At 41.3% G+C, this 134,699-nt stretch overlaps 1 protein-coding gene across 1 annotated transcript; it reads left to right on the top strand.

Annotated features, from left to right (window-relative positions):
• Nucleotides 1-18,756: 18,756 nt before the first annotated feature.
• On the top strand, nucleotides 18,757-84,095 carry LOC117464329 (1-phosphatidylinositol 4,5-bisphosphate phosphodiesterase delta-3-A-like). The gene is made up of 16 exons (XM_034106697.2): nucleotides 18,757-19,110; nucleotides 45,527-45,582; nucleotides 45,668-45,779; nucleotides 51,352-51,580; nucleotides 51,855-51,984; nucleotides 53,392-53,617; nucleotides 54,157-54,358; nucleotides 55,005-55,149; nucleotides 58,760-58,912; nucleotides 60,216-60,344; nucleotides 60,649-60,802; nucleotides 68,116-68,232; nucleotides 69,557-69,735; nucleotides 70,191-70,326; nucleotides 79,365-79,514; nucleotides 82,138-84,095. The coding sequence occupies exons 1-16, from the start codon at nucleotides 19,020-19,022 to the stop codon at nucleotides 82,272-82,274; spliced, it is 2,346 nt and encodes a 781-aa protein (XP_033962588.1). The 5' UTR covers nucleotides 18,757-19,019; the 3' UTR covers nucleotides 82,275-84,095.
• The last annotated feature ends 50,604 nt before the right edge of the window (nucleotides 84,096-134,699 follow it).

The following is a 134,699-nucleotide window of genomic DNA, read 5'->3' as shown; positions in this document are numbered from 1 at the left end:
TCTCACCGGGCGACCTTCGTAAATACCCTATCAGCCTGTCTGACATGCGTCCGTGGTGACCACCTTCCGTGAAAGGACAGCACCCGTAGGCGCGTCCCGCACTAGAAAAGTCGGGTGTAGTGCCACTAAGCATTACATAATAACCAATACTCTCCGCACGCCGTGGCGCGCGGGGTTTAGTTTTATTATGAGACCCATGTTGAGCGGGTGCTTTACGAGGACATTTGTCTGCGTAATCTGCCTCTGCTCGGTGGGCATTATAGATAAAACCCTTCTTTCTAGGAGAGAGAGAACCGCTCTCTCCAGAATATGGGTTGACTCTCTCTGGGCTTGTGAAAACAGATAATGTGTAACTGTTTTGAGACGCCCAGGCAGATGTCGTGAGTATCTCCTGCTGTATGCATCTATCTAAGGATAGAGCCAGCTGAGATGTCACGCTTATGGCTCCAGCCGGCACTGCGCATGCGCGTGCCGGTGCTGCCTTTACAGCTCCAGCCGGCACTGCGCATGGCGGTGGTGCCTTCACAGACCCGTCAATAATCCGCCTTTTGAGAGATACCGTAGCTGCTCTCAAAAGGAGAAAAAAAATGTGCGGGCTGTTTATTGGTTTTATTTTCATCTTTTTGAGCTGCGCCCTCGGCCTGAAGCCTGGATGCGTCAGCGGCAAATGTTTTATGACAGAGGTATCAATCAACGTGTGAGATGTGTTTGTGCGGACTTGAGGATGGTGTTTAGGCATCTCTCGAGGCGGCGGGAACACATTCACGGAGGGAAGAAGGAGGGGCTGTCACGCCGCTCGCTTCTTCTTCCTCAACTGCTGGCCGAAATTCTGGGTTGGCTGAGCCTGAGCTGCAGCCGGAAAATGTCTAGGCCAGCTTGCCCTTGTCTCCAGCCTGGGCTGGGGACTCTGGGTGGGCTGCTGCCTCTGCGTCTTCGGTGTTTTAAACCGAGCAGAGTTCGAGGCAGCCTGGGCAGAGGACTGCTGCTGCGAAAGCAGCGGCTGGACCCTTCGAGGGAGGCAGAGGTGGAGTGCCTCGTCCTCCCTCTTTTTCGTCTCACACCTCCTTTGCATGGAGGCGAGAGCGGAGCCGAAAATTCCCTCGGGAACGATGGGCATATCCAGCACATCCTCCTTTTCCCGGTCTGGGCGAGTGGTGAGGTTGAGCCATCTTGCTCTTTCCTGCACCACCATGATCCCCATTGCCTTGCCCGTGGCCTGGACGGCGCAGCGTTGGACACGGAGACAAATGTCCGTGACCGCTGCCATCTCGTCCAGAGTGGCTGCCCCCGGGTTACCCGACAGGTCCTCGCAGAGCTCCGCTTGGTAGGCGGTTAGCAGCGAGGACACATTCAGGGCCCTGGCGGACAACGCTGCAGCTTTGTAGGACTTTTCAGTCATTGCTGACTGAAAACGGTCCGACTTTGCTGGCAGCGTGGGGTTCCTGCTTGGTGACGGGCCAACCTTTGGTAGAAGGTGAGCCGCTACCAGCGGTTCCATAGGCGGCCTGCAGAGCAGGCCGAGCTTCTCCATTCCGTCGCAGTCTAGGGAGGAGGCACCCTGGATTGGGACCTTGTTGCTGAAGGGCCGGTCTCTCCACGAGACCGACACTTCATCCAACATTTCCGGGAAGACCGGAAGGAGTTACCTCTTTTTGCCCGCTGCTTGGGGAAGGTGTTTCCCCTCGTAGCGGGACCTGGAGGTCTCCTTGGCCATTTCAGGCCACGGGACGTTGAGTCTGACCGCAGCGCGTTTGCACACGGCCTGCAGGTCCATGCTCAGACCGGGCGAAGCTGGTGCGCTATCGCCCGGGAGAGCAGCACTTGCCTCAGGCTTTGCAGCCTGAGCCGGTGACATGAAGGTGTCCTCTTCCTGTTCATCCGATTCGGACAGGAGGAACGCCAAGGCGTCCTTCTCGTAGTCCAGCCCGAGGACATCCTCCACGGGTGAGACCATGGTGAGGTCTAACCGGGAGCCCCAGCTTGGTGGAGCGCGGGAAACCGTTCCTGCGTGTCTTGCCGTCACCGGGTCCCGGCCTGCTAGGGCGCGGGATTCCGGTTCTATATCCATAGCAGATAGTGAGCCCCAGACCGACACGGAGAGGGGTTCACTCTCTGTGGCGGACGCGCCCATGTCTTGACTGCTGGCCAGCGGGTCCATGGACATGGGGGGGTCCTGTTCCGACAGGCTAGCTTGTCTTGCTAACCGTCGGCGGAGGCTCTTAACGGTGAAGCGGACACAATGTCCGCATGAGCCGGGGCTGTCGATCGCGCCTCGGGCGTGTTCCAGCCCGAGGCAGGACGAACAGACCTGTCGAGCCACCGAGTCCCTGACTCCTCTGGTGTGAGGGAGAGGGGCGTCCATCTTGGTCGCCTCGTGGCGTGGAGAGGGCCCGCTCTCGACAGGTTCGACGGGAGAAAAAGGTATTACCACCTTGTCCTTAATCCGGAGAAAAAGGACGGTGTGGGTCTTTTATTCCCAGAGAATACTGACTGGTGTGGCAGTATGCTCCTTTTTAATCCTTTTCCCCTCCGTGGAGAGGAGAAAATAAAAAACTTCCTCGCTACCGTGGTGTCGGTAGAGAGGGAGCGAGCTAGCAACAGGTGTGCTGCTAGCTTAAAAAATCGGACCTACCTTACTTTCCCGGGACGAGAAGGGCGAGGTCGATTTTAAATACTAACAGCGTAGCCGGCGAGCGCCCGTCGACCGAAATGGGTATTTGGGTTCAGTCTGTGGACAGTGAAGCTTGCCCGGCTACTGTGAGATGTGCTCTGAAGCGAGAAGAGGTGTTTGAATGACGCATGCGTTGTGGCGCACGTTACTTATAGGGGGTGATTTCCCCTGACGCTGACGTCAAGATCACCAGCCAATCAGGATTTGCATAATGAGATTGATGCTTCTGTTTGCTCCGCGATGAGGCGCATCCCATAGTGAGACATCGAACGGAGTGTTATAAATGAGAACTGCAATAGATGTTGTATGTTAATGTATGTTGTTTTACAATTATGCGTTTATGCCTATTGTCTGGCCTTGTACATGTGGTCAGGTATATAAGGCTGCTACCGCCTCTCTGTACATCCTGACATCATCCACTTTTACTGCATTTTCTGTATAGTCAAGATAGATCACATGGTGTTTCTCTGGGTTTACAGTTTTGCATGTTAAACCTCTCCAGTATCTTGTTAACATATTTTTCCTGTGACATCTTTACACATCCATCCGACTGTTTGAAATCGATACCCAGAAAATGTTTTAGCCTGCCTAAATCTAAACTAATCTTGCATTTGAATTAAAGGTAGGGTAGGTAATTCACTTCAGAATCGAATCAAGTTGTATTTATATAGCACATTTTTAAACGATTTTTGGTCGAGCCAAAGTGCTGTACATATAATAAAAATACCCTACAGTAAAGACACTTTACAGCAAATACAACAGCACAGTTTGTGCAGAATATCAGTATGAGAAAAAACGACACCCTCTGTCCTTAGACCCTCACATCGTACAAGGAAAAACGTCCGGCGAAAAATGGGAGAGCAACAGAGATTTTTGGGATTTTCATGATCTAGTTAGGTGCTTTTTAAGTCCTGTGGGGGTCACACATTGGATAATATATCGATTTCAAACCATGTCAGTGGCCTGACAATGTCAGCATACATTCTTTTTGAAAGTGTAATACATCATAAGAATCAGTTGATTGTTACTATTAATGATCTGGACATGCAGAAGAGGCTAAAATGATCACAAAACATTGTCAACATTCATTTTCCATGTCTCTCTCCTTTCCATAACCTGCACCCTCTGTTCCATCTTCTTTAGTCTCTCTGTCTTCTTCCTGTTCATTACTCTCTCTGTCCTCGACTCTGTCTCTTTGTTCAATCTCTCCCTCGTTGTTCACTTTTTGCTCCTCCTCACTTGTCGCTCCTGCCAGTGAATTTAAAGCAATTCAGCAGTTTAGTTCATTTCACTTGTTTGTTTGCATTTTTTTTTTTTATTGAAATCTGTTTTGTTTGATTCTCAAAAGAGAACAAAGATGTAAGCAAATTGTGTTTTATACAATTGTATGTTATTATGACATCATAATTTATAGGTTACTTACGTAACCCCACACCTCAGAGTAACATGAAGTGAGATGTCTCACTATGGGATGCGCCTCATCGCGGAGCAAACAGAAGCATCAATCTCATTACGCCAATCCTGATTGGCTGGTGATCTTGACGTCAGCGTCAGGGGAAATCACCCCCTATAAGTAGCTTGCGCCACAACGCATGCGTCATTCAAAATAAGCACCTCTTCTCGCTTCACCATAGCAAGGAGGGCCGTCTGGTGAGACATCTCACTTCATGTTACTCTGAGTACTGGGGTTAAGTAAGTAACCTATAGTTCTCATTCATAACACTCCGTTCGATGTCTCACTATGGGATGTTGTAGGTCCCGTATTGCCAGACGAGCTTATCTCGAAAATCATCGATCAACCAGAATTTAACAGGTAGAGTCCCGACTCAACAAGGTGCCCAGCACTGCTCGGGCCACGCTTGGAGCGGAGACATCTAGCCTGTAAAAGCGGACAAAAGTAAGCGGCGAGGACCTGCTCGCCGCTGCACAGATGTCTTGGATGGAAACACCCTTGAACAAAGCCCAGGATGTAGCCAGGCCCGAGTCCAGTGAGCCCGCAGACCCGAAGTTGCTTGCAAATTCTAACTCGTATAGACCAAAGCAATTGCCTCCACAATCCAGTGGGAGAGCCATTGCTTAGTAACAGGCTTGCCCTTGTGAGGGTTAGCCTAGGACACGAAGAGTTGGTCATTAAGACGAAGCTCCTTTGATCTGTCCATATATGTGTGTAAAGCCCGGACTGGACACAACAGATCCTGCTGCTGCTCCCCGGAGGAAACCAGCGGCGGAGGAAATGTCTCAATGTCAATTGGGGTACACGAACCAACCACCTTTGGTGTAAAGGCAGGGTTGGGCTTCAACAACACTCTCGTTTGCCCTGGGGCGAACTGAGTGGATGAAGGACGTACAGACAGTGCATGAATATCGCTGACCTGCTTGGCGGATGCCAGGGCCAGTAACAGCACTGTCTTGAGTGACAGATGTTTCATGTCAGCTCCCTCCAGGGGTTCAAATGGGGTCATTTTGAGCCCATTTAAAACCACTGCCAGGTCCCATAAGGGCACCAGCGACCTGGAGACAGGGAGGGGCCTGCGAGCTCCCTTCATAAAACGGCAGACCAAAGGATGTTGGCTAGCCGTCTTACCCTCAAAGCCCACATGGCATGCCGCAATAGCAGCTAGGTACACCTTGATCGTGGAGAAAGCTCTGTGTTTATCGATCAAGTCCTGTAGAGATGATAAAATCACCCCGACAGGACATTGAAAAGGTACTTTTCCGACAAAGGTTCATGCGAACTTAGTTCATGATCGCATTCACACCAAGCGGCAAACTCTGGGGAAGAGCCGGGAAGCCAATACGGAAGTGCCACACACTGCAGTTCATATATTGGCCGATAGGCGATGGCTGCAGAAAGGAGCAATTTCCATAGACCCCCATGTTAAAATGCCCAACTTTACAGCAGAAAAAAACATGTTTCTAGCCCTGGCTCCATACATTTTTATTATCGATATAGTTAGATTCCACCTTCATGATAATGGATCTGTGAGTGAATTGTTTTCTAACACGACCCTTTTATTTATATTAGGTCTTAAAGTTTGTGCATAAATTAGGGCGTGGTCACAATGAGTGACGGCTCTGTCAAGTGCCTGCCGCTGTTAGCTTCTTGTCTCTCTGCTACCTGCTCCGTGAAGCTAGCTACAGGGACTCTGCCTGCTCAGCTCATCCAGGGAACACAACTTGAAGCCGGCTGTGGTTGTTTGTTCTTCATGCTTATATATCGGACTATTGTGACTCGTTAAAACAGACGGTGCATAAAGTAAAGTAAAATTCAAGTGCTTTATTTATGTGTTAATGATTTTAATCAGCTACGTCGGTGCTAACGATGCTAATCGTAGCCTCCAAGTTATAATCATAGACTGTATATATAAAGGTTAAAACGAAATAGACAAGTGTTAAGCGTTAAGTGGGATAATACTGTTGATAAAGGTTAATAAAATAAGGTTACATCCTTGTAACTTAGAGATATTTTATTATATAGGTAGAACTGGATGCATCTAAGGTTAATTTAAATTGGCTATGCTCAAGTATGTAGACAAGCTAATGTCGAAGTAGTGTATGTGAAATCAACCTCACAATAAGATGTGTGTATATTACAATTATTAATGTCATATTTCAAGATGATTACTTAGATATTACAATATGGTTTATTGAGCTGGAGTTCATTATCGAGCTTACACCTTAACGTCACAGTCATCTGAAGAACGAACACAAACCTTGTTGTTTTTATTAATTGCATTACCAAATGGGTATCAAATAAACAGTAAGCATTGGTAACACAACTTCCAAAGTTACAGTAAAATAAAAAGGACCCTGACTCGGACAATACACAATCCAACATGTTCAACAGAAGAGAATCAGTTATATTGTTTGTACACATGGTACTTTACATATATATCTGTTTGTTTAAGGTGTCCAGGTGATGCAGACAGGCTGGACCAGAGAGTGAGAGACAGAACTGGACTCCTCACAGCAGTGAACTTCAGCTCAGGTACAAAGACTCTTTTTTCATACTGTACAAAGAATCAAGAAAGATATTGGTTTAAATAAATTAAGTATTGACTTGAATACACTGATATACATTCCATTAAACAATACTAAATACTAGATCACCTACACATCAGTTAAGTTGAGGGTTTATTCCATGCAAAAAGTTAAATTTCGATATTTAGCAATATGACTTTGTCAGCTTTCTAATTTAATGTATTGAAGGCAAAGATATTTAACACAGTGAGAACTGCTACTATTTATCTCTCAATATTGTCTCTCAATAAGTTATTCTTTCAGTGAGACAACAGAGCAAGCTTCTATAGTTGCACTACGTTTTGTAACAGTTAAATATTATTTTGATAATAACATATATTTCAATGTTGATGAACTTCATACTGTTCATTCATAATCTGATTGCTCACTGTTAAAAAACAAAACAAACATTACAATTACAAAATAATTATATCTACAGCCCCTAAACACACAAACACACCGCTTTCATAAATAACACACTTGTTCTGCAATAATAAGTTTTATGTTTCCTGTCATTTTTGTTAGGAAAGGACATGCCTGAAAGACATGACATGTTCTCCTTCTCTGAGGGTCAAGAAGAACATCCAAGAGGAACGTTAAAAGCTGATATTATGAGATTTTTCAGTACAGGACATTCATCGAATGCAGCTATTTCCACATCTACACTCCATCAGCTGATTATTTCTATTTGCCTCACTTTATGAGCTTCACATCACTTGTGCTTTGTACCGCAGAGTTTGCAACGTCACAAATAAATGGGGCCAATCTTCAGTCAGATGTGAATGTGAATGTGTATTCTTACATGTTCAGTAAGAATAATGGACAAAAGGATTGCAAATACAAATACAGTTTATTGAAATGTGAACCAAAAGTTAATCAAATGTTTTAAATAAAAAGCACATATGGACAGAAGGTGTAAACCTATTAAATGTATAAGTAAACACATTTAGTCAAATAACGTGACAGACTAGGCCTGTGCAGTTGGTATCAGCTTTGCCCAGCATGGGCTCCTCCATCAGGCCTGGTCCTCCTCGCTGAGGAAAGACCCTCAGTCCTCTCCAGACCAACAGACTGGACGTCCATCACACGGAGGTTTCTCCCTGAAGTCTCTGCAGCTCTCTGGACACCACGCTGTCTCAATCCTCCACACTGAATATGAGAGGGGGAAAATGAAAATAATAAATGCTTTAGACAATAAGAAACATAAAGTTTACTGTTGAGTTGCTCCGTTTTTTTAGATTGTCAATACTATTACTGTATAACTAATATATCAGGTTAAGAGGCACCTTCAAATAAAGATTGGTCTTTAAATACATTTTGTCTTTTGAATTGTTTGTCTAAAGTCAAGGATCTAGAACTGGTACTTAGTTTTAATGATACAGTCTGGTTATTATGCTGTTTGGAGGAGGCCTCACAGGTAAGAGCACTAACTAGCTACCATCACATGTACCTTAGCTTGACTTAAATGTATTAAACGTATAGTTAAGTGTTATCAAAATATAAATAACTAATGTCATGCAAACATTAATATTTGCTTGATTCCAGTGTTGAATTTAGCACAATTGCATATAAACGTTAAGGGGTTTTAAGATTCTGAAGTATTATGCTAAAAACTCAATAACTTAGATTATTATTTATAGTTTTGCTGAATAGTTTCAAGGCCGCTTACCTTAGAAACGTAAAATGCGACGGCAGTGTGCAGATGGGGAGCATGTTAGCTTAGCTTGGTAGCTTCAGCTAGCTCTGGAACTTCCAGCTCGGTGGCAGCAGGTCCCGCCTCGGCTCCGCCTCTTTGCCCTTATTTGGAGCAGGCTGGAGAAGGCGGGAGTTGAACAGTGACGTCACTGTTGAGCCGTTAGTGGCCGACTCCGCCTACTAAGGGCTTCACGGCAACTCTGCAGAATCCTATGGTTGACGTCACGGACCCTACGTCCATTTATATATACAGTCTATGGTTCACACCAAAAAGAGCCGGTACTAAAAGTAGTTCATGCGAACCTTTTTACCCCCTCGAAAGTCCCTGCTAGAGAGCAGGGACTTTCGAGCAGCTCTTTTTTTGAGAAAAGAGCTATATTTCTGATTGGCTGGGCGGATTGCAAACCACGCCCCGTAAAAGTTTTGTGAAGCCGCCATTTTATTATCCTCGCATTAGCATTATTAGCATTAGCATTAGCCCAGCGCAGAAACGCAGAGAGACTCACTTATGGCAACACAAAATAAAACATGGGAGCGGTGGAGATGAGGAGGTGTCGGCGTTCTCATCTGTCGGCCGGGGACTTTGGGCGGCAGTATACGCCGTGAAGTGGTTTGCGTCCTGCCAGTAAACCCAAAGCAGAAGAAGAAGAAGTGACGTCAGCGGCTTCATTTGCCTAATCCACCCCCAGGGACTTTTTCTGGTGTGAACGCGATCTGTATTTAGTTCATGCGAACTAAAGAGTTCGCATGAACTAAGTTCGCATGAACCTTTGTGGGAAAAGTACCGCAGTGTGAACGCGGCTATAGAGTGGTGCACCTCTGGACAGTAATTCTGTCCCGAGGTACATCACTCCCGGTACCTGTGTCGCTCTCAGAGAGAGGAGACGTCTGCCGCTCCAAGGGATCAGTTTGTGTGCCAGTGTGTGTGACTGGAGACAACGCAACCTCCCTTGGCGGTTCATACACGATATCGTGTTGTCTGTCCTCACGAGGACATGGTGTCCTCTGAGAGAAGGCAGGAAGCGTTTTAGGGTGGGGAACACCGCTAAAAGCTCCGGGTGATTTACGTGCGCCCGCTGGAGGTCTCTGCTCTAGGGACCTCTCACCGGGCGACCTTCGTAAATACCCTATCAGCCTGTCTGACATGCGTCCGTGGTGACCACCTTCCGTGAAAGGACAGCACCCGTAGGCGCGTCCCGCACTAGAAAAGTCGGGTGTAGTGCCACTAAGCATTACATAATAACCAATACTCTCCGCACGCCGTGGCGCGCGGGGTTTAGTTTTATTATGAGACCCATGTTGAGCGGGTGCTTTACGAGGACATTTGTCTGCGTAATCTGCCTCTGCTCGGTGGGCATTATAGATAAAACCCTTCTTTCTAGGAGAGAGAGAACCGCTCTCTCCAGAATATGGGTTGACTCTCTCTGGGCTTGTGAAAACAGATAATGTGTAACTGTTTTGAGACGCCCAGGCAGATGTCGTGAGTATCTCCTGCTGTATGCATCTATCTAAGGATAGAGCCAGCTGAGATGTCACGCTTATGGCTCCAGCCGGCACTGCGCATGCGCGTGCCGGTGCTGCCTTTACAGCTCCAGCCGGCACTGCGCATGGCGGTGGTGCCTTCACAGACCCGTCAATAATCCGCCTTTTGAGAGATACCGTAGCTGCTCTCAAAAGGAGAAAAAAAATGTGCGGGCTGTTTATTGGTTTTATTTTCATCTTTTTGAGCTGCGCCCTCGGCCTGAAGCCTGGATGCGTCAGCGGCAAATGTTTTATGACAGAGGTATCAATCAACGTGTGAGATGTGTTTGTGCGGACTTGAGGATGGTGTTTAGGCATCTCTCGAGGCGGCGGGAACACATTCACGGAGGGAAGAAGGAGGGGCTGTCACGCCGCTCGCTTCTTCTTCCTCAACTGCTGGCCGAAATTCTGGGTTGGCTGAGCCTGAGCTGCAGCCGGAAAATGTCTAGGCCAGCTTGCCCTTGTCTCCAGCCTGGGCTGGGGACTCTGGGTGGGCTGCTGCCTCTGCGTCTTCGGTGTTTTAAACCGAGCAGAGTTCGAGGCAACCTGGGCAGAGGACTGCTGCTGCGAAAGCAGCGGCTGGACCCTTCGAGGGAGGCAGAGGTGGAGTGCCTCGTCCTCCCTCTTTTTCGTCTCACACCTCCTTTGCATGGAGGCGAGAGCGGAGCCGAAAATTCCCTCGGGAACGATGGGCATATCCAGCACATCCTCCTTTTCCCGGTCTGGGCGAGTGGTGAGGTTGAGCCATCTTGCTCTTTCCTGCACCACCATGATCCCCATTGCCTTGCCCGTGGCCTGGACGGCGCAGCGTTGGATACGGAGACAAATGTCCGTGACCGCTGCCATCTCGTCCAGAGTGGCTGCCCCCGGGTTACCCGACAGGTCCTCGCAGAGCTCCGCTTGGTAGGCGGTTAGCAGCGAGGACACATTCAGGGCCCTGGCGGACAACGCTGCAGCTTTGTAGGACTTTTCAGTCATTGCTGACTGAAAACGGTCCGACTTTGCTGGCAGCGTGGGGTTCCTGCTTGGTGACGGGCCCACCTTTGGTAGAAGGTGAGCCGCTACCAGCGGTTCCATAGGCGTCCTGCGGAGCAGGCCGAGCTTCTCCATTCCGTCGCAGTCTAGGGAGGAGGCACCCTGGATTGGGACCTTGTTGCTGAAGGGCCGGTCTCTCCACGAGACCGACACTTCATCCAACATTTCCGGGAAGACCGGAAGGAGTTACCTCTTTTTGCCCGCTGCTTGGGGAAGGTGTTTCCCCTCGTAGCGGGACCTGGAGGTCTCCTTGGCCATTTCAGGCCACGGGACGTTGAGTCTGACCGCAGCGCGTTTGCACACGGCCTGCAGGTCCATGCTCAGACCGGGCGAAGCTGGTGCGCTATCGCCCGGGAGAGCAGCACTTGCCTCAGGCTTTGCAGCCTGAGCCGGTGACATGAAGGTGTCCTCTTCCTGTTCATCCGATTCGGACAGGAGGAACGCCAAGGCGTCCTTCTCGTAGTCCAGCCCGAGGACATCCTCCACGGGTGAGACCATGGTGAGGTCTAACCCGGAGCCCCAGCTTGGTGGAGCGCGGGAAACCGTTCCTGCGTGTCTTGCCGTCACCGGGTCCCGGCCTGCCAGGGCGCGGGATTCCGGTTCTATATCCATAGCAGATAGTGAGCCCCAGACCGACACGGAGAGGGGTTCACTCTCTGTGGCGGACGCGCCCATGTCTTGACTGCTGGCCAGCGGGTCCATGGACATGGGGGGGTCCTGTTCCGACAGGCTAGCTTGTCTTGCTAACCGTCGGCGGAGGCTCTTAACGGTGAAGCGGACACAATGTCCGCATGAGCCGGGGCTGTCGATCGCGCCTCGGGCGTGTTCCAGCCCGAGGCAGGACGAACAGACCTGTCGAGCCACCGAGTCCCTGACTCCTCTGGTGTGAGGGAGAGGGGCGTCCATCTTGGTCGCCTCGTGGCGTGGAGAGGGCCCGCTCTCGACAGGTTCGACGGGAGAAAAAGGTATTACCACCTTGTCCTTAATCCGGAGAAAAAGGACGGTGTGGGTCTTTTATTCCCAGAGAATACTGACTGGTGTGGCAGTATGCTCCTTTTTAATCCTTTTCCCCTCCGTGGAGAGGAGAAAATAAAAAACTTCCTCGCTACCGTGGTGTCGGTAGAGAGGGAGCGAGCTAGCAACAGGTGTGCTGCTAGCTTAAAAAATCGGACCTACCTTACTTTCCCGGGACGAGAAGGGCGAGGTCGATTTTAAATACTAACAGCGTAGCCGGCGAGCGCCCGTCGACCGAAATGGGTATTTGGGTTCAGTCTGTGGACAGTGAAGCTTGCCCGGCTACTGTGAGATGTGCTCTGAAGCGAGAAGAGGTGTTTGAATGACGCATGCGTTGTGGCGCACGCTACTTATAGGGGGTGATTTCCCCTGACGCTGACGTCAAGATCACCAGCCAATCAGGATTTGCATAATGAGATTGATGCTTCTGTTTGCTCCGCGATGAGGCGCATCCCATAGTGAGACATCGAACGGAGTGTTATAAATGAGAACTGCAATAGATGTTGTATGTTAATGTATGTTGTTTTACAATTATGCGTTTATGCCTATTGTCTGGCCTTGTACATGTGGTCAGGTATATAAGGCTGCTACCGCCTCTCTGTACATCCTGACATCATCCACTTTTACTGCATTTTCTGTATAGTCAAGATAGATCACATGGTGTTTCTCTGGGTTTACAGTTTTGCATGTTAAACCTCTCCAGTATCTTGTTAACATATTTTTCCTGTGACATCTTTACACATCCATCCGACTGTTTGAAATCGATACCCAGAAAATGTTTTAGCCTGCCTAAATCTTTCATCTTAAATTTGGCAGAGAGCATCTCTTTCACTTCCTTCATTATTTTGTCATTGCTAGCTGCAATGATCAGATCATCGACCCAGATGATTATTATCACCTTTCCACCTTCGGTCTCTTTGGCATAGACACAGTGGTCTGCAGGGTTCTGTGCAAAATCGCCTTCAGTTAAACAATCGTGCAAAATCCTGTTCCAATTTCTACCGGATTGTTTTAGACCATAAAGAGATTTTTCTAGCTTACACACTAGACCTTCCCCTCTTTCTTCATAACCCTCTGGTTGTTCGATATAGATTTCATAATCTATAGGAGCGTGTAAGTATGCTGTTTTTACATCCATCTGATGCAGTAGTCCTCCTGTGCTGCTTTCTGTAACAACACTCTTACACTCGTCAAGCTGGCCGTGGGGAAACAAGTCTCTCCATAGTCAATCCCCATCCTCTGGCCACACACCTTGCTTTGTACTTGTCCATTCCCTCAATATCACTTTTGATAGAGTAAACCCATTTGCCCTCCACTGTCTTTTTGCCTTTTGGCAGATTTGTCAGGGTAAATGTGTTGTTGTCGTTTAATGATCGGATTTCGTCATACATGGCTTTGACCCACTCTTTTGAGTCAGTTGACGTCATAGCCTCCTTAAATGTCTGTGGAATGCCACATACTGCTCTGCGATTTATCCTGTACGCCTGTTAAAACGTCTGTTACGTACTATGGCTGCTGTTTGGACTGCGTAGTTCCATAACTGTTTTTGGTAGCTGCATAGGCGGCGCATGAGGCTCAGGTTTGGGAAGGCTAAATCACTTTTTTTACCTGACGCTGCCCGCCTCCGGCGTCTATAGAAAATAGATCAACTCAGTGGAGTTTACATCTATCAAGTCATATTACAGGATAAAGGAAATACAGTTTAAACTGCCGTATGCAGAGAAGACGCCGACGTGTCGCACTTGTCATTCATATCACATCATCAATCAGATCATCGATCATATCATAATATATCATATATTTCCTTATCTGAGTCAGCTTCTCGAGCCATATCTGGCCGTGCAACACTTACTATGTCACATACTGTATGCCGAAGTATTATTTTAAGCAACACATTGGGTTGACGAAACACTCAACTCAAAGGTAATAATAAAGTCAGATCCACTCGTGTCTTAGTAGGGCAGTGATATCATAACACTGTTAATATACGCTTTCTAGACCCTCCAGAAAAACGCGATTCTGCGATCGCAGAATTTACCGCATAATCAGCAAAATGGCGCAGATTTTTAAAAGGCCGCATATTTATCAAAACGCCGCATAATCCCCGCATTTTTCCACACAAAGTTGAGAAAAAAAAAGTTAACTCCTCTTGACGTGAAGTGATGATGATGTTGACGCGACGTCATCAGCTCGCGCATCACAGAAGGTAAACAACACCGTAGAGTGAACGTGTAGAGCTCATACGAGAGAGAAAACACCAAGATGAAAAAATCTAATCCATCTCATTTACCGACGAACATCTCTGCTAAAGACCGGGCAAAGCAGTACCCCGATGTCTTGCACGAAAGTGGGGGGAAACTATTATGCACAGCTGGTCAGATAACGAACGAGTAAATGAAAACAGAATGAGGCGGAGAAGTGTGTGTGTGTGTGTGTGTGTGTGTGTGTGTGTGTGTGTGTGTGTGTGTGTGTGTGTGTGTGTGTGTGTGTGTGTGTGTGTGTGTGTGTGTGTGTGTGTGTGTGTGTGTGTGTGTGTGTGTGTGTGTGTGAGAGAGAGAGAGAGAGAGTGTGATTAAAATAGCCCAATTGCTTTTACAATAAATACACATTGAATGTGTTTAATTGAATAGTAAAGGGGTTTAACGTTAGTGGCAGGTTGTGTGTGAGAGAGAATAAATAAATAAGACAGCCCAATATTTATTTTTTCCGCATATTTCGCAACTCCCCGCAATTTCACCGCATAAAATCACATAAAACCCTGCATGTTTGATCGCATAATCAAGGATTTTAGCCCGCATAATCAAGGATTTTTGCCCGCGTTTTTCTGGAGGGTCTAGCTTTCAAACACTCGGTAGTTTATTTATTTTTTAACCAGTTGTTCTATATTCACCTTGCAGGTGCAACTATGTGGCTTGTATCCTGGATTATATGTTTATGTTGGTGCATTCACACCATTGTATATAAATGGATGTAGGGTCCGTGACGTCACCCATAGGATTCTGCAGAGTTGCCGTGAAGCCCTTAGTAGGCGGAGTCGGCCAGTAACGGCTCGACAGTGACGTCAGAGTTCAACTCCCGCCTGCTCCAAATAAGGGCAAAGAGGCGGAGCCGAGGCGGGACCTGCTGCCACTGAGCTGGAAGTTCCAGAGCTAGCTGAAGCGACCAAGCTAAGCTAACATGCTCCCCATCTGCACACTGCCGTCGCATTTTACGTTTCTAAGGTAAGCGGACATGAAACTATTCAGCAAAACTATAAATAATACGTTTTTGAGTTTTTAGCTTAATACTTCAGAATCTTAAAACCCCTTAATGTTTGTATGCAATTGTGCTAAATTCAACACTGGAATCAAGCAAATATTAATATGTTTGCATGACATTAGTTATTTGTATTTTGATATCACTTAACTACACGTTTAATACATTTAAGTCAAGCTAAGGTACATGTGATGGTAGCTAGTTAGTGCTCTTACCTGTGAGGCCTCCTCCAAACAGCATAATAACCAGACTGTGGCTGCGGCCCCACGAGGACGAATTCGGTCGTTTGCGTTACTATTTAGTGTCATATAGACCGTTCGGCCACACGAGGACGACCGAATATGGCACTAAACTACTGAGGAAACGACAACGGGTCCCAAGGTGGATAGAAATGCATACGCCACTCTCTGGGGGGTCAAACAGCTCCGTGTGTGCGCCCTATACGGACATTTTCAGATCACTGATAGTGATTGCGCAATAGCCCCGCCTCTCCCCACCTCTTCTGCTCACCTCCGCTTACCCCGCGCGAGTGCTGAAGTGTTTCGCCACCAACAACAACAACAATGGCGGATCGCAGAGTTGCTATCGTGCTCCGGACGCTATTGACCATGCTACAGTTGTTTGTGCAACATCTACAGCAATAATGATGAGGCAATAGCCCCGCCTCTCCCCACCTCTGCTGCTCACCCCCACGTCAAAGTAAACTGCACCCTGAATTCAGATTATTTATCTTTCTCTCGCGAGTGAAGTCTAATCTGACAGGACGGAGACACGCAGCTCTGCTCACCTGCAGCTCCTCCCTCTGCAGCAAAACACACACTTCAAGTCAGATCATCACCCTTAGCTATTTTAATTACCTCTCAAACTCCCTAAACTAGTTATAAATATGTTTATTTTTATAGTCGGCCGGGTCACTGATTACTGGATGAGCTGCTGCATGAGACAGACACTGGCGCTGTCCGAAGAGAGGGAGGAAAAAGAGAGGCTCCATGTATTTTATCATTATATTATATAGAGTCGTTATTCATTTGTTTTAAAGCTCAATAAATAACAAAGAAGACCTTTGACCGGCACTTTTATAATTTTGTCCGGAAGATTTCAACTTTAATACACGCTGACTGGCGAAAAACTCTGCCCGGTTCCCTCGGCCCCCACCGCGGAGAATAAACAGAAGGGCAACCATGACAACCTTCTTCTTCACTGCTTTTGTGGAGGAAGTTACAGCGCCACCTACAGGCTCCTGCATATGTACTGCAGCTTCTCCAGTGGTTGGAGCTAAACGGAGCGGTCTCGTGTGGGCAGACACTATCCGGATAATTATTGCATGTGGACGGAAGCCGTTTGCGATTGCGTTTGCGTTAATCCTATGCGTTTAGCCGTTTTCTTCCTCGTGGGGCCGCAGCCTGTATCATTAAAACTAAGTACCAGATCTCGATCCTTGACTTTAGACAAACAATTCAAAAGACAACATGTATTTAAAGACCAATCTTTATTTGAATGTGCCTCTTAACCTGATATATTAGTTATACAGTAATAGTATTGACAATCTAAAAAAACTGAGCAACTCAACAGTCAACTTTATGTTTCTTATTGTCTAAAGCATTTATTATTTTCATTTCCCCCCTCTCATATTCAGTGTGGACGGATTGAGACAGCATGGTGTCCAGAGAGCAGCAGAGACTTCAGGGAGAAACCTCCGTGTGATGGACGTCCAGTCTGTTGGTTTGGAGAGGACTGAGGGTCTTTCCTCAGCGAGGAAGACCAGGCCTGATGGAGGAGCCCATGCTGGGCAAAGATGATACCAACTGCACAGGCCTAGTCTGTCACTTTATTTGACTAAATGTGTTTACTTATATACTTTAATAGGTTTACACCTTCTGTCCATATGTGCTTTTTATTTAAAACATTTGATTAACTTTTGGTTCACATTTCAATAAATTGTATTTGTATTTGCAATCCTTTCGTCCATTATTCTTACTGAAAATGTTAGATTACACATTCACATCCGACTGAAGATTGGCCCCATTTATTTGTGATGTTGCAAACTCTGCGGTACAAGGCACAAGTGATGTGAAGCTCATAAAGTGAGGCAAATAGAAATAATCAGCTGATGAAGTGTAGGTGCATTCGATCAGCTGACTGTTTTTACAATAAAAGTAGTTTCTTAGTGTACTGGTCTTAAAATCTCATAACATCAGCTTTTAATGTTCCTCTTGGATGTTCTTCTTGACCCTCAGAGAAGGAGAACATGTTGTGTCTTTCAGGCATGTCCTTTCCTAACAAAAATGACAGGAAATATAAAACATATTATTGCAGAACAAGTGTGTTATTTATGAAAGCAGTGTGTTTGTATGTTTAGGGGCTGTAGATATCATTATTTTGTAATTGTAATGTTTTTTTTTTCTTTCAACAGTGAGCTACAAAGACAATCAGAGAATGAACAGTATGAAGTTCATCAACATTGAAATATATGTTATTATCAAAATAATATTGAACTGTTATCAAAACGCAATGCAACTGTAGAAGCTTGCTCTGTTGTCTCACTGAAAGAATAACTTTTACCACGTTTTTACAGACAATATTGAGAGATAAATAGTAGCAGTTCTCACTATGTGTTAAATATCTTTGCCTTCAATACATTACATTAGAAAGCTGACAAAATCATAGTGCTTTTTGACATCTAAATGTAACTTTTTGCATGGAAAAAACCCTCAACTTAACTGATGTGTAGGTGATCTAGTATTTAGTATTGTTTAATGGAATGTATATCAGTGTATTCAAGTCAATACTTCATTCATTTAAACCAATATCTTTCTTGATTCTTTGTACAGTATGAAAAAAAGAGTCTTTGTACCTGTGCTGAAGTTCACTGCTGTGAGGATCATGATATGCCACACCTGTGAGGTGGGATGGATTATCTCGGCAAAGGAGAAGTGCTCACCATCACAGATTTTTTCAGATTTGTGAACAATATTTGAGAGAAATGGTTATTTTGTGTAAATAGAAAATGTTTTAGATCTTTGAGTTCATCTCATGAAAAATGGGAGCAAAAACAAAAGTGTTGCATTTATATTTTTGTTCAGTGTAATTTGCAAAAGTTAGATTCAAATTATTTATAAAAAGATTATCTAGTTATTGTTGTGCTTTAGTTTTGAAGGCGAACCTTTAAGACTTCCGGCGTTGTCATGATGTGTCTATGGTAGCTTGACACGAAGTTAAACGGATTACAGACGGAGGAGAGACACTCGATCGTGTGTCCAAAGTGAAACAGCCTTCCACTCTCAGTCCACTAATCTCTCAATTTAACCAAATGACAGTTTAACTCGTGCCCTGACTGGTAACTGAAACTCTTTATTCCAGATGCTTCCTGCTGAAGCATTCTGGCTGGTGCGCCACATCAGGACTCTGCCGTCCTCCCTGAGGTGTCCAGGGACTCAGTGGGTGCATCTCACTCTGTGGGTGCAACCGAGAATGTACACCCGCAATCCAAACTTTACATGGCATTCACGACTTTTATTTTGAAAGTCCGCCCAGGAAGCCCCGTCTGTTGTAGTTCTTCACGCCTGTGTGAATCTTACAGCTCTGTGTTTATAAATCCATCTGAGTGACATCAGCAGGGAGAAGGTTTGGCCAGACTCCCCTTTCTCTGCAGGATAAAAGCACGAGGAGCAGCCTGGAGGCTCTATTCTCCTCCTGCAGGAGCTCCATGCTGCTCGGCCTCTAACTGTCCATCTCCTGCCCGAGGAACAGCGCCGGATCCGGACAAAGGCTGAAGGAAGGGAAGGAGGCTGAGCGGCTCTCCTGCGTTATGTTGGGCAACAGAAAGAAGCCAGCTTCGGGGGGGAGGAACGGGGCCGGGACGTCCGAGGCTAAGGCCATCGACCCGCTGAGAAACCTGGGTGAGTTCCGCTGTAAACTGAATGTGTTCATTCGTTGGGACACAGTTATACCGATATATGGTGAGGGACCTCATCATCTCGGACATCCGACCTACCAATACCTGCCGTTATCTTCACCCCTCACACTGGGATGAGCAGGGAATATTTGAAATAAACTTTGAGATTAAAGCATCATAATATTATTATTAATAATGATAATGATAATAATAAAATATTAATAATGCATTACAAAATAAAAATCATAATAGGAAACGCTATTTAAAGAGCCTGTGACACGAGTTTCCCCCATCATCCAAACCCATCAATTTGAGTAAATATTGTCCCCTTGAAAACCGTTACTCAACTGATTTTGGATATTTGTACTTTGATAAGCATTAATCTGCCCTTCAATGTTGACCATTTTCTGGATCTTCTCGGGGATTCTTCAAGTCCCGCCAAATGATGTGTGACGTCATTGCGGGCACAGCGCTCCAGCTGCACCGTTCAGGATCCCAGTTTCTGCATGTAAACCTGATGTAAATGCACGACGGCGCACACAGCAGCAAGCTATGACAGCGATGACAGTTTAATTTTGAACGTGTCTGAGAGCTCATATGAGGCTGAAGGATCGGTTTATGTTGTATCTGTTAGAAGTTTAGGAATGAGGTGCGTCAATATGGGCGATCATACGGTCATGTAGCCAGTGGTGGAATGGGACTAAAAATCATCCCGGGACTCTCGACCGGCCCACTTCGGTACCGCTAGTAAATTGTCAACGGGGGGAGTGGGGATGTCAGGGGCGGCGGGTGCTGTAGATAGTAAATGTAAATATGTAAATATTTGTGTCACTGCATCCTGGTAAAATACAAATATAATGTATAATGTCTGTGTCTTTGACATTAGCGCTGCTAGCCACCTGTGCTCTGTACTACGAAGCCAGTTCAACATACCCTGGATATGTTTGAGTAACAAACTAACTAACAACAACAAACTAACAAACGAGATCTCGCTAAGCGGTCCTACGACGCTGGTTATCAACTCGGTAAATCAAGCCAGGGTTTCTCTCTCCAGCTGAGAGCGCGTTCACGTCTAAGACACGAGTGGATCTGACTTTAATTACATTTGTCTCGAGTGTTTCGTCAACATAATGTGTTGCTTAAAATAATACTTCTGCATACAGTATGTGACACTGTAAGTGTTGCACGGCCAGATACGGCTCGAGAAGCTGACTCAGATAAGAAAATATATGATATGATCGATGGTCTGATTGATGATGTAATATGAATGATAAGTGCGACACAGGGCCGGCCCTCGGCATAGGCAGTATAGGCGAATGCTAAGGGCGCATCAACCCATAGGGGGCGCCGAAAATTGAAAAAAAAAAGAAAGTTAGAAATAAAAAAAAATTATATTTTTTTTATTTCATAACACAATTTCCCGATTTTGGATCAACAAAGTACATCTTTTTATCTTATACTAACAGAACTACGCCTATATTGCGTACAGCACCCATAAACTATGGCACACCCCCCCCCCCAAAATCAAGTTGAACTGCCCCAGTCCCAGTAAAAACCAAAGGTTTATGTGAAATTGTTCTTTTTTTTAAATAATGGTTTTAGTGTGCAATTATAGGTTTTAATTTTGTATTTGTATTCATTTAAAATAAATCAAACTCCCAAAAAACGTACACAGCTTCTGTGTGCTTTTATTAACATTGGAATTTACTGTGTAAGCGGCCGCGAGGGGGAGAGCTTTAGAGAGCTCTCTCCTGAAAGACTGAGAGGCTCTGATAACCTCAGCTCAGTGAGGTAAAGGCACACCTTTATATGATCATTATAGTTATAAGAAAATAAGAGAACAGGTGAAAAACAGGTATAAAATACTGACAGTACAAAACAGTTGTTATTAATAAACAAGAATACAGTTTGAAAGGAGAGTGATTTGTAAAATATCCATAAAGAAAAAGAAAATCTGCTTACAGTTCTGTTTCATATGGGTGTTGAGATAGGTATCCATAGATCTCCTAATGTTGCTCTCAAAGTGCACCAGATTGATGCTTTTAACTTCAATATTAAAAAAAAGGGGGGGGGGGGGGGGGGCGCCAGCTAAAATCTTGCCTAGGGCGGCAAATTGGTCAGGGCCCTGGTGCGACACGTCGGCGTCTTCTCTGCATACGGCAGTTTAAACTGTATTTCCTTTATCTTGTAATATGACTTGAGAGATTTAAACTCCGCACACTGAGTTGATCTCTTTTCTATAGACGCCGGAGGCGGGCAGCGTCAGGTAAAAAAAGTGATTTAGCCTTCTCAAACCTGAGCCTCAGGCGCCGCCTATGCAATAGTATGAAGCTGCAGCGTCGGAGACAGCAGTTACAGAACCGCACACACAGGTCCCGCGTCACGACCGCACACACAGGTCCCGCGTCACGTGACGGAGCACGTGACGGGATCCCGCGTGACGGCGGCACGTGACGGTGAGGGAGCACGTGACGGTCAACGCACGTTCACATGAATGTTTATATATATATTCTGTTAATTTAGTTGAGAATTTCAAAAATATAGTCTTTTATGTCTTTTATATGTATATTAAACAACACTGTTAATTTAGTTTTGGGTATGTTTATAATTCTCGTTTCATTATTATTCAAAAGAAAACAACACTGTTAAACACTGTTCCTTCTACAGTATCATAATTCTCGTTTCATTATTATTCAAAAGAAAACAACACTGTTAAACACTGTTCCTTCTACAGTATCATAATTCTCGTTTCATTATTATTATTAATAAATCAAAGGTGTCTTCGAAGAGGTGCTAGATTACTGAAAAACAACTGTTAGTGTGTTCATGCACCAGCCTGCAAAAGATAAACAAGCAGTTTGACCGAGAGGCATTTCAGTTCAGAATACATTTTTATTTACTTTTATTGCGGGGTCTGCTGTTTCTTCACTGGGGGTGAGGCGGGGTCTGCTGTTCCCTCTCGAGGGAGATAACCTGTCGTGGCACTCTGAATATTGGCTGAAGGGTTCCCTGCAGCAAGCTTCTGGCCTCCAGAGTCCAGAAGGCAAACCTTTGGCCATGCCTTTGAAACAATAAGAACAAGACGTAATCTAAAGTATTGCATAGGCTAAGGCATTGGTGCACAATTGATATGCATTAATAATCTCAACAATAACTGACTAAAACACCTCATGCAATATTACACAACATGTCAAAATGATGACACTGTCTGATAAACGGTAAACAGGCAGTCAGCACAGTAAAGATTATTTACAATGAATTAAAATTGTAATACAATGACTATTAAAGAAGCATTTACACTGAAGACAGAACTTAGGCTACTGCTGATTTAATGTAGTGGACATATTGACATTCTTTTGTCATCCGTCAAAGTTTAATTCATTAGCTGACTATAATTAATCATTAGGGTTGGAAAGTTTACTTTTTAGGTTACAGATGAGTAATTACCCTGTTAAATTGTAATACGTAATGTATCTTGACTATGTAACTATTTGTATTGAAATTCTAATGTTAATTAGGTTATTTTATGTTTTTTGTGAGTCACTTTGGATAAAAGCCTCTGTCAAATAACATAACCATAACATACAGTTTCATTAAACAAATAAACAAAATGGTTAACAGTTGGTTTTGCAGCGAGTCATCATAGGCTAACAGATTACATTTAGCACTTGTTGCTTGTATGGCTGTTCAATACAACAGAATAGTTGTTAACTTAAAAAAAAACATGATTCACATTACTCACACTCTTACTGTAATTAGTGATTCAATTACTCAACTATGACACCTAGTTGGGCTTGCCAAAATCACGCTAGTTTCATTAAACAAATGATCAAATATGCTAACGAAGCTAATGCTTTTGGTAATGCTTTTGCCGAAAGCTATAGCTAACGAATAGTTGTTTTTAGAAACTTTAATACGGTTAGAAGCTATCATAAGCAAACAGATGTGTGTTTGTATTGCCTTAACACATAGTTAATGTTAGCTAATCACACTTCATTTCAAGACACCGGAATTGTTATTAATGTTAAACAAATAAAACTGTAAAAGCACTTCACATTACTCACATTCTCTGCGTTGACGTTCACATTCATGTGAATGTGCTCCGCCACGTGCCGCCGTGACGCGGGACCTGTGTGTGCGGTTCTACAAGTGCGGTCCTGTAACTGCTGTCTCCGACGCTGCAGCTTCATGCTACTCCGCCTATGGGGGATGTGCTAGTGACTTATCCGACCGGCCCATCGGGATTCGTCCCGATGGCCAGTCCGCCACTGCACCCAGCCCACGTAAACTGTCAACGGGGGGAGCCTCGCTGCGGGGAAACGGTGGACCTAGTGTCCCGATCGGAGTGAGAATAATAATAATATTAATAATAATAATAATAATCCGTGCATTTTATCCATTAATTTCCTCAACATTGTGGTAAAAAAACCACACGTTTAATCCATGTTGTTGGTGTACTACAACTACAAAAAGCATCGGTTTGTTTTCTCATCAGGAAATGCAGACCTGCACAAACGATTTTTAATCATCATCCTCACGATCATTTAATGTATCATATGTTCGACGAATTGACATGAAACACTAATAAATGTAGTTTCATCCACTTGAGTTTACAACTACAAAAATAATCGATTTGTTTTTATATCACATCCGACGGGAGGAAATTCAGTAGCTCTCACTACCGATTTTTAATCCTAATGTAATCATCATCTTCACCACGATCATCCATGTTTATGTTCGCCGAATTGACATGATAGCACTGACAAATATGAATATACTGTAGTCAACTTCATTAAAACGTTATTAACGTGCCTAAACTCAGTAATTCACAATTTCTACGCATGACAACACACTTTGTCCGTGTTTGGCTCTCTCGCCGCACAGTGAAGCGTTCCCGCATTGACGTCACTTCCGGCTTCCCCCAAAACTTCAAAATGAGTCGAAGGAATTTCCCCGCGATGTTCGAAATTATTGATATTTAACGGAACGGTATCGCTTTTTCTTTTTTAAACTGACGGTTCGAGATTACTAGTAGCCCAATATTTCATTGCACAACAGTTGTTGGGATGCTGTCACAGGCTCTTTAAATAGCACAACATAACAGATGATTAGAACATTTACGATAAACCTTTAAAAAAAAAGACAATCAAAGGAAATAACGTAAAAAAGCTAAATAAGACAAGTCAAAGCCACCTTTAGAGAGAACGCTATGGTAAGCTTCTGATTTGCAGAACACTGTTGCAGAGTGAGGTGGAGTAGTGTAGTGTGGTTTTGACCTCAGGAAAAACCAAACGGTTAGAGTTTTGGAGTGTTTGCAAACTGAAACATGACACACATCTCATGGGGCTGCTCTGTGATACAAAAACACATTCAATTGTTTTAAAGGGAACCTATCATGCCAAATGCACTCTTGTTGTACGTCTTTTATACATGAATATGTGTCCCCGGTGTGTCAGGGAACTCATCAAGTGTCAGAAAATACAACCCTCTCTTTTTTCCTCTATACCCAAATCTCTAAAAACGGGGCTGCAACGGATCTGATACAGACTGATACAGATTTGAATTATTTTCTACGTCACAAAAGGGGTGCTCCGCTTAGTGGTCAATTCTCCACCTATCAGGGAGGTTGGGCCACGGCCGGCCATTGCCGCTCGAAAGCGCTGGAGACGCTGTAGTACATATGCCAGGCCTGTAAGTGGTGCTGTAGTCAGCCACAAAAGCAGGGAAGAAGACTCCCCTTGCATGGTTGCCCTTTTGTTTATTCTCCGCTGTGGCTCTTTTTCTCCCTCCCAGAGGCAAGCGTTTGCGCCTCCTGCTTTAAAACAAATGAATAAAGACTCTATATAATCATATGTAAGGGATAATGTGCAGCGACGCGGTCATTATATAATAATTTCGGTATGGGTACGTATACCGTTACACCCCTACTGAATATAGTACTCTCAAAACTCATTTCATTTAGTAATGTTTAGGGAGACAAATCAAAACTCAGGTGAACTAAAGTTGATGTAAAGTGGGAGGAAGTGACTGAGAATGAAGAGCTACAAAGTGAAGATGTGGTGGATGGAGGGGTTAAATAAGAACTTTCCACCACGTATTCAGTCTCAAACTGAAAGTCAATGTTAACTGATTGTAACTTTCAACATGACAATTTATTTGAACCCAAACCACAATCCTTTTCAAAAGCTAACCAAGTATGTTTGTTTCAACTAACATAACCATGTGTTTAAAACTGCTAACATTTCACAGCTTGTAAAATGTTGCTCTCCAACAGTTTTACATATGATCCTTCACTCAGCATGAAAACCCTCCATAGTGTGGCCCGTCTGCATGCATGCAGCAGCAGCATCACTGAGTGTAGATGTCAGAGAAAAGCCTGGTAACCCTCACACAGTGTTTACAGTGTACATGTAGTATCGCTCATTAGTTAGAGCTGCCTTGAAGGTTGGAGACCACTCTGGCCAATGTGGACTGTCACAGGGTTGAATCTGGCTTACCTGTGCATCGCTCTGTTCTTTACTGTGGCTTTCATTCCGACACTATAGTCCTGGGTGTTTGCAACTGTGATCAAATACTGCCTCAATCTTGTAATACACGAAGGATGGGTACAGAATCAAATGTTCAAAATAGAAAGGAGAAACACAGCTTTGTAGAGATCAATTTATTATATTGAGCTATACTATACTGTGAAAATAAAGTTCATAGGTGAATTCAATGTTGTTGTAGAATCTTTTGATTGTACTCTTTCCAGAATACTGTTGTCCATTTCATTTTAAACTTGTATGTTAAAGGCTACATTTGAAGGCACATAGCCAGGTAGAACCTGCAACCTGCCCCGAATACTTTAAGTATTTATACTCCAATACTTAATACTTCAGTACTTTTCACTTCACTACATATTTGTTACATGTGAATTTGTAGATTCTTTAAGGTCACTTTAAGGAGGTCAATCTGTTTCTGCGTGACACAAAAACAAACACACACCCACTGAACTTTTCCCACTGCCGCAGCCCTGCTCACCTCACTTATGGCGCGTTTCCACTGCAGCGGGTAGCTCGCTTTAAGCGTGCCGAGCCGTGCGGGGCCTGTTTTTGGTTGCGTTTCCTCTTGGCCTAGTACCGGCTGGCGGGTCCTAATTCACAGTTTTTCTGGCCCCATAAAATCGTGGATCTAGGGTAGGGCTGCAACAAACGACTAATTTGATAATCGATTAATCTATCGATTAATGAAACGATTAATCGACTATTCGGACTATTATGCCTTGCACAATTTCTCAAACGCTCTTATTTATCAACTTTTAGATGTAGCTTGAGGTTGTTTTAGGCATGTGGAAACTAACAATGAAGACAATAAAGATGAATACTTGATTCAAAAATACATATATTATTAAATTAACTAAACACATTTTGAACAAAATTAACATTGCTTTTTATTTAAATTAAATAAATAATATTTCACATCAAAAGAAACAACAGTGTTTTAAAGATTGAATTAAATAATGTGATAACAGAACTGTAAACAGAATAGCTGAAACTTTAACAAAATAAATAACTCAGTTACCTCTCATCATTAATCCATGTTTGTATAATTGAGTTAACTCCGTGTGTTGCTGCTAGCATACAGAACACCTGACGTGGAAACGTTACTCGTGGAGGGGGCTACAGAGCTGCTAGAAAGACAGTGGAACCCGGTGCATTTCTCCGTCTGAATGTGGAGCACTTTTGCTAAATGTTTAGACAAATTGCTCGTGTTACCGCCCTTATATGCTAAACTCTTATTGCACTTTTGGCAACGAGCATTGTCCACATCGAGACGGGTAAAGTTTAACCTCGGAGCGCGTTCTCTCCTCCATCTCCTCCGTGTGTTGCTGCATGTAGCAGCTGCGTGTGTAAACTGCCCCGCCCCCTCGCACACAGACGGGGGAGAGAGATCTCGTCTGACCGAAAATACATCATAGACGCATTTGTTTGTCTTTTTGCATATTAGAAACTAGTTGGCGACACTAAGACTGCGATATAATGTTTTTGTAGCAATAATACATGACATATATTTTTGAAATGTCTCCAGTACCGATACAAAGACCAATAACGTTGGAGCTTAACAGCGCGTAAAACACACGTGATGACGTCACCAACGAATCGACGACTGAATTAGTTGGCAACTAATTTGGTAATCGATTTTAATCGATTAAGTCGATAAATTGTTGCACCCCTATTCTAGGTCCAGGAACAACCAGGCTGAGTCGGGCTGAGTATGCTAAACTAGAGAGAGAATCGCTGGCAAGGGGGCTACAACTACAACAAGATGAACATATTTGACCGTGATTTAATTGTAATACATGTTTCAAAATGATGCCGAAGTAACGACACACTGATACGGGTTAGTAAAAACCATGAATTAATGCTTTGACGAGTCTGCAGACAGACGGCAGGCGAAAAAAACCTTTTCAAATGCGTGTTTTCTAAATGGAGCTTGGCTAAGCTAACGTTATATATGCTCCGACCGTCCACACTCACAACAACGGCCTACAGACATAAATAAAGCAGCGACTGTATTCACCATGACACAGGCAGTCTGTGGTTTGTACTTGTTTAACTTTTGTCTAGTTTCTGAACAGATATGAAGAGCTGTGAGCTCTGAGTGCTAAGAGCTAACGGCTGTGTTGTTTTTCTGGGGCTCTCATTGAAGATGACGTCACGGCTCCGCCTAAACTGTAATGGAAGCGCAGCATTAAAGTGAGCCGGGCCTAATAAGGCCTAACCAAACCGAGCTCAAAAGAGAGTACCAGAATGTGTACTTTATGTTAGTATTTCAAAAAATCAAAAGATTTTTCAGCATGTCAACTCTTTCACTTGTGGGGAAATTGCAGGATTGGCTCCAGGTCGCCCTTTTTATTTACTACAAGACAAATGTGCCTTTTTATTTCATACAGTTCAATTTGGATTGAGACAGGGAAATAATCTAAACCTCACGCGTGGCGTCAAGGGGAGCGTGTATGTAATTGCATTGCAAATACTGACTTGAGCCCCACCACTGTATGGGTTAGCCCTACCATAGATTACCCAACACAAATACTCTGGAGTCGCCACTGCCGACCCGTATTGCGCATGCGCAGATCTAAGATCCAGTAGAAATGATAAAAAGTAAAAGTCTGCTGCTTATTGTTCTACTAGGCCAACATAGAGTCAAAGAGTATATGAGAGTGAGAGTGTGTTAATTAATATATTTGGCAGTTTGGAGTGAGTCTGTAGATTTGTTTGTGTGTGTGTGTTTCATGCATAGGCCTCTCACGATAATTAATTTTGTTGGATACATTTTCCCGGAAATTATTGCGATAAACGATAATATTGTCGGCACCGTTGTATGACCATTTTAGACCACTGACATAATGATAATATATAATAGTAATTCAAGTACATCCTCATGTAAATGGCAATTTATCGAGTTCATTTTTATTTATTGTACGATAAGTCAATTAATTGTTTATCGCGACAGGCACACAATAAAACAGTGGAATTAAACATGTGAATGAAACTGTGTGCCCTTTATAGTCTGTGTCCAATATTGTGTATTTGTATATATTGTATATATATCCTATATATATGCTAAGGTCCCGCTGCTGACACGATAGCAGTCATTTCGTGCGCATGTGTAATTAAACCCATGATATCAAAATCTCACTCCAGCCAGGTGCCCAAATTGGGCAACCTTGGCTAATGTTTAGCAAAATATTAAAAGTGAGGCTATTACAGTAGACCTAACGTTAGTCTAGTATCCTCACTTCTAATATTTTGCTAAACATTTGGAAGATACATGTTAGCTAGCTAATGAGCTTCACATATCAACCTGAAAAACTGCGAGGCTCCACTCGCAGTCCCCCCCTCCTCCCTCCTCCGCAGCACTCCGCTGCGAGACGCTGCACGCACCCCCAACTCTGATGTAACTGATATAATTGGATTTTAAGATCGTGGTGTTTTTGCAACTTCGGCTTTCAACTGACTTAAGGCCCTGACACACCAGGCCGAAATCGGCCATTTTCGTTAGTCGGACGACGAAGCGTGCCCTGTCGCCCAAACACAATTTGGTGTGTCCCGCACAGGGTTGGGAGGGTTACTTTGTAAATGTAATCAGTTACTGATTACTGATTACATGGCTCTGAAAGTAATCCGAATACAGTTACAGTTACGTGCCTTAAAAAAGTAACGTAATCAGATTACTTTTAGATTACTTTTGGATTACTTTCTTTTTCCTGGGTATTTTTTGTTGAACAGGGGACACAAAAAGCAAAAGGAAACTGAACGTGTTTTTACTGTTTTAATGGCGTATCAAGAGCACACTGAAACATCACATCTGAAACGATGTAACAACATAATACACGTTTTGGGGATGCAGCTTGGGATGTGAGGAGTGAGGGACACGGCTTAGAACGGGCGTGTCGCCTTCTGTCCTGCCAGTGTTGGCAGGACATGAATTAAAATGTCGAACTCGGACTTCATTTTAAGGACATTTCGGCCAGGGGTGTAGAGCTATATTTGTTTAAGCACCGGATTGGCAAAACAGGAGAGTGTGCACCAGTCTGCCTTGATCTATGAATTCATGTCTGTGACTCTCACGGTATCTGCTGCCCACAGCTGCTTTATAGAAGGAACACCTCCTTCACTTCATGACCTCTCTGCAGCACCAGGAGGCAGCGGGAGGGTTAACTCCACCTCTGAGAAGACGAGCGTGCTGCGCAGTGCCTTTCACGCACCGCCTTTCACGCACCGCCTTTCACGCACCGCCTTCACTGTGTGTACCTTCAGAAATAATCATTAGTAAGGCTAAAGAGCGACCGCAGGCTGATGTGTTTTAACCACACACACCTATACACACACACACGCGATTTAAACGCAGACTTTTGTTCCTCCATGTTTCGTTGTTATCGTTTCACTGAGCGAGCGGACCCGCGATTTTTTTTCAAACGCTTTTTTGGTCCATCTGCGGCGGCTCTGATGATTCGAATCGGCTGTACCTACTAGTAATTAATATTACATGTTGAGAGGAAATCTTTCCACCAATAGTTCCAATAAGTAATCCAAAATGTATTCACTTCAGGTTTACGAAAGTAACTGTAATCAGATTACTCGTTTTTCAAATGTAACGCGAGCTGAATAGTTACTTGAATTTTGTATTCTGATTACGTAACGCCGTTACATGTATTCCGTTACAACCCGACCCTGGTCCCGCACAACATGTTGAATCGGCCGTGCGTCGGCCACAGGCTGTCGGACAAAAAAATCACTCTGATTTTCACTCAGCACCCGACTCAGCAGTATCTGTGAAGGTGCTTGAAGGCAACGTTACAGAGTACTTTATAAATTCCTTTTTGCAGCTAAAACGAACCTTCTGTTATGAAGTGCACGTACACGTCCCACCGTCCGGGACGTGTTATTTACAATATCGGACAAGTAGATCTTTCAATTGACTTGTCCGGCAGACAAGTGACGTTTTTCGGCCTGATTTATTGACAAATTATTGATACATTCAGTTTACAAAAGGCAGAACTCATTCGCAAATTGTACGTGTCCGCCATTGTTCGTTCAGAAGTGTTAGTTTCGGTTCTGCTTGTCGATTCCTAAGGAAATGCATCTCGCCACTTTCTGTACAGTTAGACGGGGGTGGGGCGGAGCGGGGTGGGAAGTGTAGCACGGTGGCCGGGTTGGGAAGCAAAACTCTGTTCCGAGTAGGAACAAATAACAATTGTCCGGTACCGGGATTAATAAGAGTTGTGAGGACAGGAGGCGAGCAGAGCCCCGCGGACCGCAGCTCTCTCTCTCTCTCTCCGTATCAGCTGATCGCTGCACGGTGCAGCTCAGCGTCTCTCTCTCTCTACACACAGCGGATCCGCTGCCCGTTTAACAGCCTCATCTTTCTCAAACTTTCTTATGTTCTTTCTCTAACACGTAATGAAGGTTATTAAGCGTTTTAGCTCCTATGTTGTTAATATTGACCGCCATTTCCTTTATGAAGTGAAGCAGCCTCCCTGTCTGTCCTCGCGCTGTCCTCACATCCCCGGACCCCCAGACTCGGAGGAGCACAGGGATGTCAGAATTGTTTATGAAGCAGGGTATAGAAAGTACATTATTGAAATGAAAATACTATTTATTTACTTTACTTTACAAACAGTGAGCAGAGCAGCTGCAGCATGTGCACTGCAGGACATGTGTAAGCGTGCAAGCGTCTTTGAGCTGTAGAAAAGCGCTAGGCCTATAGGCTATAAATATAATGTATTATTATTATTAGGTTATGTCCTATGTGTTGGACATGTGTGGTTGGACTCTGTCTCACAGGCAGGCTGCAGTGTAACATCAGAGGAGACTGGGCCAATTGTACATTCTCAAACTGCACCACTTAGAACTAACTAAACAATGCAGAGATTATTTTTATATAATTGTATTCAATAACCGTAAGAAATGAAACAGTATGAAGTGATTTGGAATACAGATTTGACTTAATGTTTTCATAAATACATTTTTCTCCCAGTTTGACTTATGTTGACCCTCTCAAAGAACCGGAATCAAGAACCAAAAATAACCGGAATTAAAAAGCAGAACCGGAATCGTTAAAATCCAAACGATACCCAACCCTATGTGTGATGCAGTCAAATCTTACCACTCACTTAAAATGTAAAATACGATGACGAAGAAGAAGATTCCAGTGGCCCCAATTTTTGTCCATTCTGGACGAGTGAAAAATGTATTCGGACAAGTAAAGTGCCAAACTCACTTGTCCATGGACAAGTACTCTCTAAAAACTTTTTCTCACACTGTGAACAAATCCTATCCCTCAAGGTTCAAAGTTTCTTTTGTCCTACGAACATAGCTACAGTGTAGTTATGCCGATGAAAATCTTAGGTCACAGGCTTCTCCAACAGTGTAACACAATAACACAGCTAAAGAGAAAAATATAGTGTAAGTAAATAGTAAATACAAAAAGAAAAATTGTTTAAAAAAGTGAAATAGTGCAATAAGAGTCTATATGCAAGTTATTGGAATGATATATTAGAGAAATAGAGAAATAATTACTAAGTAGCAGATGAATGTTATGGATGCTGTTTAGTTAGATGTTGTTTCAGCAGTTCAGATGTTTAGCAGTCTTATTGCCTGTGTTATGAAACTGTCTCTGAATCTGGTGGTTTTAGTCCGGATACTGCGGTACTGCCTGACAGAACAGTTTGTGGCTGGGGTGATGGGGGTCTTTTATAATCTATTTATAATATAAGGGATTTCTTCCTGAGCCGCTGGGAGTATAGGTCCTCCATGGAGGGCAGCTCCGTCCTGTTGATGTGCTGTGCAGTTTTCACCACCCTCTGTAAAGCCTTACGATTGAGGGCGGTGCAGCTGCCGTACCAGGCCGTGATGCAGCCAGTCAGGATACTCTCTATGGTGCACCTGTAGAAGTTGCAGAGTATCCTGGAGTCCATATTGAACCTCCTCAGCCTGCGGAGGAAGAAGAGCCGCTAGGTTTGCACGATATTGAAAAAAACTGACATTGCGATTTCCCCCCCCCCCTGCGATATATATTGCGATATGAAAACATACAGGAATCCTCTCCTTTCTTGAACTTTAATGCTATACAATTTAAAAACTATATTTAACCGGATGAAGGATTTTAGTCACGGACATCTGGATCTTAAGTTATCAGAGCACCAAGCTGAGCTAGCTCTGTTAGCAGCACCGAACTGCCCTGGAGAAACACATGAAACTACTTTATTCAGTGTTTTTACCTTTAATCTGCTTTGGAGATTTGATTGTGATGGTGGTTTGCTGTGCATGCAGAGCCTGCATGTCACTCATTCAAGTACCCCTGACATGAGAGCCGTGCAAGTTTTCCTTTTGTAGCAAGCAGCAAAATAATTGTAACATGACGTGTTTGAGTTAATTTGCCTACTTAATATCGCAAGAAATATTTTAAAAAACGTCACGTCCTGCGTGCGCATATCGCGATTATCGTCACGACACGATATATCGTGCAGCCCTAAGAGCCGCTGTCGATGGCGGTAATGTGAAGAGTCCATGTCAGGTCCTCAGTGATGTGGTGTGGACATATATAAAGTACAGATATAAACATTGTTCGGATAAATCCAAAGGGCCTCACACAGCACATTTTAAGCAACTCCTCTCAGGAAACTAGAGATAAGACAAATTCCTAACATTCTGCTCACTACCACTACTCCATGGCCATTGATCAGATTGTTGTTTTTGTTTTCAAACCAATAATGGCAAGCATTTATTATAAACCCTAATGCCTTTATTTTGTTCTGCTAAGCCAAGGTTATTGCAAAAAACACCACAAACATGAGGATATTTTTTTAACACTCATCAAAAAAAGCTAATACATGGATTTAGCTAAAATGCGAACTATTCCATGAAAATAGATGACATTTATGTGTGCAACTTTACGAGTGTGTTTAAAACAATTCAACCTCTATTCTGCTCCAGATAAAAACATTTACCAAAAACTGAAATGTGTTTTGTGTGCTTTTGACAAAAGCACACAAAACACATTTCAGTTTTTTTGTGATTGACCAAAGCTGTTGAAGAGACTTGAAATATATATTTATGATTTAATAATAGTGATACATGAGACTTGTATAGCGCTTTTCAGGAAACTCAAAGACGCTTTGACAGGGAATGAAAAAAACAACCAAAAAACAAAACAAAGAAAAATACAAAAAGAGATAAACAAAACAGAACATGGGGGGGATGGTGGTCAGTGGTTGAATGCAGTGTTGCACAGGTGGGTTTTGAGCAGGGACGTGCACAGACATTTGGAGGGGCTATCTCTAAACTGGAAAAAGGGCCTTTTGAAAATTCTAACATAAACTCATAAAATAAAAACACAACACTGTCATTGCAAGTGACACTCTGTTGACTTTTATGTCCAACTGCTAAATTCGTTATTTGTGGTCCATATCTCAGTAAAATATCTAATGTTAGTAACTATTAAAGAAACAATGGGGACAATTCTGTTTTAATGTAGTTTTACCGTTGTTACTGCTGTGCAGACATAGGCTACTGATAACCATGGGCGGCGCCAGGATGTGTTTGCTGCAGTAGCTTTGCAGTTACTATATGACAGCACGGCGTTGCTAGTTAATTTTCCAAATAAATAAACAAACAATACCAGTGGGCCAAGCACGAGCCTGTTCATATTGTAGCGTTCACCGCTATTCAAGATCACTCAAGCCTTCAATGTCGAAAACGTTCTCTTTATTTTCTGGTATTGACGGCCACAGCCACGCCTTGCAGAACCAATCAATAGTAGGCTATAACACTCATTATGAATTTTCCCCACACTCGAACACAACTCGTCTCGTACTCCCTACACACACACCGGAAAACGCACACGTGGATGTTTAAGAAGTTAAACTTTAAACATCCGTGACTTAAACACTTTATCCAGGATAAAAGCCACAGAGCTGCAGCTGCAAAGTGAATACAGCTGGTAACAGAACAAGTGTTTGAATGCGTACATTAACAGGTTTATGATATCACTGCCCCGTCTAAAACACCATCTGACTTTCATTACATTTGTCTCGAGTGTTTCGTCAACTTAATGTGTTGCTTAAAATAATACTTCTGCATCCAGTCTATGACACTGTGAGTGCTGCACGGCCAGATACGGCTCAGCTGATAAGGAGATATATGATACATTATGATGTGATATGAATGATAATGGGACACATCGACGTCTGCACTCAGTGTACTTATGTTGTGGCAGCTATTTAGTTAAGCTTTCTTAACGCTAATGTTATAATAGCTAGATGGCTCTGAAGATGGAGGTGATATTCTATTAATGTTCACGTTCACACAGTCGGTGATTTTTGCCGGCCGTCTTTCCTGCAACGGCAGCTTTTCTGTATTTCCTTTCTCCTGTAATATGACTTGATCGCTTTAAACTCCGCACACTGAGCTCTGATTGGTCAGCAGGCAGTGTTTTCACTGAGTTGAGCTCTTAGCCTGCAACCTAACTAGGGCTGCAACAAACGACTAATTTGATAATCGATTAATCTATCGATTACTGAAACAACTAATCGATTATTCGGACTATTACTTGCGCAATTTCTCAAATGCTCTTATTTAGCCATCATCTTTTAAATTTAGGTTTGAGATTGTTTTAGGCATGTGGAAATTAACAATGAAGACAAAATAGACAAATACTTGATGAAAAAATACATATTTATTAAACTTTCTGCTGAAATATATAAAAGATAAATAAAAAATCTGTCCGTCAACATTTTTAAACCAAGGACAGCAGCAATATAAAATAAAAACTACAGCAGTTTCCCTTAATCAAATAAATGAACTATCTCAACTTAAAAGGGATGAACACTCTTGCATCAAGGCTAGATTATTCTGGGTTGAAATGGAGGAAAGTCAGCATCTCCACATGATCTCGGGAGAGGCTTGCTCTCTTCTGAGAGCAGATATTCCCCGCCACAGAGAAGATCCGCTCAGACGGGATTGATGTTGCAGGAATGCAAAGGAAAGATCTTGCAAGCTTTGACAATACAGGGTAACGCCCCTTATTTTCCCTCCACCATCTCAGAGGGTCATCTTTTTTGTGAATGGCTGGCTCTGCGAAGTACATCTGAACTTCGCTCCTTGCCATTTGGAGCTTTTGGTCCTCGTGAGATTCATCCTCTTCTTCACTCAGACTGTCTGTGTCAGATTGAAGGAGGTCATCCAGTGCTGATTTGTCCCCTCTGCCTGGAACACTGACTCTCTGCTGATGAACTTGCTCACAGCCTTGCATCTCAGACCCCCTTACCTCTTTGATTGCAAGGACTTCAATTGACCCTTGCACCCGTGTGCCATCTTCAGCTCCCATAAACTTCAGCTTTCTGAATCTTGGGTCAAGGGAAGCTGAAAGAACAATCGGGTTTTCTTTCTCTGCTGAGATGGTGTTCAGACACCCCCATCTTTCGTTTATCCCTTTTTCTGCACTTGCCAAAAATGCTTTTCCTGCGCCCGTCTCAAAACGGGTTTACTCCTGTCCACTTAGGTAAACGGTAGCACATTGAAAAGGCAGCATCCCTTGTGTCAGCTCTTCAAGCAGCACCCATTGATCTGGCTTCAAGTCAAAGTACTGTTTGCCCCTTGGAGTTACCTCAGGATCGGATAGAGTTGCAGTAACTGGCCAGCGCTGTTCCAGGAGTCTCTCTACCATGTAGTATGTACTGTTCTATCTTGTACTGACATCCTGGATCAGTTTATGCTGTGGTGTGTTCATTTGCTGCTGTTTCACCTTCAGTTTTGTATTTGCCAGCTCGCTTCTCCTGAAGTGTTCAACCAAGTGTCTTGCAGCCCCTACAGCTCTGCTGATGCTGGGCTCTTTGAGGGCATTGTTAACTATGAGCTGGAGTGTGTGCCCACTGCAGCGCACAGAGGCCCAGCCGTGTTTTTCCTCCAGCATTCGCATTGCTGCCACAATATTGGACCCATTGTCGTGAACTACTGCTTTTATTTTGGTAGGCAAGATGTCATATTTAGCGATCACCTCCTCCAGCCATGTCATGATGTTCACACCAGAATGCCTCTCCTCAAGAGGCATGGTGGCAAGATTCAACGTCTTCATTTCCCAATCTTCACTGATGAAATGGCAGGACACGCCAAGATATGCCTCTGTTGCACGACTAGTCCAGACATCAGCGGTCAGTGTGAGGGCGCTTTTGACTCCCTTAATGGTCTCCTTTACCTTAGAAGACATCAGATGTGATCTTAGTTAAAAAATGTAAGCGCATACAGTGTATACAGTAAACATCTAACATAGAATCAGTTTAAGATGTTTGGGACACTTTATACTTTAATTTAAATACAATTATGTATCAGTGATTTTATTTCTTATTCATGAAGTCTACTTTTCAATTAATAAATACAAATGAAAATTATATTCTATGGGTCTATGCGTGCCTGTGGGAGTGAGAAAGTGAGTGAATGTGAGTGAGTGATAAACACTTGTTGTACCTTCAGTAAGGTTGCTTCATATTTCTTTTCCATCAGGTGAGTAAAGTGGGTTCTGGATGGAAGGATGTATTCAGGGTTAAACTGGCTGATCATTTCACGAAACCCTTCACCATCAACCATCGACATTGGTCTCATATCCTTGACCAGCATGGTCAGGATTGAGTTTGTTAGCGCAGTGGCTTGTTGGAGAGATACAGGCCTTTTCCTTTGAAGATACTGATCCATGGCAGTGGGACTGGCACAGCTCCTCTTTGGCCTGCATTTGATATAAAAATACATCTTTTATTGTCAGGCAAGAGTAACATTAGTTTCTAAAAACATACATATACAATCAATAACATTTGATTTCACATTAAATTAAGTTGAGCTTTGTTATGCCTATCACTTTAATTAGCAAAAGTCAAATCACGAGATAAAACAAATCCGGAAATCGTTAGTAAGTTAAATCAAAAGCATCCTGTAGATCATTCTCATATGATTGAAGTGTGTCCTTTGCAGGCCACTGTAGCTAGTGCACCAGCACCACCCGGCGACGTAACAACAACTTCTACACATCCCATTTGGACACACATTACATGTTTTCCCAATTATCCGGTGTTCTCTTGTGCACTCGATCAATTACATCTCCAGCTCTATACTGATTGCAACCATACAACGTGTACAAATAGTTAGCCCCCGCTGCCTCCTGCCTGTCATCTCTCCTAACAGCGCTCTTATTATTGTGAGACTGCCGGGGGCGGGGCAGACGCAACATCTTGCAAGAAACAGCATCTCAGGGCTTCTAAATATTTAACAACCTATTAATGATGCATAGTTACCCACTTAACGGGAAGAAACTCCGCTATTGTAAGACGTGCTAACTGCTAATGTAGCGTTAGCTCGGTGCTAATTCAGCACATAACTGGCAAAAGCGATCTTTTCTACTTCAAACTCACTGAACTAGCAGCCAGGAAAGAGCAAGAAGACAACTTCCGTTTACAGAGCCATATATATATATATATATATATATATATAAATACGTCTTACCTGCTGGTTTGTGATCAAAGCTAAAGTTGTGTTCAAGGACATGCAATTTAAACATTGGCTAGCTACTGCTAGCTAGCTAGGTTAGTTGACTTACCGAGTGGAGTCATCTTCCAGAACTCCGACATGCTTTCTTTTTAGATGTTCCATCATTGATGAAGTGCTCCCATGCCAGGCTAGATCGCCTTTGCAAATGTTGCACTTAACAACCTTTTTCACATTGTCAAGTATGAAATGATCCCACACTTTTGAGGTTTTCGATTTAGATGTTGCCATTACGCTTCTTGTTCTCTCTCGGTTTTTTAGCGGGCTATTCCGCGTATCAAACTCCAGTATATTAATATCTACATGTAAGCGCGTAAAACACCGGTGATGACGTTACCGCGTAAAAAAATGTGATTACGTCCGCGCGTAAAACACACGTGATGACGTCACCAACGAATCGACGACCAAATTAGTTGGCAACTAATTTGGTCGTCGATTTTAATCGATTAAGTCGATTAGTTGTTGCAGCCCTAAACCTAACCTGGTCCCGACCAGGTTAGCAGCTAAGCATAAGTTACCATGGAGATCTAGCCTGCTAAAAAGAGAACCAGCTTCGTAGGACCGGAAAGCCGGAGTTTTCCCTGAATTTAGCCGCTAAGCGAAAATCCTGCTTCGTAGTATACCCCCCTGGAAGGGGTGGTCTCTCCCTAAGTCCCACCAACAACATTGCCTAAATAACTTTACAAATGTACTAAAACTGTGCACATCTGATAACTGAAATAACTATACTTGGACACGCTACAATATTATCCTTAATATTTACATTAAAAACATTCCTTTGACACGTATAACATTACTTTGCAAGGTAAGCACAACCAAAATAAGTTTGTAAAAGCAGAATTTGAACACTGTTTCTGTGCTCCTACAATATCTGTGTATAATACCATTACAGCCTACAAGTACGCTATTGCGATCGTTCACTGTTTCAACTGGCATGCTGTGGCATTTAACCTCATCACACACACACACACACACATACACGCACGCACACACGCACGCGCACCAGGGCATGACATTAAGGATTTTGGGAGATGGCCCTGTGGGCCATCTAAGCTAATTTACAGATGGCCCTGAGTCCAATAGAGATGGCCCTGAAAAATGTGCGCGGACGAAATGACTCACGAAAGGTTTGGGGGACCTGCAGGTCTTAGATGCTGTCTGGTGCATTCTCTAGAATTATAAGATGAACCACCACAATATTATATTGTACAATTTCAATTGTATTCTTAATTTCACTTCTTCTTGTTTGTGTTTGCTGATTCAACGACTCAATGGCCCTCTGTCTGTCAGAGGGCCACTGACTGGGGTTGAAGATGGAACATTTTGAAGGGACACTCCCTTTCTGGAGATCTTGGAATCTTTTCTCCAGGTGCTTGATGAGCACATCTGCAAACACATACAAAATGTCAAATTATAATCCCTGTCTCTGGACCACCATAAAAAATCATTTATATCATAACAAATGTGAAATTATATTCCTGTCTCTGGACCACCATAAAAAAAGTATCTATTAAAACATGTTATGCCCATATTTACTTATGAAGAAAATATTTACTTTTGAAGAAAAAATATTGAATATTTACTTTGAAGAAAATATTATTGGGCACATACCTATGACTTTGATTCTCTTTTTTCGGGGGGGGGGGCTGCAGCTCAGTCTTTCTCTTCTTTCCAGGTTGTTCACCTTGCTTTGGTGGACTAAGAAACATTGTAATACACTCTGACTTTAAATTATTTGATCATTATGTATTCAGCATCAGAATCCGTAACAAACTGAAATTCCCGCGAAAATGTGGTTGCATTCGATTCATTGTCTGGGTAGTATTCAGTTGCGCCACTTATGTGACAGACAAGAATAGTCAACTCTAATGTCTAACACTTAATGCGGAGAAAGAGATGTCCTGTATGGGTTGATTGTGCGTTGATCTGTTGGTAATGCCTCAGGGTTCCGGTGGGCATGTAAACAAATGCATAATGCTGCGCTATACTTTGTGGCCTCACCCAGTTGCATAGCGACACTTATTGTTTAGGTGTCTTTTAATAAGCAGGTAGTCATATCATTAGCTAGAACTAGCTGGATCTGATCGATATGGACATAAACGCGAGTGAAGTCTAATCTGACGGAGAGAGAGATCAGCTGCTGCTGACGAGTCGACACGCAGCTCTGCATGATCACCTGCAGCGGTGAGCGGAACAAAACACACACTTCAGGTTAGAATATCACACGTAGCTATTTTAATTACTTCTCAAACTACCTAAACTAGTTATAGATGTGTTTAGTTTTACTGTCGGGTCACTCATTACTGGATCCGCGAGCTGCATGATACTGGCATAATAGATTGCCCGATCGGGCAACCAGCAGGTCATTGCCCGAGCGAAATGCTAGATGGCCCCGGGCCATCGGGCCATCCTTAATGTCGAGCCCTGCGCACACACACGCACGCACGCACACACACACGCACACGCACGCACACACACGCACGCACGCACGCACACACACACACACACACACACACACACACACACACACACACACACACACACACACACACACACACACACACACACAGCAGTGGTGAGGATCTCAGCCTGCCACTGACGTTCAACCAGAAAACATCAGCCGTTAGCTCTTAGCACACAGAGCTCACATCTCTTCATATCTGTTCAGAAACTGGACACAAGTTAAACAAGTACAAACCACAGACTGCCTGTGTCATGGCGAATACAGTCGCTGGTTTATTTATGTCTGTAGGCCGTTGTTGTGAGTGTGGACGGAGTAGGCCTATATACAACGTTAGTTTAGCCTGGTCGACCCGATCTTCATTTAGAAAACAAGCATTTTAAAAGTGTTTTTCTCTGCCGTCTGTCTGCAGACTTGTCAAAGCATTAATTCATGGTTTTTACTAACCGGTATCAGTATGTTGTTACTTCGGCATAATTTAGAAACGTGTATTACAATTTAATCACGGTAAAATATGTTCATTTTGTTGTAGTTGTAGCTCCCGAGCCGTGAGAATGTGTATAAATATAGATACATTTTCATAACAAAACAATGGGGTTGTTAGGACAATTGTTGGAGTTGCTATAACGCCGCCCCTGCTGATAACATAGGGCTTCTATAATTACCTTAAATAAACTCACTAATTAATTAAACCAGTTCAATACGCATTATTCTTATCATTCTTTATGAGCGTAGTAATAGTAAGGTATCTAATTACTTATTTATTTAGAATTCCATAACTTAATAACAGAGATGGTCAAGCTAAAGTGGAGACATGGCAGAAATCCTACAATAAAGCGCGACAGTGAAGTGTTCTCCGTGAGAGGGCGATCAAGAAAAGAGAGCGAGGGTGAGGGAGTTTACGGAGCGGAGTAAAAGACACAGAATGACAGAAGCACAATAACAAGTATATTTAGGTGGTTTTTTTGTAAGTAACCGACGGTGTCAAGAGGAAGTGAAGTCCCCTGGTTTGTCCCCTATACTCTAACGGGCAGGAGCCAGGGCAGGCGTTTGGTGTGATCACCATAGCCATATGAGGTTGGACTCGGAGGGCTTTCCTTTGCTTCCAGCTGTCAGATTGTAAACAAAGTCACGTGGCTGAGGGCAGATGACAGCGCGGACAAGGTGTGTTTCCCGCAGCCTGACGCTACAATACTAATTGTGGGCTTATCATGTTGATTCGGCCACAATATAAAACAAAAAAACTCTGGCTCTCTCCAGAGGGGCAGGTCAGGCAAAAATGGCAAAAGGGCCGTTGCCCGGGCAACATTAGCCCGTACCTGTGCACGTCCCTGGTTTTGAGTGATGTTTTGAATGCTGTGAGGGAGGAAGAATCTCTGATGAATTGGGGTAGTGAGTTCCAGAGGGTGGGTGCAGCAACGGAGAAGGCTCTGCCGCCCCAGGACTTGAGGTTGGTCGGGGTGGGGAGGGACAGGAGGTTGGCAGCAGCAGAGCGGAGGGAGCGAGTGGGAGTGTGTCTGTGGAGGAGGTCAGTCAGGTAGGATGGGGCCAGGTTATGGAGGGCTTTGTACGTCATCAGGAGGATTTTGTACTGAATTCTCTGGGGGATGGGGAGCCAGTGGAGCTTGATGAGGACGGGGTGATGTGTTCACGGATTCGGGTGTGGGTAGACGGGCGGCGGAGTTCTGGATGTATTGAAGTTTGTTGAGGATTTTTGCAGGTGAACCATAGAGGAGGCTGTTGCAATAGTCCAGACGGGAGGTGATCAAGGCGTGGATGAGGGTTTCTGCAGCAGTGGGGGAGAGGGATGGACGTAGACGGGCGATGTTTTTGAGGTGGAAGAGGGCTGTCTTGGTGATCTGTTTGATGTATTTGTTGTAGGAGAGGGTTTGGTCAAATAGGATGCGTAGGTTCCAGATGTGAGGGGAGGTTTGAACTGGGAAGCCGTCTATATTGAGGGTGAAGTTATGGATAGGTGTGGTGAGGTCCAATGATTATTATCTCAGATTTATCGCAGTTGAGTTTGAGGAAGTTGAGTTGGAGGCAGGATTTGATTTCAGTGATGCAGTTTGTCAGGATGGAGAGGGTAGCAGCGGAGATGGACTTGGTGGAGATGAGAAGCTGGATGTCGTCGGCAAATCATATATATCTGCTTATATCTGATTCATACCAATTAACGGGTCAAACTGCGTTTATCACGAGACCTTTAACATCATACAGTATTCACTCCTGCTGAGCTACTCTCTGCAAATCAAATCAAATACAGCCAACATACTAATATTCCCCGCACTATATTGTGCTGCTAGTGAAAAAATAAGGCAAAATCAGTCAAGTTCTGGATGAGGGTTAACATGACCAGGTCAGAGAAGATTTAACAGCAGCTGGATTAAACGGACAAAGAAAACCCGTCTTGATCCTGCTGACGTCTGAGGTATACAAGACATGTTGAAGACAGAGCTCACGATGGAGGAGTTTACCTTTCAGTTGTTATCTTCAAATGTCATACCACCCTGCATCTGCACAAAAGGATCTGCTTCTCCACGAAGAAAACTAGACAATATCAATGATCAAGCCTCTGGAAGGTACCACCGTGTCAGTATGGCTTTATACGCTTTCCTCCGCTCAACAGTATCATCACATTCATACAGTGCTGTAATAGTCAAAGAAAACAACTGTAAAAACCTTCACAGTCAGTTATGGAAGGTTTTAACCAATAATGTGATTATTAGCCTCAGTATTACATTTGACAGGTATTAAATCCATGTTTTTCAACTGCTACCTGAAGTCCCAAATAAGCATTTGTTTTTTTAAAGAAGTAGAAGACATTTATTAGCAATGCACGTAAAATAGATAAGATACTGTTGTGTCTCCTAAAATCTGTTAAGCTAATGTATTTAGTTCAGTCTTGTATCCTGTTTTATTTTGTAGTAACCTTTCCTTCTTGTTCCTTCACCTCACTTCCTCCCTTTGTGTGTTTTCCCTCCACTGTGATTGTCGACCCTGCCCCTTAGCCTGCCTATATATAGACCCTGGGTGTTTCTCAATCATGAGTAAAGCTGCTGCAGAGTAGGGTTGCCAGAAACTGACCATGATCAAAATCGATTATTCGGCAGCCCTGGCGAATAATAATCGATTATTTCTCTGTAACCTCTTTGGCGTGCTTCGCACTCAAATGCGAACGCATTGTTGAGGTTGAGGTGTGATAGACCAACGTCTTTTCGCAGAGCTTGCATTTAACTTCCTTTGGACTTGTATGTTCGAAGTAGTTCCACAAGGAGGAACTCTTTTTACCTGCCGGCTGCCGGGTGGGGGGCGGTGTGTTGCGTGCTGCAGCAGCAGTCTGCTCTGCACGCAGGCTTCCTCCAAGTTTACAGTAAAACAAACTGGTGGTGTGACCAATGGCCATTTACAATTATTAATACTATTACTATTATTAGCATATATAAATTTATATATATATTTTGGTTGAAACTAAGCCAGAAAAAAAAAAAAAAAAACATAAATAATAAAAAAATATATATAAATAATAAAAAAAAAATATATAAATAAAATCGATTTTTAAAAATAATATTCGATTATGGAGACTGTAACGAATAGTCGAATAATCGAATAATCGCTGGCATCCCTACTGCAGAGCCACTATTTCAAGCATACTACGTCATCGAGTGCCGCCGAAGTACTGTTCCAATCTCCAGCATACTTGGAAATCTACCGAGCCCGGCGTACTTCGTGCGGAGAAATTTCAAGGCTGCACATGTGTAGACTCCGCGGTCTTAAAATCCCCACAATGCTTTGCGCACGGACCAATTTCCCCAAATCTGTGGCGGAAAATGTAAGGCAGTGCCTCTCATATGACGCACACCTGCACACTAGCTAGCCTGTTCCACTCTTTGTTTTCCGAATGCCAGGAAGTATTCTTGCCTCGCTTCTGAAGCAAGATGCCCGGCAGACATGTGCTACCAAGTAAGCGTACTCGCGATTGAGAAACACCCCCTGTCTCTCTTGTCTTGTTGCCAGTTCGTTTCGTCCCATGTGCCAGACAGCCAGCGTCAAGTCCATGTCTTTCTGCCAAGAGCTAAGAACCGAGTTTGGAATTTATTTGATCCTTTGCATTTTTTGGAACTACTTCGGTAACCTTTTCCTCGTAAGAGTGTTTTTTGTTGTGCACATAGTGCGTTTTTTTTAGTAAAGACTTTCTTTTGTACTTTGTTTGTCGAGTCGGGCTCTTGGGTTCATACTGGCTTGTCGTGACATATACGTGAACACTCAGTCACTCTGGAGTAAGGCCTTCAGTGATGTCCTATCTACCAAAGAGATTAGCAGTCGTCATTAACAGGATATTCGTACAGAAATCATACACCTTTATATATAACACTGAAATTAACAAATGCATGTATGACAAAATATGTTGTGGCTGAAATACAGCCACATTCAGATGAAAGGCACATCACTCTTTATCTCTGTAAACGCCTACAAACTCTGCTGTAACTCTTCAACTTTGTCTTTCTTTCAGTTTTCATCTTGTCTTCTTTTTCCTTTGCCGAGTCCTCCTGTATTTCCTGATCTCTCTGTCCATACCTTGGCACCCAGCTGCTGCTCTCAGCAGAATGTCAGAATTACAGACCTCCCATATGAACCTCTGTGGTCCTACAGATGTGTATAAATATATTCACTAACTTCTAATTGTGACTCTGCTCTACTCTTCCATGTTCTTTTCATCCTCCCTTCCCTCTCCTCACTTTTCATCCTCCCTTCTCCTCACCCCGCCTTCTATAAGTGCTACTGAGTTATATTCTGGCCATACTTACATCGTTTACACAATAGATCACGTTTCCATGACATCTATCTTCCTGAACCATCCTTTTGGTCTGTTTGCTTTGCAGGAGTGCAGGAAGATGAAGACGTGAAGCGGATGATGCAGGGCTCCAGCATGATAAAGGTAAAGGTTGTTAGAAATGACTAGTTTATTTTGTTGTTAGTTATCAGTCATTGAGATTTAATGGATGTATTTATTAAATGTCAAGGTCCGCTCGCCTCGCTGGCAGAAGCGTCGCACTCTGAAGCTGCTGGAGGACGGGGTCACGATCTGGTGTCAGTCCCATAAGACCACCAGCTGGGCCAAGGAGCAGCAGTCCTGTGAGTGTGTGACTCACTATCAGCTGCATTCACCATCTCAGTCACGGCAACAATAAAGAACCACAAATTAGGAAGGCCTTTAACAGGATACTTTGAAATAGAAGAATTGGACATCCTCATGACAACCACTGATTAATAGGTATAGAAAACATGTATAGAGCATGTATATCTAGGAGGTTTCATATTAGGATTACGCTTTGGTTTTAGCAACTCCACTGAGTGTGTTTCCAGGTGCAGGTGGGGACATTATTGTGTCTCAAGAGGAACTGTGTGAAGGTGATGTGTGTGTGTGTGTGTGTGTGTGTGTGTGTGTGTGTGTGTGTGTGTGTGTGTGTGTGTGTGTGTGTGTGTGTGTGTGTGTGTGTGTGTGTGTGTGTGTGTGTGTGTGTGTGTGTGTGTGTGTGTGTGTGTGTGTGTGTGTGTGTGTGTGTGTGTGTGTGTGTGTGTGTGTGTGTGTGTGTGTGTGTGTGTGTGTGTGTGTGTGTGTGTGTGTGTGTTTGGCCTTTACACCTTCTTTCTTGATTTTTTGGTTTAATGACAACTCAAATGATTAAAGTCATGTTTCCCCTCTTTATCAGTTAACTCTTTCTTTTAAATAACAATATAGTTTAGGCTAAAGTGGACTCGATGTTCATGTCTAGTTTTTATTAGACTCTTCAATATAATCTCCTCTCTGATACATACTCTACCTTCTGAAAACTCTGAAGTAGATTTAGCAGGACTGGTGTGGATATGAGAAATGGAAGCAGCCTCACCCAGTCTGCAGTGGGTGGTCTATTCTAGGACTTGTGGACATATAACGTTTGATAAGGTCTAATAACCATTATATCAGGGTATGGCCTCAGCGTGGACAGAGGTTGAGAGATGTTCAACAAGAGAGTTTCTTTTGAAATAGGCCTGAATAGTTGGAAATATGCAGTATTAAGGAAGTAGAAAATGAAAAATCTTGTATAATTCTTTATAGCCCTAAAATGATCTAACAGACTTGTTTAATAGTCTGGTTTTAGAAGTGAGAAGTGTTTATAATTAAAATTAGAGTCCACTGTGCAGCACTGAGTGTTATTGGTTCCAAACCAGTGTTGGAACCATTTCAACACACAGAAATACAGTCAAAGCTGCTAATTCAGCATTCTTGTACCCTGTAACCATGACTTCCTGTTGACTCGCAGCACAGGAAGAGTGTGTGTGGATACTCCTGTAAACAAAATCCTAACGGCCATCCAACTCAAACACACAATGTTGTAGAAAGACAAATATTTGCAGTTCATACAGTAGACACCTTAAACACAGAGTCTGGATTCTGGAGAAACATTTTTAATATGTTAACTCAACCCACAGCCCCACTGCCTTTCTCAATATCTTCATGGGTTTCCCCCCGCTGGATAAGTGTTGTGTATTAACTGTGTTTGTTCCCCATTAACAGAGTCAGGGGTGTGTATGCACACCAGATTTATTTTCAGCACACACAGAAGGAACAGCTAGAGGACTGTGAGGCGTTTGTCATTTATCAGAACTCCTGACTCCACCTTTAGGCAAGATAAGTCAAAGAAAAGCAAATACATGATTACAGGCAATATATTATTATCTGTTCCGAGTATGCTGCTCAGATCATGATTATAGGCTCCCTATTTCCAGCAGCCGGCCCTGCCGCAGCTCAACCGCTGAGATTATAGGACATTATCTGGTGGTGGAGCCGGGCCTGGTGCTGTGGTTTGGTGCTGTGTAGTTACCACGAGACTCAACCACAGGTTCGCCTCCCAGAGCGGGACGCCCTTTCATTTGAACAAAGCTAGACCTGCTGACTGTGTGTGTGTGTGTGTGTGTGTGTGTGTGTGTGTGTGTGTGTGTGTGTGTGTGTGTGTGTGTGTGTGTGTGTGTGTGTGTGTGTGTGTGTGTGTGTGTGTGTGTGTGTGTGTGTGTGTGTGTGTGTGTGTGTGTGTGTGTGTGTGTGTGTGTGTGTGTGTGTGTGTGTGTGTCTGTCTGTGAGCTGCCCGTGGTGCTAGAAACATACTGCACAAAATAAAGTATCATCATGCTTATACTGTATTTTTCTGTTACTACTATAGTACAGTTTATTTATAAAGCGGTTGACAGCGAGTATCATTTGTGTTTAATATGTGAGTTTGAGTCTGGAAGTGGATGTTGAAAGTCAAGTTGGATGTATTCTTGGCAATTTGACATACAAAAGAGTTGAAATAGAGTCGGAGCAGAGAGAATACGTGGCTATGATTTGTGGTTATGGTCAGGGTGGGGTTTGTCTCAGAGAACACAACAAGGTGGAGGCTCTCAGCCTCTCAGCCTGCCTGGTGTTTCTGTGTCTTCTTCAGAAGCCATAGTTCTGATTGTGTAATAAATGTATTCAAGCATGGAGATGCACTGCACTGTCACTAAAGATAATTTTCTCTCATTGTTGATGCTTCAGGGATGTAAAGGTCCAGTAATGCTTAGAACTACAGTAGGCTTTTATTAGAAGGCACACATGTGTATGCTCTTCCAAACACTCAAAGTTTAAGAGAGTTAACCTTTAAATGTGGGGTTGATGCATTTTCAGACAGACTCTCCTTGTAAACATTTATAGGGTTGCACAACCTCTCCTGGACACAGCTGGCCATGTGTGAATGTATTACAAAAGTGTGAAATCAAGAAGCACCCCCACCCCCACAAACAAGTATTTCCCCCAAACCTGACAATGTGAGGTTAAATCTGACATTCTTATCCACAATTTCTCTCTCTAGCTCTTTTTTTAATTCCTTACATAACTATTCATATCTTTGTACATATGTTCAGAGGTGACTATATAAACTAGGGCTGTCAAACGATTAACATTTTTAATCAGATTAATCACAGCTTAAAAATGAATTAATCATGATTAATCACCATTCGAACTATGTCCAAAATATGCCATTTATTTATGTATATTGTTGTGGGAATGGAAAGATAAATGAAAGAAGGCGGATATATCCATTTAACATACAGTATCTATGTTTATTATAACATTCTTCTGAGTGTCAAAATGAAAGACAACCCACACACCTATCAATCATCACACCGTGGGGTCTTAATTCCTTCGTGTTGATTTCTATCAACGGGGGAGTACTTCAGGAAAGTCAACGGGACGGGACGGGGGCTAGTGGAGTACTTCGTGACCACAGAGTGTGAACATTCTGATCAGCTGTTTGAGCGCAGTTCTCCAGTGAAGGGGGGGAGTCTCCCTCCGCAGCCGGTTGGCGTAGTTTTGGCACAATTCCGTTGTACAGAGTAGACCGACGTTAACAGCAGCCCTGTCTGTGCACACGGAGACCGACTCTGTCGTCCGGTGATCTTACCACCTTCTGGAAAAGCTTCACAAGTAGGCCTACGTCGGTACGCAAATGCGCTTTGTGACACAAGTGACGGTACGCATTTCAGATTACGCACATAACCTGCGTAGCAGTTATGTGGACCCCTGTACTACGGCAAAAGTATTCTCCGTCGGGACTTCCTGCAACAACACCACGCCGTTATCTTGATGCTGATTGGCCAGAAGACATTATCAAAGATGTTCTATTGAGAAGACGATCACTACGTGACAAAAGTTTTCAAAACCGTTTCTGGTCTTCGGTATTTCCAGACAGGTGGCTACTGAAATCAATCTTACTAACTGCTGTCTGTGCAATTCTCGGCGCGAGTTGGCGGACTTTAGTTTGCTTACTTCAACATCATTTTTCATGATGGGGCTAAGCCATTTCTTGGTATGGGTGTAGCCTACCCCAGCCATACCCTGGCGCTGCCACTGGTGGGATGTATGGGGCGGGCCATTCTGCACATGCGTTAAATGCGTTAAATATTTTAACGCAATTAATTCAAAAAATGAATTATCGCCGTAAACGCGATAATTTTGACAGCATTAATATAAATACAAGAATTGTATTTCTAATGCTAACGTTCAGTGCCCATACCGGCGCTAGTGTGCTCTGTACATGGCGATGTTGAAAGTTAAACAGTCAGTGTGTTTGGGGACGTGCTCCCTTTTCTTTTACAGACCTTTAATAGACCTACAATTTTTGCTGTAAACATGATTTTACTTAGTTTTTAAGTTGCTTCACCTTAACCAACGTTTATTTTGGGTTTATTTCCTGAGAATACTCAGGAATTACCACCTCAGACAGGACCTGCTTGTGTCCTTCTACCGCTGCACCGTGGAAAGCATCCTCACCTACTGCATCTGCGTGTGGTTCCTCAGCTGCACAGCCGCAGAGAGGGGTGCGCTCCAAAGGGTCATCAGTGAGTTATTGTTGGAAGGCTATGTTCAACAGATGAGTTTTCAGGGTAGATTTGAAGATGTTCAGAGAAGTGGCGTTAAGGATTTCAGCAGGGAGGGTGTTCCAGAGGCTGGGGGCAGCAACACTGAAGGCACGGCCCCTGAAGGTGCGGAGGCGTGAATGGGGAATGGAGAGCAGGCCGGAGTCTGAGGATCGAAGGGTGCGGGACGGGATGTATGGCTGGACGAGATCTGTGAGTTACTGAGGGGAGAGGGCTTGGAGGGACTTGTAGGTGACGAGGAGGAGTTTGTAGGTGATGCGGGACTTGACCGGGAGCCAGTGGAGGTTGAAGAGAGTGGGGGTGATGTGCTGCCAGTGCTTGGTGCGTGTGAGAACCCTGGTAACTGAGTTCTGGATGTACTGGAGCCTGTCCAGGGTTTTGCTGGGAACCCCGGACAGGAGTCCGTTGCAGTAGTCCAGGCGGGAGGTAATGAAACAATGAATGAGCTTCTCTGCAACAGAGTCGGAGAGTGATGGCTGGAGTCTGGATATGTTTCTGAGGTGGAAGAAGGCTGATTTTGATACTGACTTGATTTGGTTCTGAAATTAAAGGGTTGAATCCAAAACAATGCCAAGGTTGCGGACCTGAGGGGATGGTGAGATGATGGAACCATTGATTTTGTGGAGCAGATTTCTAACCTTCCCAAGCAGTGCCTTGTGGGCCACAACCATGAGCTCAGTTTTATTACTGTTAAGTTTGAGTAGGTTGGTGGTCATCCAGATTTTAATTTCATGGAGGCAGTTGATTAGTGACTGAGGGGGGAGATGGGCAGAGGGTGTTGTGCTGATGTACAGTTGGGTGTCGTCGGCGTAGATGTGGAAACAGAGACCATGGCTGCGGATGATATCACCAATCGGAAGGATGTATATTGTGAATAGAAGGGGACCGAGCATACTTAAGAAACATCGAGCAATACACCACTGAAACAACCAAACACTTGAATATAACTTGGTATTAGCGTGGATAACTTGTTTGTATTTACACTGAACAAAAATATAAATGCACCACTTTTGTTTTTGCTGCCATTTTTCATGAGATGAACTCAAAGATCTAAAACATTTTCTATACACACAAAATAACGATTTCTCTCAAATATTGTTCACAAATCTGGAGAAATGGTTATTTTGTGTAAATAGAAAATATTTTAGTTCTTTGAGTTCATCTCATCAAAAATGGGAGCAAAAACAAAAGTGGTGCATTTATATTTTTGTTCAGTGTACTTATTTTTTCTTCTTCCTCCATCTGTTCATCTCCTCTCACACAACCTCAGTCTCTGTGATGGAGGTGGAGTGTGTTCGAGAGGGTGTCCAGTCAGAGACACTGCGGCAGATGCTGGACTCAGGACAGGAGCAGCGGTGTTTGACGGTGGTCTTCAAGGGTCCCCGCAAAAGTCTGGATCTGCTCTGCCAGAGCGTGGAGGAGGCCCAGCACTGGGCCCGCGGCATGAGGACCCTGCAGGAGAGGGTGGAGAACATGACCCAGAAGGAGAAGCTCAACCAATATCCTTACTGTACTTCCAAATTATAGAATGGTCCACTGTATACAGTATGCAGTCAAAAGTGACAAGAATAATCATATAATCAAGTCTTATTCTTTGGAATAATTATTACATAATTCAGGTTGGAGGCTCACTTCAAACCAAACCATTCCTTTTGTCCTCCTCACTTTTTTGATTGAAGGAAATGTTTTTAGTGTCTATAGTTAGAATGAGTCTGATGGACAAACACTACATGTTGTGCTGCTGCTGCTTCCTTGACCTTGTTGGTTTGTCACCTGGATTCATGCTTACCTGAGTCGGGCCGATCACAACCACGATGATAAGATGAGCTATGAGGAAGTCCAGACACTGCTACAGATGATCAACATCGACCTGAGCGACCAGTATGCCCGCACTCTCTTCCAGGTACAAACTGCACACATACTTAAAGGTCCCATGACATGCTTTTCCGGTTATCACCCGTCCCCTTGTAACACAGAAAATACCTGTCTATGCTGCCCCAGAACGCCTCGTTGGACATTTTCTTTTCCCATTGTTTTCTTCCTGAGTATAGTGACGTAATGATACCCTGGTCCAAATGGACCAATCTGCGGAGCTCCTCACACACACACACTCACTCAGCCTTATCTTTTCTCCGCGGATCTCCACACACACTCACAGCCTGGCTGTGTAGTGTGGCTGTGAGTGTGTGTGTTTGCTCAGGCTGAGTTCCGCGGTGTCTCGCTGTCTCGCAGCAACCAGGAAACGACACCAGTAATACAGCGAACTCACACTGTCCGCTCCTCGAGCCCCAAAGGGCGGAGCAGCAAGCTCCGCAACGTCCCGCCAACACGGCACCCAGACCCCACGCAGCATTCTCATCTGTTTGTCATTTTCTGGTTGCTAACAAACGCCATTGTAACACATAAACACTGATGTCCATCTGCAGGTCACCCTTGAAAAAGATATCTTTTGATCTCAAGGGGCTTTCACCTGGATAAATAAAGGCTACAAACAAACAAACGGTGGTTGACTAATCAGAACAGAGTGGGCGAGCTGACCAATCAGAGCACAGTGGGCTCATAGGGAGGGGGGTGCAGGAGCTCCAACAAGCCGTTTAGGACAGAGAGTGAATACACATACTATACAGAGATGCTGTATGAGAAACCAATGTGATGTTGGAACATTGAACAATGTAAATCTATTCGAGTGGACCTCAACAATGGAATTGTGATCAGTAGAAATGGCCATGTCATGGGACCTTTAAAAATAATGAGCCTACATCCAGGATTTCAATCAGTAATTAAAGATATTTTGCTTATGTTCAGGTTCATATCAGTATTTAGTGTCTCTACTGTGACATGTCTCCATGCTTTAATGTTCAAAAAGCTCTTTATTGTTCTCATTCTGTCTGTGCTGCAGCTCCTCTTTTCACCCTCTGTCTGAAACCAGGGCCCAGTCTGCTCAAGCCCAACCGCTTAGTGCTTTCCTCCCCACCATCACGTGCAATGTGCCAATAGAAGCGCAATTGTTACAGTACATACATGTCACTATGTTGCGGAAGTAAACAAAGGAGTCCAATGGAGGCGTTTCATGTAAGGGGGGGGGGACAGGGATGTTAGCCTTTGCAGAACATTTACATGCACACAGACCTATAGCACGCACTACAGGAGAGGGAAAACCACACTAAGTGCTACAGGGCCCCATTAAGGGACTTTTACATGTATTTGACTTTACTGATGACAGACCTACATTACAGCGTGCAGCTTAGATGGATTAAGTGCGGCTTGAGAACACAGAGTGATCTCTGTGTTTCCTCTGTTTCATTGATAGAAGTGTGACAAGTCAGCGGACGGCCGTCTGGACCACGAGGAGATCGAGGTGTTCTGCAGGGAGTTGTTGCGGAGGCCAGAGCTGGATGCTGTGTTTATCCGATACTCTGCAAACGGCTGCGTACTCTCCACTGTGGACCTGAGGGATTTCCTGAAGGACCAGGGAGAAGACGCTTCAGTCACCCATGCCCAGAGCCTCATCCTCACCTATGAACTTAATGCGTGGGGTACGGTGCTAAGTAACAATCCCCATACCACGCTAACTGCCAAGCACTAGAAGTTAGCTACGACATGTAAAACACAAAGCGTCCAGCAGCTGTTCAGTGTTTCTCAGGAGTTGGTAAAGACTAAAACAAGAGTTAATATTGGACTTAACATGGCTATAAGTCAGGACTCCAAAAAACTTTTGCAAATAAGACGAGGCTTTCGGAGAGCGCAAACCTCCACCTAACGCTCATATCGTCGCGTGATCACAAAAGTATAGCGAAATTTGAAGACAGACACAGGAAAACATTCAGCTGCAAAAGTCTAATGAAGAAACATAATTATTTGCTTATTTAATGAGCCTTTATAGTTTTTACCATGTTTCAACTGAGATTCACAATCCATGGTACTATAACTGCTTGTTCTATACTCACTCTCTAGTTCAAGTAAATGATATGTATTTATGAAGGTTCAGAGGCCACTATACTCGATACCCAGTTTGTTCACTATATAATAATTGCCCTTTTTATTAACTAGTGTTTGTGCCTTTTTCCCAGTACAGCCCAGAAGAACCAGTTCATGACTCCTAATGGTTTCACCATGTACATGCTATCCAAGGAGAACTGTGTGTTTGACCCTGAACATGCCAGAGTTTACCAAGACATGAGTCGGCCTCTGGCTCACTACTTCATCTCCTCCTCCCACAACACCTATCTCACCAAGGACCAGCTGACCGGGGACAGCAGCACAGAGCCATACATCCGGTAAGATCACACACTGTACACACACACACACACACACACACTCTATAGTCCAGGTAAAGCTGATTAATCAGCAGTAAGGCTAGGTAATATTGCACAATACGGCATGGTTTTTGGTTATTCAATAAATAAAAGGTCCATATGAAATCAACACATGCTAAAACGTCTTTGTCTCTACTCCTGTGTGAATGAAATACAAAATAAACAGCTTTTTTCTTTTAATTAAGAATTTTAGTTCAAAATGAACAAAGCAATTTAGTGACAATATACAGAAGAACAAATCAAGCCATGACATGACAATTTGTACTTGTATGAACACACAAGTTCAGAATACTAGTTGTTCTCAGAATAGATCCATGGCTGAAGGACCAGGCCAGGCCCTGATAGGGAGGACCTTTTGAAGCTCTCTTTAGAACAGAGATATTCAAACTGGGAGAAACACATCCCCAGGAGCGCAGCAGAGTTCAGAGGGGGCACAAAGGCAGCAACATGAGATAAATGCTGCACTAAATGTTTAAATATTAAACGGATGCCTATAGGGCCTTGGTGCGTTTTGAAAGGGTTGCATGCTGATTATCTCTGGATGTTGGTGCAATCCAAACAAATTGAAATGAATATAAGGCACAGATTATTTAATATTTTCTCTTAGTGCCCTGAAACATGGCTGCCGCTGTGTGGAGCTGGACTGCTGGGATGGAGATAAAGGAGAGCCAGTCATCTACCATGGACACACTCTCACCTCCAAAGTGCCCTTTGTCGAGGTTATTCAGACCATCAATGACTATGCTTTCAAAGTGAGTACTTTATTGGAATGAATTTACTATCAAGGTACAAAATATACAGGCCTCAAGTTAATACTGTTACGGTGTGTGTGAAGCAGGTAGGACCCAAATGCAGATTAAAGTAAAAATAATTCCTTTATTTCAAGGCTATATATACACAGGCAGAACAGAACACTCACCGAGGACAAGCCAATACACAAGACAACCCGACCAAGAGAGACAGAAAACCCAGAACTTAAATACACCCAGGACTAATCACATAAACACGAGACAGGTGAGGAGGGAGGAGAAAACACATAGGTACCAGGTGAACACAATTGGGTAATCAGAGAGGGAAACCGACAGAAAGCAAACGGGCAGGAAACGGGGGTGAACACTTTACAAAATAAAATAGGAAACCCAAAGATAGAAAAGGACACGAAAAATACCAACACAGACAAATCCTAACAGTACCCCCACCTCAAGGGACGGATCCCAGACGTCCCAAAACAAAAATCCAAAAACTCAAGCAGGGTGGGTGGAGAGGGTCCGGAGGAGGGACGCATCACTAAGCCACCAGGGTGGGAGGAGGGGGTCAGGAGGACGGGACTGAACTGACCGCCCAGGGGCACGGCAGAGGACCAGGAAGGGGTCTCGGGCGGACGGCCCGGGGGCAAGGCAGAGGACCAGGAAGGGGTCTCGGGCGGACGGCCCGGGGGTAAGGCAGAGTCCAAAAAGGGGGATTCGGGCGGACGGCCCGGGGGCAAGGCAGAGGGCCAGGAAGGGGTCTCGGGCGGACGGCCCGGGGGTAAGGCGGAGTCCAAAAAGGGGGACTCGGGCGGATGGCCCGGGGGCAAGACAGAGTCCAAGGTGGGGACCATAGAGGGGCGAAGGCAGTGGCAGGAAGAGTCAGGGGCGTGGACCGCTGCACTCAGGGGGCCGGGCTCGAGGGCGAAGACCAGACAGCTCCGCAGGCCGGGCAGGAAGGCGCTGACGGGACAGTGCCGGAGGCCGGGCAGGACCCGGTGTCGGAGCTGGTGGGACAGGCCTCGGCAGGATCCCCCACGGAAGAGGACCAGGACACGGGATTGGCAGGACCCCCGGCAGGAGAGCAGTCGGCGGGGCCTCCAACAGCACAGGACAAAGGGTTGGCAGGACCCCCGGCAGGAGAGTAGGCGGCGGGACCTCCAACGGGACAGGACACAGGGTTGGCAGGACCCCCGGCAGGAGAGCAGTCGGCGGGACCCCCAACGGGACAGGACATGGAGTTGGCAGGACCCCCGGCAGAAGAGTAGTCTGTGGGACCTCCAACGGCACAGGACCTGGGGTTGGCAGGACCCCCGGCAGAAGAGTAGTCTGCGGGACCTCCAACAGCACTTCAGTAGGGACTTGAGATGGGACTAGAGAAGGGACTAGGAAAGTGACCTGAGGAGGGACTAGGGAAGGGACTACAGAGGGGACTAGAGGAGGGACCAGAGGAGGAACTAGAGAACGAAACTCGAGAGGAGACTCGAGAGGGGAACTAGAGAGGGGACTCGAGGAGGGACTAGAGGAGGGACTAAAGGAGGGACTAAAGGAGGGAACTCGAGAGGGGACTAGAGGAGAGACTAGAGGAGGGCCTAGAGGAGGGCCTCGAGGAGGGAACTCGAGAGGGGACTGGAGAGGGGACTCGAGAGGGAACTGGAGATGGGACTAGAGAAGGGACTTGGGAAGGGACTAGGGAAGGGACTAGAGGAGGGGCTCGGGAAGGGACCAGAGGAGGGACTAGAGAGGGGACTAGAGGGGTGACTAAAGGGGGGACTGGAGAAGGGACTAGGGAAGTGACTAGAGGAGGGACTTGAGAAAGGAATTGAGTAGGGACTATGGCAGCTGGGACCAGGACTGGGGCCGGAACCATGGCTGCTGGGGCCAGAACTGGGGCTGTAACCATGGTTGCTAAGGCCGGAACCATGGCTGTAAAGTCCGGTTCCGGAGCAGGGACCATGGCTGCTGGGACCGGCACTGGAGCCGGAACCATGGCTGCTGGGCAGGGAACTGGAACACGGATCCATGGCTGTGTGGGGTGGTACTGGAGCACGGTACCATGGCTATGTGGGATGGTACTGGGGCACGGAACCATGACTGAACTGGTTCTGGAACCATGGCCCTTTGGGCTCGTGCTGCCAACCTGGCCTTGCGACCCCTTCCTTTAGGAGCCGTTTGGAGGCTCCGTGGACCTCCAAAGGCCAGACGAGTACCAGCGAATGGCTCCTGGACAGTAGCAAACACTGGGTGAGAAGCAGGGGCTGACGCCAGACGGACCACACCGATGCGTGTGGTGTCAAAACAGGAGTTGGGAGACCTGGGTCTGTCAGGACTGGGAAAACAAATTGTGAGGTAATCCAAAAGCCTGGCAGGTAAGAATTTCACCAAACTTTGATTCCTCAGTGTAAGATGGACTGCTTCTGCCAGAGCAGCATCTCGCTGCTGAACCCTGACCGCTCCTATCCATTGATCAGAGCAGGTAGCCAAAGAAAAAGTTAAATCCAATCATTCCTGCTCAAAAGGATCTGCTGGGCCCATACTTGAGGTCGGGTTGTAATGTTACGGTGTGTGTGAAGCAGGTAGGACCCAAATGCAGATTAACATAAAAATAATTCCTTTATTCCAAGGCTATATATACACAGACAGAACAGAACACTCACCGAAGACAAGCCCATACACAAGACAACCCGACCAAGAGAGACAGAAAACCCAGAACTTAAATACACCCAGGACTAATCACATAAACACGAGACAGGTGAGGAGGGAGGAGAAAACACATAGGTACCAGGTGAACACAATTGGGTAATCAGAGAGTGAAACCGACAGAAAGCAAACAGGCAGGAAACGGGGGTGAACACTTTACAAAATAAAATAGGAAACCCAAAGATAGAAAAGGACACAAAAAATACCAACACAGACAAATCCTAACACATACAGAGATATCAGGTACAGATGAGCAGTGGTCGAATTTTGAGGTACTAGTACTTTGAATATTTCCATTTTCTGTTACTTTGTACTTCTACTCCACTACAATTCCGAGGTAAATATTGTACTTTTACTCCACTACTTTTATTTAATACCTTTAGTGTCTTCGCAGGTATGGATTAATGATAAAGAAAAAAGTATATATAATCAACACTTAAATAAGGCTTTGGTTACAACTTGATTAAGTTCACAAGCTACCAGCAGTAAATAAAGTAATCACAGCTGTGATAATCATATATATATATATATATATACACATCAATAATTATAGTCAAAACATAAACTATATATATATTATTCTAAAATAGACCAATCTGCACAGTAACTACTTTTACTTTTGGTATTATACTTTTACTTGAGTAACATTTTGAATACACGACTTTTACTTAAACAGAGTAAAAGTCCTGAGCATTCCTCCACTATGGTACTTTTAGTACTTCTTCATCCTCTGCAGATGAGTATTCAAATGTTCCAAAATGAGTTTAATTATGTTCATATACTTCTAAAAACAAAACAGTATAAGGGGTGTATATTAACAATTTTGCTGACTGTCCTTTAGATATTTTTCCTCCCCTGTTCTCCTAAATGGAAAATGTTCCCCCCTGATGTGTCTCACCCTCCCTCTCTCTCTCAGGCGTCCCCCTACCCCCTGATCCTCTCCCTGGAGAACCACTGCTCCGTGGATCAGCAGTCGGTGATGGCCCGACACCTGAGAACCATCCTGGGGGACAAACTGCTCACCAAGCCCCCCGATGGTTTGGACCCTCACAAGCTGCCTTCTCCAGAGGCAAGGACACGATAATCTTTATTAGCAACACTACATTATAATAAAATGAAAAGTGTCCTTGTAAGAGACAAAGAATATAAGTACATGTACTGGACACTGGAAGAAGTACTCAGATCCTTCACTTAAGTAAAAGTACAAATACTATGGTTTTAAATTCTCCATTACAAGTAAAAGTACAGAAGTATTATCAACTAAATTCACTTCAAGTATCAAAAATACAAGTACTTGTTACGCAGAATACATTTATTCACAGTATTATATTATCCTGTTTTTATACATATAATAGCATTTTAGTATTGTATTGTGTCAATGTGGACGAAATATAGATACACTGTAGATTACTATTACAGTACTGCAATATACCATATCATCATGTATGTGTTATTATGTGTACAAAGTAACTAGTAATGGTGAATGTTAAAATCAATGTAGTGGGGTGAAAAGTATTCATCTCAGAATTGTAGAGTAGAATATAAAGTAGCATTACATAGAATTACTCATGTAAAGTACAAATATGTCGAAAAAGTACAATCCTTGAGTAAATGTACTCAGTTACTTTCCATCACTGATTGCAACCAATAATGATGCAGGCCATAGCGAGTTTGTCAGATGGAGCGTAGCTGTTTAATTTAATAACCAAACTCTCTGACTCTGTCCTGGGAGCGACTGTTAGAATGAACAAACTGTTGAATCTGGAGCCCTCTGGCTCTCTGCGTCCCACTTAAACTGCATTTCAGAATCACAACGTGTAGATTAGTGCGCTCCTCATGCTCTGTGCTTCAGTAATCACACACCCTTGAGCCACTTCATGTGTGTGTCTGTCACTACAGTCCTGTGATATATCATTTGCTCTGAGGATGTTACACTGTGTCTTCTTGTTATCTAACCGCTGTCATAGAGTTACCTTGCTATTTATATACAAGTGGCTGGGAAGCTAATGACAATCTAGCAAAGAGTGTGGGCTGCCAGGCTGATTATGTAAATGTTTAGTAGGTGAGGACACAGGGAAATCCATAATAATGCAGACAGGAAACTAAGAACCAAACTGAGCGAACAATGACAACGAATTTACAGAGAATACTAGGGAAGACAGGCCTAAATACACACACGAAAAATCACCAAAACAGCAGGTGAACAAAACCAGGCACAGGCGGGAAAACACAGGAAGTAAAACATGACCAGACACAAGAAGAGAAGGCATTTCAAAATAAAACAGGAAACCCTAAGACACAAAATCAGGACAATTACAAGTTCAAAAAGTTGTCAATGTATATTGTTTGTAATGTGTTGGTTGTGTGTGCAGGATCTTAAGGGTAAAATCCTGGTGAAGGGGAAGAAGGAGCAGGTGGTGGGGGGGTGCTCATCCAGCTCCTCAGACCTCAGCTGCTCAGACGAGGAGGCCAAACCCAGCAGCAAGAAGGAGGAGAAGAAGGTACGTCTCCAACAGACCAGCACCAAGCTGCAGTGCTCTCACCATGTTATACTGATGTGATGAGTGTGTGTGTGTGTGTGTGTGTGGTGTGTGTGTGTGTGTGTGTGTGTGTGTGTGTGTGTGTGTGTGGTGTGTGTGTGTGTGTGTGTGTGTGTGTGTGTGTGTGTGTGTGTGTGTGTGTGTGTGTGTGTGTGTGTGTGTGTGTGTGTTGTGTGTGTGTGTGTGTGTTGGTGTGTGTGTGTGTGTGTGTGTGTGTGTGTGTGTGTGTGTGTGTGTGTGTGTGTGTGTGTGTGTGTCCTCTCAGCCAGCAGTGTGTAAGCTGAGTCCTGAGCTGTCCGACCTGGTGGTGTACACCTGCAGTGTTCCCTTCAGGAGCTTCGAGCAGGCCGCCAGATGCCCAGCCACCGACATGTCCTCCTTCTCTGAGAGTGAAGCGCTGCGGCACGCAAAGGACTCAGGTATCATGTGAATTCTCTTACTGAGTAGAAGGAAAGGGACGTAGTTTTCTTGCTGCCCATTTAAAGGTCCCATGTCATGCTTTTCTGGTTATTACCCGTCCCCTTGTGTGTTATGAAGGTTTTTATGCATGTAAACGGGCTGCAGAGTCAAAAACCCTCAAAGTACACCCTGTAGCGAGTAAAACTCTAACACAGAAAATACCTGTCTATGCTGCCCCCCAACGCCTCGTTGGAGATTTCTCTTTTTCCATTTGTTACTTCCCGGAACCGCATGACGTCATGCGGTTCCCCGAACCAAAATGGACCAATCCGCGGAGCTCCTCAAACACCAGGATCCCTTGGCGTCACTATTAAATGCAGTGGGGGGACCTTTAGCGTACATTTTCAACTAACAGGGAGTCCCATTGACTTGCATAGAGCTTCCTGGTTGGGATGGCGGAGAAGTGCTCTCCGCAGACCCATTCTCACAGCGTTTATAAACCTTTTTCTTACTCAATATCAAGCCACACTTATTGTTTTTACTTCGGCTGTGAGTGTTTGTGTGCTCAGGATGAGTTTCGCGCTGTCTCGCTAATTCGCCGACCCGGAAACCACACCAGTAAGCCAGCTCACTGAGCAGCGAACATCGTTTTTACACACAATTAAACCATGTAAAAAACTCATCGTTTTGGCAACTATTTACTGTACTTAAGTACCATTTAGAGATACTTGTACTTTACTTGAGTATTTTCCTTTTTTGCTACTTTGTACTTTTACCCCATTACTTTTATTTAATAGCTTTAGTTACTTTACAGATTTGGATTAATGATGTGAAATATAATCAACTCTTAAATCAGACTTTAGTTCCACCTGGAGTAAATTAAAGCTATTAGTAAAAGCTACCCTGCCGTATACAAAGCGATACAAAGTCATTAAAACTAGCTGCACCTTTACCAGCTTTGATAACACTTTAATGATCAATAATTAATTATAAAACATATCATATATATTATTCTGAAATGGACCAATCTGCACGATCACTACTTTTACTTTTGGTACTTTAACTATATTTTGATGATAATACTTTTTGTACTTTTACTTGTAACTAGGGATGGTTATCGTTAGGATTTTATCGATACCGTTACCGCTTATCGATACCGGTATTTTTCGATACTCTTATCGATACTTTTCAATAATTTGGTGCTCAAAATTATAGCCATGATTACAAGATGTGAAGATTAAACAACAGTCATTTTATTGTAATTTATTTTTATTTATTATTTAATGTAACTTTTTCAATGTCATACCAAGCAGGTATGGCATTGAAAAAGTGTGTTTGACAGTGTGTCTCTGGAAGGGGGGAAGTTATAAGGGGCAGTTCATAAATCCATGTAAACATGACCATTGGTCAGTTAAAATGAGACGCTGCGTACGCACCTCCTAAACCGGAAGCTCCATTATAACCATTATAATTACAAAGTTACAGAGACATTGGATTAATACGGTGGCCCTGCAAGTCAAAACAACATTTCGCAAAACACTACAGCATTTCACAAAACGCTACAGCATTTCAGAAAACACCACAGCATTTCACAAAACGCTAAAGCATTTCAGAAAACACCACAGCATTTCACAAAACACTTCAACATTTCAGAAAACACTACAGCATTTCAGAAAACGCTTCAACATTTCAGAAAACACAACGTCATTTCAGAAAACACTACATCATTTCAGAAAACGCTACAGCATTTCAGAAAACACTACAGCATTTCAGAAAACGCTTCAACATTTCAGAAAACACAACGTCATTTCAGAAAACACTACAGCATTTCAGAAAACACTACATCATTTCAGAAAACGCTACAGCATTTCAGAAAACGCTTCAACATTTCAGAAAACGCTACAGAATTGCAAAAAACACTACAGCATTTCAGAAAACGCTTCAACATTTCAGAAAACACAACGTCATTTCAGAAAACACTACAGCGTTTCAGAAAAGGGACATAGAGTGTGGCTGTCAATGGTGAAGTAGAAATTCTGGATGTCTTTGGTACGGAATGGGGGGCCGATGATGATGATGTCTGATTTGGCACTGTTCAGTTGGAGATAGTTTGTTTGCATCCATGCTTTTATTTCTGAGAGACAGTTGGTGAGAGTGGAGTGTGTTGTGGGGGTGATGGTTTTTGTTGAGATATAAAGTTGGATGTCATTGGCGTTGCAGTGAAATTGAAGGTTGTGGCGACGAATTATTTTGTCAAGGGGGAGCATGTAGAGGATGAAGAGGAGGGGGCCAAGCACCGAACCCTGGGGGACGCCTTGGGACAGAAGAGCAGTGGAGGAGGTGCAGTTGTTGATGTTGATAAACTGATGTCTGTCGGTGAGGTAGGATTTCAGCCAGGAGAGTGCAGTGTCGGTGATGTTGAGTGATGATTCGAGGAGGGACAGCAGGATGGTGTGGTTGATGGTGTCAAATGCTGCGGTGAGGTCGAGGAGGATGAGGATGTTCAGGTTGCCGGAGTCAGAGGAGAGGAGGAGGTCGTTTGTGATTTTCAGAAGGGCTGTTTCTGTGCTGTGTTTTGATCGGAAACCGGATTGAAAAGCTCAAAGAGGTAATTGGAGCTGAGGTGGGATTTAAGTTGTGAGGCAACGACACGTTCAAGTATTTTTGACAGAAAGGGGAGATTTGAGATGGGCCGGAAGTTGGACATGATGTTAGGTGTGAGTCCAGGTCTTTTGAGAATGGGTGTAACAGAAGCCAGTTTGAGAGAGGGGGGAACTGATCCAGATCTGAGGGAGGAGTTAATGGTGGTGGCGATGAGTTGGGAGATGGCAGGAAGGCTCTCTTTAACACATCTGGAGGGCATTGGCTCAAGTGTGCAGGTGGACTTAATTCCAGTCATGAAGTCGGACAGTTGCATGGGGGTCACAGGGGAGAAGTGGGTCAGGGGCTGTGAGGTGAAGGGGGGGGGAGCCAGGAAGGGAGGTGGGGGTGCTGATGAGGGTGTCAGATTGCTGTAAATGTTGCTGATTTTGGTTTGGAAAAACGAGAGGAAGGAGTTGCACTGTTCTGTGGTGAAGGACGAGGTGGCGTTGTCACAGGGTTTGAGAAGTTTGCTGATGGTGGAGAACAGACGCTTGGGGTTGCTGGAGCCAGACTGAATGAGTTGTGGGTAGTAATTAGACCGGGCTGCTTTGAGTGCGTTGCTGTACTGCTGGAGATAGTCTTTGTAGATTTGAAGATGGACTGTTAGTGTGGTTTTCTTGTGTTGGCGTTCAAGTTGACGTTTCCTTGATTTCATTTGGCGGAGTTCGGGGTATACCAGGGGGCGGAGTGTATGAAAGAGACATTTTTTGTTTTGTGGGGCCAGTTCATTGAGACAGAAGGAGAGGGTGCTGTTATAATAGTTCACAAGTTCAGATGGGTTTTCAGAAAGTGGGGGGGGGGGAGAAAGACATCTTGCAGGTAATGGAGGCAGTGATTGCTGAAGGTGAGATGGATTTGAGATTTCTGTAGGTGATTGTGCGTTTTTGCTTTTGGGCGGGGATGGGGACGTTGATGTCCATGATGATGGCCAGGTGATCAGAGATGTGGAGATTGAGGCTGGACAGATGATGGATGGTGAGACCAGTGGAGCAGACCAAGTCCACGGCTGTGTGTTGGGAAGTCGATGTGTTGAGAGAAGTTGCAGCAGTGAAGGGTTTCCTTAAATTCAGAGGCACATTTGCAGGTCGGGTTGTCAACATGAATGTTAAAATCACCTAAGAGGAGAACAGATGGGGATATGGCAGAAAGCTGAGTGAGAATGTCAGAGAGGTCGGAGAGAAAGGAGGGGTTTGGCTTCGGGGGACGGTAGATGATGGCTGTGACCAGGGAAGTGGGACCAGAGAGTTTGAAGATCAGGTGTTCAAATGAAGAAACATCAGGGACGGGGATTATGGTAGCTTTTATTTCCTTTCTGATAATTGCAGCTATACCACCACCCTGCCCTTGTGGGCGAGGTTTGTCAATGTATGTGAATCCTGCTGGGGTGATTTGATTTAAAGAAAAATAGTCCAGGGGTTTTGCCATGTTTCGGTCAGATACAGAAAGTCCAGGTTATTGTCTTTAATGAATTCATTCAGAATGTGGCTTTTATTGTGGATGGAGCGTGTGTTGAGCAGGGCTGCTCTGAGGTGACGTTGCATTGGGGGGGGGTTGTGTGGAAGGAGATTGGTCAGATTCACGCGTTGTTTGTTGTGATGGCGTAGTGTGCGCGTGTGACAGGACCGAATGGACGGGATGGAGTGTGGAGACGTGGAATGAAATAAAAACTTACGGCCAGAGCCTCTGTGTGGAGGATGGCGTTTGCGGAGTATTTCATTATCTGCAAGGATGTCCATGCAGTCCGGAGGCAGGCGGTTATTAAAGGAGTGGAGATCTGACAGGGAGTAGAGCGGCGGCATGATCCAGTGAAGTGGCGCTAGCACGGAGCTAGCTAATGCTGGGGACCCGGGCAGCAGAGACCAGGAGCCGGATGACCTTGGAAGAAGGAGCGGTGTGAGTCCAGATCAAATGAGAAGGATAATCCACAGCATATCAGGAGAATAATTCCGGTGGTTTCCGGAGGAGAATCGTATGAGGGGCTGACAGCCTGGTGCAGAGGCCGGGGGACCAGCCTACTAGCTTGTTAGCTAGCTTGATAGCCACCGGCTGTAGGCGGCAGGGATAGACGATGTCAGCGGGGAAGCCGGCTGATCGCAGCGGGATGGGAAGACCCACACAAGCCGCGGAGTTAGGTGGAGTTAGGGTGGAGTTGGGGTGGAGACAGAAATGTTAGCTCAGCAGACTTCAGGGAGCCGTGGAGCATCTAGGTAGCAGCCTGCTAGGTCCGATAATGCTAGCTAGCTAGCGGGCTAGGGACCGGTGAGCAGGAAAGAGCCAGCAGGTAGGAGATGACAACACAAAGTTCTGTGTCGATTCGATATTGAGATGCTGCTATTTTTGCTGATGACTGACGTTTCAAAAGTAGAGAGCCAGACAGGAGAGGTTCTGATCTGGACTAAAGTACAATATTTGGGGCGGAGGAGCGGCGAACAAACAACGCCAGCACCCTCGGCGACCCGGGAAAACCTTAGGAAAACTTAAAAAACTTTAGGGAAACACTTCTTGTTTGTGATTGGACAGAGCCAGCCAGAAAAGCACTGGTTGTTTTTGCTGCCAGTCAAGAAATGACGCTTCGTGATTGGTCAGCACCCGACAGCGCAACATGTCCCAAAACATCAGCCGTTAGCTGTTAGCACACAGAGCTCACAGCTCCTCATATCTGTTCAGAAACTGGACAAAAGTTAAACATGTACAAAACACAGACTGTCGTGGCGAATACAGTCGCTGCTTTATTTCTGTCTGTATGACGTTGTTGTGAGTTTGGACGGAGCAGCTACAGGTTCATTTAGCCTGATCGATCCGATATCCATTCAGAAAACACGCATTAAAAAAAGTTTTTCACCTGCCGTCTTGTCTGTACACTTGTCAAAGCATTAATTCATGGTTCTTACTAACCGGTATCAGTATGTTGTTACTTCGGCATCATTTTGAAACGTGTATTATAATTAAATCACGGTAAAATATGTTCATTTTGTTGTAGTTGGTATAGGCATAGTATTTGCATGGATATAAGCCCCGCCCCCTCTCCAGCGCGTCTTGTTTGAATGACAGGAGTAAACACAGCTGACAGCTGCGGTGAAACTCGAGCGATTAGAGCTATGCGAATATTCAGGGCTTATCACCATGTAAATACTATGGTAGACTACAACAAAATGAACATATTTTACCGTTAATTAATTGTAATACACATTTCAAAATGATGCCGAAGTAACAACATACTGATACCGGTTAGTAAAACCATGAATTAATGCTTTGACAGACAAGTGTGCAGACAAGACGGCAGGCGAAAAACCTTTTAAAATGCGTGTTTTTCTGAATGGAGATCGGATCGATCAGGCTAAACCAGCGTTTCTCAAAGTGGGGCGCAGAGATGTGATAGGTGGGTCGCGAATGGACGCGATCAGGGACAGGTGGGGCTTGAAAAGGACCACCTGTTCAAAGTGGGGAATGACAGAAAACGTTTGAGAACCACTGGGCTAAACTAACCTGTAGCTGCTCTGTCCAAACTCACAACAACATGATACAGACACAGATAAAACAGTGACTGTATTCGCCATAACACTGATAGTCTGTGGTTTGTACATGTTTAACTTTTGTCCAGTTTCTGAACAGAAATGAGGAGCTGTGAGCTCTGTGTGCTAACAGCTAACGGTTGATGTTTTGGGACATGTCTGGTGCTGACCAATCACGAGGCGTCATTTCTTGACTGGCAGCAAAAACAACCAATCACAGCAGTGCTTCTCTGGCAGGCTCTGTCCAATCACAAACAAGAAGTGTTCTCCCTAAAGGGATACCCTTTCCGTAAAAGTTGAAATGTTGAAGTGTTTTGTGAAATGCTGTGGTGTTTTCTGAAATGCTGTAGCGTTTTGTGAAATGCTGTAGTGTTTTGTGAAATGTTGTTTTGACTTGCACTTCCGGGCCACCGTAGATTAACCTTCTGCAGCGTTTTAATGCCCTTGAATACAACTTTTGATCACAAAACAGCAAAGGTAAGACATCATTATCATCATGGCTACGTAAAGTGAAGTTGTTTTCTTGCTCTTTCCTGGCTGCTATAGTTCAGTGAGTTTTGGTCGTACAGTGATGAGACTTATACCAATGGAATCTGTGGAATCTCAGCTTTCATGTGATATGTTGTTTGTGCAGACAAAAGAAAAGATCGCTTTTGCCAGTTATGTGCTAAAGTTAGCCCCGTTAGCCCGTTTCGCTAAGTATTGATTTAGACTTGGTGTTGGACTTCTGTTCCGTGTTGGTAAAAATTGTTGATATCGTCTGTTAGCTGAGTTTCTTCCCGTTAAGCGGGTATGCATCATTAATAGGTTGTTAAATGTTAAGATGCTGTTTCTTGCAAGATGTTGCGTCTCCCCCCGGGAGTCTCACAATAATAAGAGTGCTGTTAGGAGAGATGACGAGTGGCATTCACAGTGGCCAATCAGAGGGGTACTCAAACCGGATACGTCACACGGGATGAGGGTTCCCAACCAACCAGAATTGTTTAAATTAAGGAAGTAGCGTAATTCATATACCGATAGCAGCACCGTTTGTCCAGCGGCTTAACCGATACCGTCCAATCGGCTACCGGTACTGACTAAGTACCGGTTCTCGATACCCATCCCTACTTGTAACAGAGTACTAAATGTGCCTTTCTTTAGTTTATAATTGGACTAATTGGTGCTCTCTTGTCCTCCAGGGATGTACTTTGTGCGTCACAACAGCCACCAGCTCAGCAGGATTTACCCATCAGGCCAGCGCCTCCAGTCCTCCAACTACAACCCTCAGGAGATGTGGAACGCAGGCTGTCAAATTGGTGAGAGCTGATTTAATGTCCCAGGAGAAACAGAGTCAATAAGTCACACAATCTTAGTTCCTACTTTCCTCTCAAATGATTCAAAGCTTTATCATCCTATGCACAGTAGCTACAGTGTACTTCTTGATATTGAAATCTAAAGTCCTCGGCTCCTACAACAATGCCATACAAATATATAAACAGGGTTGGGAGGGTTCATTTAAAAATGTAATCCGTTAAAATAACTAGTGACTTGTCAGAAAAAAGTATCAAAATATATATGTTGATAAGATAAGACATGAGGTGTTTTACTTACGTGTATGTAACAATGTAACCTTATAAAAGAAGAAAACCAAGATATTTCATATTAAAAATGTTGTAACTGTTTAAGAGTTATACATTAATCCAAAGCATAAGCCGCGTTCACACTGCGGTACTTTTCCCACAAAGGTTAATGTGAACTTAGTTCATGATCGCGTTCACACCAAAAAGAGCCGGTACTAAAAGTAGTTCATGCGAACCTTTTTACCCCCTCGAAAGTCCCTGCTAGAGAGCAGGGACTTTCGAGCGGCTCTTTTTTGAGAAAAGAGCTATATTCCTGATTGGCTGGGCGAATTGCAAACCATGCCCCGTAAAACTCCCAAAAAGTTTTGTGAAGCCGCCATTTTATTATCCTCGCATTAGCATTATTAGCATTAGCATTAGCCCAGCGCAGAAACGCAGAGAGACTAACTTATGGCAACACAAAATAAAACATGGGAGCGGTGGAGATGAGGAGGTGTCGGCGTTCTGGCGATTTACTCGGAAGGCTTCAGTAGAAGCTAGTCCCCAACTCCGGGGACTTCCGGCCGGGGACTTTGGGCGGCAGTATACGCCGTGAAGTGGTTTTCGGCCTGCCAGTAAACCCAAAGCAGAAGAAGAAGAAGTGACGTCAGCGGCTTCATTTGCCTAATCCACCCCCAGGGACTTTTTCTGGTGTGAACGCGATCTGTACTTAGTTCATGCGAACTAAAGAGTTCGCATGAACTAAGTTCGCATGAACCTTTGTGGGAAAAGTACCGCAGTGTGAACGCGGCTATAGACATATTTTTGTTTAATAAATCAAGGTATTTAAAAAGAGGAATTAAAGTATCCTGAATATAAACCATAAAGAAAAACTATAATATATCGATCTATATTTAAAACATTGGATACAAACTTTTTTTTGTATTCTGATGATGTAATCCATTACTCCCAAAACCTGTATATATAAATATAAGACAATAAAGTAAAACAGTGAAAGAGACTGTTGCAGATGACCTCAGTCTGATGGTGTGCCGCTAACACATCTGTGTGTGTTCTCCAGTTGCTTTGAATTTTCAGACCCCAGGTGAGCAGATGGACCTGAATCGGGGCCGCTTCCTGCAGAACAGTCAGTGTGGGTACATGTTGAAGCCCCCCTTCATGTGCCAGCCGGACACCAAATTCAACCCGGAGAACGTTGGGGGGGGTCCAGGCCACAGACCTGTGCTGCTCACTTTCCGGGTAGGGCTGCCAAACTGTCATTGGGTTCTGGACAGATAATGATTCTGCCTAGCATAAAACCACAATTATTTTTATAAAATGTCCACAAGGCATAACAAAGGTTTTACGCTACAACTTAAAGAAGTGGATAAAAAATGACAATGTAAAGCAAAGTATAAGCATTTACAAATGAGACAATAGTTTGCACTGATATAAAACACACGATAGAAAACAATGCAATGATACAACTACTGTAATCCCCCGGCATTCATTGCCAGTAAGCCTCATACACACAAGTATTCACCGTTAATGTGATTAAATGCAATGAACTGTATACACATGATTTTTAACATGAGCCATGGAGGGAATAAGAGTGTAGTTGCATTAGTGTTTGAACTGTTGCCAGATAAGCTTTTCTTGCTCTCAGAATAATGATTCTCTAATGAAATGATGCTCTGTTTTTTATTGTTTTTCAGGTCATCTCGGCTCAACAGCTGCCTAAACCAGACTGGGACAAACCCACCTCCATCGTGGACCCTCATGTGTGGGTGGAGGTTCATGGTGTTCCCATCGACATCAACAAGAAGAAAACGCCTCATGTGGACAACAATGGTAAATGCCTACTCTATTGACCCAAGAACTTTTGACCAATTAAAGGCAGTAGCAACCTTTTTGGTAGAATAGATCATACATGTAATGCAATGCTTATGGTAATTATAGATCTTGAAAACTACAACATTGATAGTTGTTTTATGTAACAAAAACACTTTTATTTAAAGCGGACCTAACATGCTATATTTGAATAATACACTGAACAAAAATATAAATGCAACACTTTTGTTTTTGCTCCCATTTTTCATGAGATGAACTCAAAGATCTAAAATATTTTCTATTTACACAAAATAACCATTTCTCTCAAATATTGTTCACAAATCTGAAAAGATCTGTGATAGTGAGCACTTCTCCTTTGCCGAGATAATCCATCCCACCTCACAGGTGTGGCATATCAAGATGCTGATTAGACAGCATGATTATTGCACAGGTGTGCCTTAGGCTGGCCACAATAAAAGGCCACTCTAAAATGTTCAGTTTTATCACACAGCACAATGCCACAGATGTCGCAAGTTTTGAGGGAGCGTGCAATTGGCATGCTGACAGCAGGAATGTCCACCAGAGCTGTTGCCGTGAATTGAATGTTCATTTCTCGACCATAAGCCGTCTCCAAAGGCGTTTCAGAGAATTTGGCAGTACATCCAACCGGCCTCACAACCGCAGACCACGTGTAACCACACCAGCCCAGGACCTCCACATCCAGCATGTTCACCTCCAAGATCGTCTGAGACCAGCCACTCGGACAGCTGCTGCAACAATCGCTTTGCATAACCAAAGACTTTCTGCACAAACTGTCAGAAACCGTCTCAGGGAAGCTCATCTGCATGCTCGTCGTCCTCATCGGGGTCTCCACCTGACTCCGGTTCGTCGTCGTAACCGAATTGAGTGGGCAAATGCTCACATTCAATGGCGTCTGGCGCGTTGGAGAGGTGTTCTCTTCACGGATGAATCCCGGTTTTCACTGTTCAGGGCAGATGGCAGACAGCGTGTGTGGCGTCGTGTGGGTGAGCGGTTTTCTGATGTCAATGTTGTGAATCGAGTGGCCCATGGTGGTGGTGGGGTTATGGTATGGGCAGGCGTATGTTATGGACGACGAACACAGGTGCATTTTATTGATGGCATTGTGAATGCACAGAGATACCGTGACGAGATCCTGAGGCCCATTGTTGTGCCATTCATCCACGACCATCACCTCATGTTGCAGCATGATAATGCACGGCCCCATGTTGCAAGGATCTGTACACAATTCCTGGAGGCTGAAAACATCCCAGTTCTTGCATGGCCAGCATACTCACCGGACATGTCACCCATTGAGCATGTTTGGGATGCTCTGGATCGGCGTATACGACAGCGTGTTCCAGTTCCTGCCAATATCCAGCAACTTGGCACATCCATTGAAGAGGAGTGGACCAACATTCCACAGGCCACAATCAACAACCTGATCAACTCTATGCGAAGGCAATAATCATGCCGTCTAATCAGCAAAATGTAGCGACAGCAGGAAACAAACTAAGTCGCTGAGAGGCTGAGGCCGGGCCTGTTTGCTGTTGTATGACATGCTAAAAAAAGTACTCGCTGAGATCTGAGAATCCGTTTCGTAGTATGGTAGTTTAATTAAACAACTCGGTGATCAGACATATACATTGTTATAATCCAAGCAATTGTAGTCTTGCGGTCAACAAAAAAGTACAACGGCCCCGTGTCACCCTCTCTTCCACACACACTCACACCTCACACGGGTGAACAGGATTATACCCATATGACCCAAGCCAACCAATCAACAGCGATCATGGCTCCTACACACCAGCCTCTAATTATTAGGATAGTATACATAATAATTACTAACAATTCAAATGGGAGACATGTGAAAATTATAACTTAGTAATCAAGTCCATGCAGTTGCAGTTCATGTATGTGTAGTTTCCTTCTTCTTTTCTGTGTACGAGTCACAAGTCAGTCAGGCCAAAAGGTACCACCACCTTGGCTCAGTTAAAGACAATCCTTAGTGTCATTTAAGTCTGTCAGTCGGAAAGAGTCAATACTGTGGAAAAGATGTCACTGATGTTGGATGTTCTTCCGTCTCTTCCTGCCGTTTCTGCATCTTCTCCACGATATTCTCGCTTTGATCGCCCCACTCCTTCAACGAGGAGCTCAGCATGTCCTCGTTGTCTTTGATTTTGAGTCCTTCGGCCTTGTAGAGCACGTTGGTCCACTTCATCCTGTTCTCCATTTCTTTGTTTGCAGCGGGGGCTTTCTGAGCAGCCGTTGAAGGAGAGGGCTTTTGTTGGGATTTGAGATGAGGCTTCTTCTCATCTTTAAAACTTTTCTTTTTACACTTCCTCTTCGCCTCTTGCTGAAAAAACACTCTCTTTGCAAACTTCTTAAACTTGAGATCCTCTCTTGACATTCCAGCTTGTTCCTCCAATCTGCATTCAGGGAAGTCTGCGCTGAACTGCTGTTGCCAAGGTCCATCCAAATTCACAATTGAGATTCTGTTCACAGATACTTCTGGTTTGTCAAAGTCCATTGCATTCCCACTCACTCCTTCTAGTGGTCCATTCACTGTCCAGCCCAGGATTGTCCTGCTTGCATAGGGTCCATCATCCACACTGCATATGACTTCCAATGGTTCCAAGGCCTTAGCCACATTGGTTCCTATCAACAGTCCAATCCCTGCATTTATTTCAGGCAAATTAACATTTTTCAGATGAGGCCATCTCTGTAGGTCCGCTTGTCTAGGAATGTTCCCACTGCTGGCAGGCATGCACTCTTGGGTGTAGCTTTGTGGCCGTACTCATCACTCTGCTCACCCCCTCCCCATCCTCATCCCTCTCCTCCCTGCTCTCCTCCCCCTTCTGCTCCAGTTCCTATTCCCTCAACTCACCTTTCTAACCCCTACCCTGCCCCTGATCCTAAACCTAAGGTCTCGCTTCCCTCACCTAATCCTAATCTCGCCCCAGGCCCTAAACCCAACCTCACCCCAAGCCCTAAACCCAACCTCACTCTCCCTCCTGCCTCATCTCCCTCTGACCCTCACCCTCACCTCCCCCTTCCTCCTCCCCCCATTTCCTCACTCCCCACCTGGCCCAAATACAAACCACCCACTAACCCCCCTTCTAAACTGACTCCTCACCCCTCTTCCTTCCCTACGTCTCTTTCTACTTCCTCAGGCCTCTGTGCGTCGGGGGGGGGGGGAGGGCTGTGGCGGGGGGCCTGGGGGTGCTTCCTCGGCCCCTGCCTCAGCGCACTCTTGGAGGCCGGGTGCGGGTTGAGGTCCATCCGCTCCCTCGGACCGTGCTCGACCGTCTGGGGGCCGATGGGACTGGGTTCTTGACCTGGCCCTCCGTCTCTCCTTCCTCCCCTCCCTCCGTGCCACCCTCCCCACAGAGAGTAGATACCCCGTTAATACAGACACCTACCTCCCCCTCCCATCTCATTTCCATCTCTTCACCTCCCTCTCCACCCTCCATACAGATACACAGTAATGTCGCTCACCCCTGCAGTAACACTATCTCCTCTTTTTCACCTCCAGTTCTGCACAACAACCAGCAGAGGGAGCCAGAGCTGTTTGCTGTGGAGCCCCTGGAAAGCATACTGAGCCCTGAGGTGGATGTAAACATAACATCAGTGATGATCAAAGGCCCACTGAGAGTCAGTTTGACTTCAAGCCTAACATCTGAGACATCCACCTCCCACTCCACAGGGGTCTCTGCAGCGGCACCTGGCTCCCCCACACGCCCGGAACCGTACACACATCCCAGAACCTTTAAGAAACTGCAGGTATGGTCGTTGGAGTTGCTGAAGAGGACCCTTATTGTCGGGGACTCCAATCTCTCCCGCATCCCCCCCTTTACAGACCCCCACCTTCAGATAGATAGCTTTCCGGGTGCTAAATTCCATCACATAACTTCGATTCTCAGTAAACTTCCCCCATGTCACAACACCTCACAAGTTATAATATCAGTAGGACTCAATAATGGACTCTCAGACACTGCACTCTCATCTTCTATTAAATAACTGCACGCCATGTGGAAACACCATTTACATCCCCATCATAAACTTTTCCAACAGTCTGACCATCCACCAGCAGACTGCACTCACCACACTCAACGCCACCATAGCTTCCAAATACAACTTCATACCGGAAATAAACCCACTACTCTTCCATGTCACTTCACGTGACAACATCCACTGGACCCTGCAGACGGCCGAGATGTTACTCAGGTACTGGAAGCAGCATTTAAACTACTGAACGGGGTTCATAATTGCATTACAACTCCCCACCGCTCAAATATAACCAACCTCTCTGCCGTTTTCTCCCCCACGGCCGCACAGCTGGAGCTACTGGAAAAAGGTTTATCATTCATTCCAACACCCAAACTCCCCACCCGACCGGAGATCAGGGCGGACCTCCACGCCTTCCACAGGCGGATTAAGATCATGGACCACTTCCTGGGGAGCCAGGGGCGGGAGCCTGTTCTGTTCACCGGACCGTCCACCTGGGAACCACACACGGCAACATCAACACCTGAAATAACACAACTAATTAATAATAATATACTAGCACTCACACATTGGCGCCCCCTTCCACACAGCACACACAACATTAGCCAGGAACAATTACAAATTATTAAAACATTAGGTAACAGCCAACACATAGTCATCAAACCTGCAGATAAGGGGGGCCAAATAGTCATACAAGATAGGGACAACTATATATTGGAAGCACATAGGCAGTTATTTAACTGCCTATGTGCTTCCAACACTAGACAACACATACTACAGATCACTGACGCACCCACTTCAATTGGAAACACAAACACTAGTTAGGGACATTACAGCAACACTTTACACCGACAAAATCATAAACAAAACACAATACCTGGATGGTCCGGAGGAGCCCAGGCCCCGCCTCTTCTACCTGCTCCCCAAGGTCCCCTCTGTGGTTCCGGTCGGCCGCCCCATCATCAGCGACTGCGGTTCAGAATCCTACAACATAACAGAATACATCGATCATTTTATTAATCCCCTATCAAAACTCCACCCCAGTTATCTCAGAGACACTTATGATTTTGTTAACAAAATAAAAAACCTCACAGTACCCAGCCACACTCTCATTTTCTCCATAGACATAGTCTCACTGTATACCAACATTGAAACCCCACTTGGCCTCACCGCAATTCAGCACTCCTTCAATAAAAACCCAGACCCGACAGCCAAATCATTCAGTTGCTCCACCTCACACTCACCCACAATTACTTCATGTTCAACAATAACCACTACCTCCAGCTGTGTGGTTGTGCGATGGGCCGGAAATATGCGCCAGCCTACGCGGATATCTACCTGTCCCATTGGGAGGAAACGGTCTTCACTAAACTCCCCCTCAAACCCCTTCTGTACTTCCGGTACTTGGATGACATCTTTGGCCTATGGCATCACACAGAACAGGACTTCCTCACCTTCTCAGACATCCTCAACACACATCACCCTAAAATAAAACTCAAACATCAGTTAAATACACACACTGTGGAGTTCCTCGACACTGGGGTCTTTTTCCGCAGCTCCAGCGACCACAGCAAGACACTTGCCACCAGGGTTTTCTTTAAAGACACAGATCGCCACGCACTCCTCCATAAAACCAGCTATCACCCTGGGCACACGTACAGAGGTCTGATTAAGTCTCAGCTGATCCGCTTCCACAGGATATGCACCCTCGCGGAGGATGTGGAGGAGGCTACCAGAATCCTCTTTAGTGCGCTGAGACCCAGGGGCTATTCGAGGCGCTTCCTTAGAAGCATTAAGGCGGAGGTCAGCCGCACCTTCATAGAGAAATACAGAGACATCTCCGCCCGGCCGTCCGGCCCTGCCCTGGTCCCCCTCATCACAACCTACTCAGGGAGCCTGACCAGCCTTTCAGGCAAACTAAAGGCCCATTTTAACCTGTGTGATCTCTTCTCCCCCCATGGTCTCTCCCCTGCAGATGGGTGATTTTAATTCTCTTCTCTGCGGGTGTGTCAGCCTGTTGTAATCCGCCCTCCACGTATTTTAGCACTTATATTTATTTATTAATTATTTATAGATCCTCCTCATCCGGACTTTTTTTATTGGTGTGCTACATTTTTATCGCATGTTTTTAGCACTATCTTATTTATCTCATAAATATTTATGTTTTTAATATTACTTCTTACATGTTTTATAATTTTAAATGTATATATGTGTATGTTTTTATCTGATAATGATCAAAGCCACATGAGGAGGGACGTTTTTATTTGTTTATTTATATTTATTTTAAATTATTTTATTACCTGGAGGCCAGAAAACCACCTGCAGAGAGGAACTCTTCACCTACCTGCTACCCTTTTAAATAAACAGAGCCAAAAAACACCTACCCTTTGGAATCTTTTAGACTTACCCGACCTTGATTTGAGTGGTTTTTGTTTTTCAGTGACATCCAGTTCATTTTATACGATTTTACTAACCCGGTGTGCCTTTATTTTATTATTATTAGTTCATTTTAACACTCCCTTTACTTTTTTAATTAATATTACTGGGGAGATTGTTTTAATTATTTGTATTTTTATCATTGCACTTGTGTTATAACTGCACTTACACTTCTATGCATGGCTTATACTAATAGAACTTGAATCACTTTTAAATTGACCATTTTAGATCCTCCTCTCATTTAGGGTATTTTATAGATTCCATTGGGACAAGCTCCGCACACACACACGTAAATACATCGGCACACACACGCATACACACTCAAACACATACACACACACACACCACCCTCCAGATCCTGGGACGGGGAGATCTGCTTTTTAACATACTCTGCCGCCGTTCCGTGGTCCAGCTCCGTTCTGCACTTTTTAACCATTCTTTTGAAACGGTCTTGTCCTTACGGAGCTTTTATGATGCTTTTAAAAGGGTTTTTATAAGGTTTATCTTTACGGAGGTTTTTAATGTTTTTTTAAACACCTATCTACCGAGAGCCAGTGCACCACGCAGGGCTCCTCCTCCTCTCCTCTTCCCCAACCCAATCCTACCCCTCACACCAGATACTGACTGGTTTTCAGACCCCCCCAATAAAGCAAAAATGCACGTTTCAGAGTGGCCTTTTTTTTGTGGCCAGCCTAAGGCACACCTGTGCAATAATCATGCCGTCTAATCAGCATCTTGATATGCCACACCTGTGAGGTGGGATGGATTATCTCGGCAAAGGAGAAGTGCTCACTATCACAGATTTGTGAACAATATTTGAGAGAAATGGTTATTTTGTGTATTCTAAAAAATGTTTTAGATCTTTGAGTTCATCTCATGAAAAATGGGAGCAAAAACAAAAGTGTTGCGTTTATATTTTTGTTCAGTGTACATAGTAAAAATAAATACATGATATGCAGAAAGCATGAGCAGCAAACAAGCATTTACCACATGGCAGTACAATGTTGCAGCTATGATATATAAAGTGCAAGAGAAGATAAAAGAGCTACATAAAGTGCAAGGAGATAACCCTGTATAAAAGTGCATTTAGCGGTGATTACACGTCTGTTTGTTGCTCAACCATTCTTTAAGTTGTCCTTTATAACTATTGAGAGTGGGACAATCCCGTATCTCAGTTGGGAGGCTATTCCACAATGAGCTGCCTTTAATGGAGAGAAACATTTTGTCCAAATGTTGTCCGTCTACGGTGGACTTCACAGTCTCCTCTGGTTTCTGACCTAGTCCAGTGTGTTTTTTGTGGATGAATGGCCAGTCGATGTAAACATTTTTTTAAAAAAACACATACTTTTAAAAGACTTAAAAAAGTAAGTGGTCCTTCTGTGGTCGGGTCGCGAGGTAGCAGTTCCATCAGAGAGCCCCAAACGTTCCTGTCCCTGGCCACATCAACCAGCTCTGACTGGGGGATTCCAAGGCGCTCCCAGGCCAGCAAAGAAATATAATCCCTCCACTTGGTCCTAGGTTGCTGGACGTGTCTGGAAAACCTCCCTATGGAGGCGCCCAGGTAGCATCCTTACTAGGTGCCCGAACCACCTCAACTGGCTCCTTTCAACGCAAAGGAGCAGCGGTTCTACTCCGAGTACCTCCCGGATGACTGAACTTCTCACGCTATCCCTATGGGAGATGCCAACCACCCTGCGGAAGAATCCCATTATCTCGGCAAAGGAGAAGTGCTCACTATCACAGATTTTTTCAGATTTGTGAACAATATTTGAGAGAAATGGTTATTTTGTGTATATAGACAACGTTTTAGATCTTTGAGTTCATCTCATGAAAAATGGGAGCAAAAACAAAAGTGTTGCATTTATATTTTTGTTCAGTGTAAATTGTAGGGCCATACCTATATAAAACATGTTTGTGAATTTTTTTCTTCAAAATACCGAACAGATCATGTATTTTAGCCATGCCTCATTTCGCTCTATTTGCTGTATTCCAGCCCTGTTTTTGCAAGGGCTGATTCTGTGGCAAATGAGCTGTGGTATCACGCCCCCCCTGCAAAGGAGGGGGGCGTGATAAGATCCGTTGCAGCCCCGTTTTTTTAGAGATTTGGGTATGGAGGAAAAGAGAGAGGGTTGTGTTTTCTGACACTTGGTGAGTTCCCTGACACACCGGGGACACATATTCATGTATAAAAGACGTACAAAAGTGCATTTTGCATGATAGGTCCCCTTTAATTGATAGTGTAAAATAACATCCAGTTTGGAATGGAAATGGATTATTTAAATGATCGATTTCCCTCTTTATCGTCACACATGATATACAGCACTGCACACACTGTGCTATTTACCCTCTGCATTTAGCTCATCCTAGTATCAGGAGCAGAGGGCAGCTTTTATACACAGCACCTTGTGTGTAGTATGGTACATTTTTTGAACATTTCTGGAGATGTCAATAAAGGGGAACTCTAACTTGGTGTACACTGAACGAACTGAAACGCTGACTTTAATTAAATGTACTATGTCAACACATTTCGTATAACTGTATCTTGAAGTTTTTTTGTTGTGGATAGGTCTGTCAGTAAGTGTTCCGGCTTGTTTCAGGTTTTAACCCCCGCTGGGACTGCACCTTCAACTTCACCGTCCACGCTCCTGACCTGGCTCTGGTCCGCTTCCTGGTGGAGGACCATGACTACACCTCCAGCAACGACTTCCTGGGACAATACACCCTGCCTTTCTCCAGTCTGCGTACAGGTGTGTGTGGAGGAGGGGAGTTTGATGGTACCAGTGCAGTATGAGTAATCACCTGCTCTCCTGACCAGTGGTGGGATGTAACATATCCGAATGAGTGTTTTCTCATTCGGCCACTTTATACGCTTTACTCTACTACATTTTGTTGGCAAATGTTTTACTTTTTACTCCACTACATTTATTTTACAGATTAAAGTGGACCTATCATGCTATATTTGAAAAATATATTGTAGGGCCATACCTATATAAAACATAAAAAATACATTACATTACATTGCATTTAGCTGACGCTTTTATCCAAAGCCACTTACAATAAGTGCGTTCGACCAACAAAATACAAACTTGAAGAAAACAGAATCATATAAGTACATCAGGCTTCATAGAGCAAAAACATTTCAAGTGCTACTCAACTGGCTTTCGATAAGCCAGCCCTTTATTAGTATATAAGTGCTTTGTTAATAGTTCTATCGCTCGAAGTGGAGTCGAAAGAGATGAGTTTTCATACCAAAATACCAAACAGATCACCCATTGTAGCCATCCCTCATACTGCTCAAACACCTCTTTTGCAGCCCTGTTAGAGAAACGCAGATTTTGGGTCCTTAGCTTGAAAAAAAAAAAGAAGAGGAGGAGGAGGCGGAGCTAATGCCTGATCAGAATTCTACCGGAGATAAAGTTACATTCGGTTGTGATAAAACGCCATCCTGTTTAAACCACGTCAAGGATTATTTCTGAAACAGTGTGGAGCTCAAATGCTTTTTCTCTTGCAGGTTTATCACAAGGTGAGTTCTTTTTTTATTTCCTGCTTTTTAAACACATGTGCTCTTCAGTACAGGCTAGCTCTGTTAGCTTGCTAATGTAAACACAGACGTCCAAAACACGTCAGGCATTATTTCTGATAGCAACTTTCTGTGGGTCCGCCGCCGCTATGACGTCACAACGGATGGAATCTGTATCCGCTCGTTGTACACCCGTTTTTAAAAGATTTGGGTACGGAGGAAAAGAGAGAGGGTTTTATTTTCTGATGCTGTGAGTTCCCCGACGCACCGGGGACACATATTTATGTATAAAAGACATCGCAATGTGCATTTTGCATGATAGGTCCCCTTTAAGTTACTAATTAGCACATTTAGACTATAAAAACAAAATAGAAATCAACTGATACATTATTATATTTTATTATAGGTTAAGCTAACCAGAAGTATAAAAAATAAGGGCAACATTCAGAATCTGAATCAGAATGGGTTTTATTACCATGTATGTTTACACATACGAGGAATTTGCTTTGGTATAAATGGTGCATACAGAGACCGAAAGAAGAAGAAGAAGAAGAAGAAGAAGAAGAAGAAGAAGAAGAAGAAGAAGAAGAAGAAGAAGAAAAAAATGTGTAACAAATGAAAGATTAAGACAATATTTACACAAAGTATAATTATGTGGGAAACTTGCGTACATTGAAATATCATAAAATTGACAATACTATACTGAACAAAAATATAAACGCAACACTTTTGTTTTTGCTCCCATTTTTCATGAGATGAACTCAAAGATCTAAAACATTTTCTATATACACAAAATAACCATTTCTCTCAAATATTGTTCACAAATCTGAAAAAATGTGTGATAGTGAGCACTTCTCCTTTGCCGAGATAATCCATCCCACCTCACAGGTGTGGCATATCAAGATGCTGATTAGACAGCATGATTATTGCACAGGTATGCCTTAGGCTGGCCACAATAAAAGGCCACTCTGAAACGTGCAGTTTTGCTTTATTGGGGGGGTCTGGGGGGGTCCGAAAACCAGTCAGTATCTGGTGTGAGGGGTAGGATTAGGGGTAGGGGTAGGGTTAGGGTTAGGGTAATGTTGTGAATCGAGTGGCCTGTGTTCGTCGTCCATAACATACGCCTGCCCATACCATAACCCCACCACCACCATGGGCCACTCAATTCACAACATTAACATTAACATTAACATTAACATTCCCTAACCCTACCCTTCACACCAGATACTGACTGGTTTTCGGACCCCCCCAGACCCCCTCAATAAAGCAAAACTGCACGTTTCAGAGTGGCCTTTTATTGTGGCCAGCCTAAGGCACACCTGTGCAATAATCATGCTGTCTAATCAGCATCTTGATATGCCACACCTGTAAGGTGGGATGGATTATCTCAGCAAAAGAGAAGTGCTCACTATCACACATTTTTTCAGATTTGTGAACAATATTTGAGAGAAATGGTTATTTTGTGTATATAGAAAATGTTTTAGATCTTTGAGTTCATCTCATGAAAAATGGGAGCAAAAACAAAAGTGTTGCGTTTATATTTTTGTTCAGTGTATATACTACTGTAAAGTGGAGAGCTGTGCTGATCTACAAAGAGGTAGCGTGGAGAAATATTAAAAAGAACAAGAGAACCAGATATTGTTGAAGTTATGAACAAATGAATGCATCGATAATTATAATAAAATCATTAAAACAAATATCTGATGTTTATATGTGCCTTTCTGCATGACGAGTACTTTTGCTGTTGGTACTTAAAGACTTTTACTTATAGCTTTTCCACTTTTTTATTGCTAAGTAAATAAGCACTCCTTCCCTCCCTGCTCCTGACCTCCTCTCTTTTCTCTCTACAGGGTATCGTCACGTCAGGCTGCGCAAAGTGGACGGTTCCAGCCTCTCGCCCTCCTCCCTCTTCGTCCATCTGAAGGTGACCCCCTGTGAGAGCAGCCCCTCCAAAGCATCAGCCAAGGCTTCAGCCAAGAGACCCTAAACTGGTCTCTGCCATGGATGAAGCAGGAAGCCTGGACACATCTGCCAGGACCCAGACCAAAGAAACGCTGAGGTCCTGACTCTTTTACACTCATGAAAAAAGAGAATTGTGTCTCTTCAAACCCCTTTTCAATGACAACCAGACAGCAGGAGTCTAATCTGCTGCCTCCTGACCAAAGTTTGGTGCTAGATGTTGTCCGTACATACGACTCCGAGCTAACCTCAAACTTGTTAAGTCTCCTGCTTTCTGAAGGAACAACTTCTTTTGAACTTATTGTATCTTATTTAAGTATTTTTTAAATCAAAATAGTCTAGAAATGCCTGCTGTTAGTGACTCAAGAATGACTGAATTATGAAGTAATTTTTTACAAACAGTCCTTGGCTGTGACATGTAGCATGTGTTATATATTCAATGCACCTGTGGAACCCAGGTTATAATCTGCTGTCTACAGGCACTACAGTAACCTGTTCACTGTAAATCTGTATACATTCATCAAGAAGACCCTATCCTAATACAGCTGATACTGGGTTCCAATGTGAAAACGTACCCTATACTGTATGGCAAAATATTTACTGAATCAGGGTTATTTGTTTGAAGATGTTACTGTAGATCTCCATGATGAAGAACAGTTCCTGTAGTAATCCCATCCCAGTACTTTTATAATGTTGTGTTAAAGGGAATACATATTTTTAAGGGATAACGTTTTTGTGATATGTTTGATTCACAGTGACTGTATTTTAGCTCCACAATCTACATCATGTTTTTATCAGTGAATGACCAAACTATATTATTAAGTAGAATATAGAGTTGTTATATTATAGAATCTGCTCGGTTATGCAATAGCGAAATGATGATGTGCACTAGATAAATCTGCTGCCTTATGTTAGCACGTTAGATGATATATATATATATATATATATATGTAGATGCTTCATTGGGGCAAGAGTTGTATTTGTTTACTCTGTGTTTAGCACCGTGCAGGGGCGGGGGATTTCACTGTGACATGAGACTTTATTAATGTAAGAGTTTGAACAGATGTTAGATGTCAACTCATCGACTGTGGAGACAGAGTTGTATACAGTGCTGTATACAACTTAAGGAGGGGTGTTTTGTAGGATTTTGTTTTAGAACATTCATATTTTGTTTACACATGAAAACAAACAACTATGAACATTTTATATTAAGATAATCTCACAGATCATTTAATGAATTGATTGACTTTTTATCAGGACAGGGAGCTAGCCTAATTAAGACATTCTCCAAGCATGTGTGAAATGCTTGCTCTACATGGGGGAAATAATCAAAATATCTTTGTCATCATGAGAAGAATACAAAAAAATAGTTTTGTCAGATGAATCATACCTGCTGAGACATGACATTGTCTTGTGGAAATGGGCTCAAATGTGACGTTTTAGAGCCATTGCCAATTGCCAACACATTTTAAATAACATTTCTCCCTGTGTCCAACCATATTGCAATTACTCACTTGAATCAGGAGCTAACTTTTCCTAAATAAATGTGTTGTTAAGACCATTTTTAACTGTAGCAAAGAAAACACAAACTGTAACTGTACAATTCAAAGTATTGACTTTGTTGTTATTTTATTTATTGGATTTTGAAGTATTATTACTTGCTTTTGTCATGTACCAGCTGTAAATGAACCTGATGTTATTTATCGATACAGGTAATATATTCACAATGATAGAATAGAAATGTAATTCTGGAAATGTTTGAACAAAATGAAGAACCTCACAATGCCACACAGTGTTAGAGTAACTGTGGACCAGCTCTCCACCAAACTGACTTTTTTTACAGGGTAAAAATAAAAGAAGTACAAGTTATATTGCTCCTGCTTGTATTTTTCAGTCAAGTGTATACATGTGTGTGGGATTGGGTAAATGTTGTGTAGAAGGGAAGGAAGTCAATTTACCCATGTTCCATTTATATTAGTATTTTACTCTCAGATCTTTGGGACGTTTTTGATATTTCTTTTGAAAAATTCAGATGTGCATAACAGCATTGCTTACAGGTATTACACAATAAACTCATAAGATCAATACAAATGATAGAAATAAACTAATCAGAAAAAGGCATTTAAATACAAAAATAAAGTAAACAGAAAATAAGATGAAATATATATACCTACGTTTTTTATTTTCAATTATACTAAACACTTTTGTTGCACAGTTATTTTTGCATTAACTCCAGGGCTTTCATAAATTAAATAAACTCATTATAAAAACGTAGTTTTCAGATTTAGAAAACGTAGATTTGTGTATATAACATTTACATAGAATAATAATCTAGTTTAAGAAACTATAATCTTTGCGTTGCAACAGCCTCGACCAGGGGGGCCACACTCACACTCCATTTGATACATGTTGATAAAATGACAGTAAATTCAAAATGTATTGTCATATATAATTTCTACTTCTACTACACTACATCTCAGAGAAAAATATTTCATTTTTTACTGCACTACATTTGTCTGATAGCTAATTACTTTTTCAGATTATACTTTTTAATCTCTCCAGAGAAAATATTTTAGAGAAATGTATCATTTTAATGGAGGTAAAAGTGCTTTTTCTCAGATCTTCTGCAATGGTTTTTGTTTGTCCTTTGTGCATGATTTGATACATTATTTGTTCATGTATTAAAGCATGGGAACATGTAGATCACTTAGATGAAATACAAAACCGAATAAGTAATTTAACTGTTTGGATATGGAATGACTGTAAATGCTACTGAGTAACCATGATCATTTTCTGTTCTGTTCCACATGTGCTGCTGTCTCTACTGCCACTAACTCTGTTTAGACTAAACATGTGATATAATGAAATAAGATCATGTTAACTTCACAGTGACTCTGCGACCTCCATCCTATTCATTTAAACTCCTTCTCTTTAAACTGCTGTAACTGCGGTGGTTGTAAAGTTACTTGGGGGGCTGGGATGGGGCCAATAATTGAATGAGAGGAGAACATTTAATGTGGGAAAAAGGAGAAAAAGACAATCTTCAAGATTCTAAAATGTTTAGTTTAGTATAGCGCATACACAAATATAAATGACATAATTGTTCATTTAGTAACAGAGTTTGTGTCTACATTACTGGAAAAAACCAACATCTACAGCAGGGGTACTCAAATACAAATCTTAAAGGTCCAACAAATGTTTTTCAATGTTTCCTTCAGCCCTGTTTTTACTGATAAACCACTCATGATTTCAACAGGTTTTCACATGAACAATTATACAGAAGACAGCACATTATATATCGACATACATGAAGCTTCTGTATCTTCCGCATGTTGCAACTGACAAATGACATGAACAACTGAAGACACAGTATAGCCATAACATACTTTAAATAACTTTTATTTATAATAATGTATATGTAATATTGTGAGTGAAGTGTGTGCAGTGATGAGTGCAGTGATGAGTGTAAAACATGTAGTGTGGATCAGTATGGCTGTAAATAACAAAAAAAAGGGATTATTCAGTCTTCCTCCTGCTCTGTTTAAAAAAATGCCTTATAAATGGCAAATCTCAGCTTTGTCTTCTTCGACATCGACATCCTTCGCAATGAAGGCAAGAGGACCCGGAGAAATAACTCGTCCTCGTCCTCCTCCACCACCACTGGACGAGGTTGAACAGGAGCGATGGCTGACCTGTCTCACCTGTTTTCCACCCCCACTCGTTAGCTCACTCCCTTTCTCTTCTGCACCCATTAGCTTCTGCCAGTATTTAAACCCGCACCTTACACACACTCTTTTCCAGATTGTACTTTGCCTCATGCTTGTCTTTCCCGCGTTTGATACTAGATTGCCTACCCGGTTCCGACCCTGCCTGTCCTCGATCTGCCTGCTCTGCCTGTTCCCTGATCCTGCCTGTCCCTCGACTATCCTGTCTGGCCTGTTATCCGACCCTGCCTGTATCTACGCTGACCGCCTCGCTTACTCCCTGACTCTCTGCCTGTCCCTGACTCACCTTCGTCCTCCGGTGCGTTAAACTGCTCGGTTGGTATTCCTCAGATCCAGTGGAATCTCCAATAAAATGTATTACCAATTCTCCTTGGTTTCTCGAGTGCTGCATTTGGGTTCAATCAATCAATCAATCAATGTTTATTTATATAGCCCAATATCACAAATGTTACATTTGTCTCAGTGGTCTTCACAGTGTGTACAGAATATCACAGTGTGTACAGAATATCAGTATGACAATACGACACCCTCTGTCCTTAGACCCTCTGTCTAAGGACCCTCACATCGTACAAGGAAAAACTTCCGAAGAAAACCCAGTTTAAAGGGAAAAATGGGAGAAACCTCAGGGAGAGCAACAGAGGAGGGATCCCTCTCCCAGGACGGACAGACGTGCAATAGATGCCGTGTGTAAATTGAAAAGATAATACATTTGCAACATAGGTAGTCAAAATGTTTGGAAATGCATGTGTAGAAGGAAGATGAATCCACGAGGATATCCATCCAGGACCGATGATCCAGGACCACAGCCACGACTCAAGATCCAGCGCTCGCGATCCAGGACACAGGACCGCAGGATCATCCATGACTCCGGATCCCAGCGTATATAGATACCAAAAAGAAAGAAGCTGGGTTAATCGGAACATGAGAGTACACAGCTATAGACAGAGAGAAGGAAGAAGTAAGATGTCCCCCGACAAACTAAGCCTATATCAGCAAAACTAGGGGCTGAATCTAATCAGCCCTAACTATAAGCTTTATCAAAAAGGAAGGTCTTAAGCGCACTCTTAAAAACGGATAGGGTGTCTGCCGCCCGAACACAAACTGGAAGCTGATTCCACAAATGTGGAGCTTGATAAGAAAAGGCTCTGGCTCCCATTGTACTTTTAGAGATTCTAGGAACAACCAACAACCCTGCATTCTTGAAACGCAATGCCCTAGTAGGACAGTAGGGTATAATGAGTTATTTAAGGTAAGATGGCGCCTGCCCATTAAGGGCTTTGTAGGCGAGAAGAAGAATTTTAAATTATATCCTGTGTTCGATAGGGAGCCAGTGTAAGGCAGCCAGAACAGGAGTAATGTGGTCCCTTTTCCTAACTCTGGTTAGTACACGAGCCGCAGCATTTTGAATCAGCTGAAGCGACTTGACTTCTTGGCAACAAGAAACAAGGCTGTTTTGGATATTTGACAGATTTATGCTTAATTCTCTCCAAAAGTCATCTGAATGACAGTTTTGGAGAGAATCAAGCATAAATCTGTCAAATGTTAAAAACAGCCTTGTTTCACTGAAATAGCCTCAAAATCACAAACTGACATTCAGATTACTTATGGAGATAGTTAAGCATAAATGTCATCTGAATGGCAGTTTGTGATTTTGAGGTTATTTCATTGAAACATGGCTGTTTTGGACATTTGACAGATTTATGCTTAATTCTCTCCAAAAAGTCATCTGAATGGCAATTTGTGATGTTGAGGTTATTCCATTGAAACAAGGCTGTTTTGGACATTTATGTGATTTATGCTTAATTCTCTCCAAAAGTCATCTGAATGGCAATTTGTAATTTTGAGGTTATTTAATTGAAACAAGGCTGTTTTGGACATTTGACAGATTTATGCTTAATTCTCTCCAAAAGTCATCTGAATGGCAATTTGTGATTTTGAGGTTATTTCATTGAAACAAGGCTGTTTTGGATATTTGACAGATTTATGCTTAATTCTCTCCAAAAGTCATCTGAATGACAGTTTTGGAGAGAATCAAGCATAAATCTGTCAAATGTTAAAAACAGCCTTGTTTCACTGCAATAGCCTCAAAATCACAAACTGACATTCAGATTACTTATGGAGATAGTTAAGCATAAATGTCATCTGAATGGCAATTTGTGATTTTGAGGTTATTTCATTGAAACAAGGCTGTTTTGGACATTTATGTGATTTATGCTTAATTCTCTCCAAAAGTCATCTGAATGGCAATTTGTGATTTTGAGGTTATTTCATTGAAACAAGGCTGTTTTGGATATTTGACAGATTTATGCTTAATTCTCTCCAAAAGTCATCTGAATGGCAATTTGTAATTTTGAGGTTATTTAATTGAAACAAGGCTGTTTTGGACATTTGACAGATTTATGCTTAATTCTCTCCAAAAGTCATCTGAATGGCAATTTGTGATTTTGAGGTTATTTCATTGAAACAAGGCTGTTTTGGATATTTGACAGATTTATGCTTAATTCTCTCCAAAAGTCATCTGAATGACAGTTTTGGAGAGAATCAAGCATAAATCTGTCAAATGTTAAAAACAGCCTTGTTTCACTGCAATAGCCTCAAAATCACAAACTGACATTCAGATTACTTATGGAGATAGTTAAGCATAAATGTCATCTGAATGGCAATTTGTGATTTTGAGGTTATTTCATTGAAACAAGGCTGTTTTGGACATTTATGTGATTTATGCTTAATTCTCTCCAAAAGTCATCTGAATGGCAATTTGTGATTTTGAGGTTATTTCATTGAAACAAGGCTGTTTTGGATATTTGACAGATTTATGCTTAATTCTCTCCAAAAGTCATCTGAATGGCAATTTGTGATTTTGAGGTTATTTCATTGAAACAAGGCTGTTTTTGATATTTGACAGATTTATGCTTAATTCTCTCCAAAAGTCATCTGAATGGCAATTTGTGATTTTGAGGTTATTTCATTGAAACATGGCTGTTTTGGACATTTGACAGATTTATGCTTAATTCTCTCCAAAAAGTCATCTGAATGGCAATTTGTGATGTTGAGGTTATTCCATTGAAACAAGGCTGTTTTGGACATTTATGTGATTTATGCTTAATTCTCTCCAAAAGTCATCTGAATGGCAATTTGTAATTTTGAGGTTATTTAATTGAAACAAGGCTGTTTTGGACATTTGACAGATTTATGCTTAATTCTCTCCAAAAGTCATCTGAATGGCAATTTGTGATTTTGAGGTTATTTCATTGAAACAAGGCTGTTTTGGATATTTGACAGATTTATGCTTAATTCTCTCCAAAAGTCATCTGAATGACAGTTTTGGAGAGAATCAAGCATAAATCTGTCAAATGTTAAAAACAGCCTTGTTTCACTGCAATAGCCTCAAAATCACAAACTGACATTCAGATTACTTATGGAGATAGTTAAGCTTAAATGTCATCTGAATGGCAATTTGTGATTTTGAGGTTATTTCATTGAAACAAGGCTGTTTTGGACATTTATGTGATTTATGCTTAATTCTCTCCAAAAGTCATCTGAATGGCAATTTGTGATTTTGAGGTTATTTCATTGAAACAAGGCTGTTTTGGATATTTGACAGATTTATGCTTAATTCTCTCCAAAAGTCATCTGAATGGCAATTTGTGATTTTGAGGTTATTTCATTGAAACAAGGCTGTTTTGGATATTTGACAGATTTATGCTTAATTCTCTCCAAAAGTCATCTGAATGACAGTTTTGGAGAGAATCAAGCATAAATCTGTCAAATGTTAAAAACAGCCTTGTTTCACTGAAATAGCCTCAAAATCACAAACTGACATTCAGATTACTTATGGAGATAGTTAAGCATAAATGTCATCTGAATGGCAGTTTGTGATTTTGAGGTTATTTCATTGAAACAAGGCTGTTTTGGACATTTGACAGATGTATGCTTAATTCTCTCCAAAAGTTATCTGAATGACAGTTTGTGATTTTGAGGTTATTTCATTGAAACAAGGCTGTTTTGGATATTTGACAGATTTATGCTTAATTCTCTCCAAAAGTCATCTGAATGGCAATTTGTGATTTTGAGGTTATTTCATTGAAACAAGGCTGTTTTGGATATTTGACAGATTTATGCTTAATTCTCTCCAAAAGTCATCTGAATGACAGTTTTGGAGAGAATCAAGCATAAATCTGTCAAATGTTAAAAACAGCCTTGTTTCACTGAAATAGCCTCACAATCACAAACTGACATTCAGATTACTTATGGAGATAGTTAAGCATAAATGTCATCTGAATGGCAATTTGTGATTTTGAGGTTATTTCATTGAAACAAGGCTGTTTTGGACATTTGACAGATTTATGCTTAATTCTCTCCAAAAGTCATCTGAATGGCAATTTGTGATTTTGAGGTTATTTCATTGAAACAAGGCTGTTTTGGACATCTATGTGATTTATGCTTAATTCTCTCCAAAAGTCATCTGAATGGCAATTTGTGATTTTGAGGTTATTTCATTGAAACAAGGCTGTTTTGGATATTTGACAGATTTATGCTTAATTCTCTCCAAAAGTCATCTGAATGACAGTTTTGGAGAGAATCAAGCATAAATCTGTCAAATGTTAAAAACAGCCTTGTTTCACTGAAATAGCCTCAAAATCACAAACTGACATTCAGATTACTTATGGAGATAGTTAAGCATAAATGTCATCTGAATGGCAGTTTGTGATTTTGAGGTTATTTCATTGAAACAAGGCTGTTTTGGACATTTGACAGATGTATGCTTAATTCTCTCCAAAAGTCATCTGAATGACAGTTTGTGATTTTGAGGTTATTTCATTGAAACAAGGCTGTTTTGGATATTTGACAGATTTATGCTTAATTCTCTCCAAACGTCATCTGAATGGCAATTTGTGATTTTGAGGTTATTTCATTGAAACAAGGCTGTTTTGGATATTTGACAGATTTATGCTTAATTCTCTCCAAAAGTCATCTGAATGACAGTTTTGGAGAGAATCAAGCATAAATCTGTCAAATGTTAAAAACAGCCTTGTTTCACTGAAATAGCCTCACAATCACAAACTGACATTCAGATTACTTATGGAGATAGTTAAGCATAAATGTCATCTGAATGGCAATTTGTGATTTTGAGGTTATTTCATTGAAACAAGGCTGTTTTGGACATTTGACAGATTTATGCTTAATTCTCTCCAAAAGTCATCTGAATGGCAATTTGTGATTTTGAGGTTATTTCATTGAAACAAGGCTGTTTTGGACATTTGACAGATTTATGCTTAATTCTCTCCAAAAGTCATCTGAATGGCAATTTGTGATTTTGAGGTTATTTCATTGAAACAAGGCTGTTTTGGATATTTGACAGATTTATGCTTAATTCTCTCCAAAAGTCATCTGTAATGACAGTTTTGGAGAGAATCAAGCATAAATCTGTCAAATGTTAAAAACAGCCTTGTTTCACTGAAATAGCCTCAAAATCACAAACTGACATTCAGATTACTTATGGAGATAGTTAAGCATAAATGTCATCTGAATGGCAGTTTGTGATTTTGAGGTTATTTCATTGAAACAAGGCTGTTTTGGACATTTGACAGATTTATGCTTAATTCTCTCCAAAAGTCATCTGAATGGCAATTTGTGATTTTGAGGTTATTTCATTGAAACAAGGCTGTTTTGGACATTTGACAGATTTATGCTTAATTCTCTCCAAAAGTCATCTGAATGGCAATTTGTGATTTTGAGGTTATTTCATTGAAACAAGGCTGTTTTGGATATTTGACAGATTTATGCTTAATTCTCTCCAAAAGTCATCTGAATGACAGTTTTGGAGAGAATCAAGCATAAATCTGTCAAATGTTAAAAACAGCCTTGTTTCACTGAAATAGCCTCAAAATCACAAACTGACATTCAGATTACTTATGGAGATAGTTAAGCATAAATGTCATCTGAATGGCAGTTTGTGATTTTGAGGTTATTTCATTGAAACAAGGCTGTTTTGGACATTTGACAGATTTATGCTTAATTCTCTCCAAAAGTCATCTGAATGGCAATTTGTGATTGTGAGGTTATTTCATTGAAACAAGGCTGTTTTGGACATTTGACAGATTTATGCTTAATTCTCTCCAAAAGTCATCTAAATGGCAATTTGTGATTTTGAGGTTATTTCATTGAAACAAGGCTGTTTTGGACATTTGACAGATTTATGCTTAATTCTCTCCAAAAAGTCATCTGAATGGCAATTTGTGATTTTGAGGTTATTTCATTGAAACAAGGCTGTTTTGGACATTTGACAGATTTATGCTTAATTCTCTCCAAAAGTCATCTGAATGACAGTTTTGGAGAGAATCAAGCATAAATCTGTCAAATGTTAAAAACAGCCTTGTTTCACTGAAATAGCCTCAAAATCACAAACTGACATTCAGATTACTTATGGAGATAGTTAAGCATAAATGTCATCTGAATGGCAGTTTGTGATTTTGAGGTTATTTCATTGAAACAAGGCTGTTTTGGACATTATGACAGATTTATGCTTAATTCTCTCCAAAAGTCATCTGAATGGCAATTTGTGATTTTGAGGTTATTTCATTGAAACAAGGCTGTTTTGGACATTTGACAGATTTATGCTTAATTCTCTCCAAAAGTCATCTGAATGGCAATTTGTGATTTTGAGGTTATTTCATTGAAACAAGGCTGTTTTGGACATTTGACAGATTTATGCTTAATTCTCTCCAAAAGTCATCTGAATGACAGTTTTGGAGAGAATCGAGCATAAATCTGTCGACTAAAAAACACCAAATTGTCCTTGTTAATTACACAACATTGATTGGTTTGAATTGTGTACAATGCTTTTGTATTTTCCCCCTTCGATTCGGAGAAACAAATATATTTTCGGAGTTTTTGGACGGCGGAAGACACTACACTACCCAGAATCCTCAGCTATCGTTTGGGACTACACCATGTGCTTAGCTTGACAAACCCCGTGATCAGTCCTCAACCTCTGTGATTGGATGCGCGACGTTTACACAGAGAGTCCAAAAGGACTTTGAAATGGAATGAAACCCATCGACGGCACACTATTCAAAACAGGAATCAAACGTGTCCTACCCCCCTCCCCCCTTAGGTCACAGGCTCCTCCAACAGTGCTACGCAATAAAACAGATGCACAGCAAAAATAGTGAAACAGTGCAATAAGAGTACAAGTGATTGGAATATGATATATTAGATAAATAATTTCTAAGTAGCAGCCAGATGAATGTTATTTCAGGTGTTTAATAGTCTTATGGCCTGTGGGATGAAGCTGTCTCTGTGTCTGGTGGTTTTAGTCCGAATGCTGTGGTACCGCCTGCCAGACTGCAGCAGACAGAACCGTTTGTGGCTGGGGTGATGGTTGTCTTTTATAATCCTGAGGGCTTTCTTTAAGGTTAACCTGGTATTTGTAATCCACTACATTTATTTTAGTTACTTTACAGATTTGGATTAATGATGTGAAATATAAACAACCCTTAAATCAGACTTTAGTTACACCTGAATGAAATTCAGTGAAGGTGATTGTCAAGTGCCAACAATCAGGTGAGATTTTTGATAGTTGGTTGCTTGAGAAGACTAAATATTTATCTGCAGATCCGTTTAAAGCATATTCATTACTCGTTATTCTCTAATAGTTCATTAAAGACTGTATATAATTGCTATTTTGCACATCCCTTTCAAGATTTCAAGATTTTCTAAGGTTTATTGACATATCATATACACAACAGTGTAGTTATGCAATGAATGAACAACTTGGGTCACAGGTTCATCAACAGTGCATTACAAGACATCTATCAATGTGTGTATACTTCCACCATTACACTGTCGTATTCTGCACATTTCTTTAATTAAAGCCTTATTAGTTAGCACATCCTCCTATCAGGCACTAAACTGTTTTACTCTAGATATCATTTGAGTATCTTCTTGATATTTTCTATTCTATATTTATATAATTGACCTTCTACTTTCCCACTATTTTGTATGCACTCTTACTATTTGAATGTTTTCATAAAATATAACACATTCAAAAGTGCGTTACAAAAATGAAAGACATTAAGAAAAAGGCATTTTAAACAGTCATTAAAAAGCAACACAATCTTCCTGCATTGCAATTACTCTAAACGTGTAATAACGTGCTTTAACCAGTAGGTGGTTTGGGTTAAAAGCATAGGTTAAAAGGCTGTCAAGTTTACAGTGTTAACAAAATAAAATATACTGCTGTTTCCGGTTTAGTTTACGACGAATATTATTTTGTTATTGTTTTGATATTTGTAACACAAAAGCGATGGAAAAAAACCCATAGCAACCAAAAAAAGATGGTCTTAACATGACCCAGTCATCTAGTAGTTAATAAAAAACAATAATATCAAAACAAAATATTACTACTAACTTTATTGTGAAATTAAAACAGAACGGTAAAAGAATAGTTTCCGGTGTATTCTGATGCCCGATCTCTGTAGATAAATAAAGAACTAAGACAGATGTGTAATATTTAATGCAGCCAAACCATTTATTACAATGCATTCATGTGATGACTATCAAAGAGTAAAGCAAGCACTGCTGAATAAAGTATGATTTTCTCTTTTACGAAACGTTTTTTTTCATATGGAATGCAGTTGGAGGTCAAACAATCAAAGAACTTGAGGACTGATCACGGGGTTCATGGTGTAGTCCCAAACGATAGCTGAGGATTCTGGGTAGTGTAGTGTCTTCTGCCGTCCAAAAACTCCGAAAAAATATTTGTTTCTCCGAATCGAAGGGGGAAAATACAAAGCATTGCACACAATTCAAACCAATCAATGTTGTGTAATTAACAAGGACAATTTGGTGTTTTTTAGTCGATGAGTAGTGCAGATATCACTGTAAAATCAATCGACAGTAAGGAGAATAGGCTACTTACTTCCGGGTGTAAAATTCTCCGTTATCCAATGGGAATGGACGCTCGTAATACAAGACATGATCATTATCTTTTCAATAACGTTAACTAAAGGGAACAATCTATTTGACACAGCTGAAGCTCTGGCCTTCCTTAAAAACAAACTAATTTAATAAAAATTAACAGTTGCATTACACACAATGCACGTTGTAGAAATGCGTGTGTGCACCACGACAAAGGAGCCTCATTCACTTTACATTGGGGTTGTTTGCGTGGTGCCGACACGCAAATGTAACAATGTTCGTGACTCCACCACGCATTGTGGTGTTAAGGAGTCGTGGTGGAGTCATGCATTCTGGTGAGATCAGGTTGTACAAGGCATATAAACAGAGCGTTGTCATGTACAGAGCCTGAGACCCTTCCGGTCAAACATGAAAAGTAAAAGCCCTTCCGGCCAAACGTGAAATAAAAATGCGTAGATGTCACATCCTGGCTCACAAGCCTGAGACCCTTCCGGTCAAACATGAAAAGTAAAAGCCCTTCCGGCCAAACGTGAAATAAAAATGCGTGGATGTCACATCCTGGCTCACAAGCCTGAGACCCTTCCGGTCAAACATGAAAATTAAAAGCCCTTCCGGCCAAACGTGAAATAAAAATGCGTGGATGTCACATCCTGGCTCACAAGCCTGAGACCCTTCCGGTCAAACATGAAAAGTAAAAGCCCTTCCGGCCAAACGTGAAATAAAAATGCGTGGATGTCACATCCTGGCTCACAAGCCTGAGACCCTTCCGGTCAAACATGAAAATAAAAATGCGTGGATGTCGCGTCCTGGCTCACTCGAGCCGGAGACCCTTCGGTCAGAACACGTGGAACATGACTTGAATAACCATGTAACACGACAGGACCTGTAGTGTAAATGTGCCTGTGATCTTAGATTGATGATGCAATAGAATCCAGATATAAAACATGACAATGATATGTGAGCTGATATGCTAATGACACCACCACCAGTTATATGCGTGATTACCAACGTTTTTATTTAATTTAATTTTTTTTTTTTTTTTATATATAGGCATTTTGTATCTATTTATTTATTAATAAAAATAAAAAATAAAATAAGAATGTGTTTGAGCCCTAAGGGAAGATAGTTCTAAGAGCACGGGATCTGGGTGAGTAGATGAGACGCTGCTAAGCGAGTGATATTAAGGGAGTGGAGGGGTGAATGATCAGAAGAATCTCCCGCCATGTGGTTTCTGAAGCAGGGCGGGGATCTTAGGCCGGCTGCGCCTGGGACATACGGACCTCGGATGAGCATCGTTGCAGGCGTGGAAAGGGTGACTGGGAGGGCGGAAGCCAGGGAATGAGGGGAGGCTACACTGTGAGGGAATGTAGGGGCTTGGACTGGCATTAACCCCGGCGGCGCCATGGCCGGAAGCGCAGCCCTGTGAGTTGATGAAGTGGAGGCTCTGGCTGCTGCCCTTTCCATAGACTGAAGGCGAGCGTCGATTTGTTGCATGGATTTGGCCAGGGATTGCAGGGTGTTGGCCAAGCTGGTATCTATGAGCCCAGGCTGGTTTAAGGTGCTTCCGGGCTGGTCAGCGATGGTGCGAGCCTGGGAGGAAGTTGACTTTTTGGACGGATGAGCTACTGGGGGGGGGCGACTTCCTTGTCCTCTTACCCCCGCGGCCTCGGCCGCGCCGCGATCTGTCGGAGGGGCCGGCTGGAGCTGCTGGCGTGAGCTGGGGGACGGCGCCTGCTACTTGGTCTGAGAGCTCGCGAAGCTGGGAGAGAGTACCTGGGGCTGGGGAAATGCCCTTCTGCTGCAGTTGAAGAGTGAGGAGATCTTCCTCTGCTGAATGCAACCTGATCTCACCAGAATGCGTGACTCCACCACGACTCCTTAACACCACAATGCGTAGTGGAGTCACGAACTTTGTTACATTTGCGTGTCGGCACCACGCAAACAACCCCAATGTAAAGTGAATGAGGCTCCTTTGTCGTGGTGCACACACGCATTTCTACAACGTGCATTGTGTGTAATGCAACTGTTATTTTTATTAAATTAGTTAGTTTTTAAGGAAGGCCAGAGCTTCAGCTGTGTCAAATAGATTGTTCCCTTCAGTTAACGTTATTTAAAAGATAATGATCATGTCCCCTGTATTGTATTACGAGCGTCCATTCCCATTGGATAACGGAGAATTTTACACCCGGAAGTAAGTAGCCTATTCTCCTTACTGTCGATTGATTTTACAGTGATATCTGCACTACTCATCGACTAAAAAACACCAAATTGTCCTTGTTAATTACACAACATTGATTGGTTTGGATTGTGTACAATGCTTTTGTATTTTCCCCCTTCGATTCGGAGAAAAAAAAAATATTTTCGGAGTTTTTGGACGGCAGAAGACACTACACTACCCAGAATCCTCAGCTATCGTTTGGGACTACACCATGTGCTTAGCTTGACAAACCCCGTGATCAATCCTCAACCTCTGTGATTGGATGCGCGACGTTTACACAGAGCGTCCAAAAGGACTTTGAAATGGAATGAAACCCATCGACGGCACACTATTCAAAACAGGAATCGAACGTGTCCTACCCCCTCCCCCCCTTAGGTCACAGGCTCCTCCAACAGTGCTACGCAATAAAACAGATACACAGAAAAAATAGTGAAATAGTGCAATAAGAGTCTATATACAAGTGATTGGAATATGATATATTAGATAAATAATTTCTAAGTAGCAGTAGTTATTTCTAAATGCAGGTGTTTAATAGTCTTCTGGCCTGTGGGATGAAGCTGTCTCTGTGTCTGGTGGTTTTAGTCCGAATGCTGTGGTACCGCCTGCCAGACTGCAGCAGACAGAACCGTTTGTGGCTGGGGTGATGGTGGTCTTTTATAATCCTGAGGGCTTTCTTTAAGGTTAACCTGGTATTTTTAATCCACTACATTTATTTTAGTTACTTTACAGATTTGGATTAATGATGTGAAATATAAACAACCCTTAAATCAGACTTTAGTTACACCTGAATGAAATTCAGTGAAGGTGATTGTCAAGTGCCAACAATCAGGCGAGATATTTGATAGTTGGTGCTTGAGAAGAATAAATATTTATCTGCAGATCCGTTTAAAGCATATTCATTACTCGTTATTCTCTAATAGTTCATTAAAGACTGTATATAATTGCTATTTTGCACATCCCTTTCAAGATTTCAAGATTTTCTAAGGTTTATTGACATATCATATACACAACAGTGTAGTTATGCAATGAATGAACAACTTGGGTCACAGGTTCATCAACAGTGCATTACAAGACATCTATCAATGTGTGTATACTTCCACCATTACACTGTCGTATTCTGCACATTTCTTTAATTAAAGCCTTATTAGTTAGCACATCCTCCTATCAGGCACTAAACTGTTTTACTCTAGATATCATTTGAGTATCTTCTTGATATTTTCTATTCTATATTTATATAATTGACCTTCTACTTTCCCACTATTTTGTATGTACTCTTAATATTTGAATGTTTTCATAAAATATAACACATTCAAAAGTGCGTTACAAAAATGAAAGACATTAAGAAAAAGGCATTTTAAACAGTCATTAAAAAGCAACACAATCTTCCTGCATTGCAATTACTCTAAACGTATAATAACGTGCTTTAACCAGTAGGTGGTTTGGGTTAAAAGCATAGGTTCAAAGGCTGTCAAGTTTACAGTGTTAACAAAATAAAATATACTGCTGTTTCCGGTTTAGTTTACGACGAATATTATTTTGTTATTGTTTTGATATTTGTAACAGAAAAGCGATGGAAAAAACCTATAGCAACCAAAAAAAGATGGTCTTAACATGACCCAGTCGTCTAGTAGTTAATAAAAAACAATAATATCAAAACAAAATATTACTACTAACTTTATTGTGAAATTAAAACAGAACGGTAAAAGAATAGTTTCCGGTGTATTCTGATGCCCGATCTCTGTAGATAAATAAAGAACTAAGACAGATGTGTAATATTTAATGCAGCCAAACCATTTATTACAATGCATTCATGTGATGACTATCAAAGAGTAAAGCAAGCACTGCTGAATAAAGTATGATTTTCTCTTTTACGAAACGTTTTTTTTCATATGGAATGCAGTTGGAGGTCAACCAATCAAAGAACTTGAGGACTGATCACGGGGTTCATGGTGTAGTCCCAAACGATAGCTGAGGATTCTGGGTAGTGTAGTGTCTTCTGCCGTCCAAAAACTCCGAAAAAATATTTGTTTCTCCGAATCGAAGGGGGAAAATACAAAAGCATTGCACACAATTCAAACCGATCAATGTTGTGTAATTAACAAGGACAATTTGGTGTTTTTTAGTCGATGAGTAGTGCAGATATCACTGTAAAATCAATCGACAGTAAGGAGAATAGGCTACTTACTTCCGGGTGTAAAATTCTCCGTTATCCAATGGGAATGGACGCTTGTAATACAAGACATGATCATTATCTTTTAAATAACGTTAACTAAAGGGAACAATCTATTTGACACAGCTGAAGCTCTGGCCTTCCTTAAAAACAAACTAATTTAATAAAATTAACAGTTGCATTACACACAATGCACGTTGTAGAAATGCGTGTGTGCACCACGACAAAGGAGCCTCTTTCACTTTACATTGGGGTTGTTTGCGTGGTGCCGACACGCAAATGTAACAAAGTTCGTGACTCCACCACGCATTGTGGTGTTAAGGAGTCGTGGTGGAGTCACGCATTCTGGTGAGATCAGGTTGTACAAGGCATATAAACAGAGCGTTGTCATGTACAGAGCCTGAGACCCTTCCGGTCAAACATGAAAAGTAAAAGCCCTTCGGGCCAAACGTGAAATAAAAATGCGTGGATGTCACATCCTGGCTCACAAGCCTGAGACCCTTCCGGTCAAACATGAAAAGTAAAAGCCCTTCCGGCCAAACGTGAAATAAAAATGCGTGGATGTCACATCCTGGCTCACAAGCCTGAGACCCTTCCGGTCAAACATGAAAAGTAAAAGCCCTTCCGGCCAAACGTGAAATAAAAATGCGTGGATGTCACATCCTGGCTCACAAGCCTGAGACCCTTCCGGTCAAACATGAAAATAAAAATGCGTGGATGTCGCGTCCTGGCTCACTCGAGCCGGAGACCCTTCGGTCAGAACACGTGGAACATGACTTGAATAACCATGTAACACGACAGGACCTGTAGTGTAAATGTGCCTGTGATCTTAGATTGATGATTACACACGGCATCTATTGCACGTCTGTCTGTCCTGGGAGAGGGATCCCTCCTCTGTTGCTCTCCCTGAGGTTTCTCCCATTTTTCCCTTTAAACTGGGTTTTCTTTGGAAGTTTTTCCTTGTACGATGTGAGGGTCTAAGGACAGAGGGTGTCGTATTGTCATACTGATATTCTGTACACACTGTGAAGACCACTGAGACAAATGTAACATTTGTGATATTGGGCTATATAAATAAACATTGATTGATTGATGATGATGCAATAGAATCCAGATATAAAACATGACAATGATATGTGAGCTGATATGCTAATGACACCACCACCAGTTATATGCGTGATTACCAACGTTTTTATTTAATTTAATTATTATTATTTTTTTTTTATATATATAGGCATTTTGTATCTATTTATTTATTAATAAAAATAAAAAATAAAATAAGAATGTGTTTGAGCCCTAAGGGAAGATAGTTCTAAGAGCACGGGATCTGGGTGAGTAGATGAGACGCTGCTAAGCGAGTGATATTAAGGGAGTGGAGGGGTGAATGATCAGAAGAATCTCCCGCCATGTGGTTTCTGAAGCAGGGCGGGGATCTTAGGCCGGCTGCGCCTGGGACATACGGACCTCGGATGAGCATCGTTGCAGGCGTGGAAAGGGTGACTGGGAGGGCGGAAGCCAGGGAATGAGGGGAGGCTACATTGTGAGGGAATGTAGGGACTTGGACTGGCATTAACCCCGGCGGCGCCATGGCCGGAAGCGCAGTCCTGTGAGTTGATGAAGTGGAGGCTCTGGCTGCTGCCCTTTCCATAGACTGAAGGCGAGCGTCGATTTGTTGCATGGATTTGGCCAGGGATTGCAGGGTGTTGGCCAAGCTGGTATCTATGAGCCCAGGCTGGTTTAAGGTGCTTCCTGGCTGGTCAGCGATGGTGCGAGCCTGGGAGGAAGTTGACTTTTTGGACGGATGAGCTACTGGGGGGGGCGACTTCCTTGTCCTTTTACCCCCGCGGCCTCGGCCGCGCCGCGATCTGTCGGAGGGGCCGGCTGGAGCTGCTGGCGTGAGCTGGGGGACGGCGCCTGCTACTTGGTCTGAGAGCTCGCGAAGCTGGGAGAGAGTACCTGGGGCTGGGGAAATGCCCTTCTGCTGCAGTTGAAGAGTGAGGAGATCTGCCTCTGCTGAATGAGAGCTGCTGCGGGAACCCGCACTGGTGCTCGGGCGCCGGTAGCTTGAGGAGGGGGAAGCTGCCTCGGGCGGAGCGTCAGGGCTGGGATTGAGATCCTCCTGGAAGAGTTCGTCCTCGAAATCGTCCGAATTGGACATCTTTGAGGTTAGTTTTGTCGTACGCGGAGGTTTGTTTGCACTACCGTTGCGCGTTGACACCTGAAAGACAGCTGATAAAAAAGGGGAGAGCATATATAGAGGGATTAACAGGTGCGATAATTAGGCTTGTGAATGGAGGGAAGTGATAGGTTGGCTAAGGAGTGGCGCTCTCTCTCATCTAGTGAAAGGAGCGAGTATTGCCATGACGTGCAATACGGAGTGATGGGTCTTCCTGTCTGAATTTGCGCTGAGCTTCATTTTGTGATTTTGAGGTTATTTCATTGAAACAAGGCTGTTTTGGACCTTTGACAGATTTATGCTTAATTCTCTCCAAAAAGTCATCTGAATGGCAATTTGTGATTTTGAGGTTATTTCATTGAAACAAGGCTGTTTTGGACATTTGACAGATTTATGCTTAATTCTCTCCAAAAGTCATCTGAATGGCAATTTGTGATTTTGAGGTTATTTCATTGAAACAAGGCTGTTTTGGATATTTGACAGATTTATGCTTAATTCTCTCCAAAAGTCATCTGAATGACAGTTTTGGAGAGAATCAAGCATAAATCTGTCAAATGTTAAAAACAGCCTTGTTTCACTGAAATAGCCTCAAAATCACAAACTGACATTCAGATTACTTATGGAGATAGTTAAGCATAAATGTCATCTGAATGGCAGTTTGTGATTTTGAGGTTATTTCATTGAAACAAGGCTGTTTTGGACATTTGACAGATTTATGCTTAATTCTCTCCAAAAGTCATCTGAATGACAGTTTTGGAGAGAATCAAGCATAAATCTGTCAAATGTTAAAAACAGCCTTGTTTCACTGAAATAGCCTCAAAATCACAAACTGACATTCAGATTACTTATGGAGATAGTTAAGCATAAATGTCATCTGAATGGCAGTTTGTGATTTTGAGGTTATTTCATTGAAACAAGGCTGTTTTGGATATTTGACAGATTTATGCTTAATTCTCTCCAAAAGTCATCTGAATGGCAATTTGTGATTTTGAGGTTATTTCATTGAAACAAGGCTGTTTTGGATATTTGACAGATTTATGCTTAATTCTCTCCAAAAGTCATCTGATTGACAGTTTTGGAGAGAATCAAGCATAAATCTGTCAAATGTTAAAAACAGCCTTGTTTCACTGAAATAGCCTCAAAATCACAAACTGACATTCAGATTACTTATGGAGAGAATTAAGCATAAATGTCATCTGAATGGCAATTTGTGATTTTGAGGTTATTTCATTGAAACAAGGCTGTTTTGGACACTTGACAGATTTATGCTTAATTCTCTCCAAAAGTCATCTGAATGGCAATTTGTGATTTTGAGGTTATTTCATTGAAACAAGGCTGTTTTGGACATTTGACAGATTTATGCTTAATTCTCTCCAAAAGTCATCTGAATGGCAATTTGCGATTTTGAGGTTATTTCAGTGAAACAAGGCTGTTTTGGATATTTGACAGATTTATGCTTAATTCTCTCCAAAAGTCATCTGAATGACAGTTTTGGAGAGAATCAAGCATAAATCTGTCAAATGTTAAAAACAGCCTTGTTTCACTGAAATAGCCTCAAAATCACAAACTGACATTCAGATTACTTATGGAGATAATTAAGCATAAATGTCATCTGAATGGCAATTTGTGATTTTGAGGTTATTTCATTGAAACAAGGCTGTTTTGGACATTTGACAGATTTATGCTTAATTCTCTCCAAAAGTCATCTGAATGGCAATTTGTGATTTTGAGGTTATTTCATTGAAACAAGGCTGTTTTGGACATTTGACAGATTTATGCTTAATTCTCTCCAAAAGTCATCTGAATGGCAATTTGTGATTTTGAGGTTATTTCATTGAAACAAGGCTGTTTTGGACATTTGACAGATTTATGCTTAATTCTCTCCAAAAGTCATCTGAATGACAGTTTTGGAGAGAATCAAGCATAAATCTGTCAAATGTTAAAAACAGCCTTGTTTCACTGAAATAGCCTCAAAATCACAAACTGACATTCAGATTACTTATGGAGATAGTTAAGCATAAATGTCATCTGAATGGCAATTTGTGATTTTGAGGTTATTTCATTGAAACAAGGCTGTTTTGGACATTTGACAGATTTATGCTTAATTCTCTCCAAAAGTCATCTGAATGGCAATTTGTGATTTTGAGGTTAATTCATTGAAACAAGGCTGTTTTGGACATTTGACAGATTTATGCTTAATTCTCTCCAAAAGTCATCTGAATGGCAATTTGTGATTTTGAGGTTATTTCATTGAAACAAGGCTGTTTTGGACATTTGACAGATTTAGGCTTAATTCTCTCCAAAAGTCATCTGAATGGCAATTTGCGATTTTGAGGTTATTTCAGTGAAACAAGGCTGTTTTGGACATTTGACAGATTTATGCTTAATTCTCTCCAAAAGTCATCTGAATGGCAATTTGTGATTTTGAAGTTATTTCAGTGAAACTAGACTGTTTTGGACATTGACAGATTTATGCTTAATTCTCTCCAAAAGTCATCTGAATGGCAATTTGTGATTTTGAAGTTATTTCAGTGAAACAAGGCTGTTTTGGACATTGACAGATTTATGCTTAATTCTCTCCAAAAGTCATCTGAAAGAGAATCAAGCATAAATCTGTCAAATGTTAAAAACAGCCTTGTTTCACTGAAATAGCCTCAAAATCACAAACTGACATTCAGATTACTTATGGAGATAGTTAAGCATAAATGTCATCTGAATGGCAGTTTGTGATTTTGAGGCTATTTCAGTGAAACAAGGCTGTTTTGGACATTTGACAGATTTATGCTTAGTTCTCTCCAAAAGTCATCTGAATGGCAATTTGTGATTTTAAGGTTATTTCATTGAAACAAGGCTGTTTTGGACACTTGACAGATTTATGCTTAATTCTCTCCAAAAGTCATCTGAATGGCAATTTGTGATTTTGAGGTTATTTCATTGAAACAAGGCTGTTTTGGACATTTGACAGATTTATGCTTAATTCTCTCCAAAAGTCATCTGAATGACAGTTTTGGAGAGAATCAAGCATAAATCTGTCAAATGTTAAAAACAGCCTTGTTTCACTGAAATAGCCTCAAAATCACAAACTGACATTCAGATTACTTATGGAGAGAATTAAGCATAAATGTCATCTGAATGTCAGTTTGTGATTTTGAGGTTATTTCAGTGAAATAAGGCTGTTTTGGACATTTGACAGATTTATGCTTAATTCTCTCCAAAAGTCATCTAAATGGCAGTTTTGGAGAGAATCAAGCATAAATCTGTCAAATGTTAAAAACAGCCTTGTTTCACTGAAATAGCCTCAAAATCACAAACTGACATTCAGATTACTTATGGAGAGAATTAAGCATAAATGTCATCTGAATGGCAATTTGTGATTTTGAGGTTATTTCATTGAAACAAGGCTGTTTTGGACATTTGACAGATTTATGCTTAATTCTCTCCAAAAGTCATCTGAATGGCAGTTTGTGATTTTGAGGTTATTTCATTGAAACAAGGCTGTTTTGGACATTTGACAGATTTATGCTTAATTCTCTCCAAAAGTCATCTGAATGGCAGTTTTGGGGAGAATCAAGCATAAATCTGTCAAATGTTTAAAACAGCCTTGTTTCACTGAAATAGCCTCAAAATCACAAACTGACATTCAGATTACTTATGGAGAGAATTAAGCATAAATGTCATCTGAATGTCAGTTTGTGATTTTGAGGTTATTTCAGTGAAATAAGGCTGTTTTGGACATTTGACAGATTTATGCTTAATTCTCTCCAAAAGTCATCTGAATGGCAATTTGTGATTTTGAGGTTATTTCATTGAAACAAGGCTGTTTTGGACATTTGACAGATTTATGCTTAATTCTCTCCAAAAGTCATCTGAATGGCAATTTGAGATTTTGAGGTTATTTCAGTGAAACAAGGCTGTTTTGGATATTTGACAGATTTATGCTTAATGGTCAGTGTATGTTTTGGTCATTGGATTTTCTTTTCACAAATGGAAATTCAAAAACAAAAAACGACTGGATATTTGATTTTCGTTTTCAAATTGAAAAACCAAAATTGAAATACAAGGCGTTTTTCTTTATCATGGTCAAAAAGGGATTTACTAAACTTAAAAAACGGGATGATTTTCATTTTCTACTTCTCAAAACAAAAAATAAAATCAATAGAAAACAGAAACAAAAAAATTACCGTTTTTTCATATTCTGCTACAGGAAGTTACCTTACAAAATAAGAGCGCAGACGAAACTCACGGAAGTGATTTCAAAACAAAAACACACATAGGCTATGCTAAAATCACAATTCGAATCACGACAGTATCCTGTTGAAGGAACTGTGATTATTATAAACAAGGGGAATTTAGCGATCACAATGAAAACGGCCAAGACACACTTTGAGCCCAGAAAATGAATGTTATTAAGGGCTAAATATAGGCCTAATAGGCCTATTTCTAAAATGGACAACATTGTTAGGAGATTTCAACTATACAGCAATTCTGCACTGCGGTCAGCTCAGCCGCGGTGACCAGGGGCCTCATTTATAAAGGGATATACGCTCAAAAAATGGCATACGCCAGTTTCTACGCAATGTTTGCGATTTATAAAATACTAACTTGACGGGAAAATGTGCGGTCCTCCACGCAAACTCTAACCCACGCACCATAGACTGTATATATAAAGGTACGCACTAAGCACAAAAACGGGAGGGACGAGAAACTGCGACACCGTTGGCAGAAGGAAGAATGGAGATAAATATGTGGAAATAAAGTGAAACAAAATGTTACCTCTCATTTATCATATATGAAGAATTCATTTTCAAACATTGATTAAAGCCAATCTTAAAATGATTCAACAAACGCCTGTTTGCGATTCCTCAGTGCACACAAAAACATAACTTGGAGAAATAAATAAATACGGTTTATTATTTAAAACCACCTCGAATATGTTGTGTTAATGTTGAAATGTTTTCTCATGAATTATGCGGTAAGCAGGAGGACAGAATTACGTCTAAACTGACGCCGTTTTGCATTTCTATAGGTTGTAGATATGAGCATGGTTTATCATGTTTATTCGTGTGTTATGCCGTTTGCCAAGACTTGATAAGTCGCTCGTAAAACACAGGAGTATGGATGCTAAGAACACCATATGTGGTAAATTGTACAGCTAATATAACACAACACATTGGTTGTATTTCCTTTAACTGGTGTTGCTGCGGGGGGAGGGGGGGGGGGGTTGAGACGCACAGGCTGCAGTGGAGACGCTGCGCACAGCTGATCGACAGCTGGAACACAAACCACCAAATACAAAAACATAATTCAGATCCAGTCGTCATGACTCCACTCCGGAGGGATTCCCCGTTCACTTCTTACAGTTTCTCATCAAGGGGGGGTGTCTCCTGTCCCCGGTACAAACACACTGCCTGAGGAAGGCTATGTGTATTTATTTTGTCATGAACCTTTTTCGGTCCACTTATTTATTTATTTTGGTGACGATCCGACCTCCATGCTGCTACTCTGGTTCAAACTGCATCCACCAAACAATGTGATTTATCTCGACCTCCCCAAAATAACCAAAATCTGACACGGTGTGTGAGATGTCTTTTTTAGCTGTTCTGTCGTCATTTCCTGCAATCTTCTTCATGCAGTCAGTCAGAATGAATGAATGAATGGGCGTTTCTTTGACTATTTATAGGCAAATATGGGCGTTACGTGAAGCCCGCAAAAGCTGCACCGCATTTTGAGTCGATTGTGATTTATAAAGGGAAACCGGCGTAGGAAGTGCTGTACGCACTTTCCTCGCCCGTACGCAATGTTCGGTGAATCGGAAAATGTCGGAAAATGTCTGTACCTATTTTTTGGATTTCTACTACGTAAGCAACCTTCCCACGTGAATCCTACGCACATCGTTATAAATGAGGCCCCAGATGTCCCGCTTTGTGCGGTATTGCACAGCATTTTCACGACTTGTACGTACATTGAGACGATGTCCCGCATATTTAATTTAGATTGGCTAAAACGCTTTTCTAAAATCTGATGACATGAATCAGATGCGGAGAAAGTCCAGCTCAGTTCACTGACGGCCCGCCCTTTATTATTATATGTTTTAAACGGCATCATGTAAGTTGCGCTGACAGGCAACAGAGGTTCACAGTGAGACCATTGTCTCTCTAACTGTGTGTGACCCAACTCAATAACACACATCATATGGAATGCCATGTGATCTTTAATGAATATCAGAAATACGCTGTATTAAACATTCTGCTATAACACTGAATGAAATTGATACTGTTTGACTTTGTATTAGTTAGCCTACTACTTACAATACATTGAAGTAATTTACTTATAATTTACTTTTTGAGAAATCCTCTGTCAAAGTCCCCTGCTGAGAACAAAATCAAGCCACTTCTGCTAAGTTTGATGAGGGAATTATTTTTTGTTGCCATTAGTTCTTCGTGATATTGATCCTGTTGGACTCAGTACTAGTGAAACTATCCCCACAAGTAGGCTACTATGAAGTAGGCTACTTACTGTGTACTTTTCCAGTAATCCTCTGTCAATGTCCCCTCCCGACTACAAGAATACATGTTTTTCTTTTAATAAGCGTTAAAAAACATTTCTTCCTGAGACTTATATTGTTGGACAGAGTATTTTAAGAGGATGGTAGACACGATATCAGCAATACTTCCAGTCAGTACTCCGGCAGCAGCATTTTTACACCTTGGAACTTCTTTAGAGTCTGGCCTGGATAGCTGGTCACAAATATCCTTCAGCACACTGACACACTATGTCACTCTGGTTGCCCTCTTATGATGCTGGTGTCTTTTAATATATAACTATTTCTCAGCCGCTAATTCGTTCCTCGCAGATTCTTCAGTCTCATCAGCCTCATGCTTCCATCAGTCCCAGTCAACGCCTCCAGCACACGTCCAGTGTCTGACTCCATATGATATTGTCCTGCTGCTGTAAGGGTGATGCCCCATGATCACACAGTGTGTGCCAAGGACCTCATATTATGTCTGTCATTAATGTTACATCACCCATTATAACAGTTTTCTTTCCTTTTTTCTCTTCTCTTAACTGAATAGTCCTGTCTTTAAGTATAATACAATGTAAAGTCCTTTTTCTGCACCATTTTAAGGCTTCAAAACAGGCATTTCTACTGTATGTGTTTGGAGAAATGAAACAATCAATGGCCCAGAATTGTACTTTATAAACTATGAATCTTGTGGTGCTTAAAAAAATACACACTGGCTAAGCCGGCCAGGATAAATGCCGTTTTTGGAGCCCTTTTTTGCAATATTTATTAAAATGTCACTAGTTATTTAAACAAACCCCTATCTGAGGATAATACAAGCAACCATAAAACACCCTTTGAGAGCCATTGAAGCCCATGAAGAATGTATCCTTCCGCAAATCTTTTCAACTGCTGTATTAATAAAGCTGCCACGTGTTTTCAAATGTGTGCAGAACATTACAAATATTCCTCATTTGCAGTATTTTATTTTAAAAGTGTTCAGAAAGACTGAATCAAATATGCTATATTTATAGAATATCGATATTGTTCTTAACTTCAATCAAAGTCAATTTAAATAGCGACTTTCCAAGGGGTAAAAATGCTGCTGCCGGACTACTGACTGGAAGTATTGCTGATATCATGTCTACCATCCTCTTAAAATACTCTGTCCAACAATATCAGTCTCATGAAGAAATGTTTTTTTAACGCTGATTCAAAATAGTAGAGAAACCTGTATTCTTGTTCTCAGGAGGGGACATTGACAGAGGATTAGTCAAAAAGTACACAGTACGTACTTCATAGTAGGCTACTTGTGGGAGTAGTTTCACTACTAGCCTACTGAGTCCAACAGGATCGATCTCACGAAGAACTAATGGCAGAAACAATTATAACAAACTCGAGAGACGGCTGAGTTGACCGCAGTGCAGAATCGCTGTAGGCTATAGTTTAAATCTCCTAACAATGTTGTCCATTTTAGACATAGGCCCGCCTATTATATTTCCAGCCCTTAATAACATTCATTTTCTGGGCTCAATATGTGTCTTGGCTGTTTTCGTTGTGAAAACAAATGGACCGTAGATACACGGATTGACCGTCCTCATCTCTCAATTTGTGATTTTGAGGTTATTTCATTGAAACAAGGCTGTTTTGGACATTTGACAGATTTATGCTTAGTTCTCTCCAAAAGTCATCTGAATGGCAATTTGTGATTTTGAGGTTAATTCATTGAAACAAGGCTGTTTTGGACATTTGACAGATTTATGCTTAATTCTCTCCAAAAGTCATCTGAATGGCAATTTGTGATTTTGAGGTTATTTCATTGAAACAAGGCTGTTTTGGACATTTGACAGATTTATGCTTAATTCTCTCCAAAAGTCATCTGAATGGCAATTTGTGATTTTGAGGTTATTTCAGTGAAACAAGGCTGTTTTGGACATTTGACAGATTTATGCTTAATTCTCTCCAAAAGTCATCTGAATGACAGTTTTGGAGAGAATCAAGCATAAATCTGTCAAATGTTAAAAACAGCCTTGTTTCACTGAAATAGCCTCAAAATCACAAACTGACATTCAGATTACTTATGGAGATAGTTAAGCATAAATGTCATCTGAATGGCAGTTTGTGATTTTGAGGCTATTTCAGTGAAACAAGGCTGTTTTGGACATTTGACAGATTTATGCTTAATTCTCTCCAAAAGTCATCTGAATGGCATTTGTGGTTTGAGGTTATTTCATTGAACAAGGCTGTTTTGGACATTTGACAGATTTATGCTTAATTCTCTCTCCAAAAGTCATCTGAATGGCAATTTGTGATTTTGAGGTTATTTCATTGAAACAAGGCTGTTTGGACATTTGACAGATTTATGCTTAGTTCTCTCCAAAAGTCATCTGAATGGCAATTTGTGATTTGAGGTTATTTCATTGAAACAAGGCTGTTTTGGACACTTGACAGATTTATGCTTAATTCTCTCCAAAAGTCATCTGAATGGCAATTTGTGATTTTGAGGTTATTTCATTGAAACAAGGCTGTTTTGGACATTTGACAGATTTATGCTTAATTCTCTCCAAAAGTCATCTGAATGACAGTTTTTGGAGAGAATCAAGCATAAATCTGTCAAATGTTAAAAACAGCCTTGTTTCACTGAAATAGCCTCAAAATCACAAACTGACATTCAGATTACTTATGGAGATAGTTAAGCATAAATGTCATCTGAATGGCAGTTTGTGATTTTGAGGCTATTTCAGTGAAACAAGGCTGTTTTGGACATTTGACAGATTTATGCTTAATTCTCTCCAAAAGTCATCTGAATGGCAATTTGTGATTTTGAGGTTATTTCATTGAAACAAGGCTGTTTTGGACATTTGACAGATTTATGCTTAATTCTCTCCAAAAGTCATCTGAATGGCAATTTGTGATTTTGAGGTTATTTCATTGAAACAAGGCTGTTTTGGACATTTGACAGATTTATGCTTAATTCTCTCCAAAAGTCATCTGAATGACAGTTTTGGAGAGAATCAAGCATAAATCTGTCAAATGTTAAAAACAGCCTTGTTTCACTGAAATAGCCTCAAAATCACAAACTGACATTCAGATTACTTATGGAGATAGTTAAGCATAAATGTCATCTGAATGTCAGTTTGTGATTTTGAGGTTATTTCATTGAAACAAGGCTGTTTTGGACATTTGACAGATTTATGCTTAATTCTCTCCAAAAGTCATCTGAATGGCAATTTGTGATTTTGAGGTTATTTCATTGAAACAAGGCTGTTTTGGATATTTGACAGATTTATGCTTAATTCTCTCCAAAGTCATCTGAATGACAGTTTTGGAGAGAATCAAGCATAAATCTGTCAAATGTTAAAAACAGCCTTGTTTCACTGAAATAGCCTCAAAATCACAAACTGACATTCAGATTACTTATGGAGATAGTTAAGCATAAATGTCATCTGAATGGCAGTTTGTGATTTTGAGGTTATTTCATTGAAACAAGGCTGTTTTGGACATTTGACAGATTTATGCTTAATTCTCTCCAAAAGTCATCTGAATGGCAATTTGTGATTTTGAGGTTATTTCATTGAAACAAGGCTGTTTTGGACATTTGACAGATTTATGCTTAATTCTCTCCAAAAGTCATCTGAATGGCAATTTGTGATTTTGAGGTTATTTCATTGAAACAAGGCTGTTTTGGACATTTGACAGATTTATGCTTAATTCTCTCCAAAAGTCATCTGAATGGCAATTTGTGATTTTGAGGTTATTTCAGTGAAACAAGGCTGTTTTGGATATTTGACAGATTTATGCTTAATTCTCTCCAAAAGTCATCTGAATGACAGTTTTGGAGAGAATCAAGCATAAATCTGTCAAATGTTAAAAACAGCCTTGTTTCACTGAAATAGCCTCAAAATCACAAACTGACATTCAGATTACTTATGGAGATAGTTAAGCATAAATGTCATCTGAATGGCAGTTTGTGATTTTGAGGTTATTTCAGTGAAACAAGGCTGTTTTGGACATTTGACAGATTTATGCTTAATTCTCTCCAAAAGTCATCTGAATGGCAATTTGTGATTTTGAGGTTATTTCATTGAAACAAGGCTGTTTTGGACATTTGACAGATTTATGCTTAGTTCTCTCCAAAAGTCATCTGAATGGCAATTTGTGATTTTGAGGTTATTTCATTGAAACAAGGCTGTTTTGGACACTTGACAGATTTATGCTTAATTCTCTCCAAAAGTCATCTGAATGGCAATTTGTGATTTTGAGGTTATTTCAGTGAAACAAGGCTGTTTTGGACATTTGACAGATTTATGCTTAATTCTCTCCAAAAGTCATCTGAATGGCAATTTGTGATTTTGAGGTTATTTCATTGAAACAAGGCTGTTTTGGACATTTGACAGATTTATGCTTAATTCTCTCCAAAAGTCATCTGAATGACAGTTTTGGAGAGAATCAAGCATAAATCTGTCAAATGTTAAAAACAGCCTTGTTTCACTGAAATAGCCTCAAAATCACAAACTGACATTCAGATTACTTATGGAGATAGTTAAGCATAAATGTCATCTGAATGGCAGTTTGTGATTTTGAGGTTATTTCATTGAAACAAGGCTGTTTTGGACATTTGACAGATTTATGCTTAATTCTCTCCAAAAGTCATCTGAATGGCAATTTGTGATTTTGAGGTTATTTCAGTGAAACAAGGCTGTTTTGGACATTTGACAGATTTATGCTTAATTCTCTCCAAAAGTCATCTGAATGACAGTTTTGGAGAGAATCAAGCATAAATCTGTCAAATGTTAAAAACAGCCTTGTTTCACTGAAATAGCCTCAAAATCACAAACTGACATTCAGATTACTTATGGAGATAGTTAAGCATAAATGTCATCTGAATGGCAGTTTGTGATTTTGAGGTTATTTCAGTGAAACAAGGCTGTTTTGGACATTTGACAGATTTATGCTTAATTCTCTCCAAAAGTCATCTGAATGGCAATTTGTGATTTTGAGGTTATTTCATTGAAACAAGGCTGTTTTGGACATTTGACAGATTTATGCTTAATTCTCTCCAAAAGTCATCTGAATGACAGTTTTGGAGAGAATCAAGCATAAATCTGTCAAATGTTAAAAACAGCCTTGTTTCAATGAAATAACCTCAAAATCACAAATTGCCATTCAGATGACTTTTGGAGAGAATTAAGCATAAATCTGTCAAATGTCCAAAACAGCCTTGTTTCAATGAAATAACCTCAAAATCACAAATTGCCATTCAGATGACTTTTTGGAGAGAATTAAGCATAAATCTGTCAAATGTCCAAAACAGCCTTGTTTCAATGAAATAACCTCAAAATCACAAACTGCCATTCAGATGACATTTATGCTTAACTATCTCCATAAGTAATCTGAATGTCAGTTTGTGATTTTGAGGCTATTTCAGTGAAACAAGGCTGTTTTTAACATTTGACAGATTTATGCTTGATTCTCTCCAAAACTGTCATTCAGATGACTTTTGGAGAGAATTAAGCATAAATCTGTCAAATATCCAAAACAGCCTTGTTTCAATGAAATAACCTCAAAATCACAAATTGCCATTCAGATGACTTTTTGGAGAGAATTAAGCATAAATCTGTCAAATGTCCAAAACAGCCTTGTTTCAATGAAATAACCTCAAAATCACAACTGCCATTCAGATGACATTTATGCTTAACTATCTCCATAAGTAATCTGAATGTCAGTTTGTGATTTTGAGGCTATTTCAGTGAAACAAGGCTGTTTTTAACATTTGACAGATTTTATGCTTGATTCTCATCCAAAACTGTCATTCGAATGACTTTTGGAGAGAATTAAGCATAAATCTGTCAAATATCCAAAACAGCCTTGTTTCAATGAAATAACCTCAAAATCACAAACTGCAATTCAGATGACAATTTATGCTTAACTATCTCCATAAGTAATCTGAATGTCAGTTTGTGATTTTGAGGCTATTCAGTGAAAACAAGGCTGTTTTTAAAATTTGACAGATTTATGCTTGATTCTCTCCAAAACTGTCATTCAGATGACTTTGGAGAGAATTAAGCATAAATCTGTCAAATGTCCAAAACAGCCTTGTTTCAATGAAATAACCTCAAAATCACAAACTGCCATTCAGATGACATTTATGCTTAACTATCTCCATAAGTAATCTGAATGTCAGTTTGTGATTTTGAGGCTATTTCAGTGAAACAAGGCTGTTTTTAACATTTGACAGATTTATGCTTGATTCTCTCCAAAACTGTCATTCAGATGACTTTTGGAGAGAATTAAGCATAAATCTGTCAAATGTCCAAAACAGCCTTGTTTCAATGAAATAACCTCAAAATCACAAATTGCCATTCAGATGACATTTATGCTTAACTATCTCCATAAGTAATCTGAATGTCAGTTTGTGATTTTGAGGCTATTTCAGTGAAACAAGGCTGTTTTTAACATTTGACAGATTTATGCTTGATTCTCTCCAAAACTGTCATTCAGATGACTTTTGGAGAGAATTAAGCATAAATCTGTCAAATGTCCAAAACAGCCTTGTTTCAATGAAATAACCTCAAAATCACAAATTGCCATTCAGATGACTTTTGGAGAGAATTAAGCATAAATCTGTCAAATGTCCAAAACAGCCTTGTTTCAATGAAATAACCTCAAAATCACAAATTGCCATTCAGATGACTTTTGGAGAGAATTAAGCATAAATCTGTCAAATGTCCAAAACAGCCTTGTTTCAATGAAATAACCTCAAAATCACAAACTGCCATTCAGATGACATTTATGCTTAACTATCTCCATAAGTAATCTGAATGTCAGTTTGTGATTTTGAGGCTATTTCAGTGAAACAAGGCTGTTTTTAACATTTGACAGATTTATGCTTGATTCTCTCCAAAACTGTCATTCAGATGACTTTTGGAGAGAATTAAGCATAAATCTGTCAAATATCCAAAACAGCCTTGTTTCAATGAAATAACCTCAAAATCACAAACTGCCATTCAGATGACATTTATGCTTAACTATCTCCATAAGTAATCTGAATGTCAGTTTGTGATTTTGAGGCTATTTCAGTGAAACAAGGCTGTTTTTAACATTTGACAGATTTATGCTTGATTCTCTCCAAAACTGTCATTCAGATGACTTTTGGAGAGAATTAAGCATAAATCTGTCAAATGTCCAAAACAGCCTTGTTTCAATGAAATAACCTCAAAATCACAAATTGCCATTCAGATGACTTTTGGAAGAGAATTAAGCATAAATCTGTCAAATGTCCAAAACAGCCTTGTTTCAATGAAATAACCTCAAAATCACAAATTGCCATTCAGATGACTTTTGGAGAGAATTAAGCATAAATCTGTCAAATGTCCAAAACAGCCTTGTTTCAATGAAATAACCTCAAAATCACAAATTGCCATTCAATGACTTTTGGAGAGAATTAAGCATAAATCTGTCAAATGTCCAAAACAAGCCTTGTTTCAATGAAATAACCTCAAAATCACAATTGCCATTCAGATGACTTTTGGAGAGAATAAGCATAATCTGTCAAATGTCCAAAACAGCCTTGTTTCAATGAAATAACCTCAAAATCACAAATTGCCGTTCAGATGACTTTTGGAGAGAATTAAGCATAAATCTGTCAAATGTCCAAAACAGCCTTGTTTCAATGAAATAACCTCAAAATCACAAACTGCCATTCAGATGACATTTATGCTTAACTATCTCCATAAGTAATCTGAATGTCAGTTTGTGATTTTGAGGCTATTTCAGTGAAACAAGGCTGTTTTTAACATTTGACAGATTTATGCTTGATTCTCTCCAAAACTGTCATTCAGATGACTTTTGGAGAGAATTAAGCATAAATCTGTCAAATGTCCAAAACAGCCTTGTTTCAATGAAATAACCTCAAAATCACAAATTGCCATTCAGATGACTTTTGGAGAGAATTAAGCATAAATCTGTCAAATGTCCAAAACAGCCTTGTTTCAATGAAATAACCTCAAAATCACAAACTGCCATTCAGATGACATTTATGCTTAACTATCTCCATAAGTAATCTGAATGTCAGTTTGTGATTTTGAGGCTATTTCAGTGAAACAAGGCTGTTTTTAACATTTGACAGATTTATGCTTGATTCTCTCCAAAACTGTCATTCAGATGACTTTTGGAGAGAATTAAGCATAAATCTGTCAAATATCCAAAACAGCCTTGTTTCAATGAAATAACCTCAAAATCACAAATTGCCATTCAGATGACTTTTGGAGAGAATTAAGCATAAATCTGTCAAATGTCCAAAACAGCCTTGTTTCAATGAAATAACCTCAAAATCACAAACTGCCATTCAGATGACATTTATGCTTAACTATCTCCATAAGTAATCTGAATGTCAGTTTGTGATTTTGAGGCTATTTCAGTGAAACAAGGCTGTTTTTAACATTTGACAGATTTATGCTTGATTCTCTCCAAAACTGTCATTCAGATGACTTTTGGAGAGAATTAAGCATAAATCTGTCAAATATCCAAAACAGCCTTGTTTCAATGAAATAACCTCAAAATCACAAATTGCCATTCAGATGACTTTTGGAGAGAATTAAGCATAAATCTGTCAAATGTCCAAAACAGCCTTGTTTCAATGAAATAACCTCAAAATCACAAATTGCCATTCAGATGACTTTTGGAGAGAATTAAGCATAAATCTGTCAAATGTCCAAAACAGCCTTGTTTCATTGAAATAACCTCAAAATCACAAACTGCCATTCAGATGCCATTTATGCTTAACTATCTCCATAAGTAATCTGAATGTCAGTTTGTGATTTTGAGGCTATTTCAGTGAAACAAGGCTGTTTTTAACATTTGACAGATTTATGCTTGATTCTCTCCAAAACTGTCATTCAGATGACTTTTGGAGAGAATTAAGCATAAATCTGTCAAATATCCAAAACAGCCTTGTTTCAATGAAATAACCTCAAAATCACAAATTGCCATTCAGATGACTTTTGGAGAGAATTAAGCATAAATCTGTCAAATGTCCAAAACAGCCTTGTTTCAATGAAATAACCTCAAAATCACAAACTGCCATTCAGATGACATTTATGCTTAACTATCTCCATAAGTAATCTGAATGTCAGTTTGTGATTTTGAGGCTATTTCAGTGAAACAAGGCTGTTTTTAACATTTGACAGATTTATGCTTGATTCTCTCCAAAACTGTCATTCAGATGACTTTTGGAGAGAATTAAGCATAAATCTGTCAAATATCCAAAACAGCCTTGTTTCAATGAAATAACCTCAAAATCACAAATTGCCATTCAGATGACTTTTGGAGAGAATTAAGCATAAATCTGTCAAATGTCCAAAACAGCCTTGTTTCAATGAAATAACCTCAAAATCACAAATTGCCATTCAGATGACTTTTGGAGAGAATTAAGCATAAATCTGTCAAATGTCCAAAACAGCCTTGTTTCAATGAAATAACCTCAAAATCACAAATTGCCATTCAGATGACTTTTGGAGAGAATTAAGCATAAATCTGTCAAATGTCCAAAACAGCCTTGTTTCAATGAAATAACCTCAAAATCACAAATTGCCATTCAGATGACTTTTTGGAGAGAATTAAGCATAAATCTGTCAAATGTCCAAAACAGCCTTGTTTCAATGAAATAACCTCAAAATCACAAACTGCCATTCAGATGACATTTATGCTTAACTATCTCCATAAGTAATCTGAATGTCAGTTTGTGATTTTGAGGCTATTTCAGTGAAACAAGGCTGTTTTTAACATTTGACAGATTTATGCTTGATTCTCTCCAAAACTGTCATTCAGATGACTTTTGGAGAGAATTAAGCATAAATCTGTCAAATATCCAAAACAGCCTTGTTTCAATGAAATAACCTCAAAATCACAAATTGCCATTCAGATGACTTTTGGAGAGAATTAAGCATAAATCTGTCAAATGTCCAAAACAGCCTTGTTTCAATGAAATAACCTCAAAATCACAAACTGCCATTCAGATGACATTTATGCTTAACTATCTCCATAAGTAATCTGAATGTCAGTTTGTGATTTTGAGGCTATTTCAGTGAAACAAGGCTGTTTTTAACATTTGACAGATTTATGCTTGATTCTCTCCAAAACTGTCATTCAGATGACTTTTGGAGAGAATTAAGCATAAATCTGTCAAATATCCAAAACAGCCTTGTTTCAATGAAATAACCTCAAAATCACAAATTGCCATTCAGATGACTTTTGGAGAGAATTAAGCATAAATCTGTCAAATGTCCAAAACAGCCTTGTTTCAATGAAATAACCTCAAAATCACAAATTGCCATTCAGATGACTTTTTGGAGAGAATTAAGCATAAATCTGTCAAATGTCCAAAACAGCCTTGTTTCAATGAAATAACCTCAAAATCACAAACTGCCATTCAGATGACATTTATGCTTAACTATCTCCATAAGTAATCTGAATGTCAGTTTGTGATTTTGAGGCTATTTCAGTGAAACAAGGCTGTTTTTAACATTTGACAGATTTATGCTTGATTCTCTCCAAAACTGTCATTCAGATGACTTTTGGAGAGAATTAAGCATAAATCTGTCAAATATCCAAAACAGCCTTGTTTCAATGAAATAACCTCAAAATCACAAATTGCCATTCAGATGACTTTTGGAGAGAATTAAGCATAAATCTGTCAAATGTCCAAAACAGCCTTGTTTCAATGAAATAACCTCAAAATCACAAATTGCCATTCAGATGACTTTTTGGAGAGAATTAAGCATAAATCTGTCAAATGTCCAAAACAGCCTTGTTTCAATGAAATAACCTCAAAATCACAAACTGCCATTCAGATGACATTTATGCTTAACTATCTCCATAAGTAATCTGAATGTCAGTTTGTGATTTTGAGGCTATTTCAGTGAAACAAGGCTGTTTTTAACATTTGACAGATTTATGCTTGATTCTCTCCAAAACTGTCATTCAGATGACTTTTGGAGAGAATTAAGCATAAATCTGTCAAATATCCAAAACAGCCTTGTTTCAATGAAATAACCTCAAAATCACAAATTGCCATTCAGATGACTTTTGGAGAGAATTAAGCATAAATCTGTCAAATGTCCAAAACAGCCTTGTTTCAATGAAATAACCTCAAAATCACAAATTGCCATTCAGATGACTTTTGGAGAGAATTAAGCATAAATCTGTCAAATGTCCAAAACAGCCTTGTTTCAATGAAATAACCTCAAAATCACAAACTGCCATTCAGATGACATTTATGCTTAACTATCTCCATAAGTAATCTGAATGTCAGTTTGTGATTTTGAGGCTATTTCAGTGAAACAAGGCTGTTTTTAACATTTGACAGATTTATGCTTGATTCTCTCCAAAACTGTCATTCAGATGACTTTTGGAGAGAATTAAGCATAAATCTGTCAAATATCCAAAACAGCCTTGTTTCAATGAAATAACCTCAAAATCACAAATTGCCATTCAGATGACTTTTGGAGAGAATTAAGCATAAATCTGTCAAATGTCCAAAACAGCCTTGTTTCAATGAAATAACCTCAAAATCACAAATTGCCATTCAGATGACTTTTGGAGAGAATTAAGCATAAATCTGTCAAATGTCCAAAACAGCCTTGTTTCAATGAAATAACCTCAAAATCACAAACTGACATTCAGATGACATTTATGCTTAACTATCTCCATAAGTAATCTGAATGTCAGTTTGTGATTTTGAGGCTATTTCAGTGAAACAAGGCTGTTTTTAACATTTGACAGATTTATGCTTGATTCTCTCCAAAACTGTCATTCAGATGACTTTTGGAGAGAATTAAGCATAAATCTGTCAAATATCCAAAACAGCCTTGTTTCAATGAAATAACCTCAAAATCACAAATTGCCATTCAGATGACTTTTGGAGAGAATTAAGCATAAATCTGTCAAATGTCCAAAACAGCCTTGTTTCAATGAAATAACCTCAAAATCACAAATTGCCATTCAGATGACTTTTTGGAGAGAATTAAGCATAAATCTGTCAAATGTCCAAAACAGCCTTGTTTCAATGAAATAACCTCAAAATCACAAACTGCAATTCAGATGACATTTATGCTTAACTATCTCCATAAGTAATCTGAATGTCAGTTTGTGATTTTGAGGCTATTTCAGTGAAACAAGGCTGTTTTTAACATTTGACAGATTTACAGATGTAGCACTCCAGATCAGACTCAAAAGGGTGTGTCCCAGTCAAAAGCTCAGCGGATGCCAGGGGCTGGGGGTGTTGCCAAATTGCTAGAGGGCGTTGCCCAATTTCCCCATGTGTTCAATTACAGGATTTAACCATGAGATGGCGCTTCATTCACAAAATACACAATGGGTGTTGTAGAAACATCAATATTTTAGATCAAATAAAGTATATAGTTTGCTTTATGCAGTATATTTCCTGTAATATTGTACAGTAGATTGAAGTAAATCAATTTATACATTAAGATAAAATAAGATGGACCTTTATTAATCCCGTGGGGAAATTCAGTAGTTCAAACAGCAACAGGGTGAGAGTGAAAAACAGGACAGCACAGATTCACACAGATTAATAAAATCAAAAATAAGATGAGCGATAAAAAATAATAATAATAATGAGAAACTATGAAATAAGAAATGAATAAAACTAAAATGTAATTATCATATCATATATTATAATGTATTGTATTATTAAGTAATATCATACATTAACCCCATTATAGCAGATGCCACATTAAATGGATGAACACATGTATGCATCAATAATTACAACAGAGTATTTCTAAATACAAGTTGTAAAAATACTTATATGTATTTAATATTAACCCTTTGGAGTCGACCGTCACGCCGGCGTGATCAGATCACATGACCTGTTCAAGCCGGTGCCGCATAAAAACAACAGTCCGGACAACATTGCCGTGTGTTTCTGTCGAAAGTGCTGGCTTGAAACTACTGTATATCCCAGTCTTTGATTCATGCAAAAAGACCCAGTAAACACGGAGATACGGTGATATAAAGTTAATACATTTCAAAAGTATGAAATATGGAAGCACATATTTGAATATCTTCGCCATATTTGATCATTTTACGAAACGGAAAATACTGGAAACTGTAGATCCTGCTCAACAGGATGTATTTACCAGGAAGGGGTGAGGTAATCAGGTAAACGGAGTGATACGAAACGAGACGAAAAGAGACGAAGAGGGACGGCGGGAACCGAAGAGAGACGGCGGGAAATGGAGAGAGACGAAGATATACGAAGACAGGCTGCGGGAGACGAAGAGAGGCTGCGGGAGACTGCGATTGAAGTAAAGTGACAAACAAACATTGAAAATGTAAATATAGTTAGATATATTTAGAGTTTTGAAGACTCAACTATGATGAAGAGAACTCTGAACGTGAGTCAAGCTTTAAGCTTGTTTTTTGACATGGAGGAGGAGGAATCTGTGATGTTGCCCTCTGTGTCGTAGTTGACAGAAACCGCTTTGAAGCGTGGCACAGATAAAGACAGAAAAAACAGATTTTTGTACATAATGTGTATATATATATATATTTGTATTATATTTATAATAACACTTTTGCCTTATCAGAATGAAATCCCATGCTACCTCAATCAAACTTTCACATTATCATAGTCACATCCCATGTATATATTTCCAGCTTTTAAATGGTTTCGTTGTGTATGTTTGTGTTGTGAAAAATAAAATCATTTTCAAAATCTGTTTTTACATATATGTTGTGATTTTGGGTCCAAAATGTTCATATAGTAGAAGATCACCTACATCCAAACGAAATAAATATAATTAATTATGATGAATACGTTAAGTCTTGTTCATTGTTTTTCACTTTTATTAAATGTTTGATATTTCTTTCTCTGTGATCACAGGAGGGGGGAGAGCTGTGGAATGTGACTCCACGCATTCCGATGGCCAATTAGTTTTAAACAAAGGGTCCCCAACATACATATGAAACATGGGGGGGTTGGGGCTGGAGAACGGTATGGTCCTACCGTTTTCATACTTTATATATCTTAGCATATTCATACACACTGTTCATACTGCTCACAGGCTGATATCTAGTGTATTCATACCCCTCACTGTTTATTCATCATTCAATTAATTATATATTTTATTCTGTAGATTGTGAACATTACTTTTCACTTTACTGCTTGTTGCTCCTGGTTAGAAGCTAAACTGCATTTCGTTGTCTCAGTATCGGCGGTCACTCCTGATGAACCCACCAGGGCTGTTTCCTCAGAACGAGAGGAACGTTTTTACCAGGACAGCTTTTTTAAGGGACAGCATCGCCCTGAGATCTATGCTGCTAATATGTTCATGGCCATAACGCCATTTGTAACATATGGGAGAATGGTGAAAATAACCAACTGGACTGGGACCAATGGGAAAATGCCTCTTCCCCTCAATGTGAAGCAACAGATTGAGTCTTATGTTTCCAATCGGTTCCCAAATCTGAACATTGACCAGTGGCATAAGATCAGGAGCCGGGTAAACGAGAGACTGAGGAGCCCCAGAAAAACAGATCCCGAAATCGCTCGTCCTGGTTTCCGCAGCAGATAGGCCTACAGCATGTGTCTGTTACTGTATGTCAGTTATTTTAAATAAAATGGTGAAAACTGAACTTGAAAATTGTTTCCTCTTTTTATTTTCGGGATGGGGAGACGTGTGTGATTAAAAATTCATTCGCAGAAATGTGAAGTGATCTAACTAAGTTCTATTCATATTCTTGACGGGAAGAGCCGTGTAAATGGGTGGCCATATGCATTTGAAAAGCAATATAAATCACACAGTTATTATGCAATAGGCTATAAAAGCACCACCGATTACCTTTCTCCAATTCAAACTCTTGACGGGAAAAAAGGAAGGTGTAAATGGTTGGGCTATACTGTACTGTATACATACAAAGGCCATTCAATAGACGTTCAATATATAGTATTCGTTTATTAGAGTCGGCTTGACTCGGTTTGCATTCATAAAGAATGCACAAATGTGTTTAATCGTTAATGTCATAGTATTCGTTTATTAGTCCCCGAGGGGAAATGGGTAGCAGCACATCACAGAGGCATTTAAAAAGTGAAGAACATTCAAGTTAAACAATACTAAGTAAACAATTAACACAGTAAATTATGTGGATTAAATCACATTTATTTCGTTAAAAATAAACAAAATGACTCGGTTTGCATTCATAAAGAATGCACACACGTGTTTAATCGTTCATGTCAGATATGTAGGCCTACTAAGTAAATAGCCTACATTAGTTCCTGCTCAAGATTAGATTCAACTTTATTGTTATTGCACAGATTACAGGTACTGAGACAACGAAATGCAGTTTAGCTTCTAACCAGGTGCAACAAGCAGTAAAGTGAAAAGTAATGTTCACAATCTACAGAATAAAATATATAATGAATTGAATGATGAATAAACAGTGAGGGGTATGAATACACTAGATATCAGCCTGTGAGCAGTATGAACAGTGTGTTAATCGTTAATGTCAGATATGTACTAAGTAAATAGCCTACATTAATTTCATGATGGATTAAACCACATTTATTTCGTTAAAAATAAACAAAATGATTAAATGCAGGGTGAATTGCCCTAATGTGGAACATTTTTGCATTTCAGACTTCGGGAATATATTGCGCCATGAAGCCGATACAATAAATCAAAATCCAGTAACATTCTGAAATCCCCAGGATGTGTCCTAATCAAACCAAAAGAGAACATGCAGATATTAAACTCATACAAGAAATGGTAGACAAAACTGTCATTCAGATGACTTTTGGAGAGAATTAAGCATAAATCTGTCAAATATCCAAAACAGCCTTGTTTCAATGAAATAACCTCAAAATCACAAATTGCCATTCAGATGACTTTTTGGAGAGAATTAAGCATAAATCTGTCAAATGTCCAAAACAGCCTTGTTTCAATGAAATAACCTCAAAATCACAAACTGCCATTCAGATGACATTTATGCTTAACTATCTCCATAAGTAATCTGAATGTCAGTTTGTGATTTTGAGGCTATTTCAGTGAAACAAGGCTGTTTTTAACATTTGACAGATTTATGCTTGATTCTCTCCAAAACTGTCATTCAGATGACTTTTGGAGAGAATTAAGCATAAATCTGTCAAATATCCAAAACAGCCTTGTTTCAATGAAATAACCTCAAAATCACAAATTGCCATTCAGATGACTTTTGGAGAGAATTAAGCATAAATCTGTCAAATGTCCAAAACAGCCTTGTTTCAATGAAATAACCTCAAAATCACAAATTGCCATTCAGGTGACTTTTTGGAGAGAATTAAGCATAAATCTGTCAAAGGTCCAAAACAGCCTTGTTTCAATGAAATAACCTCAAAATCACAAACTGCCATTCAGATGACATTTATGCTTAACTATCTCCATAAGTAATCTGAATGTCAGTTTGTGATTTTGAGGCTATTTCAGTGAAACAAGGCTGTTTTTAACATTTGACAGATTTATGCTTGATTCTCTCCAAAACTGTCATTCAGATGACTTTTGGAGAGAATTAAGCATAAATCTGTCAAATATCCAAAACAGCCTTGTTTCAATGAAATAACCTCAAAATCACAAACTGACATTCAGATGACATTTATGCCTAACTATCTCCATTAGTGTTGTCACGATACCAACATTTTGGTTTCGATACCGATACCAAGTCAAGAATTGCGATTCCGATTCTTTTTCGATACTTTTCTTAAAAAAAGGGAAACACGGAATATCGGCTTTAAAATTAGGAATAACAGATGATTTTAGCAGTCAGATCAACTAAAGCAGCAGTTAGTAAGAACAGAAACGCCAAAGAGTCACATCTAATATAAATATATATAAAAGCATTTATTTTAATTGTGTAGCAGTGAGTTTAACATTTTGGCAGCACTGTTGAGCATTTTGAAAATGTATTTTCATGCCTCTGTGCAAGGCTTAGTCTTTCTATCTGTATAGCCACCGGTGTAAAGTAACCAAGTTCATAAACTCAAGTACTACTTGGGTACAATTTTGAGATACGTGTACTTTATTTAAGTATTTCAATATTTCTTTTGCTACTTTGTACTTCTAATCCACTACAGTTCAGAAATAATGGTGTACTTTTCCTCCACTACATGTATTTAATCCCTTTAGTTACTCTACAGATCTGGATGAATGATGTGAAATATAACCAAGTGTTGAATCAGACTTTAGTTCCACCTGGAGTAAATCCACCAGCTACCCTGCAGTCTACAAAGTCATTCAAACTAGCTGCACATTTACCAGCTTTGAGAACACTTTCATGATCAATCATTATAAAACATATCATATATATTATTCTGAAATGGACCAATTTGCACAATGACTACTTTTACTGTCGCTACTTTAATACTTTTACTTGAGGAACATTTTGAATGCAGTACTTTTACTGTAACAGAGTATTCCTACACTCTGGTGCTTCTAGTACAAGACCTGAGTACTTATACTTTTACTGTCGCTACTATAACTCTATTTTGATGATAATACTTTTGTACTTTTATTTGAGGAACATTTTGATTGCAGGATTGTTCCTACATTCTGGTACTTCTACTTTAACTCAAGTACAATACCTGGGTTCTTCTACTTTTACTCAAGTACAAGATATATACTTATACCACCTCCGTTTATAGCCTATGAAAAAAACTAATAGAAAACGAAGGCTAAAGCTAACGTTAGCAGATAGTGATGCTAGTTTGCTAGTTAAGTTTGCTCAACAATAATATTGCGACAGAAAAACTGTTCAGTGCACATCACGCTCTGCCGCTCCCACAGGGAGCTCTGCTCTGAACACCTGAACCGCCCGTTCACAGACTTCTGGCGTCTTTTTTGTCAACAAGCCGAGGCGCAGCGGCAGTTGCACTCCCACTTGCAGCCATGCTTCTCGTTTTCTCACATGCTCTGGCAGCTAGCGCGTGGCCGCGTGCACGAGAGAGGGGAGGGACTTAGAGCGTGATTGAGAGGAGCGGGACTGCAGGCAGGGCTGCCGTGCAGGAAGTGGAAGCAGAGCGCTGAACACACACGGCTCTTATTAAAACGGCGCTTTTTCACGGGAGTACTTTTCCCCGTCATTCTTAAAGTACCGATACTAATGAAACGGAGGAATCGTACCGTTTTTAACGGCAGGGTATCGCGGTACCTTTCAAGTATCGGTACACCGTGCAACACTAATCTCCATAAGTAATCTGAATGTCAGTTTGTGATTTTGAGGCTATTTCAGTGAAACAAGGCTGTTTTTAACATTTAACAGATTTATGCTTGATTCTCTCCAAAACTGTCATTCAGATGACTTTTGGAGAGAATTAAGCATAAATCTGTCAAATATCCAAAACAGCCTTGTTTCAATGAAATAACCTCAAAATCACAAATTGCCATTCAGATGACTTTTGGAGAGAATTAAGCATAAATCTGTCAAATGTCCAAAACAGCCTTGTTTCAATGAAATAACCTCAAAATCACAAATTGCCATTCAGATGACTTTTTGGAGAGAATTAACAGGGTGTCCGCGGGGTCTTAAAAAGTATTAAAAGTTGATAAATCAATTTAGCGAAAATTAAGGCTATTAAAAAGTATTAAAAAGTATTAAACGGCATTTTCCAAGGTATTAAGAAGGTCCACAGCAACGACAACATGAAACACCCTTTAATTTACTGAAACAACATGTCGGGAAACCCCCTCAAAGCGGCCCCATGCATAGCGTGCCATAAAATGCTGCTTTTATTTTAAGTTTCGTTGCCTTGCTCCGCTCTGTGGGGGGGGGGGTTTATCTGCTGGTGGACTACCTGAGAGATATACAGCAGGAGAACACGCCGTCCACCGCGGAGAATAAACAGAAGGGCGACCATGACAACCATGCTCCGGGGTCTTCTTCGCTGCTTTTGGTGTATTTTGTGGCGGCAGCAGCGCCACTTACAGGCCTGGCATATGTACTACAGCGTTTCCAGCATTTCCAGCGGTCTAGTGTGAACGGACACGTTAATGAATCGAATGCGTGTGAACGGAAGACTTTTTTGCATTTGCGTTTTTCTGTATGAGGCCCCTCGTGGGGCCGGGGTCTAAGCCAAACTATATCCGGTCACAGAGATCTGCTATTTTAAAGTAAGGTCAACACATATCTACCCTAAATATAGTCTATATTAAGAACGAGAAAAGTCTTAACATATATATTGTTTTTTGTAAACATATGACAAATGTGTGAGGGGGATGACGTCAGAGCGTCGTCCTATGTGCCGGGCTTGGCCCCGGACAGCCCCAGCCCAATTTAACCCCTGGGTGAGGGAGCTCCTATATGGCATTACCCCGCTGAAGCTCATGAAGTTTAATATTTCATATTTCAAAGTTTTGTCAATTGTTTTGTTTATTGGTCAAATACTGGTTTCTTATGGTTTCTGAGGAGTTTACTGGAATGAAAGAGCACAGAAGCAACAAAGCAGCATGCTGCATTAACCCTGACCTTCACAGAGAGGTTGAAGTTCATGTGGAGAGGAGGCTTCAGTATTCTGTCTGCACTCTGTTTAGTTGTGCTATCTTACAATCAATAGTAAATGTGAGATAAAGTGTGTCGCCAATGTAACCGGTGAGAACTCGAAGTTGCGATGAGGTCTTAAAATGTATGGAAAGGGTCTTAAAAAAGGTCTTAAAAGGTATTACATTTGACTTCAGGATTCCTGCATATACCCTGATTAAGCATAAATCTGTCAAATGTCCAAAACAGCCTTGTTTCAATTAAATAACCTCAAAATCACAAAGTGCAATTCAGATGACATGTATGCTTAACTATCTCCATAAGTAATCTGAATGTCAGTTTGTGATTTTGAGGCTATTTCAGTGAAACAAGGCTGTTTTTAACATTTGACAGATTTATGCTTGATTCTCTCCAAAACTGTCATTCAGATGACTTTTGGAGAGAATTAAGCATAAATCTGTCAAATATCCAAAACAGCCTTGTTTCAATGAAATAACCTCAAAATCACAAATTGCCATTCAGATGACTTTTGGAGAGAATTAAGCATAAATCTGTCAAATATCCAAAACAGCCTTGTTTCAATGAAATAACCTCAAAATCACAAATTGCCATTCAGATGACTTTTGGAGAGAATTAAGCATAAATCTGTCAAATGTCCAAAACAGCCTTGTTTCAATGAAATAACCTCAAAATCACAAACTGCAATTCAGATGACATTTATGCTTAACTATCTCCATAAGTAATCTGAATGTCAGTTTGTGATTTTGAGGCTATTTCAGTGAAACAAGGCTGTTTTTAACATTTGACAGATTTATGCTTGATTCTCTCCAAAACTGTCATTCAGATGACTTTTGGAGAGAATTAAGCATACATCTGTCAAATATCCAAAACAGCCTTGTTTCAATGAAATAACCTCAAAATCACAAATTGCCATTCAGATGACTTTTGGAGAGAATTAAGCATAAATCTGTCAAATGTCCAAAACAGCCTTGTTTCAATGAAATAACCTCAAAATCACAAACTGCAATTCAGATGACATTTATGCTTAACTATCTCCATAAGTAATCTGAATGTCAGTTTGTGATTTTGAGGCTATTTCAGTGAAACAAGGCTGTTTTTAACATTTGACAGATTTATGCTTGATTCTCTCCAAAACTGTCATTCAGATGACTTTTGGAGAGAATTAAGCATAAATCTGTCAAATATCCAAAACAGCCTTGTTTCAATTAAATAACCTCAAAATCACAAATTGCCATTCAGATGACTTTTGGAGAGAATTAAGCATAAATCTGTCAAATGTCCAAAACAGCCTTGTTTCAATGAAATAACCTCAAAATCACAAATTGCCATTCAGATGACTTTTTGGAGAGAATTAAGCATAAATCTGTCAAATGTCCAAAACAGCCTTGTTTCAATGAAATAACCTCAAAATCACAAACTGCAATTCAGATGACATTTATGCTTAACTATCTCCATAAGTAATCTGAATGTCAGTTTGTGATTTTGAGGCTATTTCAGTGAAACAAGGCTGTTTTTAACATTTGACAGATTTATGCTTGATTCTCTCCAAAACTGTCATTCAGATGACTTTTGGAGAGAATTAAGCATAAATCTGTCAAATGTCCAAAACAGCCTTGTTTCAATGAAATAACCTCAAAATCACAAATTGCCATTCAGATGACTTTTTGGAGAGAATTAACAGGGTGTCCGCGGGGTCTTAAAAAGTATTAAAAGTTGATAAATCAATTTAGCGAAAATTAAGGCTATTAAAAAGTATTAAAAAGTATTAAACGGCATTTTCCAAGGTATTAAGAAGGTCCACAGCAACGACAACATGAAACACCCTTTAATTTACTGAAACAACATGTCGGGAAACCCCCTCAAAGCGGCCCCATGCATAGCGTGCCATAAAATGCTGCTTTTATTTTAAGTTTCGTTGCCTTGCTCCGCTCTGTGGGGGGGGGGGTTTATCTGCTGGTGGACTACCTGAGAGATATACAGCAGGAGAACACGCCGTCCACCGCGGAGAATAAACAGAAGGGCGACCATGACAACCATGCTCCGGGGTCTTCTTCGCTGCTTTTGGTGTATTTTGTGGCGGCAGCAGCGCCACTTACAGGCCTGGCATATGTACTACAGCGTTTCCAGCATTTCCAGCGGTCTAGTGTGAACGGACACGTTAATGAATCGAATGCGTGTGAACGGAAGACTTTTTTGCATTTGCGTTTTTCTGTATGAGGCCCCTCGTGGGGCCGGGGTCTAAGCCAAACTATATCCGGTCACAGAGATCTGCTATTTTAAAGTAAGGTCAACACATATCTACCCTAAATATAGTCTATATTAAGAACGAGAAAAGTCTTAACATATATATTGTTTTTTGTAAACATATGACAAATGTGTGAGGGGGATGACGTCAGAGCGTCGTCCTATGTGCCGGGCTTGGCCCCGGACAGCCCCAGCCCAATTTAACCCCTGGGTATTTGTGAGGGAGCTCCTATATGGCATTACCCCGCTGAAGCTCATGAAGTTTAATATTTCATATTTCAAAGTTTTGTCAATTGTTTTGTTTATTGGTCAAATACTGGTTTCTTATGGTTTCTGAGGAGTTTACTGGAATGAAAGAGCACAGAAGCAACAAAGCAGCATGCTGCATTAACCCTGACCTTCACAGAGAGGTTGAAGTTCATGTGGAGAGGAGGCTTCAGTATTCTGTCTGCACTCTGTTTAGTTGTGCTATCTTACAATCAATAGTAAATGTGAGATAAAGTGTGTCGCCAATGTAACCGGTGAGAACTCGAAGTTGCGATGAGGTCTTAAAATGTATGGAAAGGGTCTTAAAAAAGGTCTTAAAAGGTATTACATTTGACTTCAGGATTCCTGCATATACCCTGATTAAGCATACATCTGTCAAATGTCCAAAACAGCCTTGTTTCAATGAAATAACCTCAAAATCACAAACTGCAATTCAGATGACATTTATGCTTAACTATCTCCATAAGTAATCTGAATGTCAGTTTGTGATTTTGAGGCTATTTCAGTGAAACAAGGCTGTTTTTAACATTTGACAGATTTATGCTTGATTCTCTCCAAAACTGTCATTCAGATGACTTTTGGAGAGAATTAAGCATAAATCTGTCAAATATCCAAAACAGCCTTGTTTCAATGAAATAACCTCAAAATCACAAATTGCCATTCAGATGACTTTTGGAGAGAATTAAGCATAAATCTGTCAAATGTCCAAAACAGCCTTGTTTCAATGAAATAACCTCAAAATCACAAATTGCCATTCAGATGACTTTTTGGAGAGAATTAAGCATAAATCTGTCAAATGTCCAAAACAGCCTTGTTTCAATGAAATAACCTCAAAATCACAAACTGCCATTCAGATGACATTTATGCTTAACTATCTCCATAAGTAATCTGAATGTCAGTTTGTGATTTTGAGGCTATTTCAGTGAAACAAGGCTGTTTTTAACATTTGACAGATTTATGCTTGATTCTCTCCAAAACTGTCATTCAGATGACTTTTGGAGAGAATTAAGCATAAATCTGTCAAATGTCCAAAACAGCCTTGTTTCAATGAAATAACCTCAAAATCACAAATTGCCATTCAGATGACTTTTGGAGAGAATTAAGCATAAATCTGTCAAATGTCCAAAACAGCCTTGTTTCAATGAAATAACCTCAAAATCACAAACTGCAATTCAGATGACATTTATGCTTAACTATCTCCATAAGTAATCTGAATGTCAGTTTGTGATTTTGAGGCTATTTCAGTGAAACAAGGCTGTTTTTAACATTTGACAGATTTATGCTTGATTCTCTCCAAAACTGTCATTCAGATGACTTTTGGAGAGAATTAAGCATAAATCTGTCAAATATCCAAAACAGCCTTGTTTCAATGAAATAACCTCAAAATCACAAATTGCCATTCAGATGACTTTTGGAGAGAATTAAGCATAAATCTGTCAAATGTCCAAAACAGCCTTGTTTCAATGAAATAACCTCAAAATCACAAATTGCCATTCAGATGACTTTTTGGAGAGAATTAAGCATAAATCTGTCAAATGTCCAAAACAGCCTTGTTTCAATGAAATAACCTCAAAATCACAAACTGCCATTCAGATGACATTTATGCTTAACTATCTCCATAAGTAATCTGAATGTCAGTTTGTGATTTTGAGGCTATTTCAGTGAAACAAGGCTGTTTTTAACATTTGACAGATTTATGCTTGATTCTCTCCAAAACTGTCATTCAGATGACTTTTGGAGAGAATTAAGCATAAATCTGTCAAATATCCAAAACAGCCTTGTTTCAATGAAATAACCTCAAAATCACAAACTGACATTCAGATGACATTTATGCTTAACTATCTCCATTAGTGTTGTCACGATAAACTGTTAAAAACTGTTCAGTGCACATCACGCTCTGCCGCTCCCACAGGGAGCTCTGCTCTGAACACCTGAACCGCCCGTTCACAGACTTCTGGCGTCTTTTTTGTCAACAAGCCGAGGCGCAGCGGCAGTTGCACTCCCACTTGCAGCCATGCTTCTCGTTTTCTCACATGCTCTGGCAGCTAGCGCGTGACCGCGTGCACGAGAGAGGGGAGGGACTTAGAGCGTGATTGAGAGGAGCGGGACTGCAGGCAGGGCTGCCGTGCAGGGAGTGGAAGCAGAGCGCTGAACACACACGGCTCTTATTAAAACGGCGCTTTTTTTCACGGGAGTACTTTTCCCCGTCATTCTTAAAGTACCGATACTAATGAAACGGAGGAATCGTACCGTTTTTAACGGCAGGGTATCGCGGTACCTTTCAAGTATCGGTACACCGTGCAACACTAATCTCCATAAGTAATCTGAATGTCAGTTTGTGATTTTGAGGCTATTTCAGTGAAACAAGGCTGTTTTTAACATTTGACAGATTTATGCTTGATTCTCTCCAAAACTGTCATTCAGATGACTTTTGGAGAGAATTAAGCATAAATCTGTCAAATATCCAAAACAGCCTTGTTTCAATGAAATAACCTCAAAATCACAAATTGCCATTCAGATGACTTTTGGAGAGAATTAAGCATAAATCTGTCAAATGTCCAAAACAGCCTTGTTTCAATGAAATAACCTCAAAATCACAAATTGCCATTCAGATGACTTTTTGGAGAGAATTAACAGGGTGTCCGCGGGGTCTTAAAAAGTATTAAAAGTTGATAAATCAATTTAGCGAAAATTAAGGCTATTAAAAAGTATTAAAAAGTATTAAACGGCATTTTCCAAGGTATTAAGAAGGTCCACAGCAACAAGGCTGTTTTTAACATTTGACAGATTTATGCTTGATTCTCTCCAAAACTGTCTTTCAGATGACTTTTGGAGAGAATTAAGCATAAATCTGTCAAATATCCAAAACAGCCTTGTTTCAATGAAATAACCTCAAAATCACAAACTGACATTCAGATGACATTTATGCTTAACTATCTCCATTAGTGTTGTCACGATACCAACATTTTGGTTTCGATACCGATACCAAGTCAAGAATTGCGATTCCGATTCTTTTTCGATACTTTTCTTAAAAAAAGGGAAACACGGAATATCGGCTTTAAAATTAGGAATAACAGATGATTTTAGCAGTCAGATCAACTAAAGCAGCAGTTAGTAAGAACAGAAACGCCAAAGAGTCACATCTAATATAAATATATATAAAAGCATTTATTTTAATTGTGTAGCAGTGAGTTTAACATTTTGGCAGCACTGTTGAGCATTTTGAAAATGTATTTCCATGCCTCTGTGCAAGGCTTAGTCTTTCTATCTGTATAGCCACTGGTGTAAAGTAACCAAGTTCATAAACTCAAGTACTACTTGGGTACAATTTTGAGATACTTGTACTTTATTTAAGTATTTCAATATTTCTTTTGCTACTTTGTACTTCTAATCCACTACAGTTCAGAAATAATGGTGTACTTTTCCTCCACTACATGTATTTAATCCCTTTAGTTACTCTACAGATCTGGATGAATGATGTGAAATATAACCAAGTGTTGAATCAGACTTTAGTTCCACCTGGAGTAAATCCACCAGCTACCCTGCAGTCTACAAAGTCATTCAAACTAGCTGCACATTTACCAGCTTTGAGAACACTTTCATGATCAATCATTATAAAACATATCATATATATTATTCTGAAATGGACCAATTTGCACAATGACTACTTTTACTGTCGCTACTTTAATACTTTTACTTGAGGAACATTTTGAATGCAGTACTTTTACTGTAACAGAGTATTCCTACACTCTGGTGCTTCTAGTACAAGACCTGAGTACTTATACTTTTACTGTCGCTACTTTAACTATATTTTGATGATAATACTTTTGTACTTTTATTTGAGGAACATTTTGATTGCAGGATTGTTCCTACATTCTGGTACTTCTACTTTAACTCAAGTACAATACCTGGGTACTTCTACTTTTACTCAAGTACAAGATATATACTTATACCACCTCCGTTTATAGCCTATGAAAAAAACTAATAGAAAACGAAGGCTAAAGCTAACGTTAGCAGATAGTGATGCTAGTTTGCTAGTTAAGTTTGCTCAACAATAATATTGCGACAGAAAAACTGTTCAGTGCACATCACGCTCTGCTGCTCCCACAGGGAGCTCTGCTCTGAACACCTGAACCGCCCGTTCACAGACTTCTGGCGTCTTTTTTGTCAACAAGCCGAGGCGCAGCGGCAGTTGCACTCCCACTTGCAGCCATGCTTCTCGTTTTCTCACATGCTCTGGCAGCTAGCGCGTGGCCGCGTGCACGAGAGAGGGGAGGGACTTAGAGCGTGATTGAGAGGAGCGGGACTGCAGGCAGGGCTGCCGTGCAGGGAGTGGAAGCAGAGCGCTGAACACACACGGCTCTTATTAAAACGGCGCTTTTTCACGGGAGTACTTTTCCCCGTCATTCTTAAAGTACCGATACTAATGAAACGGAGGAATCGTACCGTTTTTAACGGCAGGGTATCGCGGTACCTTTCAAGTATCGGTACACCGTGCAACACTAATCTCCATAAGTAATCTGAATGTCAGTTTGTGATTTTGAGGCTATTTCAGTGAAACAAGGCTGTTTTTAACATTTGACAGATTTATGCTTGATTCTCTCCAAAAACTGTCATTCAGATGACTTTTGGAGAGAATTAAGCATAAATCTGTCAAATATCCAAAACAGCCTTGTTTCAA

The sequence above is a fragment of the Pseudochaenichthys georgianus genome, chromosome 19, assembly GCF_902827115.2.
Source record: "Pseudochaenichthys georgianus chromosome 19, fPseGeo1.2, whole genome shotgun sequence".
Classification (NCBI taxonomy): Eukaryota; Metazoa; Chordata; class Actinopteri; order Perciformes; family Channichthyidae; genus Pseudochaenichthys; species Pseudochaenichthys georgianus.
Note: the sequence above shows the minus strand (reverse complement) of the source record. Positions and strands in the feature narration are given on the sequence as shown.

Coding starts and splice junctions, on each gene's coding strand:
- LOC117464329 (XM_034106697.2), top strand. CDS start 19,020: ATGTTGGGCAACAGAAAGAAGCCAGCTTCGGGGGGGAGGAACGGGGCC. Junction 45,780..51,351: donor GGCCAAGGAGCAGCAGTCCT/GTGAGTGTGTGA, acceptor ACACAACCTCAG/TCTCTGTGATGGAGGTGGAG. Junction 69,736..70,190: donor CTGTGCTGCTCACTTTCCGG/GTAGGGCTGCCA, acceptor ATTGTTTTTCAG/GTCATCTCGGCTCAACAGCT.